The sequence below is a fragment of the Ursus americanus genome, chromosome 25, assembly GCF_024610735.1.
Source record: "Ursus americanus isolate L20-20 chromosome 25, mUrsAme1.1.p, whole genome shotgun sequence".
NCBI lineage: Eukaryota > Metazoa > Chordata > Mammalia > Carnivora > Ursidae > Ursus > Ursus americanus.
The window spans coordinates 43,209,245-43,345,755 of NC_142151.1; the positions used below are offsets into that span (position 1 = coordinate 43,209,245).

A 136,511-nucleotide genomic window follows, 5' to 3' on the forward strand; every position below is an offset into this window, starting at 1 on the left:
GCTTGCTTTCCCCATCTGATAGTATTGGGACTGAATTGTGCAGGAAGAAAGACAGGCAGGTAGGCAGGCAACACGTTGAACTTCTTTACTGGCTAATAAATCACGACTTTTTCTGATCTTTGGAAGGTTTTATTCAAAACCTGTCCTTAAAAATGATATATATTTTGCCATTTTTAAAGTGCCAAACTGCATGATTAATATTTGGGAAACAGAAAGAGAAACATCACCTATAATTTTACCACTCGAATACAACCATTGTTTAGGACTTTAGCATATTTCCTTTCAGTTTTCCTCCAGTGCATCAGTTTTCTTTTAAATATAATTAGAACTGAAATGCTACACCTTCCCATCCTGCATGTTTACCGAAGGCAATAAGAAAAACATTCACTACTTATGAAATCCCTAGTGTGTGTTGGCCTCCGCACAGGTTGTTTTCTCTGTCTCATTTAATTCTTAATGTAATCTTGCAAAGCAGCTATTTTTCTGATGTTAGAGATAAAGAAATGAGGCTCAGGGAGACAGTGCAAAGTGACCCTTCTAGGACTGGAACACAGGTGTCTCTCCATCCACTCTCTCTGAAAGTTACGTATTTTTGTCCGTAGTCCAACACTATTTGCTACTTCTGATTTTAAATGCAGGCATTTTATACTCATGAGGGACTGTTTCATAACTTACTCAACTACTCCCCTATTGAAGGACGTGTGGGCTGCTTCCTCCTTCCCTCTCTCCCTCTCTTTCTCAGGCTATATAAACAATATGGAAACAATGATGAACATCTTCATAGATATGGTTTTTCACTAATTGTTTTCTATTTTTTTAAAGGTTTATTTATTTTAGAGAGAGAGAGAGAGCACGCAAGCGGGGTGGGGGGAAGAGGGAGAGGGAGAGAAGCAGACTCCCTGCTGAGCGTGGAGTCAGAGGCCGGCTCCATCCTAGGAACCTGATATCGTGACTTGAGCCGAAACCAAGGCAGACGCTTAACCGAATGAGCCACCCAGGTGCCCCCGCTAATTGTTTTCTAGAGGGTTGACCTAATTTGAAGGCCATACTCAAACAACATTGGCATATTATTGTTTCAAAAGATAGCCAATACTTTAATAGGCAAAAAAGCATCTTAATTTAATTAGCACCCACGTGAATACCTTTGGTTTTATTCAAGGAACATTTAAGGGGTACCTGCTGTATCAGGAATGATGGCAGGAATAGAAGGTACAAAGAAATTTTTATTATACAACTCAGCCAGAAATTCAACACCAGGGGCGCCTGGGTGGCACAGCGGTTAAGCGTCTGCCTTTGGCTCAGGGCGTGATCCCGGCGTTCTGGGATCGAGCCCCACATCAGGCTCCTCTGCTGTGAGCCTGCTTCTTCCTCTCTCACTCCCCCTGCTTGTGTTCCCTCTCTCGCTGGCTGTCTCTATCTCTGTCAGGTAAATAAATAAAATCTTAAAAAAAAAAAAAAGAAATTCAACACCAAGGTTTCTCAATTAATTCAACCCACAACTACAGCTGATTGCTTTAGGCGCTGTGCCGGTGAGGCCCTCACTGAAAGACTGAGGGGTGACGTGGGGCGCGAATCCCGAAATCATGGGCTGGCTTCGTCAGCTCAGGAGAAATTGATGTGGGGTGGGTGGGATTCCCAGTTGATGGGGGCGACAGCCTCCTTACTGTGTCTCAGCGCCAAACCCTCTCTTACATCCTCTGCTTTGTGTCTTGCGGTAGGGACTGGCTTTGCCAGCCTGCTCTCGTAGGTTCTGCCAATAGGGGGCGCCAGAGGGAGCTCGCAAGGCTTTTGCTTCCTGTGGGCTCCCCTTGTACTGGCTTTTCGCGGGGGTTTGGCCCCACAACAGCCCTCACCCTGGCCGCCTCAGTGCCTTCCCGTAGCAGCAGCTGAATCCAGTTGGCAGTCTTCCCAACGCTGGGAGACTCGGCTTCATCGTGCCCTCCCGGAGATACCAGTGCCAGCCAGCAGACCCGCGCCCCCTGCTCGGAGGTCAGGACCCCAGGCTGCCAGGGCCCCTCGTGGAGCTGGGGGGGCCTGCACAGGGCCTCCACCTCAGAGGCCCGCCTGCATGCCCGGGCTCCTCCCCTAAGTTCCGCAGTGTTAATAGCTCTAATCTCTTTTCTTTGTTCCCTCAGACCGGGTGATGGTAGCCGCTTCCGCCAGTGCCAGGCCCGTCACAGAAGAGGGTTCTCCTTTTACCTTTTCAAGGGCCCAGTTAACACTCCATGCCTACTTGGCAATTCTCCGCTCAAAGAACTGGCCTGACGGTTGTCTCCTTCTCGGAGCCTGCCTGACAGAGGGCAGGCCTTGAGCCCTGGCACGCAGAGGCTGGTGGGGCGCCCCCACGCTCTCTCCCTACGTCAGTGTCCATGCAGACGCGGGCAAGAGAGAGCCCCCCGGGCCAGGGGGCCTGCGGGAGCGGCCTTGTTGGCTGAGAGAGGGCAGCCTCTTTCCAGAGCATTCTGGGGCTCTCTTCTCAGGTTTCAAATAGGAGGGGTGTAGCTGGGCTGAGGCATTGCGGACAGAGACATTCCAGCTGGAACGGCTGGCGGCTATATGTCCCTTGAAGTCACCGGCATCTCCTGGAGATGGGAATCTATTTAAAATAGTCTGTCTTCGTAAATGTCCACAAAGATTTTGTGTTTGATGCATGACCTGGTTCCACAACAACTTTCATTTCAACTCTACTTAATAAACATTCGTGAACGCCAAATGAAGGCCAGATGCTGTGCGGGCCAGCGCGGAGATGCAGAAGGTCACCCGTCCTTAGCCCCGAAGATCCCACTGCCTACTTGTGGGCGACACCCAGGTAAAAAAAAAAAAAAAAAAAGCTTCCAGTGAAATCTGATGGATGGAACATATTTAGCTCTGTTCCCTTCTGAAACCCAAAAAACTGCAGTGAGGTTTGTTTATTTTAAAAATTTATTTAGATACAAATACAGTCAGTTGTTTTGAAAATGAGAGTTGGTTCCACACAATTGATACATGATGGATCGATCTGTGCACAGTGTGAATTTTGCATTTCCTTATGCACAATTTTGTCTGAGGAGCACGGGTGAATGCAGAAAACTGCACCCAGGCTAACCAAGTCACGGAGGAACACAGGAAACGCACACAGCTCTAACACCTACCCACCGCCATGCCGCCACACCGGGTGGTAGCACCCTCCCCTGGACTCAGATCCCCCCTCCCCCAACGTCAGTAACTCACAGTTGCTTCACGGTAACTGACAAGCTGTGACCCATCCGATGCCGACGTCCACAAGCAAATTTAGTCTCTTGCCAGATAAAATGCCTCGTTTATGGTAGTCGTTAGGAACTCCTTAGCTTTTTAATATATGTAAAACTGCGCTACCATTTTCATTAGGTTTCTATCTTTTTTTAATGTGTCACTGATGAAGTTCTGAAGTCTTGTGTCCCTAAGCGGATTTTTTCCACCATCAGCCCTGAGGCTGTGTTGTGTGCTTTTGCATAGAGTGGTGATTTTAGGAATGCGTATGTTACGGTATAGCAGAACTGACTATCCATAAGACAAAGGAAACAGCAACGGAGATGATCGTAGAACACTTCTGGAAGCTAGAAAGTAGAACCAGTTGTAACTAACTGTGAGATAAAAACAAAAAAACAAAAAACCTGTACATTGGTCTCTGCCCCCAGTTTTCAGCACAGAACTCCGGAAACCCTTGTAAATTCCTAAGTGACAAGAACATTAGGAGCATCTCTTGTTCTAATATTTGGGCTTTGACCCTGTCCCGGACACAGAGCTCCTCAAACCCTTGTAAATTCCTAAGTGATTAGAGCACTGGGAGCACCTTTTATTCTATTGAGGGGACTTTGGATGGGCTCCTCAATGGCTCCTGGATGGGGGTCGGTCACCAGACCAATCCATGATTAGAAACTTGGAATTTTCAGCCCCACCCCCATCCTCCAGAGAGGCGAGAGGGGCTGGAAATAGAGTTAATAATTGATCGTGCCTACATGAGGAAGCCTCCATAAAATCCCAATTTTAGAGGTTTGGGGAAATTCCCAGGTGGTGAATATATCCATATACCGAGACAGTGACATACCCCAACTCTATGGGGACAGAAGCTCCTGGACTCAGGACCTTCTCAGACTTTGCCCTTTGTCCTATCTTGCTGTTTATATGGATCTTTTATCATATCCTTTAATAAACTGGTAAACAGAAGTGTTTCCCTGAGTTCTATGAGCCACTCTAGCGAATTAACTGAATCCAAGGAGGGGGTCGTGGGAACCTCAGATTTCTGAAGTGGGGCAGACTTGTAGGACTGAGCCCTTAACCTGTGGGATCTGACACGGTCTCCAGTCTAGGGTCAGAATTGAGTTAAGTTTTGTAGGACACCCAGCTGGTGTCACAGAATTGCTTAGTATGGGGAAAACCCCCCACACGGGTGACTGGAAGTGTCATAAGTGAAGTGTTCTGTGTGAATGGTAAAGGAGGCATGATGGAGGAGAATTGTAGGTTTTTTTTTTTTAACACATTAATTAACCCAAACAAATTGAGTGTCAGGCCAGCTATGAGAAAGAAAAGCGCTACACAGAGAGAGCTTTCAACCCTGGAACCAAAGACCTGGGAAGATTGTTTGTCTAGCACGGCTATGATCCCCCACTGCCACCCTCCCCACCCCAAGCACCTGAGTGGGTAGATCCTCTCCCTCAGGACAAGGAAAGGCCTCAGCCCTGGCCACTCTGCAAAAAGCCTGGCGGGAAGCCCCCTAAACCTACTGACAATGGTCGCCCTAGACAGGACCCACTCTGCCTGAACTGGGACAGAACTGTTCATACCCGGAGCCCCCAAGGAGCCTAGACGCTCTCTCCATTTGTCAGGCAAGGGAGTCCTGTCTACCCACCACTTACAGCAGCCTGAAAGGAGGACGCCATTGTGAACAGTCAAAACCAGTGCCTCCTACTGGGGAAAATACATGGGAACAAATAAGGTAGAAATGAAAACCAATGCGTCCCAACAGAAGACTTCTATGAGGATTCAACCACATATTGCTAAGAACGATCTGGGAATTAAGACAGAGGTTTTTGGCAATTAAAAAAGAATCCTGAATTTAAAATTCAATAGAAGAAATGAGAAGTAGAAAAGGGGCCCCTGGGTGGCTCAGTGGGTTAAGCCTTCAGCTCAGGTCCTGGGGGCGTGTGGGGCTCCCTGCTCAGCAGGAAGCCTGCTTCTCCCTCTGCCTCTGCCCCTCTTCCGCTCATGCACGCACACACACTCTCTCTCAAATAAATAAATAAAATCTTAAAAAAACAGAAAAAGAAAAGTAGAACAAACACCACTAAATGACAGAGGAAGTCTTCCAGGAGATCAAACGGAGGAACTACCTTGCAACATGGGACAAAACCATAAAGACATGGAAATTATGATTGAAAAGATAAATGCAAGGATGCCAAAGCTAGGAGATCTTACAACTGAATTAACAGTCGTTCCAGAAGAAGAGAAGAGAACACATAGAGAAGGACTTGTCAAGAAAGAAACGGGAGAAGAAAACTTCTCTGAGCTAAAGACTTGGGTATTAACATAAAAATGGTTCTTTGAATGCCTACCGAGATTAATAAAAACAAGCTATATACCTCATCATATCCTGGTGAAGTTTCAGAACTTAAAAAAAAAGAAAGAAAGAAAAACAAAGCGAAAATCCCTCCCCCGCCAAATCCAGGCATAAAAATAATACACCACAAAAACAGGTGACCTGAAAAGGACAGAGGAAGAGAATTAGACTATCACCTACAACTTGAAAAACCCCAAGAATGTTGGAACAGTGCCCACCACTTCTGGGGAAAGGACTCAGATCTATGAATCTTGGCCAAAGTATTCTCAAGTGTGAAGGAGGAGACAGACATTTTCAGATCTGCAAGGATGTCTCCATGAATCACTTCTTAAGAAATGATTCAAGAAGGTAGTTAAGACAAATGAAAATTAAATTTGAAAAAAGACAAAAACACTTCAAGATAGGAGTAGACAAAGAGAATGTGAAACAGTGGAGAGCAAGAAATTTAGTAAAATCCGTAGCAAATAGATGGATGATGATAAATGGATTCTAAGCTATGTTATAAATTAGAAAAGATCTTTGAAACAGACCCAAGGGGGAGAATCCTCACTAGTAGGTTGAAACTAAAGTTACAGATTATTTCAACCAAGTCTAGGCTATGGGATGGAGAGACTGTTGGGGTGGAGAGGAAAGAGGGGATGAGGATATAGGGAAGGAAAGCACTAGAGGTCAGCTCTAAGTTGAGGGAGGTCATTGAACTATATAATTTTGGTGCGTTGACAGTGAAGTACAGATTGAAATATAACTTGAAATATAACAGTAACTGTTAGTAAACTTGAGATAGACAAACTTGCAAATACTAGAAAGGTATTTAAAAAAGAAAATCGAAAATAAAGTTTGGAAGGATACCCATTAATCATAGCAATCTATAGAACAGGTTGGGGGAGAGGGATTTAGGGAAGTAAGGGGGAACTTGCATGTTTCCCCTCCATGTTCTTTGATTTTTTTATTTTCTTGAACAGTTGGGATGCATTGATCAATTGCCTTTACAATTAAAGACAACGGAATAAGAAACACTGAAAAATTAACAGTGTTCATAGGTGCAAGTTCATGCCATATCTCTGGAGAAACTTTCCCCAATTCCCCCTTTCTTTCCCAGGGTAATTTTTCATTCTTCCACCAATGAATTATGACTAACTAGAGAAAAAGCCCAGGGAATGGCATGCAGATAATTCCCGAGGCCCCACAGTAGAACTGAGCCCGCGCCATAAATACAGACGGCTATCTGTGTGCTTACGGGTCCTCATTTGTCGGAGAAGGGCGATGTTCTGGCATGCCCTCTGGGGGCTTCACTGCTGTCGTCTTTAGGAGACTGGATTCTGTGATGGGACTTAGAAGACGCCGGGTTGGAAGTCACCGGAGCAGTGGCACGGTGAGATCTCTGGCCCAGTTCTTGACCTAGAGGTTAAGGTGCCTAAAGTTTAGTTGTGTCTCTGACATTTCTGTGAGCTATGTGCCTTTGTGCAAGTCATTTGACCTCTTGGAGATGAATTGATCACTGGAGAAATACTGGGTTGCTGCACATAGTCAACATTCTCCAAATCTCTCTCTCTTTTTAAAAAGATTTTATTTATTTATTTGACACAGAGAGAGAGTGAGAGCACAAGCAGGGGGAGCGGCAGGCAGAGGGAGAAGCAGGCTCCCCGCTGAGCAAGGAGTCCGATGTGGGGCTTGATCCCAGGACCCTGGGATCACGACCTGAGCAGAAGGCAGATGCTTAACCGCCTGAGCCACCCAGGTGCCCCAACCAAATGTTTATTGAAGTTGGGGTTGGGGTCAATACAAGTGACCCTGCATGCCGGCGGGTAGAACTTGAAGTTGGCCTCGGTGCCGCAGCCTACCTCCAGCAGGGTGAGCGTCCCGGAGGGGCCCACAAAGTCCTGCAGGTTGCCGAAGAGCTCGCGCTTCTTGCTTGCCATCTGCTCATTGTATATCACGGTGAACCTCTGCATGAAGTGGGGGAACCATTTTTTGCATATCTGGCTCCACAAGCCCAGAAAGTTCAGCAGGAACATGGGAAATGGAATATACCAGGATGCCAACAGCCTGCATGAGAAGGTGGGTGAGGATTGCTGGTGTGCAGGAAGGAGAGCGAACCTTGGGGATGGAGGATGGGAGCAGGGTGCCGGGTGGTGGCACCACCATGGGTAATGTGAGACCCCGCAGACACCCCCACTAGCACACAGTCATCAAATGAGGGACAGATCAAGAGAGGCAGTGTCTTAAGTCCTAATCTCCTTGGGTTCTTACCAGAAAAGAGAGGATAGGAATCGTCAAGATGCTAGCAGATGTTCCAATGGTCATAGGTCACAATAACTTCAACATCAGCCACAACTCCCGTTTATTGAGTCTTTAAGTACATTTATAACGTTATCTTCTTTGCTACTTAAAAGAACCCATGAGGTAGACGCTATTAATTTCCCACTTTACGGAAGAAGAAGCTGAGTCCCATAGGGGTTAGCGACAAGGTCATGCAGCTAGGAAGCGACAGTCCAAGTGAAACCAGATCAGCACCTGATGTTGCATGGTTACCCCTGAGACCGCTGATCTCTTTTAGGGGGAGTAATTGTCATTCAGACGGAGATCGGAGAAAGTACATGCATAGGGTGATCAGGTGTAGAGAATTTGGACAGAACAACCCTACAAAACGTTTAACAGAAATAACCATTCTCATATCTGTAGAAACTTCTTTGAACTAGCCTCCTCTGCCCACCTTTGAATATCTATATCCTTGTCCATCCTTAGTTCCTGCCACACAGAGGTGTTTCTCCTCTGCACCAAGGCTGGTCCCACCTGGACCTTTAAAGTCACCTGCCCCATTAATTAGCTCCTCCCACCCCCTCATATTTAACGTCTCTCCTTATGGTCTATCTCCTTTTCCTCCACCAACCCTCACACTCACGTCTCTCCATCCTATAAAAATGCTTTCCTTTAGCTTGCTTTCCATGCAAGCTAACTTCCCGCCTCGCTTTCTCTTACTGCCAAACTTCATGAGAAATCGTAGTTGGCACTCACTGTTTCCACTTCCTCGCCCCATTCGAACCTCTGCCTGCTGACATGTGGCTTGGGCCCCCACAGCTTCAGTGAAGCGCCTGCAGACAAATGGGAAGGCGGTCAGAGGGAGAGGAGAAAGAGAAGGTGACAGGATTAAGAAGTAGTGACCCGTGAATGGAATGCTCTATCTGAGGTGTTGAGGGAGGCTGGTATCCTGGTGGAGAGACAGTCTGTCCTTAGAGCCTGGAGGGGGGAAGAGAAAGGGGGGTGGAGAGGTAAGTTTGGGTGGAGGAGGGAAGGTAAGGAGTTTTTACCAGACAGCCTGATCTCAGTGAAGAAGAATGCTGTGTTCCGTTGTTGGGGATGAGGGTGGAGGGGGTGGGGTGGAGCACAGAGAAAGAGTCGAGAAGCTTTGCCATGGCAACTAGGAGGATTGGAAAGCTTGTTGACCAAAGGCAGAGAGAGGTGCCCAGTAGCAGAGAGGGTGCAGTTGAACCTGGGGACTGGAAATGGGGGGTGACATCTTGAGGGTATGGTCTTCACTGACGCTCTGCAGTTTGGAAGTCAAGCAGAGCTCAGCATTTAGGCTGAGCCAGGCTGGGGCTTTGTCCAGGTGGAGGACACTGAAGGGTAAGAGCTCAGAGACGAGGGGTCTGAGTTGTCTAAGCTGGAAAGAAGGTCAGAAGGAGGGTAGAAAACAGAATAACGGGGTTCAGGTCTGGGGATGCTGGTGTGGCTGAAGAAGCCATCCGCTGAGTGGGACAGTTACAACCGGTCCCCCCGGTCTCTGTGTGAGACCAGAGTTTGGCACTCAGGAGATGGAGCAGGTAAGGTTCTAGAGCGTGGCCATGGGCAGGGACAAGAGGCAAAGGATGGGTGTGAATATCACTGGAATTGAGGAGTTAAGGAACGGTCAGGCTAAGATGCTGGGCGGGTTATCTGCCTGGAGAGTAGGGGGTGCCAGGCTGGAGAGGAGCCCCCAGAGAACTAGGTGTCAGAGTCCCTGGTGAGTGTGAGGGAGTGGCCAGGAGGTCAGGAGGTGACTGTGGGGCCGGCAGGGACCAGCCACGGGGGGGGGGGGGGGCGGCAGGTAAACGTGGTGTAGTTGGATGGCATGAGCCTCTTGGGTTTTAAAAAACGGCAGTGATTTGTGCAATCAATATATAAAGGCAAAAACTCAATCAGCATAGAAAGGATTTTATTTTAGCTTTTTTTCCCATAAATAGCACCCCTTGAATGTATGTAACTTTCTTTCTTTCTTTTTTTTTTAAGATTTTATTTATTTATTTGACAGAGAGAGAGCATAAACGGGGGAGTGGCAGGCAGAGGGAGAGGGAGAAGCAGGCTCCCCGCTGAGCAGGGAGCCTGATGCAGGACTCGATTCCATGACTCTGAATGATGACCTGAGCCGAAGGCAGATGCTTAACCGACTGAGCGACCCAGGCATCCTGAATGTATGTAACTTAATCCACTTAATCTCCTTCCACTAATGGGCATTTGTGTCATTGCCTGGTTTTCACCAATGGAAAAGAATGACAGCAGAGGCCACATGTGTGCACTTTGGGTGAGAGCGTCTGTGAGATAAGTTCCTGGCAGTGAAGTACTTCATCAAGGACAAGGGTATTCATTTCATTTGTTTTGTTTATTGAAGGAAGGGCAAATGACTTTAATTTTGAGAGCTATGCCAACCAGCCCGCCAATGAGGATGTGCCAGTGGACGGTCCCATGAACAAGGGGCAAGACCCATACACTTGCCATTAGTTAGAAAGCTTTGTAGGCTGACAGTGTGATGGGTGACAATGGCCTTTCATTGTTCTTGTTGTATTTCTTCTTTTTTTTTAAAAGATTTATTTATGTATTAGAGAGAGAGAGAGAACATGCAAGCAAGGGAGGGGCAGAGGGAGAGGGAGACAGAGAATCCTCAAGCAGACTCCCTGCTGAGCATAGAGCCTAACGTGACTCGGGCTCAATCCCACCACCCTGAGATCATGACCTGAGCTGAAACCAAGAGTCGGACGCTTAACTGACTCAGCCACCCATGCACCCCTTGTTGTATTTCTTTGAGTGAAGCTGAGCATTTTTTTTTTCATATTTGCTATTTGATATTCTTTTTCTTTTTTTGTGAGCCATCTAGTGGCTCCAACTGCCCAAGTTCAAATCCTGAACTTTCCACATCTTAGCCGTGTGACCTTGGGCCATTTACTTAAATTTGTTGTGCCTCTGTCTCCTTTCTTAAGATGGGGATGGTCACACGGTGCCGAGGGGCTGTGGTGGGAGCTGCCCGGGCTCACGGGGGCAGGTGTGCTTAGGACAGGGCCGGGCACCTGCAGAGTAAGAACTCTGGAAGCACTGCTAGCCCTTATTATCTCCGTCTGTTGCCCACTTTCCTTCTGCATCGTTTGTCTTTTGCTTACGGGTTCGTGTATTCAGGAAAGCAGCCTGCTGGCTGTCATTCATGTTGCTTTCTTGTCTTTCATTATTTGACATAAAAAAAATAAGTATCACATTCCATGCAGAAATATGAAACGCTTTTTGTTATGATTACAAACATTTGAATTCTAAGATACTGAAAACAAATCATGCCTTTTTTTCTTCTTTAGGAAACAGAGGCTGTGTTTTCAGGGCATGGACAATGAGTCATGTCTCTGAAGTGTAGGGGGGAGCCAAAGAATGTCTCCCCCAGCTCTCCGGAGGGGAGCAGCCCGTTCCTCCCACAGGGCTGCAGGACTGCTGTGTCTTCACAGGCTTCGTGAGGCCAGGCAGCTTGCTGGATCCTTGCTAGGGGTCCAGAGGGCGCGGTGGAAAGCCAGGCTGGGAGCCAGAGGGCCACGGAATGTGTGCTTGGTGTGTGTGTGTGTGTGTGTGTGACAGAATACTACAGAGATAGGGGTGAGCCTCTGGGCAGGAAGGGGACAACTAGGAAAGGCATTGAGGATTATCTTATCAGAGAATTCTGCCCAGAATGCCTTAAGGGGGTCTCTGTGAGGCCAGCAGAGGTGGGCTGGGGTGGCAGACGGAGTTTAGATGACCCACTGTGCCCAGCACCCTGCAGGCAGGAATGTGACCCGCCGCCTCTCTCCGTGTTGGTGTTGACAGCTCCTCGCGAAGCCCTCCAGGGGGTGTCCATGTGTGTGGCCTGGCACCTAGTGGGCCCCTGGTCTTGGCTGGTAGATGCAGAGACAGGAGGAGACGGGTGGGTAGGGCCGGAGCTGCCAGGAATGCTTCAGGGAGGGGATGGGGAGGCTGAGGGGTGGATACTGGGCAGGCCCTGGAACGGGGAAATGCCACTCAAGGGGGGGCTGAGGCCTGGCAAGCCTGAAGACCTTTTCTTCTTTGCAATGTCCTTCCAGCACCCCCTCCCCATGGAACTCAGGGATTTCTTCTCTGGTGAAGAAACCATGCCCAGGGAGGGGCAGCGACTTGTCCAGGGTCATGAGGCAGGTCACCACCAGTGTTTTGCCAAAGATCTCTCAGGCCAGGCTCCAGAGGAGAAGGGGAAGGGTTGGGGGGGAGGCAGATCCTGTGGGGGCTGCTGGGAGGAGAGGGCAGGAGTGGCCAGCCGCAGAACACGGATGGGGGTTGTGGGGGTCGACAGGTAGGGGGCTGGCATGGCAGGTGGTAGGAGAGGGTTGAGGATGAGCCCCGAGGGGTCAGGAAGTTGGAGTGTGTGTGTGTATTTGTGTGAGCCCTGTGGCATGTGTGCATGTATGAGTGATGTGGTATGTAGGCGTGTGAGTGTGCATGTATGTGTGTGTGGAGATTAAACAGTTGGTCTCTTCAGCCTGCTTGGGGGGGCTGGGGAGGAGTAAGATCCCGAAGCCCGCAAAAATCACAAGGCCAGGAACTCTGTGTGCTCTTCAAACTACAACTGAGAATTCAAGGTAAAATCTCAATCTCTCTCTCCCTCTCTCGCTCTCATACACACATACACACACGCACACACCCTAAGCAGAGACCACTGAAGGTCTCCTCGGGCACCCCTCTGCCTCTGGCCCAAGCTTGTCCCAGCACGGAGGAGAGAGACGGCCGGGGGTATGGGCCTGCACCGAGGTCACAGAGCCCGGGCGGGTGCTCCGTCGGTCTCTCTGGAAGGCCTTCTTATCTCGAACTGAAACAAAAACCAGGAAGGACATTCCATCCCCACCCTCCACCACCCAGGATGTCCCTGCAGGCTTGGTCTGAGGTGACAAGCGGGCCGGCTCATTGCGGGGCTGGAGGTAGGCTAAAAGTGGCCACAGGCCCGTCAGCTGTCTTTTCCAAAGGCTTCCTAGGTGGCCCCTCTAACCAAACGGGGTCTGGGGAGAATGGGGGCAGGGCCTGGCGCAGGCTGAGGGCTCCTGGGAAGTGAAGCTGGGTGGTGAGCCGTCTCTGTCCCATGCTGCCTGTTCCAGCGTGAAGTTCCTCCCCATCTTGGGCTGGGTTTGAAACTGCTGGGACTTGTTTGGTGGGTGACACGATGAGAGCTGGGGACCGTTACACAGGCAGATGGCAGCCATGGAAGATGGGGAGGAATGTTTGAGCGCAAATACAAGCAGGCTCACAGACCTGCATCCAAAGTGTGCCACTATATCCACAGACCCCCGCCACACGCCGAATACAGAACCCCACCCGGACAAGAAGGTTCACAGACAGGCACACACATATGTCTCAGGCGAGCACACAGAGAAGCCTCGTGGCCTGCAGGTGTGTCCACACAGAAGGGTGCAGACATCCACAAAGTGTCCCAATGACACGCAGGAGTCCCCTGCCTCTACAGGGACAAATAGAGTAAGTGGCTAGGAATGCGTGTTAGGGGGAGGGAAGTGCGAGCCCAAGGCAACCCTTCCACATGGCTTCTGGCCTTCAGATGCCTACTGGAGGCAGAAGGAGAGGGGCCAAAACAGGGGTCACGCCCCACTTGGCCGAGTTTCTCTATGGGAATGAGGTGTAGTGGCCAGGGAAACCAGCTAGGCCAGGCCACGTGGGGTCAGATTACTCAAGAACAGAGCTGATCTCTCAAGGAGGAACTGGACGTGGGGGAAGGAGGCTGTCTGGGAATGCCTTTCTGGAATGCTTGGGGAAGGGGTCTGGGTGCCGACTCCTGGACTAGAACTTTTTTGTTCCCCCCTTCTCCCAATCTTTCACCGCTTGATCTCTCTGCTCTGGCCTCAGGAATCTTTCCCAAGTCTCCTCCCGGAAGCCTTCCCAGACTGAACCTGTTTCAGATCTGCTCAGATGGCGATCTCCCACCACTCGCCGCCGTCAGCCCGTATCCCGGGCGCTGGGGGGGTCTAAGGCCCTCCTCCCCTACTCGGGACTTTCCGGCTTGGGCCCCAAAGCCCGGCCTGGCCGCGGAGAGCGGAAGCCTGGCCCGGGGAGGGGCCCGGCCCGGCCCGCGGAGAAGGGTGGCCGGCGGCCAGCCCCGCCCCTACCTGTGTAAACCGATCCGCCCGCGCCTAGCGGATAAAAGCGGCTGGGCCGCGGAGGTCAGCGAGTTCGGCTGTCTCGCGTCCGCCTGTAGGTCCAGCCCGGTCCAGCCAGCATGTCCATCCACTTAAGCTCCCATGTGCTCAGCTCGCGCTCCTCCGCCTTCCCGGGGCTCAGCGCGCAGGTGCGTTCGAGCTCCGTGCGCCCCGGGGGCTTCAGCAGCAGCAGCCTGTACAGCCTGGGCGCCTCGCGGCCGCGCGTGGCCGTGCGCTCCTCTTACGGGGGCCCAGTGGGCGCCGGCATCCGAGAGGTCACCATCAATCAGAGCCTGCTGGCCCCGCTGCGGGTGGACATCGACCCCTCCATCCAGCAGGTGCGCCAGGAGGAGCGCGAGCAGATCAAGACTCTCAACAACAAGTTCGCCTCGTTCATCGACAAGGTGAGCCGCCGCAGCCTGCCCCACGCCACGCTCCAGGCCACAGAGGCCACCTGCACTGACTGCACGCGGGCCAGGCGCTGGGAGGCCTGGTGCGTTCTCCTTCGCCGGTATTGGGAGCCTTCCTCCTCAGGAGCCCTGTGACTGTTCTCCTTCGGGCTCCAGGCGTCCTCTTCCAGCACTGTCCAGATCGCCCTGCTTTTTCCTCCCAGGATGTGTGCTTGAGTCTGTCCGGCTGACCCCTCTGGCTGTGTCTGAGAGTTGAGGTTCTCGGGCGCATTCCGGTTGGGAGCTCCAGGGGTCAGGGCCAGGAGTTTCTCAGAGAGAGGGATGTGTGGGGTGAGAGCCGGGGTAGGGGTGACACACTGTTCTCAGATGAGGATCTCCTCCCTCCCTCCTCCCGCCGCTTATGCTGAGGCAGGTGCTGAAAATAAAGGGCTGGAGGGAGGGAGGGAGGCTCCGTGCCACACCTGCCCACTGACCTAGTCCTCCAGCCTCCCTTTGGTGGTGGGAGGTGAGGTTACACCTGCCCTTGGAGATAGCCCATTTGCGCCCAGGGAAGGAGGACTGAGGGGCCCTGGCAGGGGCCATTTGGGAGGGTTTTTTTCCTGGCTGTTTGGGTCCCACAGGGGTCAGGGAGGGAGTGGAGGAGTGAAAGTAGGGGTTGGGAAGGAGAGGGGCTGACTTGACTGGTGAGTCTAGGAGGGGAGCAAAGTAGGGATGGACCAGGAGCTAGGGGCTAGCCCAGGTGGGCCCCTCTGGCCAGGAAGGGGTGTTAGACTGTTAGACCAGACCTTCCCTCTCCTGCCTTGGTGTAGTTCTCTGCTTCCCCAGCCCCCCATGCCCTCTTCTTAATCATTCAGACCTTACAAATCCTTAAGATTCTGCCAAGCCTCCCCAGGCCCAGGGGCTGCCCCTGCTGCTTTGCTCCCTCACTGTCTGCCGCCCCCAGGCCCTGCTGCTCTGAGTTGCTAGTTTTGAGGAGGGTTACTTCCCACTCCCAGTCATACTGGATGGATCCAAGGAGACTTTTGGGCCCCAGACTGAGCATAAAATATAGTTGTTTATTTTAGCACCCTGTCCTGAGACCTTGGAAGAAAGGGTGGCAGAGAGAGGATACAGAGAGAGGCCCAGGACAGACAGCAGGGGGCAGCCCCGTGGAGAGGGAGGTAGAGAAGATCACCTGTAATGTGATGGGGAACATAGGAGGCAGGAGACATGTTGATGACCAGGCAGACCTGACCCCTGGGTCACAGTCTAAGGCACTTAAGACAGAGAGTCCTGGAAGAGAGGCTGGAATTCCAGGCTGGGCTTCCTGCAGGAGGGGACCAAGGGCTAGGCTCCCAGGTTGGGGGAACAGCCAGTGGGAGCATGGGCTGTGTCGGGGGGTTGAAGACGATTCCAACCCCAGTGTGGGTGGCAAAGGCTGCCCCTCAAGAGTTTCCTCCTCTGTTTCCCTCTTAGGTGCGGTTCCTGGAGCAGCAGAACAAGCTGCTGGAGACCAAGTGGGCTTTGCTGCAGGAGCAGAAGTCGGCCAAGAGCAGCCGCCTCCCCAGCATCTTCGAGGCCCACATTGCCGGCCTGCGGAGGCAGCTTGAAGGGCTGCAGGTGGATGGAGGCCGCCTGGAGGTGGAGCTGCGGAACATGCAGGACGTGGTAGAAGACTTCAAGAACAAGTACTGACCCTCGTGAGACCTGGGGGGGGGGGGAGGGGGTCTGTGCCCTGGGTGCATGTGCCCCTCATCAGTTGATCCTTGGCAGGTCCCCTCTGGGGCTAAGGGTCAGAGGGTGCAGCTGCTCGGAACAGTAACCCCTGAACGGGAGGCCTTGAGCCACGCATTCCCTGTCTCTTCTCTCCCTTCTTTGTCCCTGGGAGCTGTTTCCAAGTCTTGACACCTGACTTACTCCCAAGGAAATATGCCCACTGAGCCCTCACCTGCACTGTTCCCTTTGGGCACCTGACCAAGGCCCCAGGAGAGGGTAGGGCAGAAGGTGTCCTGTGACAGATGCACTTCAGAACTTGCACGACCCTCACAGATTATTCAAGAACAGCCCCTCTGTTCACGTGAGGAGTTAGAGACCAGATAGATTCGGAGTCCTGAGGAAGATCACATGGCAGGTCGCTGGGACAGCTGGGACTTGAATGTTGGGCCTCTGACTCCCAGGAGGAGACACAGAGCTGACCTGGGACAGAAAGAAGCCAGGAGAGAGAGGGATCGTGTGTGGTGGGCCATGTAGGGTTGCTGAGGCGGAGGGGCGGCTCTGGCCAGGGCAGGAACCAGAGAGGAGGCTGTGTGGCAGGGCAGGGAGTATAGGAGCGTTTGAGGGGCCCACGGAGTTCTCTTTTCCCATTGAGAAGAAACCAAAGCCTGAGGCTTGGGCCGGGCCCCACCCCAGCAGGCTTGCCCAGTAGTCCTGGGAGTAGTAAGAGAGTTCTGTGCTGTGCCCTGGAGGTGCGTGACTAAGCCGGGCAGGGACACTGGCTCCGACTGCTGACTGCTGGTGGAACAAACAAAACTCCCCCCCTTCCCTAGAGCAACAGTCAACAGGTAAACCCCCAGCAGGTGGGAGCGGACAGGTGCAGGACCGAGAAAGCTCTGGGCAACCAGCGAGCCTCTGTTGTCATGTGTGTGCTCACCGCCCCCCCCCCGCGCCCCCCCCCCGCGCCCCCCCCCCCCACCCTGGCCCCAGCCCCAGCCCCAGCCTACAGGTAGAGCTCTTTCCTGCAGAGCCCGGCTGAGCTCTGGGAAGGACAGGTACCCTGGGTGCCGCTGCCCAGTGAGCTCCTGGCTGTGCGTCCTCTGGGCCCAGCGGCATGCTGCCAAGGCAGGGATGGACAGATGGCCTTCAGGATATTTCCGTAACTATTCTATAGGGCCTGAGGGAGTGGGCCCTTGTGAGTCTGGGCTCCTGGAGGGGCTCTGCCTGCAGGAGTTTCGTGCTCCCCACCATGGTCACCCTGCTGCCCTCCTCCCTTGGGCACTGCTGAGTTCCTGTTTCTGACGCTTCTTAAAAAAAGTTTCCAAATAAATACCGGGTCAGGCCCGAGGGCTCCCTTGCTCTGTGCCCTGCATTGCCAACGTCCTCCTATGGGCGGGACTGGCTCCTTGGGAGACAAAGGGATGGGGTGGGGGGCTGTGGGAGTAGAGATGGGGCCAGACCACCCAGCTCGGGCCTGGTTCCTCCAGGACTTGCTGCACCCTCTTCCTGATTCCATAAGTTTCCTCTGCTTCAGGCTCCTTCTTTACCCTCAGAGGGGGGGATTAGGTAGCGGTTAAGGCATGGGCTGGGCTCAGACTGCCAGGGTTGAAGTCTGGGCTTTGCCACTTAGCAGTGTAGTGACTGGACAGGTTATCTGCTTCTCTGTGCCTCCGTTCCTTTCCTGTGAAGCACGGTACCATTGTTAGAGGACCATTGTGAGGATTAGATGAGCTAATTCGCGGAAAGCATGTAACGGTGCAGGCCCCATTTGAAGTGGTCTGTACGCTTGGCTATGATTATTTGCTTTCTCCCTCCCAGTAGATGTAGCTTTTGTCCTTTAATTCATGTACGTTCCCTGCTCTCCCACCTTCATTCCATGCCAAGACTCCCAGCCTGAGGAAGAGCCACCAGGGAAGGTCAGGGACGTTTGGTTTCATTGTTGATACCCACTTTTCCAGGTGTGTCAGTAAGGAGGGGTGAAACCGATGCAGGGCAGATCCCCCCCACCCCCCCTTGAAGGGGCCATGGAGGCGGAGCCGCCCCCACACCACTGCACCCTCCCTCTGCTGCAGGTATGAAGATGAAATTAACCGTCGCACGGCTGCTGAGAATGAGTTCGTGGTGCTGAAAAAGGTGAGGGGGACAGACAGGCCAGGTGTGGGGGACATCGTCTGAAAATGCATAGCCCTCTCATCTGAGCAGCCGGTAGGGACCTGAGTGGCCAAAGTCTGGGCCGGGGACTACAAGGAGGGAGTGAGGGGCTTGGAAAAGGAGAGATCTGGAAGCCTCGTAGCACAGCCTGTCCTGTGTGTGTGTGTGCACGCAGCTGGTGAGTCACTGGACTTGCTTTTGGCCTGGAGGCGTTAGCATTCAGACCAAAAGATGGAGGCTGGAAAGGGAGATTTCAAGCCCAAATACGGGAGCGCTCTATCGCAGTCCGAACATTTCAGGACAGACAATGGTTGGCACCCGGCAGGGCTGAAGTATGTGCTGAACGAATGGGATGGGCCGCCTGAGGCAGAGCCCTGTCCCTGTCCCTGGAGATGTGCAAGCCACGGCTGGAAGGCCTTATGAGTATCCTAGCAGGGCTTGATTTAAGTTTCTGATTCAGTACGCTCACTAAGCAGCTCGGGGTTCTAGGCCCGTCCACATGACGGCAACCTGCCCCGGAGTGCTGGGCCCTTAGAGATTTAGGAGCTTCGGGGGTGCATAAAGTCGGACCCTGTCCACACGAGCTCAAGTACAGGCATAGCTGGCTAGAAGGGCCCCGGTGCCCCCCGGGCCTGCACTGGTCTCTGTGGGCCACCTGCATCGCCGTCGCTAAGCTGCAAGTTAAACATGAGGCTGGAGATCTTCCGTCTCTGGGAGTCTTATCCTGCAGTCTGAATGATTTTCGGAGTTGAAGTAATTTGTTCAAGGTCACATAGCTCATAGGTGGTCGAGCCAGGGCTGTGTCCAAACCACCAAAGTCTTTAGGAACCAGTAAAGCGCTAGGTTTGGGGCTACAGGCTGCTTTGGCCACCGGTGCTGCGCAGGCACCTGTGTTCATGGGGATGCATGGGAACGATGTCCATCACGCAGCCTCCAAGGGTCCAGTAGAGGAAACTTCCTACCGTGGCCAGGTCAGGCAGCCTGGAGAAATGGCATGTCTCTTGGTAGGGCCCTGGTGTTTGACCCTGTGGGTCGGACAGTGCTAGCTGTTGCCCACCCCTGCTAAATATTCTGTGTACCGAGGCCACGATGTCTCTACCCCTTCTCGCCACCCCCCCAGGATGTGGACGCCGCCTACATGAACAAGGTGGAGTTAGAGGCAAAAGTGGATGCCCTGAATGATGAGATCAACTTCTTCAAGACCTTCTATGAGACGGTGAGGATCTTAGGTGTGGGAGACATGTTGTATCTTCCATGTCCTAACAAAGGGGCCATCTGGTATACCCCCTGCATCCGGGCCAGCCTGGGTGTGTGTTGAGTGTGCGTGCAGGCACGTATCCTGTTCTTTATCCTTTCTGGACTCAGGAATTCCTGGTGGGCAAGGAGTTTAGGAGGAGCTGAGGGTAGCAGAGCAGGGTAGGGTCAACCAGGATTGGCCTTCCAGAGACAAAGGATGACCATTTGTTAGGAAGGGTGTTGGGAGGGGTTGAAAGGAACTTGGAGGATGTCTAGGGATCCTGGGCTGTGACAGAGTTTAGAGAGGGGCTGGGTGGGGTGGCCAGGGGGGCCCGAGTCAGGAGAGACTGGAGTGTCTGGGAGTTTATACCCAGAGGGACCAGATGTATGGCTGCCCACCAGTAGGCCACTCCGTCTGCCCCTGCTGTCTCATTCTCTCCCTCTTGCCTTACCTGGGGCTATCAGCTCTTTTTTTCTCTTAGGGATTTAAAACCCTCTCCACTCCAGCCAGTGTGAGTCTCTGGCCTTCAGTGGAAGATGGGACAGCCAGTCATCTGGCAAGGCTGGTCTGGGATGATATTATATATGAGGTTAATTACAGACCAGTTCTCAGTTCCCTTTTGTCTAGCTTTCCTCTGAACCTCCAGCCTCCATCAGCCCCTCAGTGAATTTCCACGTGTGTTAATTTCAGGGGCAGGCTGCTTGAGGTTTACTTCGGACATTCTAAGCTCTGTGAGGGTCTTCATATGTCTGTCGCACGTTATATATATGTATGTGTATGTATATATGTGTGTGTACGTATATTTAATTATTTTCCCATCATTATGAAAGGAATGCATACTCATTGCCGAAAATCCAGAAAATTGAGTAGAGCATAAAATTGAAAACAGCTCACTTGTATGTGCTCTTACCACCCTGGTATCTACCTTCCAGACTCTTCCTATGCACATACACACATAGAGATAATATATATCAAAGTAGGATCATGGTTTTTTTCAAGTAATAGTGTACCACGGATATAAATACAGCCATATCATCAGTGTTAAAGGCTGCCGAGAGTTCCATCCTGGGGTGGGATATTTTATTTAACCCACCCCGCAGTGATCCGCTTTACAGCTGAGCTCCTGCCCCAGCAGAGCTCATAGAAGGAGCCGTCACAGCCCCCCACACTCTGTCACTTCTTTATCTGCTGTAATCCCACCAGACTCTTTTCTTGACAAGTTGCTAATGGGCTCTCTGGGCTGTGGGAGGGCGGGCAGAACATTTAGCAGGTGCTGGGTCTGTTCTCCGCCCCCCCCCCCCCCGCTACCTGGTGACTCATCCCCACTCTGACCTCTTCTCCCTTTTTCTCCCCCTTTTTCTTCCCCTCGTGTGAAGAGGGTCCCAGGATGGGTGTGGGAATGGGGCTGGGTCACGCCCCAAGTCCTGACATTCTGTCCTGTCCCTGCAGGAGTTGGCAGAGCTGCAGGCCCAGATCTCGGACACGTCCGTGGTCCTGTCCATGGACAACAGCCGCTCCCTGGACCTGGACGGCATCATCGCCGAGGTCAAGGCCCAGTACGAGGAGATGGCCAACCGCAGCCGGGCCGAGGCCGAGGCCATGTACCAGATCAAGGTGTGAGGTTGCAGAGGGCCGTCTTTTTTTCCTGGCAGGGTCCTTGGTGGTAGCTTCCCTTACTCCTCCCCTGTCTCACGCCCTTAGGGTGTGGGTCCCACTGTGCTGGCAGGCCCCAGTGGTTAAGTCTGTGGTGCTCTCCAGGGCCCTGGGAAGAAGAGGAGGTAAAGGCCAGGTCCCTCCCCAGGGAGAGATCCCAGCCAGATGGGCAGACCGGGCGGAAGCATGTGAAGCACAGAGAGGTTAAGTAACATGCCTAAGTCTACACAGCTAGTAGATGGAAGAGCTGGGACTAGATCCTAGGTCCTAGGCCTCCAGACCAGGGAGGTTTAATCATTGCACCTGCTGTGTGGAGGCAGGGCAGCTGACTGTGCAGGAGTTGAGGGAATGTGCTGGGGGTAAACTAGTGTTCTGAGGGGGTGGGGGCTGAATCAGGGTTTAAAAGCAGCAGAGGGAGGTCTCTGCAGAGATAGGGAGTCATCCAAGGTACACGGGGTGAGAACACAGATATGCCAACAAGGAGACCTGGGTTCCGACTTGCCGTGTGATCCTCAGGCAGTGCCTTCCATTCAGAGCTCATTCTTCCCGTCTGTGAAATGGGTGATGCTGATGTTTTTAACAAATGTGTTTTTACTAGGGGGTTGTTTAACAGGTGACGATCTCAGACTTCTAGTGATTCTGCAGCACTTGGGACCTGATGGGGAGGGGCCGCAGGGAGCCATCCTTGCCATCCCAGCCGTCCCTGTCCTGACTGGGAGGAAAGCAAACTCCAGCTCTGCCCCAGTGCCCAGTAGTCTGGCTTGCTGGCAATGGGTGAAGAGTGCTGGGAGTCAAACTGTCGCTTCCTGGGAAGATAAGCTAGGAAGGCTCATCACTCAGAACCTTGGGCCTTCCTTGGAGGGGACGAGGGATGAGTCACCTGTAATCATTGACCACCCCCTACCATGCTTCTCTGTGTGGTCCCTCCAGTTTGAGACCCTCCAGGCGCAGGCTGGGAAGCACGGGGACGACCTCCGTAATACCCGGAACGAGATCGCAGAGATGAACCGTGCCATCCAGAGGCTGCAGGCTGAGATCGACAACATTAAGAACCAGGTGGGATCAAGCCCCCCCCCCCCCCGCTCCTCCCTGTTTCTTGGGGCCCGTGAAGGGCAGCCATCTGAGAATGAGGAGCCCGAGGCTCTCCCAGGCCAAGGCTGGTGCAGCTCAAGTCTCGGGGGCCCACTTGTGAGATCTCCAGGACAGAGTGTTCTTGTCCAGGTCCTGGCTCAGGCCAAAGGGAGGAGAGGAGTCCTACTGGGCATACAACCTGGGGAGGGAGCCTTAGCCCAGCCAGCCTGAGAAAAACCACCAATCGTTACCAAACTCGTCCTGAGCACCGTCCTTGCCCCTTGCTCTGGGTGCAGCATGCTGTACCTGGGAGCTCCCAGCCCGTGGGGAGCAGGGGGACAGAGGGCAGCAGAAACCCTTACGGTGGCTCACAAGGCCCCGTCCGTCACCTCCCACCACTGCGTCTCTCTGTGCTCCGTCCACACTAGCCTGCTTCCTGTATCTTGGATCTGCTAGGCATGTTAGTCCTTCGAAGCCTTTGCCCCTGGTGTTCCCCCAACCCGGAATGTGCTTCTCCCAGCTCAGCACATGGCTGCTCCTTTGGCGTCCCTGGGATTTTGGACATGAGTCCGCTTTTCAGAGATGGTTTCTCCAACCACTCTTGTCAGCACGGTGTCTGAAGTGTCCCGAAGCATCTATCTCTATCTGCAGTTTTCTGGCTTACTAAGTGGTTGGCTGTCCCCTCCCCTCTACTGAAATCTAAATATGCCTCTGGAGCCGGACCCCATCTGTCTGACTTACCGCTCCTTCTCAGCACCTGGTGCATGGTGGGGCACGGGCCGCCGATGACAGGCTGTTGGGAGGATGGGCTGTGCCGCTGGCAGGGGGACAGGCCCTGGCCAAGGTGTGGGGAGAGACAGGGCAGCTAAGCCCGAGCAGGTGTCTGCAGTGAGGCGGGAGGGCAGGTCACGGGTGCTGCAGCTTCAGAGAGCTAAGCTCCAGATGAGCTGGGGGATGCAATGTGGGTGTGACTTACCCAGAAATGTCCTCCCCTTGGAGCCCCGCAGGCCACTTTACATGGGAGTGGAGGCTGCGTCCTGGCGCGGAGGCAGGGCTATGAATCCCCCCCCCCCGCCCCGCCCCGTGCAGGTGCTGGTGCAGGTGCAGCGGGGTGGCTCCCAGGCCGGGAGGGGAGGCGCAGAATAATGAATCCTGGTTTCCCAGACCCTGCAGTTTCTGCCGCATCCGCTGCTCCTCTTGCACAACAGGGCGGAGCCAGGTCCCAGAGCTGGGCTGTCCACCACCATGGAGGGGCCCCGAGGCAGTGGGATGAGGCAGTGCCAAGGGGGCACCAGTGTGATAGGGAAGGGGACCGGCAGGTGGATGAGGGGCAGAGGGCCCTGGGAGGGTCTCCTGGGAGGATTAGGAGGGCTGGCAGAGAGGCGGAGCACACCGGGAACAGGTGAGGGTCTGAGGACTGAGGACGGAGAGGGCTGGTGAGAACGATGGGGGAGCACTGGGTAGGGGTGGGCATGGTAGCTCTCAGAGCCCAACAACAGGAGGCCCAGGACTCGATAGGTTCCCGGTGCGGGGGTGAGCCACGGGTGGAAGGGCTGCTCACGCTGGGCAGGGAGGGGCCACCGCAGCTCAAGTCCATCGGGACCCCGACCAACCTGGCCCAAACCAGAGGGCCGCTGAGCATACGTTTTGAGTTTGGGGGTTCCAAGCAGTGCCTCTCTGCTCCCAGTCCCCTGTTCTGGGCCTGTTTCGAAGATGGTTTTTGTTCTCGTCAGCCGCCCCAAATCTGGGGACTCAACTAAGATCCCAGGGCTTTGGATCTCTTCCAGCTGGGGGCCGGGAGGCTGGGCATTTGACAAGCATAATAACATTGATTCATTATAGTGATTGTAGCAAGCAGTAACACGTGTTGGGGAGGATGTGGAGGGAAGGGAACCCTGTGTCCTTTTGGTGGGAATGCAAACTGGTGCAGCCACTGTGGAAAAACAGCATGGAGGGTCCTCAAAACATTAAAAATAGAACTACCATAGAATCCAACAATTCAGTTTCTGGGTATATATCTGAAGGAAATAAAATCACCACCTCAAAGAGATCTCTGCTTCTCCATGTTCACTGCAGCATTATTTACAATAGCCAAGACATGGAAACAACTTAAAGTGTCCATCAGTGGATAATGTGATAGATATATAATATTATATTATTCAGCCATAAAGTGGAATATTACTCAGCCATCAAAAAGAAGAAATCCTGGGGCACCTGGGTGGCACAGCAGTTAAGCGTCTGCCTTCGGCTCAGGGCATGATCCCGGCGTTGTGGGATCGAGCCCCACATCAGGCTCCTCTGCTGTGAGCCTGCTTCTTCCTCTCCCACTCCCCCTGCTTGTGTTCCCTCTCTCGCTGGCTGTCTCTGTCTCTGTCGAATAAATAAATAAAAAATCTTTAAAAAAAAAAAAAAGAAATCCTGCCATTTGTGACAACACAAACCTTGAGCGCGTTTATGCTGAGTAAAATATGTCAGACGGAGAAAGACAAATATTGTATGCTCTCACTTATAGGTAGAATCTAAAAAAACAGAACTCCTAGAAACAGAGAACAGATTGGTGGTTGACAAAAAAAAAATAGTAACGATTTATCATAGCATTTATTAAGCATTTACTGTGTGCTAGCACTGTGCCGGGGGCTTGCGTATTACCTCATCTAATCCCTGCAATATCCCTAGGAGGTAGACACTGTGATTATTGCTGTTTTAGAAGAGAGGAGACTTTGGGCTGGAAGGGTTGATGTGTCCAAGATCACATGGCTAGTAAGTGGGAAAGCCAGAATTGGAACCGAGGCATTGGGTATCAGAGCCCATGTTTTGACGCCTGGGGATTCCCTGGTGCTGGGGGAGTAGACTGGTGCCAATGAAGCCACCGTGAACAAGTTCCCCGGGCGCTCTGCAGGATGGGGAAGCAGGAAGGCAGTGACTGGTAAGGCCTGCCCCCCTGCTCACAGCCATCTCTACCGCCCACAGCGTGCCAAGTTGGAGGCTGCCATTGCCGAGGCTGAAGAACGTGGGGAGCTGGCCATTAAGGACGCCAATGCCAAGCTGGCCGAACTGGAGGCCGCCCTGCAGAGAGCCAAGCAGGACATGGCCCGGCAGCTGCGCGAGTACCAGGAGCTCCTGAACGTCAAGCTGGCCCTGGACATCGAGATCGCCACCTACCGCAAGCTGCTGGAGGGCGAGGAGAGCCGGTGAGGACTCAGAAGTCAGGAAGGGGATCCTTCTGGGGCTCAGTGGCACCTGGGGCTTGACATTCATCCATCTACAGACATTCCTGTGGCCTCTCTTCTGCAAGGCACGGGGGGTGGGAAATGTAGGCAGGCTAAATGATGCTTGCTTCTTTGCTCTTGACGAGAGGCCCTTCTAGTAGGAAGGACCGTGTGGTGTAAACTCCATGGGAAAGTTGAAGTAATAACGGCCTCTTCATATGCGTGGCCAGGGTCATCTGATTTGATCCTCACAATATATTCAGGTAAGCAGGTCAGGTATTGTTGCTTAGTTTAGAGGGGAAGCTGTGGTTCAGTTTGAGGGGACAGGGCCAGTGTGCAGTCCAGCTCTGCTGACTCCTGGTCCGGGGATCTTTCATGATTACCAGGCTGCTTCTGCCCGGAGCGGTAAGTCACATGATATTGACCGAATGTGGGGAGGTCCCGCAGATATTTGCATACCTGTGGCCAAAGAGCAGGCTGGGCTGGGTTAGTGTTTTAGGAATTCTTCATGAAAGACACGGAGCCTATGTCCATGAAGTTGGGCCTTTATTCTCACCTTGATGGGTTGGTTGACTCAGTCAATTTGCCAGCTTTAGAGTTGTGCACTGGGCGAAGGTTAGGGTTCGGAGAGGGCAAGAGGGAACAGCGTGGGCCAAGGCTTGGTGATAGGACTCATCAGGGCTTGGCTTGTTGGAACCCAGCACGGAGCTAGACAATATATAAGGTGTGCTTCTGCCTTTGGGAAGCTTGCACGTGGACTGAAGACGCCAAACATTTGTCAAGGAAGCACCTAGTGACCACTCACGTGCATTTGTAAAATTCTGAATCTCCACAGAGCTTTTTCTTTGGGGCGCATTTTTCCTGAGGGGCTGGGGACACAGGCTGGAGGGCGTGGACAGGAAGGAACTGGGGAACGAGGGAGTGCTAGGGCAGAGCGCCTGGATGCGAGGAGGAGGGAGAGAAGAAACATGGCCACAGGATATGAGTTGGGGAAGGAGAGGAAGGAGGAGAGGTCTCTGCCACTGCAGTTGACCCATCCCTGCCTGGGTTGGCATCTGGTCTTTGTGGGAAGAGGAACTGAACACCAAAAGCTCTGGGAAGAGAGAGCAGCTGATCTGGGTCACAGGGCAGCCCCAGAGCCCAACTGTCCCAGCCACTACGCTTCTCTCTGCACCCTCTACCACCGTGGGTGCGGGGCCCACGCTCTCTCAGGAACGCATACCCTGGGCTGCTTTTCCTCATGGAACCAGAGCTGGGGATGCTTAGAGCGGGGTCGGATCCACTTCCTCCCATGGGCTGCTGAGCAGGCCGAAGGTCAGGGATGGACGGGTGGCAGCCCAAGGTGGCATAGAGAGTGGAAGCATTCCATCTGAAAGTCTAACCTCAGTGTAGATTGTTATCATGGAGGCTTAGATCCCGGTTCTCTGGGAGGCGACTGTCCTCTCTCTACCTCTTAGGGGACATGGAGATGGGCTCCTTGTTTTTAATCCTGTCACCCCTCCACCCTTCCCAGGGGCAGGTCTAGGAATTGTGGTCTTAGAAACTCATGCAATTTGGGGTGCCTTCTTTTAGGAATACAGAGTTATGAATATACAATTAGGCATAAAAATAAATATTTACTTAGGATGAGAAAGGAAAAATCACACTCATCACCAGAGCTTTAGACATTCAGGTCTCTTCCTCCTGAGTTCTTAGGAATGGCACCAGAAACGGTTGCATGAATTGCTACCTGGGCTTCCCTCCCCAACCACAACTGCCTGCGACTCCCAGCGCTCACAGGGGCCTGTTGAACAAGGGGCCTGGCAGCCTCCTAGCATATCTATCTCTTGCCCTTGTCCTTTGCTCTGCCCTCTTCCTGAACTTGGGGCTGATGAGGCCAGCTGGGTTCCCCTCACTCCTTCTACCAAAGTGAGGTCTCCCCTCCCCACTGCAGAGTAAACTCAACCCCAAGGGCAAGGGCTTGGTGACAATGGAGCTGTGAGTCACAGAACAAACACACCCAGCTGTCTCCCATGGCTTTTCAATTTCCAGTAGGGCTGCTTAAAGCCACCCCAGGTACCTTCTGCTCCCTCCTAAGTCCCAGCCGTAGCTGCATTCATGAAAGCAATAATTCACTAATTATTTCAGTACATACTGGATGATTACTACGTGCCAGACCCCATGCTGGGGGCCGGAGATCCAAGAATCGATAAGCTACGGCCCACTTTGAGGGTTTTATGATGTGGTTAGGGGAGGCAGCTGTCTCCATAAATAATCACGGCTACCATTCATCATATCCTGTGTGCCCAGGGCTCTAGGTAAATTATATTATTCAGCCCTCACAACTTTGTGAGGTTGGGACTAAGGTCCAATTGATAGGTGAGGAAATGGAGGCTTTGAGATGTTGCCCAAGGTCACGTGGCCAGCAGGCAGGAGGGCCTACGTGAACTCCCTTTGCCCCCCTTATTTTGCAACAAGGCTGAAGGAAGACTGAGGTGTGGGGACAGAGGAGGGAATACCAGTCCTGCTTGGCTTCTGGGTGGAGGGGGTCCGGGATTGCTTTCTCCAGCTCCGAGGAAAGAGCTGCTCTCACAGGTCTCTCCTCTGCCCCCAGGTTGGCCGGAGATGGAGTGGGCACTGTGAACATCTGTAAGTCCTTGGCTGTGGCCCATCTTCTGTGCTGTCCGGACTAGGCTGGGTCTGCAGGATGGCACGTTGACTCGAGGGCCTGGCCTTGTCTGGACCAGGAGCTTTTTTCCCTCACCAGCTTTTAGCAGGTGCCCTGGAGCTCCCAGCCAGTCAGGCTCAATGGCCCAGGGAAGCTGTGCAAGAGGGCAGAGGGGGGCAGGGGCCACCTGCGTTGCAGCCCCTAGCGCTGTCCCAGGCTCCTTCTGGGCTGTCCTGAGGAGGGTGGTGGGGAGGGGAGGCAGCGGGGAGGGAGAGGGGCCGGCATGGCAGGAGAGTGGGGTGGTGACTGATGGGGCCTCAGGTGGTGGGCCTTGTGCTGATGCAGCCCTCCTCTCTTTTCTCCTAGCTGTGGTGAACTCCACTGGCGGAGGGGGCAGCGGGGTGGCCTTCGGAGGAACCATGGGCAGCAATGCCCTGAGCTTCTCAAGCGGCGGTCCTGGGGCCTTCAAGTCCTATTCCATCAGGACCTCAACTGCCACCCATAGGAGCATTCGAAAATGAGCCCCAGTGTGCGGAGACCTGCACCCCTGCCGCCCACGGTCACAGGAGGACTCCCGTCCCTGCTACCGAGACTGCCCAGCAGTCTGAAAAATGGTGTCAGAATAGCTTCCAATAAAGCAGCCTTTCTGAAGCCCGGGTGAGGCCCATCCTGGTACCTGGTATCCTGGCTTCATCAGCTGGGTGGAGAGGGCTGGGGAGGAAGGGGCCTTAGAGAGGATAGGGCGTGCTCAGAATACTGAGGAGACTGGGAAAGCACGTTGGTACTGTGGTGCTGCTGGTGATTTAAGGGGCCTGGCTCGTAGCCTGTGTGAGGCCTTGGCCTCCTCCCAGGGCTGGGGCTGAGTCCAACTCCTCTCCTGAAAGCCAGAAATACACCAGGGAAGTCTGGCTCTGCTGGGGACTGGAACGGGGCACTGAAGACCTCTCCTGTTGAGGAAGTGGAAGGGCTGTTTGTACACTCCCCCACCCCCAGGTTCTGGGTCACCAGAGTACCTTCCTGGCTGCGAGGAGGCCCGGGACACTCAGTTGCCACAGGCCTGGGTTTCGGGTGCACCAGCCAACTCCCAGGCCAGCCGCACTTGGCCCTTCCTTTCTCGTGCTGAGTCTGTCTGGCCTTTGGGCCCCGGAGGGGGCTCTCTAGGTCTGGGATCCTGTGGGAGTGATGATGGCAGTGGGAGGAGGTCTGTGTGTTTTGGGGAGGGGGTAGAGTGAGGAGGTCCCAGAGTTTAGATCCCTGGTGGGAGGCTCTGTCCAGGTCCATGGGCTGGGGATCTGGATCGCTGGTGGAGGGAGGGGCACCTGTGTGTTGTCTGCTTGATAAGAACATCTGTGTGTCAGGGTGTCTGATGGGGCTGGGGGGAGGGTCTGTGTGTAAGTGTGGGGGTGTTTTTGTGGTCTGTGTTGGGAATATCTTTTTTTTTTTTTTTAGATTTTATTTATTTATTTGACAGAGAGACAGCCAGCGAGAGAGGGAGCACAAGCAGGGGGAGTGGGAGAGGAAGAAGCAGGCTCCTAACAGAGGAGCCTGATGTGGGGCTCGATCCCAGAACGCCAGGATCACGCCCTGAGCCGAAGGACTGAGCCCCCAGGCGCCCCGGGGAATATCTGTTCTTGATGGGCAACAGCACAGACAATGGATAGTGGGGAGGAGGTAGTGGGGAGGTCTCTGTGTCTGGGATGCCCCTGGGGGTGATGGTGGTGGTGGTGGGTGGGGGGAGGGGGCTATCAAGAGAGTGTTGGTTTCTGGGGGGAGGGGAAGTCTCTATGTGATCCCATTGCCAGGAATTTTCATATATTGAGGTGGAGGTGGAATGGGGGAGTGGAGGAAGTGGACCACTGGTGTCCCATCAGTCACACGTGATAAGGTTCCCCTCCAAAGGTGTCAGGAGAGCCAGGCCTTGACCCTCCTGGCAAAATCCCTTCTCGGTTGCCCTTCTCCCTTCCTTTCCAGCTCTGCCTCATGCTGGGTAGCTGGGTATTTGGGGCTGCCCGCCCACCCCCTGCAGCCTTCAGGATGTATGAGTGTGGCACTAGGGGCGGGTGCCTCGGAGACAGCCCTCTTTCCCTCGTGGCTGCGAACACCTTCTCTGTCAGCCTCCCAGGGGCAAAAACTGGGCTGGAAGTCCACGCGTGTGGACACAAATGGGAGATTTTCGGAGCACATTATATATGATCCATGAGCTTTATTGGAAACGTCGAGACTAAGCACTAAGCACGAGGGAGAGGGAGCCGAGGCAGCCGCCAAAAGACGTCCCTGTGCAGCTGCAGCCTCAGTCATTGTGAGGAAGGCAGGGGAGGCCCGGTGGGATAGCAGCACAGACACAGCACCCACGGAAGTACACAGCACCCACGGAAGTACACAGCCGAGGGGACCCGGGCCAGTCTGTCCCTTAGAAGCCACAGGTTTCTGCCAGGCCAGGCTCCCAGAGCAGCCCGAGTCAGGATGGGATCTTGCCCAGGGCTGCGAGGAACCCAGACATTTAGACTTCTGTGGCCAGGGGTAAGGACGACAGCGGCTGCCAGCTGGGCGGGGAGCCTGGCCTTCCCCGGAAGAATCCACGAAGAGCGAAGGACGGGGAGAAGGCGGGGGAGATGCAGGAAGATAAGGTTGCAGTTTGGGCAGGTCAGGCCGGCTGGTTCTCGAAGCCCTTCCGCTTCAAGCGCAGGGACTTTGGTTGCTCCGGGCCTGGCTGCTGGAGGCAGGGACTGTTGACTCGGAGAGTTGACAAAGCGGGAGGTGCTACGCGAACCGCACCGAGGAGCTGCCGCTGCACCTCTGGCCGCAGGGCGCGCACATTCCCGTGCTCACCGCCACGTTCCCGCTGCAGGGGGCGCTGCACACGCTGCCGGTCACCGGCCGGGAGCCCGACACGCAGAGGTCCCCGCAGACGACCCCGCCCCGGGAGCTGCTGACACCTGCAGGAGGAGAACAGGGCTTAGTCCCCGGGCGAGGTCCTCGCTGGCGGCCCCTGCCTACTGGCCAGCACCCCCTTCTCTTGCTCAGAGCTCTTTCCCTCCGTTTCTATTCCTACCACCCCCCACTGCCCGCCCGCCCCCGCACTCCTTCCTGCACTCTGGCCTCAAGCATCCTTGATAACTGTTCTCCCAGGTCCTCCCTATAGGCAGAAACAGCTATTTAACTTATAGTCATATAGTTAGTTAATTTATAATCATTCACTGCCACCCACCCCCTTCCTTTCAGGGTTTCAAAGATGGCCTGTGCCGGCCTCCTGTTTTTGCAAATAAAATTGCATTGGAACCAAGCCATGTGTACTCCTTAGCTATTGCTTATGGCTGTGGCTTTCACATTACAGTGACGAGTCGAGTAGTTGAGACAGAGGCTAGGTGATTCACAAGCCTGAAATATTTGCGATCTGGCCCGCCTGCCCACCAGGAACCCCAAGACCTTATTTCAGAACCCACAGTACAGATTACTTACACACATTTACAGCACCAATGCCCTCACACAACCTTGTAAGGAGAGCAAAGAGACAAAAATTAGTTGGGGAGCGCAACCCTCGCAAATTCCCTCCTCCACGGAAGCTTGATGCAAATGACATGCAAATGACATGCAAATTAACGCAAATTAACGCCCAGCTCAAAGCACGGTTTCCCAGAGATTGAAGAGATGTTCTTCCCACAGTTGTCCGCCCCACCTCTGTTCCTCGCCCTCCAGCAGCCGCCTGTAGGTGGCGATCTCGATGTCCAGGCCCAGCTTGGAGTTCATCACCTCCTGGTACTCCTTGACCAGACAGGCCATGTCCTGCTTGGCCTTCTGCAGGGCGGCCTCCAGCTCGGCCAGCTTGCAGCGGGCATCGCTCAGAGCCGTCTCGCCCTGCTGTTCCGACTGGGTCACTGCGGCCTCCAGCTTGGTGTTCTGGGGACCCAGAAGAGAACAAGGTGGGTAATGGTCCCGGGTCTCTCTGTCCATTTCTGGGATGTGTCCAGTCTCTCCCCGCCCCCAGCTGGGAACACCCCAAGAACAGACCTCTCCCCTCATCAGCTGAGTGTCCCCCAGGGACCACAACAAGAGACTGTAGTCCTGCAGATGGGCCGGAGTGGGAATGGTGAGATCCACTGGGGACACACACTGCCTGTGTGACCCCGGGGAGGCCCCAGGAGACACTTACCTGGCACTTGGCATTCTCAACCTCAGCGGTCAGCCTCTGGATCATGCGGTTGAGCTCGTTGATCTCCTCCTTGGTGCGGCGCAGGGTCTCCCCGTGCCGGATCACTGTGGCCTTCATCTCCTCACACTGGGGGGAAGCAGAGATGCTCCTGAGGCTCAGGATGCAGTTTCCCACCCATTCAGACACCACAGACGATTGGTAAGTTGTACAGTGCTCAGCCTGTGCACCCATGCATGGCAGCCCTGCTCTACCACCCAAACTGAGAGATGTCTGTCCTCTTACCATCCCTAATAATCAAAATCCCCAGACAAAAGAGGTCTTCCCTGCCCACTGCCATGTCTAGGAGGCAGGTGTCCTATGCCCCTCACCTTGCTGCGGTACCAGGACTCGGCCTCAGCCCGGCTGCGGCTGGCGATGTCGTCGTATTGAGCCTTGATCTCGGCCACAATGCAGTCCATGTTCAGGTCCCGGCTGTTGTCCATCTTGACGATGACTGAGGTGTCTGAGATGTGGGCGTGAAGAACACGGATCTCCTGCAGATGGTGGGCGGTGGGAGGATGGAAGGGATCTTGTTTACACCCCAGCCTCACCCACCAGTGTGGACCCAATCTTTTTAGTCCTTCCCAGGTCTCCAGCCCCTGCTCCCACTATAGCCTCATGGACTGCAGCTCCAGCCCAAATCTCTGGCCAACTCCAGTCCTCAGCCAAAGCCCGATCTTCCAGGCTGGCTGCCAGTTTTCTGCCTGGACCAGGGCCCCTCACCTCCTCATACAGGCGCCGCAGGAAGTCAATCTCCTCGGTCAGGGCCTCTGCATTGGCCTCCAGGTCTGACTTGCGGAGGTAGGCGCAGTCCACATCCTAAAGGGGAGGGGGGGGGCACAGGCGTCTCATTGGGAAGGCAATGCAGAGCTCTCCCTACCCAGGAGGGCACCCACCGGGCTGGGCAAGCTCCCTGGAGACCCTCCTTAGCTGCTCATCCTAATGCCTGGTATCGCGGCATTGGTGGAATCCTTTATTCGGTCCGAGGGGTCTGGAGCAGCTTTGGGTAAGGGAGGGGGCCTGTGAGGTTTCCAGGCACTTCTTCTGGTACCTACGCGGATGATCCCTCCAGAATCCACACCTTGCACTATCACTGAAACTGAGGCTCTGGGTAAAAGGGGTCCATTCTAATGATGCTCCTGCCCTCTCTGTCCTGACCCCTCAGGGAAAGAAATCTAGATCTGTGGTCAGAAGAAGAGGTCTCTGGGATTAATTCTGCCCCTTCCAAACCAGGGCAACTCAGGATAAGATGCTTGACCTCTGTGCCTCAGTTTCCTCACAGTAACCCCTGGCTGCCTCCTATGGACGTGGTGGGAAGGACCTGGGGGGTCCACGTGATGGCACTTGTGGCAGATCAAGTCTAAGGGGTGAGGAACAGCAGTACTGTTCACGCCAGCCTTTCACAGCTGTTGCGGGCCTGAGGATGCGGCCACCCCCAGCATTCACAGGTCTTTCAATCACAATAGTCAGGAAGGAGCGCTCTCTGGCAGGCACAGGGCAGAAGGAGGTGGGAAGCCATGGGCCAGATGGGAGTTAGCTCGGATGGAGGAGTAGAGGGCCCTGCTTGAAGCAGGCAGGGTACTCCGATGTTGGGGCCCACACTGGGAGGATTGGGGCCTGGCGGGGGCAGGTGGGGAGGAAATAGGGGAGGGGTTCCTCTATGTGATTCTGGGGAAGTCGCTCAGCCTCTCTGAATTACAGATGGCTCCTCCCTGCCTCTGCCCTGCTTTCTGAGTTGGGGAACACGGATTCTGGGGTCACTCACCTTCTTCAGGGCCACAAACTCGTTCTCAGCGGTGGCCCTTAGTGCCACCTCCTCTTCGTATCTGGAGATAAAGGGCGCAAGACTCAGGGCTAGAACTTTAATACGCTGGGATTTGAAGAGGAAAAAAAGAGAACGAAAGCCCAGACAAACACATCCCAGGAACCAGATAGACTCAAAAAGGGTTGGGCTAGAAGGGAACTTGTCCATCCCTTTCTTCTGGGCACTCAATCCACCCTGTCACCCAGTGCTCTTCTGGTTTCAGGGACTCTCCTTCCTGATGTGGGTGGTGGGTGTGCAGGGGTGCCGTGCACATGTTTATAGGCTTTCTGTTTCTGGAGCGTAACTCCCTGGGGGGCAGGAACCCCCTACGAGTTCTGGTGCCCCCCCTCCCCATCCCACCTCAGGGCTTAGCCCAGCCCCCGGAACATAGAGGAGATGTCAGTGAATGTTTGATGAATTAATGAAACAAGCACATAAGGACGAGGCGGCTGGAGCAGCTTCCGCCCTTTCCCCCCCGCCCCTCCTCCCATGTGTAAACTCCCAGAGCATTTTTCCTCACAGGCTTCCTGTCAGTGTCTTCTTCCTATTGGAAAGTTCCTCTTGTGGTCTAAGCCAAATCTATCCTGCTCTGGCTTAATCCCCTTTCCTTTCTTGAGACTATCCTCCTGGCCACACTCACTTCTTCTTGTAGCCCTCCAGCACTTCCTGCACATGGTTGAGCTCTGAGGCCAGCCTCCCGCTGTCGGCCTCCACGCACTCGGCCTCCCGCCTCAGCGTCTCGATGTAGCCCTCGAACAGGGGCTCCAGGTTGCTCTCGCAGCACTTGCGGTTCTGGTAGAACTGCCACTTGGTCTCCAGCAGCTTGTTCTGCTGCTCCAGGAAGCGCACCTGGTGTGCAAATGGGGGAAAAGTCTGTGGGAGAAGCCAGTATCCCCAGCCCTCTTCAGACAGCAGGGAGAGTCAAGACTGAACTAGGAGGGGCGCCTGGGTGGCTCAGTCATTAAGCGTCTGCCTTCGGCTCAGGGCATGATCCCAAGGTTCTGGGATTGAGCCCCACATCAGGCTCACTCCTCCCCTGGGAGCCTGCTTCCTCTTCTCTCACTCCCGCTGCTTGTGTTCCCTCTCTCACTGGCTGTCTCTCTCTCTCAAATAAATAAATAAAATCTTAAAAAAAAAAAAAAGGACTGAACTAGCAGTGAGGTGTGCAGAAGAAACGGGTGGACAGCAGGGCCCCTGCTGGGCTCTCTTGGTCTGAGGAGGCATGAGGAGAAGGTATGGTCTTCGGTGGCCTAAACTCTTGCATTGGATGCTTAGCTATCTCTGCAGGCCAAGTAGCTGATGTGAATGGGGGAAGATTCTGGAAAATGGGGAGGGTGAAGACTTGGGGGAAGAGAAGCATGCTAGCCTTTCCTGGAAATCACTCACACTGAAGACAGGCAATGGTGAAGACGTACTGTGCGGGCCAGAGAGGATGCCAGCAAACAAGACGAGGCCCCCGAGTCCCCACCTCCAGTGTTCAGCTCAGACACTTTAGCTGGAGTCGAGACATTACCTTGCTTTTTAGCCCTGGTATCCTTCCATCCAATCTGCTGAGCGGAGCTGGGAATTTTCTACTTGGAACTTCCAGAAATGGGGACTGGGGATTGCTGATACTCTGTGGGCTCACTTCAGGGGGGGTCTTAGCTGACAGGGCTCGCGCTATGGTAGGGAGTCTCATGGCTGCCTTAGCCCCCATCTTGCTTTTTAAAGTCATGGCCAGCTCACACACTGGGCCGCTCGTAGCTCTGGTGTGGAGAACTCTGGGGCCAAGAGGGGGAGCCACTGCCCAGTGTCACACAGCCGATCAGGAGAGAGACTGGATGTGGCGCCCAGAAGGCCTGTTCCTGGGCCAGGACATTGTCCACGCTCCACTCCCTGGCTGCCTTTCCCGGGTGTGAATGTCGGCACACGCGGGGTGCAGCGCCTGCTGAGATGGGCCAGCTCCCGCTGGAGGGGAGCATGGTAGTCTCCCCCAAGCTTCGGACCCTCTAGCCGCAGGGGCCTGGAGAGAGCCTGGGCGTGGAGTCCTCTCTGCTACCCACCCTCAGTGCGCCCGTGGGCAAGCCCCCGGCCCTGTACCCTTGTCTCCTTTGTCTTCTGTGTACACTCGAGGGGCGGGTCTGGTGGCAGTGATTCTCAAATGTGCAACCCTCGCAGGCTGACCCCAGGATCATCCCCTTGTACGATTTTACTCATGATTTATCTGTGAGTGGATTTGCTTGGCACTTACATTTACACTTAGATGGGGTTCAAGGGCTAACTTTGTATTACCACCATAGCTGTAAAACCGGTATCACTAGGCATACATAAAAGCAAGTCATAAAATATTAAATTCTAGCTGAAACTGCTGTCCCAGGCAGCTCTGAACCTGAGGCTTGCTCTCTTTATTAGAAGTGGAAGAACAGCAGGTATTAGAGGGATACTGAAGACTATTAGCTCCTAATGAGATTTAATCAGAAGGATTGAAACAAACATGAGAAGAGATGACTGTTCCCATCGGGTGTTTCAATGTTATTTAATGCTTTAATGTACCACCTAAAATGATCACATACAATGTCAGCAGCCCCCATCCCCCATTTCTAGAGACTGGCCGGGAAATTCCAAGGTTCTCCCAGGACTGCTAGGCTCACCAAGAGTGTGAGCAAGGACATCCCCCTGTCTGTGGAGACCCTGCCTGTCTGGTCAAAGGTTGTATATAATAATAGTGTTATCAAGTCAGGAGCTGCTGCCTTATACGCATCTCTCTGTGTCTGTCTGTGCCCTGGGTGTGTGTCCATCTCCTCCGTCAGGCTAGGAGCTCACCTGGGCTATATCCCTCCTGCCTCTGACTGCACCCTCAGTACCCCAGCCTGAGTCTGCGCATTGGTGGGATTCAGGAAGGGTGTGATCAAGGACACCCACCTTGTCGATGAAGGCAGCGAACCTGCTGTTGAGGCACTTGATCTGCTCCTTCTCCTCCTGCTTCACGCACTGCGCATTGGGGTCGATCTCCAGGTTGAGGGGCGTCAGGAGGCTCTCGTTGACGGACACAGTGGTGATGCAGGGCGGGCTGGGCCCGCACACGCCGCCGGAGCGGTAGCCGAAGCTGCGGCCGCAGGAGCCGGCGCGAAAGCCTCCGCAGACGCTGTGGCTGCCAAAGCCCCCGGTGAGGCCGCGGTAGCAGGAGACGCCGCGGTAGGGGGCGGCGGTGATGCAGCAGCGGCCGGGCCGGGGCCCGCAGGCCGAGGCGCAGCTGAAGGCGCGGACCCCGCAGGGGGCGCCGAGGCGGGAGGAGAAGCAAGACATGGTGCGGCGGCGGCGCTGGCGGCGGCGGGTGGCTGGAGCCCGGGGCCCGCGCTGCGCCTTATATCGCGGCCCCCCGGCCCGGCGGGAGCGCGCGGCTAACGCGTTTACGAGCTTGGAGGTCGGCCCTCGCGCCTTGTCCAGGCGGGAATCAAAGCGGGCCGGGCCGGCCAGCCGCCTCCATAAAACGGCTTCACATCCCGCCCGCGCTTTATGGGGCTCGGAAAGGCCCGGTCACGTTGGTGGGCCGTGCGCCCCACACTCGGGGCGCCCCCTCTGCGCCCCTCGACGGGGACTCGGCCCGGGCGGCGCTGGATCAGAGGCTCCGTCCCCGGGCTGGCCAGCCGGGCACAGGCGGCCCCGCTTGGGTCCCAGCCGGGCGCCGCCGCCCCGCAGGCCGGCAGCCTTGGTCTCCCATGCGGCCCCGCAAGGCACTGGGGGACGAGTGCGTGTGTGCTCGCGCGTGTGTGTCCAAGGGGAGGGGTCTCGGAAGTCGGTTCTGCCGCTTCTTGTCTTAGACGAGTGAATAACCTTTTTGAGCCTCAGTTTCCTCACGTGCAAAGTAGGAATAATAAATAGTACCCGTCTGCGAGCTGTTGCCAGGACCTAATGACATAATGGACAGGAAAGCATTTAGGGCCCTGCCTATCACTTAGTAAGAGCTCCATAAATGTTTGTTTATTTGTTTGTTCTATTTATTCTATTGTTAATTTGCCATTCATCCTGTCTCCCTTTGGGCAGAAACTTTCTCTTCTTTTTCAGAATTCAGCTCATAGCTCCTCTCCTTGTAAGTATCTCGCCTCCACCCCCCAGTCCTGGAAATTGCTTCCTGTACCCCTGTCCACTCTCCCAGGGGAGGGGAGGGGAGGGGATGGGAGGGGAAGGGAGGGGCGCAGCATCAATGGAGTGCCTCCAGTGTGTGAGGGCTCTATAATGCATTATCTTATCTTTACCCCCAGGACATCCTCCGCTGGTCAGTGTTACTGTGCCCATTTACCTGATTGGGAAGGTGAGCTCAGAGTGGTTCAGTGACTTGTTTAAGGTCAAGCACAGAAAGCTCTATAGAGGAGGGGATTCAGAATCTGAAAGGAGGCTCCCAGTCCTCCCCCACGCTGGCCCCTCCCAAGGTCTGAGTCTTTGGGGCCTCAGTGAGGGTTGAGTTCTTCTCCTAGGCAGGGGTCCAGACTGCTAGGGTTTGGGCTCTTAGAAAAATAGGCCCGTTCCCAAGCCTTCCCCTCCCCTGGTGCTTGGTCATGGCTACCATCTCTAGAAGGCCATAATCCATTGTAATGGAAGTTAATTATATGTCCAATTACGGACAGAGGAAACTAGAATGTAAACTCAGCAGGCAGCATTAAAGAAAAACATGCAAACCATCCTCAGCTTCCTTTGCTTTTAAATATAAGTTGTTATTATGCAAAGGGTAATTAAAATCCTGGAATTCCAGAAGTCATCATGGCCAGCTCTGCCTGGCAACCCATTTCCAGAGAGTGCCCCTCGGCCCCCTCTGCTGTCTTTCCCAACGCTCTGGTGGACTTGAATCCCTTTGGTCTAGCCTTGACTTTGCAGGAGCTTCAGCCCGACCTTAGTTGGGTCCTCTGTGGAAGGTGGAGTCCAAGGCTGAAGTGTCTTCAGCTGCCACTCCCAGCTTTAGCTAGGGCTGCCAGGTGTTACTGATGGCTTCAGTACCAGGCATTTCTACGCCAGTTTTCTCCAGGGAATAGTAGTCTTGGCGAAGTCTTCCCCTGGTGTCTCCCTCACTAGAGGAGACGGAGTTACCCTGAAGCATGGAGGATTCAAATTAGACTTATGGAGGCCCTTACGTGAGGCTTGCTGGGATCTGTTTCTGGGTTTTGGTGGGTGGATGGAGCTGACTCTTCTGAAAGTGTCCCCAAAGGGAACCCTTCGAAAGAGACTGTCTGGAGAGTGTGGCCCTGAACTTGGGGTTTAGTTGAGGGAGAGACCCTGTGTTGGGTGGAGGGGTGAGGAATCTTGAAGGCACCCGGGAAGAGGTGGAGGTGAATGGGCAGGCAGCCGGATATTTGGAACTCTCCCACCCCAACCACAAGCTTCATGGGTCCTGCGGCGTGAAGTAGCTGAGCAAATGCTTTTTTGATTGTGTGGGTGACTTTGCCATGAGCTGGTGGGGGTAGAGGCAGTCTCCCTCTGGCCCCGCCAAGGGTCAAGGATCATGGGTTGCCTTGAAAACTTGTCCTCTGAGGCCTTGCCCGTGGATCCTCTGGCACGTGTTTCCCCTCAAAGCTGCCAGGGTCCCCTGAAAGAAACCATTCTGACCCAGATTCCCTTCCCCTCCTGAACTGTCTCTCGAAGTGTGGAGTCCACAGGCTTTGGCTGACCTTGATTCTTTGGGCTCCCTCTGGCCCCCAACTGTGGAAGAAATGCTGCCAAGGCTTCAGAGTTGCCTGAGTGTAGGATTTTCTAAAGCCCCTTCTTGATGGCGTTACTTCAGGAAAGAGGAGAAATGGCTGTGAAATCCCTCAAGCCCATAAAGGTGACAAAATGGCCATTCTACGCAGTGAGGCAGGTGGATCCGGGTATGTGGGTTTCTAAAAGGGAGGGGCAGTGAGGGAGGGGTCAGAATCCTCTTCTTCCTCTGGCTTTCTCTCTTCTAGCCTGGCTCACCATGACCTGTGGATCATCTTGCCTTAGCTCCCCTAATGGAATCCTCAAATCCAGCTCCCGGACGACCACTCAAAGATACAGTTCTGGCTGCGCCTTCCGCTGCCCCTTGGCCTGTGGCGCTGCTGTGTCATGGCTGTCCCCTGCCCTAAGCATGTGCAGGAAGGGCTACAAGACGTGAGTTGGTGGGGAAGGTCTGTTTTCTCAGAGGGGGTTACATGATATGACAACTGGGAGCCACCTAACCTACTGGCCTTGGAAGCGTCTTCCTTCGTTAACCCACTTTGTGCTTTTATCAGCATCAGAGGCAGTGACAGGTGGACACATGAAGGGAAGAGAAGCTGAAGTAGCAGCGAAGATATGTTCTTTTGGGACAGGGTTGGGGAGAAGCCTTTAGGGGATGCTGCACCCCAGACTTTCTCCTCTGACCTTCTGGGAATCTTGAATGATTCCTTGGGTGACTGGGTTCAGAGCTGGTGACCACGTTACTTCTGAAACCACTGTCAGGAACTGGGGCGCAGACCTCACACTGACCTTGTCTCTCCTGCATCCGGTGGCGTGAGGGCAGCATGGTTCTGATTCTGGCTCTGGAGGGAGACAGTGCAGTTAGACAGTGGGAAGAACGTTTTAGCTCTGAGGGTGGAGAGACCCAGGGAGAAAGGGTTTCCTTCATTTTCCTGCCCCACAGTGACAAAGAGGGAGCTGGATGACAGGCCGTGAGTGGACTGATTCCTCACTAATTCCTGTCAGAGTGGAAGTCTTACTTTCCCATTTTCTCTCTGCCCAAGCACACTTGTCCACATTCAAGATGTCAAATACTTTTCTGGACTAACGCTGGTGTTTCATCAGCTTGGTTGTCCCCAGGGAGGTCTTCCTGAAGTCAGTGACAGAAGAATAGATTAAGAAGGGATTGAGATTAAACCACAAGATGGACTCCCTTTCAGTAAAGGGTGGGTGTCTGGGGGACAGGCCACAGGGCAGCTCATGCTGGCTTTCCTTATCACTGGAGGTGTGGGTGAGAGGGAACCATCCCATCCACCGGGGTGCTCTTGGCTGGGAGGGAGGGGGTTCCAGTTGGTGGGGGGGCCTGTTTGGAACCAGCCAAAGGTTTGGGCAAAATGGAAATTCCAGAATTGCAAACTACAATCATTGAAATGAAAAGTTCAATGAATGGGCTTAACGAAAGACTGAAGATGTCAGGGGGTAGGGTCAGTATCCTGAAGACAGATGAATAGAAATTTTCCAATCTGAACCACAGAGAAAAAAGATTGAAGAAAAAGGAACAGAGCCTTGGAGACTTGTGGGACAGTATCGAATATTCTAGCATATGCATACTCGGGGTTCCAGAAGGAAAAGGGTGAGAATGATGTGGGAAGATATTTGAAAGAATACTCTCCATATTTGGTGAAAAACAGCAATTTACAGATCCAAGAACTCTTGCAGCGTCCAAGAAGACAACTGGCAGTTTAAAGCAAAAATAACGATATGTAGAAGTAAAAGATCTGGCAATGATGACACAGCTGATGGGGAGGAGGGTCAATGAACTACCCTATCGTGAAGTGTGGAGTCACACAGTATTAACTCCACATAGACTTTGATAATTAAGGATGAATAGCTTTGGTTCTAGAACAATCACTAAAAACAAATATTTATTGTCATAAATAAAAATAAAATATTTCTTTTTAAAAATTTATTTATTTTTTAAAAAGATTTTATTTATTTATTTGAGAGAGAAGGAGTGAAGAGAGAGAGAGAGAGAGCATGAGCAGGGGGAGGGGGAGGGGCAGAGGGAGACACGGACTCCATTCCCAGCAGGGACCCTGATGCAGGGTTCATCCCAGGACTCTGGGATCATGACCTGAGCTGAAGGCAGACCCTCAACCAACTGAGCCACCTGGGTGCCCCCCAAAATAAGATATTTCAATAGAATAAATAATACTAAATATTTAAAAGTATTTGGTTAACTCAAAAGAAAGCAGAAAGGAACCATAGAGGACCCCAAACACCCACCTGAGACAAATGAGGAACAAAAAACCAGACGGTAAACTCAAATCCAATCACATAATAATGACATGAGATGTTTATGTCAGGGGTTAAAAACTAACCCCTCAATAACAAGAAGACAAACAATTTCGTGAAAATGGGTGAAAGATTTCAATCGACACTTTATAAAAGAAGATGTATTTTTTTAAAGATTTTATTTATTTATTTGACAGAGAGAGAGACAGCCAGCGAGAGAGGGAACACAAGCAAGGGGAGTGGGAGAGGAAGAAGAAAGCTCCCAGCAGAGGAGCCTGATGCGGGGCTCGATCCCAGAACGGCCGGGATCACGCCCTGAGCGGAAGGCAGACGCTTAAAGACTGAGCCACCCAGGCGCTCCTAAAAGAAGATGTATTAAGAGCCAATGAGCATATGGGAAGTTGCTCGTCATTATTAGTCATCAGGGAAATCTGCTATGAGAAAAACCCAACACTCACGAGAAGGCTAACATTTAAGAGACCGACGATACGAAGTGTGGAGCAGCTGGAGCTTTCACGGGGAGTAAAACGGTATAGTCATCTTGGCAAACAGTTTGGCAATTTCTTATCAAGTTAAACGTACACTACCAAATGACAAAGCAATTCTCCTCCTCGAAGTACGTGAAGCGTTAGAACATATTCACAGATGGGAAGTTTTATTATCATAAAGATATTAATTCTCCTTAAACTGATTTACAGGGTCAATACAACCACAATCACATTCCAAATAAGGATTTACCTAAATCTTAACAAGTTGGTTCTAAAGTTTATGGTGAAGAGTAGTAATCAAAAATAGTCGAGGCACTATAAAAGTATAAACGGGATAAAAAAGAATGAATGAGTATTTGCCCTTTCAGGGATAATCATAAAGCTATAAATTCAGTGTAGCATCCGCAAAAGAATAGACAAATTGACCAATGGAACAAACTAGAGAGCCCTTTAACTGACATATTATACATGAATAAAAACATAGCATATATATTACATACATATTAGATATGTTTTATGTATAATAGTTTTTTTTAAGATTTTATTTATTTATTTGACAGAGATAGAGACAGCCAGCGAGAGAGGGAACACAAGCAGGGGGAGTGGGAGAGGAAGAAGCAGACTCATAGCGGAGGAGCCTGATGTGGGGCTCGATCCCGTAACGCCGGGATCACGCCCTGAGCCGAAAGCAGGCGCTTAACGACTGCGCCACCCAGGCGCCCCTATGTATAATAGTTTTATTATGATATATAATACAACATACATTATATAAAAACATTATATAAAAACATACATTATATAAAAACAGATGTTTTATATATATATAAAATATATAATATATGTCAATTTAGGGGCTCTCTAGTTTGTTCTATTGATTAATTTGTCTATTGTGTGTATATATTATATAAATATATTGAATATGCTAACTATATATAAATATATTATATAATGGGGAGCCTGGGTGGCTCAGTCTGTTGAGTGACTCTTGACCTCTGCTCAGGTCTTGATCTCAGGGTCATGAGTTCAAGCCCTGTGTTGGGCTCCATACTGGGTGTGGAGTCTACCATAAAAAAAAAGTTATATATAATATATAAAGTTGTATGCATTGCAGATCAGTAGCAAAGAAGGGACTATGCATTGGTATCCACATGGAAAAAAAACAGAGCTGGATTCCTGCCTTCTATTATATACAAAGTCAGTCCCAAGTAAATTCAAATTATAAATGTCAAATGCAAAACTTTAAAATTTTTGGAAGAAAAAGCTGGTGAATGCCTTTCTGATCTCGGTATAAGGAAGGATTTTTAAAAAAGATTTTTTATTCATTTGAGAGAGAGAGAGTGAGAGAGAGAGCACGAGACCATGACAGCATGAGCAGGGGGACAGGCAAAGGGAGAGGGGGAAGCAGACTCCCCGCTGAGCAAGGGACCCAATGCGGGGCTCAATCCCAGGACCCCAGGATCATGACTGAGTGGAAGGCAGACACTCAACTGACTGAGCCACCCAGGCGCCCCTATAGGGAAGGATTTTTATGTAAGTCACATTGAATGCTTAATACGAAGGAAAAGGTGGGTAAGTTAGACATTAAACTTAAGAACTTTTATTTATCAAAGATGCACAAAGTGAAAAGACAAGCCATAAACTTGAAGGTGATATTTGTGCCACATACAAATGACAAAGTGTAATATCTAGAAATAGAAATTTATATAGGAATATAAAAAACAGTTAGAATCTAATAAAAATAAGGCAAACAACCCAAATGTAAAATGGGCAAAAGAAAAGGAAATCCATACAGATAACAAACATTTAAAGAGATATTCAGCCTTGATAGGAATCATGAAAATGTAAAGCAAAACCAAAAATAAGACTGATTAAATCATTTCATTGTTGAAATTAAAGATGCATCAGAGAAGATATGAATCTGGAATCTGATCAAAGTGTAAATTGTTATTACAAAAGCTTTGTAAAATAATTTTTGTCTTGTAATACTGAACATTTGATCCAGAAATTCCAGTCCTAGGTATGTATCCCAGAGAAATCCTCACATATATCCATCAGGGGACATTTAGAAAAATGTTCATAGCACCATCTTTGTAAGAGAAAACAAAATAAAGCGATAACAGAGTTACATAAAGTGTTGTGTATTCACGTAATAGGTACTATGAATCCTAGTGGAGGACTTCCATAATATTAAAAAAAAAAAAAGCAAGTGATATCCTTTAAAAAAACGAAAAACAAAACCCAACCAAACAAAGGAAACTGAAAAAAATTTTTTTCTGGGTATATGCATGTGTGTGATAAAACTAGAAGAAAAGAAAGGGAATTCTGACACAAATTCAAGGAAGCGGTCACCCCTAGAGCGAGAAGGAGCAGGGGACAGGCTGGGGACGGAGTGTGCAGGCCCATGCAGATTCCTTTTTTTTTTTTTTAAGATTTTATTTATTTGACAGAGAGAGAGAGACACAGCCAGAGAGAGAGGGAACACAAGCAGGGGGAGTAGGAGAGGAAGAAGCAGGCTCCCAGCGGAGCAGGGAGCCCGATGCGGGGCTCGATCCCAGGACCCTGGGATCACGTCCTGAGCCGAAGGTAGACGCCTAACGACTGAGCCACCCAGGCGCCCCGGCCCATGTAGATTCCTAGTAACGTTTGGTTCTTGTGCTTATAAGTGGGCTCATGGGTATTTCATTTTCATTATATTATTAAATACATAATAAAATCAACATACTATTTTAAAGACATGAACTCTCAATGGAAGACCTAATTGAAAACCTAAAGATAAAACCGAAAAACCTGAACAGAAAATCTTACCTAAAACATAAGGCCATAAGTTCAATGTTAAGGTGAGCGGTCAGTGCGTCAGAGTGCGTTGTACGTGGTAGGAGTGAGAAGTTCTTCATGAGACTTATTTCTGCTTCTATGCATGAATATGTATGTAGGTGCTGATTCATGATATAAAATGTATTTCTTCTTTTGAGTTATGGTTAAAAACTGGTTTGACAGCCAGTACCCTAAATAGCTTCTTGTCAAAGCATAGCAGCAGACACATACCTAAAAGTTCGTATGAGCGTTATTAGCACAAAAACAAAAGTACACACATGTATACCCGCAGGAGAACGACATAATCACGCGCTGGGAGACTGTACGGCGGTGAAAAATAAATAGCGCGACGTGCTTCTGAATCTCACAAACAGAATGTTGGGGAGGGAAAAGCAAGTCCTAGAAACAGTGTAGTTCTATTTTTGTAAAGCTTGAAGTTAGGCAAAACTAAACAATTGCTTAGGGATTCACAGGCACGTGATAGTAAAGAGCCGAAGCATACTTAATACAAAACCCCAGGACAGTGGCTACTTCGGAGAGGGGTCAGGGACAGGGGATGCTGTGATTAGGAAGGGTCCTGCTTGGGCCTCGAAGGTACGGGTGGGTACACAAGCATTAGTTTCATTACTGCTGCTATGTAAACATTAAATGCATATTATATATACTCTTTTGCATGGATGAGAAGTTTATTAAAAAAAAAAAAAAAAAGAAAATGCTGTTCAGCTCATGCTCCCTGGGCCCTGGTTACTCCTTCAATTTAGAGACATCATCCTACTGTGGATTTCCTACCGAGTCTTGGAACTGGAACCCCAGCCCGGTCTCCCTCCTGCCCCACTGCTACCAGACAGGTCTTCCTCATTGCACAGCAAGGGGGTGATCTGCTCAAGCACTGTCAGTGGCTCCCCATTTCTTACTCCATGTGCCCAAGCTCCTTGGCTCTACACATTGCCCCCACCTTAAGGACCCTTCCTTCCCTCGCCTCCTCCTTCCTTCAAGGCCCATTCCAGCCCAGGGACCTCCACTCTCCCACCCGGGCTGACAGAATGGTCCCTTCCAGCCCCTGTCAGAACTCTGCCATTATAACAAGGTGAGGTCACAAACCCTCCAGGAAGGAGAGGCTACGGCCTCAGAGGCAAGGATTCCGGGAGCTATTTGGGCTGGAGCGGGGCTCAGGTGCTCATCGGAGGCTTGGAAGAGACCACAGCTCACTTCGTCATGGTGAGACTTGTCCACACATCGCGCTGGGTCACATGGGATGAGGGGGTCTTAGACTCTGCCCAGAGCTGTTGGACCCAGCCAGGCACAAGCTTGTCTGCTGTGCCTGCAGCTTTGGGGAATGGGAGCAGGAAAGGGTGGGCTGTGGGACGAGGGCAGAGACGGGCAGGAGATGATGTTTCGCTGTCTGTTCATAACCATTTCCCACACCCCATCTGCCCTGGAAAGCAATTTGTACTGGGCTGGTGTGAACAGTGCCTGTTCGCTGCGTTAAAGAGTGTGTGTGACTTTATGTTCCTCCGGGTGTAGAGCAAAGAGCACGGGCTTCGGGGGCAGTCGAGCTCAGCTCTTGGCTGGCAGGGTCACTCATGGCCTGCCGGGTCCCTAGTTCCTCGCACGGTAGGCGTAGTGAGCCTCAGCTCGCCCAAGGAAAGATAATGGAGACAGTGTCGTCCCCTTGGCCTTACTTCACAGGTGCTCCTGAGCCCTGGTGAGATGATGGAGCTAAAAGACCTTGAACGGTCTAAGGCGCCATGTGTGGTCCCGAGCCCAGGCTTGTTACGGACTGGTGTGTGGAGACAAGGTGCAGGAAGGGGAAAGGCCCACTGGTGTTGTCCCTTGCAGACAACAATCCCCGTAGTGGCCTTGGCTTTGGGGAAGGAGCTGGAATCGGGATCCCTGTCACTGATTAATAGCGTCTATCAAGTTAAGGAAGTTTCTTCCTATTCTTAGATTTTTAAAAAAATATTTTTTTTAAAATAAGGAATCACTGTTGGCTTTTTAAAAAAATGGTTTTTGTATTAATTGAGGTGATCACATATGGCGAATGACCATAACTGATTTCCTGAGGTTGAACTCCGCAACGCCTGGGATAAGCGTCCGCAGACTCAACAGATTATCACCCTGCGTGGTGGTTCTTTGCGCCCTCTGCTCCCGTTAGCCTTTGGCATCTCCAGACCTGATAGAGTGTCTGACAGAGCATGCGCCAGGGCGCCTGCCACGCGCATTTCATTCTCTGCACAACCCTTGGCGACAGAAAAGATTACCATCCCCATTTTACAGATGGAGAAACAGAGGCCCAGAGAAGTGAGAGGCCCTGTCCATGCTGGAAGGTGGATGGGCTGGTACTGGGACAGTCTTGCTGGCTTCAGCTGAGCGCCCTTGTTGGCTCTCTTCATCTCCCTGACCCTCCCCCGTTCTGTGCTGCCTCCACCCCACAGTGCGAGGAGGTACAGGCGACCGTGCAGAAACCCACGCTGAGCCTGAGGCACAGCAAGGAGGAGCTGAACAGGCTGAACCAGGCCATCCAGCGGCTGACCGTGGAGGTGGACAGTGCTAAGAGTCAGGTGAGGGGTGGCTGCGTGGGGGGCGCACCAGCGCGAGGAGTGGTGGGCAGGTGTCCATTATCCGTGACAACTAGGCTGGTCATCCCGCATCCTCTGGAATAGATGGCTAGAGTTTCTTCTCGTGAGTGTCTGAGCAAACGGCGAGTGTGGCTGTATGCGTTCGTCATGCTGCATTTGCCTAGGACTCTCTGTCTTTCGTGTGGGCAAGTAATTTACATGACGGTAAATATGGATAACTATGGATGCTTGTTTGCATATCAGTTTTTATGTGCATGTACATTTTTGTATCTGCGTGTTGTATGTGTCCTATGTAGCATTAAACTTGAGCCCGTCTTCAGAACTTGCAAGATTTTACCTAGAAATCCAGTTTTCTGGGTTCTCTTAAAAAATGTACAGATTTGGCAACATTTGGCTAGAGAAGAGAGGCTTCTGTCCCCTCTGTCGCCTTCACACACTCCTTTTGTGGGCCCCGGACCCCACCGCCCCAAGTTGCATCCTTGGACACAGAGGCTGAGGGCTCTTTGCCCTTGGTCATCATCTTGGCCGGCACTGTTATTAGCCTTGTGGAAGACAAAAGGCACCTGACCCATGTCTCTAAATTAGAGAAGTGAGAGGCTGAAAGCGTGCAAGAGGTCCCGGTGATTGCAGGAGAATGAGAACGTGCGTATTTCTTTGTGGAACTGGATATTCCAGCCAGGCCTCTGCAGGCATTCGGATTTGTGGCTCGGGCTCTAGGGCCTTAGAAGGGAGAGGGTCCCCCATGAATGCTTTCTTTCTCCCCACTTCTCTGCCTCTCAACTGCCTCTCTTTCGTCCCAGCTGCGCTGTCGAGCCCCCTGGCTCACGCTCTGCCTGCAGAAGGGAAGGGCTTCTGCTCCCTGTTTTTCCCTGCTTTCTGCAGGCACAAGTGTCTTGGCTCGGAGGGGCTCGTCCTTCTTCAGGAACTGATGGCTATGAGGAGGGGCAGCTGTTTGGGTTCCAGGGGGTGGCACAGTGAATGGGTGGCCCTGTCCTGGTTCGGTCTCCCGCCCGCCTCAGCTGCTCTGATTCCCAGCCCTCCCACCCCAGTTTCCTGAGCCGCAAGCACACCTCACAAGGCAAGCGTTCACCACCACCATCACCACCACCACCATCATCATCACCATCACCATCGCCGTATTTCTCCAGAGACTACAGATGCTGGTTTCCTGTGAGGAAAGGATATTCTTCCGGTTCATTTCCCTGATGGAACAACAATCCCAGCAGGATGTGTTCAGGAGCATTTGACGCTTTCTGGATCCCAGCTCCTATTAGCAGGGTCATACACTAGGTGTGAAAAGCGCTCTCTCGGCCAGCGCAGATGGCTGGCCCCAAGTCTCCATCCTGGGAGCCGGGCAGACACACACACACACACACACACACACACACACACACACACGCATGTTTCAGAGCAGGCAGGCCCATTCCTTACAATGCTTTCTAATCCCTCACTGGCCCTCCAGCCTCCGAGAAAGGTCTGCATCCTTGAAGCAGGGGAGGGTGGGGGCCAACGATGTCCTGTCCGTGGTCTTCCCTTTGCCCCCAGCCCTGTGAACTAGACAGAGCCACGGAGCCACCAGCTCTGCAGGAGGAGGGTGCCGCAGACAGCGCCCAGGGCAAGCTGGCCTGGCTGGAGGCCGCCCTGCAGCGAGCCAAGCACGACATGGCGCGCCAGCTGCGCGAGTACCAGGATCTCATGATCGTCAAGCTGGGCTTGGACTTCGAGATCGCCACCTACCGCAAGCTGCTGGAGGGCGAGGAGAGCAGGTGAGGGCACAGCGGTGCTGCGGTGGTTCGGATATGGCCACGGTGAGGAGTGCAGGGGCGCAGGGAGGTCACTATCTGGGTCCTCATCAGCTGGAGAGGGGCGGGGTGAGATGACCCGGGTATCCAGGGACTTGTTCTCCTGGAGCAAGTCTCTCCCCAGCAGCTTGAGGCCCTCTAGACAAAATGTTCCTGCTGATGAGTACCTTTGGCACTGGGGATGGGACTACTTGTGAAGTCATTCACCCGCAGGCTCAGAGAGCTGGGCTCAGTCAGTCCATCGAGACAGCTGCAGGGACCAAGGCCCAGCCAGGGTGAATAAGGTCCCCAGTGTGGAGTGCCTTGTCCTCAGTTTTGCCCTTCTCCCCCGGTGTATAGGTAGAAAGGGTGAGGCTTGACCAATACTCTTCAGATTGTTGAGCTGTTTCCTCTGTGGCGTCCTTTAAAATGCCCTCTTTAAAAGGCTAAGTTCAGGTCAAAGAAAGCATAGAACTTTAGTCTTCTCCCTCTTCCAGGAAGTCATCCATAAAACTGAGCTATTTGACTTTAAGGAGGAAAGATTGAGTTTAAGGTCCAGAGGAGTCTGATGCAAAAGAGCTGTGGGGATGGAGCATGCCGGACGGGCAGATCTCTCTGCCTGTGGGGGAAAGCCAGGACAGTTTTGTTTTGGAGAATGGGGATTATTATACCCAGGAATACTCACCTCCTTTCTCCTTCTTCCCTGCAGGCTTGGTCTGGGATTTGGGGCAGGGAGCTTCTGTAAGTAAATAATAGACCTAGGTTGGGTTAGAGGAGTCAAATCTTATCCCCTCTCCTCTGGGTGTATTCCTTTGGGAAGGGAGACGGGGTCTGCTTCCACTGTGTCTCCCTTTTTTGGGGGGGCTGTCTCTTCTCGTGGGGTTAATTCTTTGTGTGTGTTGGGGGAGGAGGTTTGTGGTCTGTCCTTTGGGGGAAGGTTCTGTTGGTTTGTCCTGGGGTGTGGGAGGAAGTTCTGTGGGTCTGTCCTTGTGGAAGAGACTGTTTCATTCTCGTGTGGGGAGAATCTGTGTGTCCAACTCCAGGGAGGGGGCATTCCTGAGTCTGTGTCTTGGGGGACCGGGTCTGTGTATCATTACGTTGGGGAGTTTGCACCTGTCTCCTGGGCGAGGGTGGGGACGGAGGAGGGTCTTTGCATCTGCCCTCTGGCAGAGGAATCTGTCTGTCCGCCTTCCGGGGCGGAGCGGGAGAGGAGGGCTTCCTTTCTCCGACAGCCACTGTCCTCTCAGCCCTGGGCAGCGCTCCCACCTGCGGGCTCGGCTCCGCCTCGGGCTCAGCCCGCCTGCTGCCTCCCGAAGCGGGCTCCGGCGCCCTGAACACGGGCGCCCCTGGCGGCGGCTGCGCGCTCTGCGGCTCCCCCGGCTGCCTGGGCGGCTTGGGCTGTAGCGGCTCCCGCGGATGTTGAACGTTCCTGCCCAGCTCCGGAGAAGTCAAAGAACCCCTAGCTCCTGCCCCCAAGGACTTGACCCCAAGGACTGTACCGCAGACGCCCCTTCCCATGGAGCTGGCCCTCACTTCATCTTTTCCTCTTGCTCCCACCCCCACCCCCCCAGAGTGTAAAGTCTTGGAATCTATTACAGGATGGTGACTGCCCTGTCCCCTGGGTGAAGGCAGCCCAGGTGCTGCGCCACTGGGGAGGCCTGGTGGCTTACCTGGACCCAGCACCCTGCCTCTGTGACCTGCCCCCCACTTCTCTTTCCCTGGGACTCCTCCTTTGCAATAAAAACTTCTTCAGGGGATTAAGCCCCCCTGGCTGTTTGTCCCTGGATTCCTCAAGCTGTGTCTGACCACAGATGATGCTGGCCGGGTTTGGGGGGAGGGGAGAAAAGGAGGGGACACTACCAGGAAGCAATCCTCCCCTTGCGGTGTGTGGGTCCGCATGACTTCAGTTGGTGGTGATATCACAGGATCCTCAGGGTGGTAGGGGTGGGCGACTGAGGGCCCTTGGGGAAAGGGAAAGAAAGGGTTAATTCCTCCTCAGCTCTGCATTCCCCAGCCTGGGGCCCCTCTGCAGAGCGGCTGGGTGCTGCCTTCATCCATCCCCTCACTGGCTCTACACACACTCACAGAACGGCCTTTGAAGGTCAGGTGTGGTGCTGCGTGAGCAAGGCACTCTGGTTCTGGAAGGGAGGCCGGCCAGACACCAGGAAACCAGCCCCAAAGAGAAGGGAGTGAGATGGGGATGGGGGCCAACCGTCCTCTACTGCCCTGGCAGGGCCACTTGAGGACACGGCCTGGGGAAGATGGCCCTCGCAGATTGGGGCTGGGGGTCGTGAACACCACCGGGTGGCCCCGGCCTGGGTTCTAGTTTAACAAGTGACCTGATGGCGGGCTGGGAGCCACACACCTTGGTGGACGAGGGCGTGTCTTTGGAATCAGATGGAGGGTTCCAGCTCTGCCTCTACTTCTAGGTCTAAGGTGTAGTTTGCTCTGAGTTTTCACAAGGCAACTGGACTTTGGGGGGCAGAAGATAGGCCAGTTTGGGGGGGTGGCCAGAGAAGGGCTGGGTTTCTGGGCTCTTTCTTTGCCACATAGGCCCCAGAGAAGCTTCCATTCGGTGAGCTCACATTCTTTTCTGTTGCACAAAGGGTTACATCATCAACACATCTGGGGAACAATAGTTTCTGCTTTCTGTGTCCCTGGGTGGGGTTAAGGTGTGTCATTGGCCAGAGGCTCTGGCTTTACCTTTTAAGGTACACTAGTGCCAGGGTGTCTGGTGTGTTCTCCTGGGTCCTTGCCCAGAAAACAGGTATCCAAAAGGCCCCCTTCCTGGGTAAACAGAGCAGTCTCATGCAAGAGGAATGAGATCGAAACTTGGCTGGAAGGCTGCCACCCACCTGAGGGGTAGGGGATGGGGACCCACTGGAGTCCCATTTGGTCAACACTGATGGACACCAACGGTGTCAACATTCTTCCCACACTCCCGGTGTGAAGTCACTGCCTGAAAGCAGAGCCGCCCCTCTGCGAGATTTCTCAGTTGGGCTCCATGTTCTCTGCATTTTGCCAACAGGTAATGACATTCCGTGATTTTCAAGGTCAGGTTTTTCTAGCTCCTGCCAGGCTGATCATGTCAAGGAAAGTGCTGAAGGAAATATCACCTAGGAGCTGCTGGCAGGATTGATGGTGAGCCTTCTGCCGCCTACATCGCCGAGGACGAGCTGCTCACAGTTTCCCGTTTCAAATCCCAAGCCTGATGTCACTTCAGATCCCAAGGGTCAGGCTTGCGAGCCTTGCGTGGGCCACCAGCCCTGTTTGTGGTTTGGGGACCGATTCTCAGAGTGGCTCCTCTGGCCACGGGCCACATTCCATGCTGGGGTGGGAGAGAACCGTCTGGTACATTTATAGAGAGTCGTTTACCAGCCTATTTAGAAGCTTTGTTAGTGGAGGCGACTTCTGAAGGGAGGCGGGTTGTCACCCCTTGAGTCATCACGTCTCAGCAGAAGGGGGGACCACTAGGGGTCAGCCTTCTTCTGTTGGCTCCTCGTGCCTGCCTCACACTTAACAGCCCTGCAACATGACACATGGAACTTAGCTGTGTTGCCAGGTCTATATGAGCCCCTCCAGGCTGGGGACCGTCCTGGTCACCCATCTCCAGGGCCTGCCACGCGGTAGATGCGAACCAGTCGAGTGAGGCTCTTTGTTTGGTCCGCTCTGTCCTTGGATGCATTGGGTTGTTCTTCCACCATTAACATGTCTCACCCGACGGAAACCCCTCGGGAGTCTCTTGAGGAGTCTAAATGCAATCCTTCCGGATGTAATTCAGCTGCAGTGTATCGGCCCGGCCAGCCTGGAGGAAGGAAGGAAGGGTCTGGATTCTGTTTCCAATCTTGCTGTTCTCCTGGCCAAATGCTGTCTGTTTCTGAGCTTCAGTCCTGCCCTCCCCCCAATCTAACCGGTATCGATTCCTTTATCCCTTTTAGTTTTCCTCCCTATTTGACCTCTCTGCACCATGGCTTATCCGTAAAATACAAATGTACCTGTCACAGGTTGTGTGAAAAATATATCGCTATATGTAAAGTGCTTCAAACACAGTAAGAATTACATAAATGTCATTAATATCTCATGTCCTGGTCTTTGGGCACCTTTAAAGAAGGCTCTACTAGTCTAAAGCCGACTGGTCTCTTGCTGCCCCAGCTGGGAGCTAGGGTGTCCACAGGGCAGGAGGGGAGCTAGGGGATCCCACTGGTAAGAGCTGGGGCTCCCTGGCCAGAGGGCATCTCCCTCACCACTCCTGCCTTAGTCCAGTTCTCTATCTGGGGCCCCCCCGGCCCCCACCAGCACGAGTCCACCTGTGCACTGACACTGCAGTCCTGTCCACATGTACCCACAAAACTCCCCTCTGCAGCACATACACACAGGCATACACACATTCATACCCACAATCACACATCTAGAAAGGCTCACACACACACACACGCTTCCACACAGATGCCCGGAGATGTGCATACACCTGGATGCAATGATACTGTTCTATGCACGGACAGCTGCCCACAGACAGTGAGCTATGTGGATTGAAGGCACACACAGCATGCGTCCAGCACGGCTGCATGGACTCCCCGCTTTCCTCTGGCTCCTAGTCCTGTCCCACCTCTTTAGAAGACTAACAGAGCTTTGGATTGGTAAGGGACCCCAGCAGCCATCTTGTCTAAACATTTTATTTCACTAGCGAATGCACAGAGGCTCAGAGAGGGGAGGTGACTTGCTAAAGGTCACACAGTGAGGTCACCATTAGGCATCATGAGTATTCTGTGCTTGATTCATTCACTCTTGCTTCTCTTCCTGAGCCTGCCCAGGAGTAGGAAATAGAGGGAGGTGAGGATAGCGCTCCTGGAGAAGGACAGAGCCTAAAGTCAGAGCTGGAGGGAGGCTAAGAGTAAGTATGGCAGGTCATTAGGGCCCAGCTGGGCTGATGAGATGAGTGGGCTAGGAAGGGAGGGGTCTGTCGGCAGAAATAAGAAGTTCATTGGGCCTGGAGTTGCAGGTGGCTTCTGAACTAAAGGATAGAGAGACGGAGCTGGGGTTTGGGCCTCAGGTCTGGACTCCTGGTGACCTGCTTCTGAGCTGTGTGGTGTTACCGCACAGATGGCTGATTAGAAGAATTGCACATTCTGGAACGCTCCCAGGTTCTGCCCTGCTCAGAATTCCATCAGGAGGGTAGAAGGGCCATACTGGTGGGTGGGAGGCCTTGGATCGATTCTCTCCCTTAAAAGAGTGTGGTCTTTTCAGACCACTCACTTCTGGTCTCTCAATATTCTTATTTATTTCTATTGCTCTGAGGGATGGGGATGCTTTCTGCTACTGTTTCCTGGGCCTGGGCCTGGAAGTTTAGAAATTGACCCTGACGTACAGATATATATTCAGGAACTTGCCTTCGCCCATAGCGAAGCTGAGGGGCTGTCTCCCCACTTTCTTTACTACTTGTAAAAGCCTCATCAGTGTCAAGGGGGAAACAGTTCTCTTCATGGAGGAGCTCAACCGCCCCAGAAGACGTGGAGATTCCTCTCTCTATTTGTTGTCTCTGATCACAGATGTAAGTGTAATATGATGTAAATGTGTAAATGCAATCAGTTTACAGATGTTCATGGGAGGCTGACCATGGCTCTGCTCCCTAGAGGGATTTCCACTTTATATTCTGCAAAAGTACACTGCTAAGGGCCAGTGCATCTCGTGATTATTTTGTGGCAGAAATTGCCTAAACATGTTAGGTATATGAAATTCCTCGTCCTCCCATCTGCCCTATGACGTAGGTGCTCTTTCATCATTCTCACTTTAGAGATGTGGAAATTGAGGCACAGAGAGGCAAAGTAAATTGCCCGAGGTCACTCAACCAGGAAGAAAGAGAGCCCGGTTTTGGACCCAAGTTATCAGGCTCCAGAGGCTATGTGTTCACCTCTGTGTCCCCTCACCTTCTGGCTACGTGCTGTTTTCTATCTTGGAGGTAATTTATCAGCTATGACAGGTCTCCAAACCCCAAAAGGACTCCATTAAAAGAAAAAAAAATAGCCACATCAAAGGCTTTTTGAAAGTTGAAATCATGTTCCTGTCTTTACCCTTTAAGGAATTCTCATAAATTGCTCAGGCGTGAGTCTTCCCCAGCAAAGCAATGAGTGGCGTTTCCTTAAGCTTTGAGTGGCTGGAGAATCTAATTTTCATTATCCCTCAGTTTATAGATAGGCACAGGATGTGCTCTGGGAGGCAAGTGTGGGTCAGTGAAATGACCATGAGTGGTGTACATAGGGTTCAAACCCCAGCCAGGCACAGAAACTGTGGGGGCACTGCCCCAGTTACTGGGCACCTCTGGCATCTATATAGTGGTGGATAAGGTCATTACAGTTGTGTGCATAAAATTACGTCGTGGAGAGGCCTCGCACCACCCTTGGCTCAGTCTGAGACTGCTGTGAGCCCAGGGACAGACGACTGTGCTGGAGACCCCAGACTAGACCTTTTTTCTGCTCTCTGTGACTTTGGGGACCCTTCTATGCCCAGACCCTTGTGGATAACAGAGGTGCAGACAAGGCTCAGAGTTGGCTACATTGATTTATTGGAAACACAGATCAAGACAGAGATGAACATGGAGGAGATGGAAGGGGAATATTGTGGGGATGGAGTATGGCCATCACCCAGGGCCGTGTAGGGTGGGCCCTTGTCCTGGCCCTCCAGTCCCTGAGCCTGCCCCCTTCCTATGGGCATCAAGGGGACTTCTTTTTAGGGGTGGCCTTTCCCAGCACGGGCAGCAGAGCCCCGGAAGAAGGGATCACACACAGATATGAGAGGCTGGGATTGGGACAGACCTTTCAAAGTGCCAGAGAAGTAGTTGAGAGCTTGCTCCACCTGGAGGCTGGGTGGGAGAGACCCCAGGCCGGTGGCTTGAGCTGGGGTGTCTAACATCTGCGGCAGCTGCTAGCGCAGGAGCCCACACCACAGGAGCTGATGCCGCAGGAGCCCACGCCGCCGGTGCCCAGGCCACAGGACGTGACGGAAGTGCAGGGGCCGCAGGGGGCACAGGGCGCACAGGGGGCGCAGGGCGCACACATTCCTGTGCTCACCGCCAGGTTCCCGCTGCAGGGGGCGCTGCAGACGCTGCCGGTCACCGGCCGGGAGCCCGACACGCAGAGGTCCCCGCAGACGACCCCGCCCCGGGAGCTGCTGACACCTGCGGACCCCAAAGGCTCAGTCAAAATTCTGGGGAGTGGGTCAGTGGCCTCCCCAATGGAGCCCCTCCCCAGGCCCTGAGCACTGTGTGTTCAAAGTCAGGAGAATCTTTACTTACAGCCCTAGGTCCATCTAGTTCCAGAGCTGCCCTCTTTCCTTCTCTCTGACCCCAAGACCCTCCTGCTGTGATGCCAGCCCACTCTATTATATTTAGCCTTGAGCAGAAGCCCCCCTTCCAGACTCTGCCATCCGTCTAGGAAGGGACTAAAACTATCCACAGGGGGTTGTGTTACTCACAGACATTCACCGAGCCAATGCCTTCACACAGTCTGAGGGGGAAGAATAAAAAGACAACATGAGTGATTTGGCCAGACTTGCAGATGGGGTTCCCCAAATCCTTGAAGCGGGGTCCACAAGTGGTGAGGGTAGGAGCAGATGGTCTGAGAGAACGGCCCTCCCAAGCCACCCCCTCCCCCAAAGTGATGAATGAGAGGCTGTCCTAGATCCCTGGTCCTTCCTGACCCAGGAGAAAGCCTGCTGTTTATTCAAGGGACAGGAATGAGCAGCTCAGAGCCAGGCTGGGTTGGGCCCCACCTCTGTTCCTCGCCCTCCAGCAGCCGCCTGTAGGTGGCGATCTCGATGTCCAGGCCCAGCTTGGAGTTCATCACCTCCTGGTACTCCTTGACCAGACAGGCCATGTCCTGCTTGGCCTTCTGCAGGGCGGCCTCCAGCTCGGCCAGCTTGCAGCGGGCGTCGCTCAGAGCCGTCTCGCCCTGCTGCTCAGCTTGGGTCACTGCGGCCTCCAGCTTGGTGTTCTAGGGGCCCAGAGGAGAACAAGGTGGGTGATGGTCCCGGGTCTCTCTGTCCATTTCCTGGATGTGTCCAGTCTCTCCCCTCCCCCAGCTGGGAACACCCCAAGAACAGACCTCTCCCCTCATCAGCTGAGTGTCCCCCAGGGACCACAACCAGGGACTGTAGTCCTGCAGATGGGCTGGAGCGGGAATGGTGAGATCCACTGGGGACACACACTGTGTGACCTGTGTGACCTGTGTGACCCCGGGGAGGCCCCAGGAGACACTTACCTGGCACTTGGCATTCTCAACCTCAGCGGTCAGCCTCTGGATCATGCGGTTGAGCTCGTTGATCTCCTCCTTGGTGCGGCGCAGGGTCTCCCCGTGCCGGATCACCGTGGCCTTCATCTCCTCACACTGGGGGGAAGCAGAGATGCTCCTGAGGCTCAGGATGCAGTTTCCCACCCATTCAGACACCACAGACGATTGGTAAGTTGTACAGTATTCAGCCTGTGCAACCATGCATGGCAGCCCTGCCCAGCCACTATAACCTGAGAGTTGTCTGCCCTTCTGTTCCCATTCTAAGGATCAGAATCCCCAGACAAAAGAAGCCTTGTTATTATATATCTGGCTTCCCTGCCACTGCCATGTCTAGGAGGCAGGTGTCCTATGCCCCTCACCTTGCTGCGGTACCAAGACTCGGCCTCAGCCCGGCTGCGGCTGGCGATATCGTCGTATTGAGCCTTGATCTCGGCCACAATGCAGTCCATGTTCAGGTCCCGGCTGTTGTCCATCTTGACTATGACCGAGGTGTCTGAGATGTGGGCGTTGAGAACACGGATCTCCTGCAGATGGTGGGAGGTGGGAGGATAGAAGGGATCTTGTTTACACCCCAGCCTCACCCACCAGTGTGGACCCAATCTTTTCAGCCTTCCCAGGTCTCCAGCCCCTGCTCCCACTATAGCCTCATGGACTGCAGCTCCAGCCCAAATCTCTGGCCAACTCCAGTCCTCGGCCAAAGCCCGATCTTCCAGGCTGGCTGCCAGTTTTCTGCCTGGACCAGGGCCCCTCACCTCCTCATACAGGCGCCGCAGGAAGTCAATCTCCTCGGTCAGGGCCTCTGCGTTGGCCTCCAGGTCTGACTTGCGGAGGTAGGCGCAGTCCACATCCTAAAGGGGGGGGCACAGGCGTCTCATTGGGAAGGCAATGTAGAGCTCTCCCCACCCGGGAGGGCACCCACCGGGCTGGGCAAGCTCCCTGGAGACCCTCCTTAGCTGCTCATCCTAATGCCTGGTATCGCGGCATTGGTGGAATCCTTTATTCGGTCCGAGGGGTCCGGAGCAGCTTTTGGGTAAGGGAGGGGGCCTGTGAGGTTTCCAGGCACTTCTTCTGGTACCTACGCGGATGATCCCTCCAGAATCCACACCTTGCACTATCACTGAAACTGAGGCTCTGGGTAAAAGGGGTCCGTTCTAATGATGCTCCCGCCCTCTCTGTCCTGACCCCTCAGGGAAAGAAATCTAGATCTGTGGTCGGAAGAAGAGGTCTCTGGGATTAATTCTGCCCCTTCCAAACAGGGCAACTCAGGACAAGACGCTTGACCTCTGTGCCTCAGTTTCCTCACAGTAACCCCTGGCTGCCTCCTATGGACGTGGTGGGAAGGACCTGGGGGGTCCACGTGATGGCACTTGTGGCGGATCAAGTCTAAGGGGTGAGGAACAGCAGTACTGTTCACGCCAGCCTTTCACAGCTGTTGTGGGCCTGAGGATGCGGCCACCCCCAGCATTCACAGGTCTTTCAATCACAATAGTCAGGAAGGAGCGCTCTCTGGCAGGCACAGGGCAGAAGGAGGTGGGAAGCCATGGGCCAGATGGGAGTTAGCTCGGATGGAGGAGTAGAGGGCCCTGCTTGAAGCAGGCAGGGTACTCCGATGTCGGGGCCCACACTGGGAGGACTGGGGCCTGGCGGGGGCAGGTGGGGAGGAAATAGGGGAGGGGTTCCTCTATGTGATTCTGGGGAAGTCGCTCAGCCTCTCTGAATTACAGATGGCTCCTCCCTGCCTCTGCCCTGCTTTCTGAGTTGGGGAACACGGATTCCGGGGTCACTCACCTTCTTCAGGGCCACAAACTCGTTCTCAGCGGTGGCCCTTAGTGCCACCTCCTCTTCGTATCTGGAGATAAAGGGCGCAAGACTCAGGGCTAGAACTTTAATACGCTGGGATTTGAAGAGGAAAAAAAGAGAACGAAAGCCCAACAAACACATCCCAGGAACCGGATCTCTGGGAGGCGGTGATAGAATCAAAAAGGGTTGGGCTAGAAGGGAACTTGTCCATCCCTTTCTTCTGGGCACTCAATCCACCCTGTCACCCAGTGCTCTTCCGGTTTCAGAGATTCTCCTTCCTGATGTGGGTGGTGGGTGTGCAGGGGTGCCGTGCACATGTTTATAGGCTTTCTGTTTCTGGAGCGTAACTCCCTGGGGGGCAGGAACCCCACAGGAGTTCTGGTGCCCCTCATCCCACCTCAGGGCTTAGCCCAGCCCCCGGAACATAGAGGAGATGTCAGTGAAAGTTTGATGAATTAATGAAACAAGCACATAAGGACGAGGCGGCTGGAGCAGCTTCCGCCCTTTCCCCCCCGCCCCCCCCCCCAAGTGTAAACTCCCAGAGCATTTTTCCTCACAGGCTTCCTGTCAGTGTCTTCTTCCTATTGGAAAGTTCCTCTTGTGGTCTAAGCCAAATCTATCCTGCTCTGGCTTAATCCCCTTTCCTTTCTTGAGACTATCCTCCTGGCCACACTCACTTCTTCTTGTAGCCCTCCAGCACCTCTTGCACGTGGTTGAGCTCTGAGGCCAGCCTCCCGCTGTCGGCCTCCACGCACTCGGCCTCCCGCCTCAGCGTCTCGATATAGCCCTCGAACAGGGGCTCCAGGTTGCTCTCGCAGCACTTGCGGTTCTGGTAGAACTGCCACTTGGTCTCCAGCAGCTTGTTCTGCTGCTCCAGGAAGCGCACCTGCGTTCAGGGGGTGAGGAGGGGGTCAGATGGCTCCTGGTGTCCCAAAGCCAGTTTGGGGTGGGACTGAGAGCTTTAGGGTGAACTCTCAAGTCTGCAGCTCCACAGAGATTTGGCAGAGATGGGCAGTGGGAGACAAGGGGACTGCTGGCTTTGCTGATGGCCATCTGTGTCTGGAGTTTCCAATTTAGGGATGGGAGCTGAGGTTGGGAAAGGTCAGTCCCTGCTCTCAGGGACACTGACTTCTCCAGACCTGGTGAGTCCAGGGGGCCTGTGGTCTAGAGCCAGCTGGAGGTCTCTAGTGTGCCTGTGACCCAGTGCCCAGCCTGGATCCTGAGCATGGGTGGGGTACAGGAAGGGTATGGTCCAGGACACCCACCCACAGGATGCCCCCGTGGTCCTCTGGCTATTCCTTGTGTTCATTCTTGTGTCTGTGTGCACGGACTGCCCTCTTCCTCTGGCGTGCCAGTGCCAAGCCCGTCCTTGTCTGTCTGTGGGGCCCTGCCTGCCTGGACCCAGGCTGCACGTGAGAGCCACACTGTCCAATCAGGAGCCTCTGCTCTATATACTCCTGTCTTTGGTCCCAGGGCACCCTGGGTGTGTGTCCATCTCCTCCATCAGACTGGGAGCTCCCCTGGACCACGCGTCTCCTGCCCCTGACTCTCTTCAGTGCCTAGCCCAGGAACTGAAGGCTCAGGAAGGGTGTGATCAAGGACACCCACCTTGTCGATGAAGGCAGCGAACCTGCTGTTGAGGCACTTGATCTGCTCCTTCTCCTCCTGCTTCACGCACTGCGCATTGGGGTCGATCTCCAGGTTGAGGGGCGTCAGGAGGCTCTCGTTGACAGACACAGTGGTGATGCAGGGCGGGCTGGGCCCGCACACGCCGCCGGAGCGGTAGCCGAAGCTGCGGCCGCAGGAGCCGGCGCGGAAGCCTCCGCAGACGCTGTGGCTGCCGAAGCCCCCGGTGAGGCCGCGGTAGCAGGAGACGCCGCGGTAGGGGGCGGCGGTGATGCAGCAGCGGCCGGGCCGGGGCCCGCAGGCCGAGGCGCAGCTGAAGACGCGCCCGCAGAATCCGGATCCGCACGTCATGGTCCTGCTGGAGGTTCGGGTTTTGGAGTACGGGGATGAGGTGTGGAGTCTTGTGGAAACTCCAATGTGCTCTGCAAGGCGCCCCAGTCCTATTTATGCTCAGATCTGAAGGGCTTGGCTGTGCAGTTGGGTCAATTTGTGCTTTATGGGCTTGGGCAGTTAGTGAGTCCAGCACCTCTTTAGAATGTGCTTTAATAATGGTGGAGTGGCCTACACCCTCCTCTGTGTATAGGATGCCAACCTCTGGGCTGTACGGGGACTCAGCATGTTTCATCTTCAAAGTGCCCTGCCAGCAGCACTCATCTGAGGAGACTGGGGAGAGAAGGGCAGGGCAGGGGAGATAGGAAGGGGTCCAGGGTAGGAGAGGAGGAGGAAGACCAGATCTGGGAGAAGCAGGGGATCTGTGCGTGTGTCGGGGGTAGTTGGGAGGGGACCCAGGAAACACTGAGGTGTTAACAAATAACATCTGGAAGTTTCCATCTCAGTAGTGGCCGAGGTGCTGCTGTAACACAAATCTGCATTCCCCCGTCTCCATCTGTCTAGCGGGCTGCTGAACTAGATCCCAGTTCTCCTATCAAGCCAGCAGCCAGCGGATTATTAAATAGCTCGGTTTTTTGTCTTTTTCAACTTTTATTAGGAGAGTTTCTGAGCATACAGGAAAGTTGAAAGCATAGCATGACAAACACCCTGAGATGCTCCCCTTAGGTACCTGGACTCAGCAATGGTTAATACGGTGCCATCTTTGCCCGCATAGTTGACAGTTACAGAAATCGGGGCCATACCCCCACACATTCAAGAAAATTAATAATTTCAAGAATCCTTTACTAGCCATTCCGTTTTCAATTTTCCTAATAGTCTCAAAAGTTTTTGTTTTTTTGTTTTTAAATCGATTTTATGTGACTTCACTTGTGGCCCTGTCCCTTGTATTTTGACCTGGAAGTTAACTGTAGAGTTGGGCTGTTCAAACGGTAGCCTGTAGGCATATGTGGCTATTTAAATTTCAATTGGTTAAAATTAAATAAGTGCAAAATGGAGTTCCCCAGTTGTAGGAGCCCCATGGCCACACAACCACCGGCTAACTCACTGGACAGAGCAGATACAGAACATTTCCACCATCACAGCAGCATCGACTGGATAGTGCTGGTCTGGATACTTGACTGGGTGCAACTGAAACGTTTTTGGGCAGAACACCTCATGAATAATGCTATAACTCTTACTGTATCACCCCAAGCACAGATTACCAGCTCCTTCTACCATCCGTGATGTTGAAGTGGGTCACTTGCGCACATTCCCCTTGTATGATTAGAAAGAACACTAGAACAACAGAAGTCTTATTTTGATAAGAGGATATTTTCTTTTTTTTTGCTACCTACTCTGTGATACCATACATGCCACAAACAGTCTCTAATTCTTCCATCAACCACATGAAGTACGATCATCATCCCCATTTTACAGATAAGGAAACTGAGGTTCAGCGAGGTTAGGTAACTTGCCCAGTGTCTCCTAGCTAGTAAGTAATGGAGTCCAGGAGATGCAATGCCTTCTCACCTACAAGCTATGGCAATGCCTGGATGTCCTAATCTCTGGAAAATTTCAAGAGGGTAGAAAACGTTGTTGAAGAGGGATATCTGTGAATTTATGGCTGGGGAGAATCAGTCTAAGGAAGATGGACAGAGTCACAGGGGGTTGGGATGGTTAGAACCTGGAGGGGCCAATGAGGGTGGGAGTGTAGCACAGGGGCAATGTGAGGCTGGGTCTAGAGATCTGCCGGACGCTGTGGCTGAGAACTGAAGGGAGGGACAGAAAAAGGCAGTTAAAATTTTTAAAAAAAGATAATTTACTTATTTATTTGAGAGGGAGAGAGAGAGAGAGAGAGAGAGAGAAAGACAGAGAGGGAGAGAGAGAAAGAGAGAGAGAATGAGCTGGGGGAGGGGCAGAGGGAAAGGGAGAAGCAGGCTCCATGATGAGCCAGGAGTCCGATGCAGGGCTCGATCCTGGGACCCCAAGACCATGACCTGAGCTGAAAGCAAATGCTTAACTGACTGAGCCACCCAGGCGTCCCCAGAAAAGAGCAGTTTGAGTTATTCATACACTTCTGGTGTACTGTAAGTGTCTCAACAGAGGGTACTGTGTTCCACTTACCCGTGAGCCACCCCACTGCAATAGAATAGGTCTAGAAAATGAGCTCATGAAGTACAGAGATTTGCATTAAATGAAAGAGAAGAAAAGAGAAGTGAACTGATGCGGCTGGCAGCCCTCTCTAGCTGCTGTGTCTTAGGAGCAAAGGCAGGCAGCGTGGCTTAGGAAGGGGGAAGGGGGGAGGGGGCAGGGGGACAGGAAAAGAGAAGGTAAGAGAGCAGGCCAGGGCTCAGGGTATGTGTGTCTGTGCGAAACATTCAGGGGTGAGGCCTCGTGACAGGACAAACATGGGCTCAGGGACTGTGCCAGCCATCTGGCCAGAGGAGGGTGTGGCACCTGCTGTCACTTTATGTGTTTGGAGGAGCTGGGCCAGAACTTCCGAGACCCTTTGTACCCTCATCACAATTCTGGGCACTGCCCACACTTGAGCCGCAGTGCCCCCAGCAAGCCAGCTGGCTTGTGTCCTGAGGAGAAGCGCCGTGAGTCAAGGTGCATCTCACACATGTGTTACTTCTCCACCAGTGTAACTCCTTATAAAAATTACATGCATAAACATGAGCTAATTACTAATGGCTGGCCCTTCCTCAGCAATTTTAAAGAAACAAGCAATTTAAAGAAACAAGATATAAACAAATTCAAATGTGACACCATTTCGTTAAACTTCAGGCCTTATTAATTGCTGATAGTTTCTGAAGACCTAAAAGGACATTCAATCTGTATGTTTTCTTGGAGTAAAAAGACTTGTGGTGGGGTTGGGGGGAGAGAGGTGGGGGGAGGGTTGGCCAGATCCCCACTGTAGTCTTCGCTCTGGCAATATGAACTTTATAGAAGGTAAAGTTGGGAGATACGTCACCCACACAAATGAATTTATAGGTGGTGTACCTACCACCTGTAGGAATAAAGAACACATACGTGTAACTTAGGAGCTTCCTATGAGCCTCATTCTGATGGTACCCCCCTTTCTTGCTGGCCTAGGGACAGCTCCTCTCTGGGATTTTGTGTTGACTCATTCCCTTGCCTTTCTTTGCAGTTTTAGAACCAATGTACGCATCCTTAAAACACAAATTATTTAGTTTTCCAGTTTTTTAAAAAAGATTTTATTTACTTACTTGACAGAGAGAAGGAGAGAGAGAGCACAAGCAGGGGGAGTAGCAGGGGGAGAGAGAGAAGCAGGCTCCCCCTGAGCAGGGAGCCCAATGAGGGGTCCATCCCAGGACCCCAGAATCATGATCTGAGTCAAAGGCAGACACTTAACTGACTGAGTATCCAGGTGCCCCTAGTTTTCCAGTTTTTGAAGTCCATAAAAATGGAATTAGACTGTGTGTATTCTTTTGTGTCTAGTCTATTTTGTTCAATGTTGCTTCCTGTAGCTGCTTTAATGTTCATTTTCACTGTGAATTGTAGTCTGTGTGACTATGCCACAACTTCTTTTTCTCTCCACCCTGATGGCCTCATGGCTGTTTCTAGAGTTTGTATTATGAACAGAGCTGCCATGATCATTCTTTTCCGTGTCTTTAGGTATATTTGTGCAAGAGTTTTTCTAGGGTGTGTGGTTATTTGAAAAAATTATGCAAGTAGTATGTGCTCAGTGTAGAAAGCCATTTTATGAGTATTCTCCCAAACTTAAAAAACATAACATCTCTTGATGTTCATCTTACTTCATACTAGATACTATGCTAATTGCTCAACATGCATTAACGAATTTAATTTTTGTAATTATACTCTGAGGCAGGTGTCAGATGAGGACACTGAGGCCCAGAAGGTTAAGAGTTTTGTTTAGGTTGTGTAGTTAGTGGCAAAGTTGGCGCTCAGAGTCTGCCAGTGTGTTTGATTCCAGTGGAAGGGATGAGTTTATCTCATCGCACTCCCATCTATCCACTGTCTACTATCATTAGAAGTATCACCCAGTAGATAATGTTTGTACATAATACATTAACACACACTCTCACTAATCAACCCCCCCCCCAACCCTCTTCATGGCCCTTTATAGTGCTCTCAGGGCTCAGGACCTGAGGATGGAGGAGAGCTCATCCTTTTTTGTGGTAAACGTCCAGTTTTAAGAGAAAAGCTGGACATACCCATCTAGATCTTGAACAAAAATGCAAACCTCACAACACACCAATGAACACAAATGCTTGGTTCATGGATATATTCCAAGGGCTTGGCACATAGTAGGTGCTCAATAAATATTTGTTGAATGAATGAAATAAATACCAACTATATATTAAGTGCTGAGTAATGGAGCCATCAAAGCTTGGTGGTTAATTGTGCAAAGCTTTCTGGTAGGATGGGGTGGGGATCAGGTGAAGCAGACCAGAGGGGAGCCATTCCTAGGAGTGGGGGCTGGGTAGAGAGATGTTCCTGGCAGGGGCCTGAAGGAGGGATGAAGTGAGTAGATGTGTCCTTGACCTAAGGAAGTCCTTGACCTGAATGATGATAAGAGTGGTAGGGAAAGCCAGCCAACAAGGGCAAGAATCCTGAAAGCCATGGGAAAAGTAGAAGCTGAGGGTAGGATTGGGGAAGGAAAAAGAGAAGTGGATGGGAGGTAGATTTCTAGGGAAAAGAAGGAAGAAGATGCTTGGTCTTAGACTATTACTCTCTAGAGCTACTTGGAAGGACAAAGACCATCTGGGGAAGGGACAAAGAGAATGGGAAGAAGGGGAGATTGGGGGAGGTGGAGGGAATGGGAGGGAAGTGGAGGACAGTGGAGGAAAAATGAGAAGACCCATGGGAGAATGGTAGGGGGACACTGCAGGGGTGGAAGAGCAGAGGAGGAGGAAGTTGATGGGGGAAGGAGTGCAGCACTGAGGGCAAGGTATGTACATATCTGAAGAGGGGGCAACCTTGGCTTCACTTCAGCTTTGTAGCAATGAACCCTCACAGGCTGGGGGAGGTACAGGGGTTCAGCCTGATTAGTGGGATGGACCTCACCAAAGGCAGAGCTTCTGAGTCAGTCTTCATCCCCCCCATTCTCCCAGGCTGCCATAAAGGCCTTTGGCCCCTCCTTCCTCTGGTGAATTCTCATGGATAATTGGCCACTGTCCCAGGCTGTCTTGGCTGAGGAGGACTCTGACTTGGGCCTCTCAACTCAGGAATCTAGCCGTCCTGCCTGTTGGCTGGCCTAGGATCAACTCCCTGCCTGAGTGTTATGTAAATAGCCACTCCTTCACCCCTCAATTCCCCTCACTGAAACCTGGCCTGCATCTACTTTCTGTGAACAGAAAGCATGAACTGCAAGGTTAGAAAGGGCATAGCCTTTTGGATACCTGCAAGCCAGTTGTGCAGGTGTTTTGGTACCCTCAGATGTAGAAACCATAGGCTGCCTCCCACCCTGTAGCTTTGAAGCAGAATCCTAGAGATAGTACTCCCTGCTTCTGAGGTCTCTACCTCAACTGGTTCTCCACTGTCACAGCATCTCACAGTCCCGGCCTCTCCTGCAAAGGTTCTCAGGTTTCCCTACTGTCCACTCTCTGAAATACCTCCGCGCACACCTTTTCACCAATACTGCCCCACCTATCTCCTCACTGATGTCTGTTTTCACCCTTTCCAGGGAGCCTTTCTTACCTTTCCCATCAGATTAGTTGCATTCTACATTGCCCCAGAATGGGCACTGTTAGGAAGCACTGCATTCCTGAGCATCTGATGATATAGCTGAAAAGCAGCCCTCTTCAGACTTCTGGCCTTTCTCATGAATGTGGGTCTGCCTTCCCTGTGAGATTGGGAGTTCCAGAGTCCATGTCTCCTTCCTCCTCTTAATGCCTTCCCCCCTTTTTCCAAAATTAAGACAGGCTTCAGCATATGGCAGGGACATCGCCATCACACAATCACTGAATTCCCCAACAAGGTGTTATCTCATCTAACCCACCATCCATTTGGGACAGTCTGCTTTACAACATTTTTCACAGGAGAAGGAAGGACTGAAGGGAAGCTTGAACGAGAGCTTCCTAATGTTAAAACCAGCAGATCTGCCCCTTCTTTCCAGGTGTCCCTTGAACCAAGGTCTACTTAGGCTAATAGAAGAGGCTGTAACCACTGATCTGAAGGTTTTTTTGTTCATCCTGTTGCCACAAACATGGTGGCCACTCCAGAATAAACAATTCTTCTTTTTTATATAAAGCTAAATGGGAGACATAATGCAAGTTCCTTTAGGAAACAATGACTACTTGTTTTCCTCAACTTCTGGGAAGTTTTCCTCAACTCCAAATCCCATCTGTCCAGTTGTAGTGAGTATCTGACTTCTCTTGCCCTCTTTGGAGTTCCATTGTACCTGGATGGATGGCATATCCCCCACCTTCAACTTCATGGTATCCTTGGGCTACAGACCAATCAGGAGGTTTTAGGATCAGGCAAAAAGCAAGAAAAGTGAGCATGTCATTGATTTATGGTTGAGGATTTCTGGTGGTCTGTTAAGGCCAAAGAAGAAATACAAATTTATGAATTATTAACAGATAACAGAATTTTTGGACTGTCCAAGCTTCTCTTTTCATCCAGTAGTGTAGTTGCTCAAGGACTGGTGACATTTTCCCTTTGCCTAAGAGGAGAGATTATCATTGGGCCTTCCCTGGGGACAGTTGGGCTAGAGTGGGGATTGAAGGAGGGGCATTTGATATTGGGTTCTTTTCCAGGATAAAAGAAGTAACCATGGCCAAAGGTCTCAGGTCCTCCCTGTTCCTTGCACTGGCCCCATGGTTGAACACAACATTTACTGAACACTTGTTATGTGCCAGGTGCTGTGTTAAGCGTTATCTATGTATTATTTAATTTAATCCTTTTACTAGTCCTTTATGATAGACACCATTAGTGGGAATTTTACATAGCTGGTTTAGGAATGTGGGTAGGTATATTCCATCAAACCTACTGGTATATCTACAGAGCAGCATTAGCAGCAATAACAACTACTAATATAATTACATAATTAGAGCGTGTCAGGCTCTGTTCTAAGTGCTTTACGCGGATTAATTCTTCTAATCCTTACAACAACTTTATGAGGTGTATACTATTATCCTCATTTTATAAATCATGACACGAGGTACAGAGAGGTTAAGTAATTATCTGAGATTACATAGCTAGAAAGTGGCAGGGCTGGACTTTGAAACTAGGCAGTTTGGAATCTGGGTCTGTGTTCTTAACTGATATGCTGTGTATTTAAACTTTTTTATTTTCAATCATATTAAGAAATAATTTTGTGTAGTGACAAAGTACACACATACACACCCACCACATACAATTGAAACAAAAAGGAGATGAAATGTTATTTTTACTACATATAATGTACTCTGATATTTTCTATTCTACTCTACTTGATTTTGTTCTAATCAATTTTGTTAAAATTCTGTTCTCTTCTGGGCGCCTGAGTGGCTCAGTCAGTTAAGTGTCTGCCTTCAGCTCAGGTCATGATCCCAAAGTCCTGGGATCAAGTCCCACATCAGGGTCCCTGCTCAGTGGGGAGTCTGCTTTTCCCTCTACTCCTCCCCCTTTCTTGTGCTCTCTCTCTCTCACGTGTTCTCTCTCTCATAAATAAATAAAATAAAATAAAATAAAATCTTTAAAAAAATTCTGTTTGCTTCTATTAGTGGGCCACAATGTGAACTCTGGAAAAATGCTGCCCCAGAGCCTCCAACTTCTTAATGGTTTTAATAAAGCACATCTGCACTGTGTTCTGGAGTTTACTTAGCATGTGGACATCTCTGTAATTTTCCCAGGCAGCACTGCAGGGAAAGACTTAACATATTTCCCAGAGGAATGAAGTGCCTTGCCCTCAGACCACACAGAGCTATTCATGGCAGAGCCTTGGTTCCCATCCAGTCCTTTTGCATTCAAGGCCCACACTACACACCCTGGTGGCACACACCAATATAGATCTGTTTTGACATCTGCCAAGGTTACTGACAAACTGCTGTAAAGGGAAGGGGGTTATAGGGTTGGTATAGCATAGGAGGGAGCACAGATCTGAGGCAGAGGGAGGTGGTGGCAGGGGGCTGGATGCCCTCCTCATGGCTCTATCTAGATTTATTCTATTATATGCTGAGCCAAATGTTATACAGACTCATAGCAGTAGTGTCTACTCCAGGGTTTCTGGGCCCTGGAGGAAAATGGAAGTTTGAGGTGAAATCCAGACATGTTATCTTTTCTTGGGGCCTTGTTGGAAATAGTTGGGCATTCCTGAAGCCAGTGAGCCACTGTGTGTCCCCTTAGGCCCCATGGAAGTGTCTGAGGAAGGGAATGCCTTTTCTCAGCATAGGCTGGCCAGGATGGTCTAATAAGTTGGCCTAGGGACTTGTCCGTGTGCACATCGAGGTAGGCGAGAATGCACATGAGAAGAAGGTGAGTGTGTGTGTGTGATTGTGGGTGGGAAGGCGAGTATGTGAATGCACTCTGTGTGAGTGTCAGAGAGAGTCATAGAGACAGAATATGTTGATAGGTGTGGGTGTAGGTTTTGGGCAGGTGTGGGGGTGTTGGGGCTTTGGCGGTGGAGAAATAGGCTAACGGTGTGAGGGAAACCACCAAGCGCACCCCGTTTGAAATCATCTTCTGTTGATCTCACATTCTCCCAGTGTCCCAAGGCCAGTTCGATCAGCACCACGGACAGCACCATAGACTTCTTCAAATGTGGCCATACCGGAAACTTAGCCCCGCCTTTCTCCTCCCTGCGTGCTAATCTGAGTCATTGCTCCCCCTCCTCCAATCCCTGAGTTCTGCCAAATGTGTATGGGGAGCTTATGGGGAGCGGGTGGGGGAGGTGAGCTGGCCTTTTGAAGATAAGCATTGTGCAGTTTAGGGTAAAAGGCCATAAATATTTGACCACATCTGGCCCCCAATTAAACACATTAAGGGAGGAGCCAAGGCAGCTAAACAACGCAAGCCAATTAAGACATCTAATTGCTTCTAACCCATGGACCCATTAGGCTCCCCGCATATATAAGAGGCCCAGAGATGTCCAAGACACAAACACTTCAGCCACTGTGCCCTCCATTAGTACGTCTCCCTCCTCAGAGCTTCCCTTGCCCCCAAGAAGGACCATGACTTGTGGATCTTACTGTGCTGGCCCCTCCTTCAGCTGCATCTCGGCCTGCGGGCCCCGGCCCGGCCGCTGCTGCATCACCGCCGCCCCCTACCGCGGCGTCTCCTGCTACCGCGGCCTCACCGGGGGCTTCGGCAGCCACAGCGTCTGCGGAGGCTTTCGCGCCGGCTCCTGCGGCCGCAGCTTCGGCTACCGCTCCGGCGGCGTGTGCGGGCCCAGCCCGCCCTGCATCACCACTGTGTCTGTCAACGAGAGCCTCCTGACGCCCCTCAACCTGGAGATCGACCCCAATGCGCAGTGCGTGAAGCAGGAGGAGAAGGAGCAGATCAAGTGCCTCAACAGCAGGTTCGCTGCCTTCATCGACAAGGTGGGTGTCCTTGATCACACCCTTCCTGAGCCTTCAGTTCCTGGGCTAGGCACTGAAGAGAGTCAGGGGCAGGAGACGCGTGGTCCAGGGGAGCTCCCAGTCTGATGGAGGAGATGGACACACACCCAGGGTGCCCTGGGACCAAAGACAGGAGTATATAGAGCAGAGGCTCCTGATTGGACAGTGTGGCTCTCACATGCAGCCTGGGTCCAGGCAGGCAGGGCCCCACAGACAGACAAGGACGGGCTTGGCACTGGCACGCCAGAGGAAGAGGGCAGTCCGTGCACACAGACACAAGAATGAACACAAGGAATAGCCAGAGGACCACGGGGGCATCCTGTGGGTGGGTGTCCTGGACCATACCCTTCCTGTACCCCACCCATGCTCAGGACCCAGGCTGGGCACTGGGTCACAGGCACACTAGAGACCTCCAGCTGGCTCTAGACCACAGGCCCCCTGGACTCACCAGGTCTGGAGAAGTCAGTGTCCCTGAGAGCAGGGACTGACCTTTCCCAACCTCAGCTCCCATCCCTAAATTGGAAACTCCAGACACAGATGGCCATCAGCAAAGCCAGCAGTCCCCTTGTCTCCCACTGCCCATCTCTGCCAAATCTCTGTGGAGCTGCAGACTTGAGAGTTCACCCTAAAGCTCTCAGTCCCACCCCAAACTGGCTTTGGGACACCAGGAGCCATCTGACCCCCTCCTCACCCCCTGAACGCAGGTGCGCTTCCTGGAGCAGCAGAACAAGCTGCTGGAGACCAAGTGGCAGTTCTACCAGAACCGCAAGTGCTGCGAGAGCAACCTGGAGCCCCTGTTCGAGGGCTATATCGAGACACTGAGGCGGGAGGCTGAGTGCGTGGAGGCCGACAGCGGGAGGCTGGCCTCAGAGCTCAACCACGTGCAGGAGGTGCTGGAGGGCTACAAGAAGAAGTGAGTGCGTCCAGGAGTGACACTGGGCACAAGAAATCGACTTGACTTGCAGCCCACTGGATTAGGCCTGAGAGGAATTTCCCAGAAGGGCGAGGGCCCAAGCAGGCGGCGGTGGGGGGGGGGGAGCGGTTTGCAGAATGCAGCAGGATCTTCTCATCTGTGCCACTGTTGCCTGGAGGCCTGCCTGAGCACAGGCCTGGGGCTCCCCCAGGACACATGCCTCTCCTACTTTGGCCTTCTCTTCTTGGAGGCTGGGTAGGCAGGGGAGAGGGGCCTTCTGTGGGCTCCAGGCCTTCTCCCACTGACCTCTCAGTTCCCACCTGAAGCACATGAGCATCTGGTCCCTCAGGGCTGATGGGTCCTGGGGCTCTGTGTGTCCTGCTGCCTAGGGTGCTGAGTGCTGATGGTTGATGGGTGGCATAGGCCCCCAGCCTGAGCTAGGATGGACACCCAGGGGAGGTGGGGCTGGGTCCGCAGTGCCCCCGAGGTGCTGCTGTGCAATCCTAGCTCAGGGCTGGGTGCTGAGTCCTTATTTGCCTCCTGAGGGGACCTCACGGTAGCTTTGGGAACGGGGCTGTGAGGTCCCAGAACGTAGGCTCTCCAGACCCCTCAATTCAAAGTGGGGAGAGAATCCCAGACACGTTCTAGATCCAGCCAGAAAGAAAGGATCCAGCAGAGCTGCTAGGGTGCCAGCTTCTGGGAAGTTCCTGATAGTGCCCCCTTCATTGATAAGACATGGTGGCGACCTCTGGGGAGACCTGCCCTTCCTGACCTCCCCTCTCTGCCCTCTTCTGCCTCAGGTATGAGGAGGAAGTTTCTCTGAGAGCAACAGCTGAGAATGAATTTGTGGCTCTGAAGAAGGTGGGTAACATGGGATCCGGAAGCATAGACACCAGGGATCTTGGAATGACAGACTCTTCCTGGGGAGACCCAGAGGGTCTCAACCTCATGTGGGGTACACGACTGGGTCATATCCAGATGGGAAACCCCAGAGATAAGGTCATAAAAGGCTCATTCAGGTCGCTGATGAAGAGCAATGACCTTTAAATGTCCACTAGCACCCTGCCCTGGGGCAGGGGGATGGCTGGGCTGACCTCTGGATGTCTTGCTTTGCTTTGGAAGTGGTGGTCTCCGGCGGGGGTCCCATGGAGGCAGAGCAGCTGCAGTCTCCTTGTGGAGGACAGTGTCCTGTCTAGCATTGTGGGAAGTCTGACCAAAAGGAGGGGTGCAGCCCCAGGGTGTGGGGGAGGATGGATCAGAACCAGGAGTGGCTAGGTGGAGTCCAGGAGGCCTGCTAGGGGACCGGGGATGGGTCAAGTGGCCGAGCAGGGTTCCGTCTGACGGGTTTCTTGGAATAGGGAGGCTAAAAAGGAAAGCTGGGATTATAAGAGGAGTGAGAGGCTGGTGGTCCATCTCTAGGCACAAAGGGGTTTGTTCTCAGAAGGGCAGGAGGTTGTGAGGCCCATCCTGGGCAGGCCAGAAGGTATGGAGATAGTATGGGAATAGGAACATTGGGAATCCTTTCCCCTGGCCTCTATGGATGGGGGAGAAAAGAGGAGTTTGGGGTGATGGGTCCTCTTCGCTCAAAGACACCCCAACTTTCCAGGAGGTGGACTGCGCCTACCTCCGCAAGTCAGACCTGGAGGCCAACGCAGAGGCCCTGACTGAGGAGATCGACTTCCTGCGGCGCCTGTATGAGGAGGTGAGGGGCCGTGGTCCAGGCAGAAAACTGGCAGCCAGCCTGGAAGATCGGGCTTTGGCCTGGGACCGGCTTGGCCAGGGATTTGGGCTGGAGCTACAGTCCTTGAAGCTATCATGCAAGCAGGGGCTGGAGATCAGGGAGGATTGGGTCCACACTGGTGTGTGAGGCTGGGGTGTAAACAAGATCCTTCCATCCTCCCACCCCCCCACCATCTGCAGGAGATCCGTGTTCTCAACGCCCACATCTCAGACACCTCGGTCATCGTCAAGATGGACAACAGCCGGGACCTGAACATGGACTGCATTGTGGCCGAGATCAAGGCTCAATACGACGACATCGCCAGCCGCAGCCGGGCTGAGGCCGAGTCCTGGTACCGCAGCAAGGTGAGGGGCATAGGACACCTGCCTCCTAGACATGGCAGTGGGCAGGGAAGACCTCTTTTGTCTGGGGATTTTGATTATTAGGGATGGTAAGAGGACAGACATCTCTCAGTTTGGGTGGTAGAGCAGGGCTGCCAAGCATGGGTGCACAGGCTGAGCACTGTACAACTTACCAATCGTCTGTGGTGTCTGAATGGGTGGGAAACTGCATCCTGAGCCTCAGGAGCATCTCTGCTTCCCCCCAGTGTGAGGAGATGAAGGCCACAGTGATCCGGCACGGGGAGACCCTGCGCCGCACCAAGGAGGAGATCAATGAGCTCAACCGCACGATCCAGAGGCTGACCGCTGAGGTTGAGAATGCCAAGTGCCAGGTAAGTGTCTCCTGGGGCCTCCCCAGGGTCACACAGGCAGTGTGTGTCCCCAGTGGATCTCACCATTCCCGCTCCAGCCCATCTGCAGGACTACAGTCCCTGGTTGTGGTCCCTGGGGTAGACTCCGCTGATGAGGAGAGAGGTCTGTTCTTGGGGTGTTCCCAGCTGGGAGAGGGGAGAGACTGGACACATCCAGGAAATGGACACAGAAACCCAGGACCATCATCCACCTTGTTCTCTTCTGGGTCCCCAGAACACCAAGCTGGAGACCGCAGTGACCCAGGCTGAGCAGCAGGGTGAGGCGGCTCTGAGCGATGCCCGCTGCAAGCTGGCCGAGCTGGAGGCCGCCCTGCAGAAGGCCAAGCAGGACATGGCCTGCCTGGTCAAGGAGTACCAGGAGGTGATGAACTCCAAGCTGGGCCTGGACATCGAGATCGCCACCTACAGGCGGCTGCTGGAAGGCGAGGAGCAGAGGTGGGTACTGTAGCCTATTTTCTCTCCCAGCCTTGCCTGGGTTCCCAGCGTGCCATGTGCCTCCTGGCATCAGTGGACTCCCATTTTCAAATCTCCCCATCCTGCATTTACAGATAATGAGTAAGTCCTTTTGGTGTGTTTCTAGCCCTCTTTGAGTCAGTCATGCCCACCAAAGTGCTAAAATGGGATTGGAACCTTTTGCAAATCTGCTCCAGAGAGCCAGGAGTCAGGCCATAGGAATTGTTGTTCCTGAGAACCCTAGCCTGGGCTTGTAACCACCTTCCCTTGGATGTGCTTTTCCCTTCCTGGCCCTTGTTGCACATAACCAAGACTCTAGCTCTCTTCTCAAGCCTGGCCCTGGGCCCAGCCTTGGCAGTTCGTATATATCCCATAGTGACTGCCTCCATAGGGCATTTTATCAACCCACTGTTATATGTTCCAACTCCAGTGGGTCCTTCTAAGTGGTCTTCCATTGCATCAGGTGGGACTGAGGGTGGACAGATAGCAGGGACTTGTCCCTTGAGGCAGCTGTGTCCCGTTCTAGCATTTTTGCTTATTGCTAGTTTTGGATATGGCGGGAAGACCCATTCATCTCAGCCTTCCTATGGCTGGAGGGCAGCTGATCATCTCCTCTGAGGACAACACTCCCAGAATGTTGCCCCTGGGTTGGTCAGGTGCTCACTCCCTGAGCCTCCCTCTTCTTGTGTATAGCCAGGCCCCTCCTCTCAAGCAGAAGAGAGTGCAGTGTGAGGAGGCAGAGGGAGCTACTGGGAGCATGCCTTGCAGTGGGGAGATGGGGACACAGGTTGGATAGCTGGAATCAAAGCGGTCCCATGGTGAGACTTGCCACAACCTCAAGTAATTGCTTTGGAGAGCTCAGAAGCCCCGTAGCTCCTGGGCCTGGGGAGTTTCAGCAGTGGAGACTTCCGGAATGAAGAATTTTTCAAGACTGAGTTTGGGAGTTCAAGAGGCACCTGGAAATAGCACTGGAAACTGAGCGACCCATCCCTCCGCCGCATAGGAACTCTGGGGTGAATTCAGAAGCTTTGGTGTGGTTTCCCTGTGAACCCTGGGCGTGGGATGAGTACATGGTGTGCTCCAGAGTCTCCTCATGTCTGAAGCCGGTGTTGTCAACCCTTTGCCACGGTGCTATCAGAGGGACTCTCGTTTGTTTCCCTTGAGGAGATGTGTTGTGTGGGACGGAGGCGAGGGCTGCGTGGAGTTAGGTGCTCTGAATTATAGCCCTGCCTCTGTCACTGGTTATTTCCTCTCTCTGGGCCTCAGTTTCTCCATCTGTCAAATGAGGGAACTTGTGTAGACAGTTTCTGAGCCTGTTTTAAATGGGTTCTAAAACCCCCTTCGATCCCGAAACAGTTATTTATGGAGCCAAACATTGTTTTAGGCACCATGCCCTCTGCAGTGGGGAAAAGACAAGACTGAAATGTCTGCCCTCCTGAAGCCCGGGTTCTCTAATGAAGCCAATCAGGCCAGATTTAGGAAGTCCGATCTGCGGCCCCTGAAATGTGTTCAGAAGTGGGTCAGAACCAACATGTCTGAACTGGGTGCCCTGTGGCGGGCACTAAGTGCCTACATGGGTCATTGATTCCGCCCTCACAGGGGACCTAGTAGATATTCCGGGGAGGAGGGAGGCCCCGCAAGCAGGGCAAATCGGAGGTTGCCGGGCTAAGGAGGGCTGCCGGGCTAAGGAGGGCTGCCAGGCACACCGTGCCTTCCGGCTCCAGAGCCCACGTGGGGGCTGGGCGATGGCTTCCAGATGGGCTCGGTTACCGCTCCTTCCCCTCAGCAAGTGCCCAGGAGGAGGGCACGGTCCTCACTGTCACCTTGGCCGCGTGGGCCCGGCGGCTGGCCAGCAGCACCAACCTCTCTCTCTTTTCCTTTCCCAACAGGCTGTGTGAGGGCGTCGGCGCCGTCAATGTGTGTAAGTAGTCCGAGCCTCCCCCTTCTCCAGCTGGGGCGGGCCCCCGTCTTGGGGGAGGGCCGTTTTCGCCAACCCCCCCCCCCCCCGAGCCTCCTGCGGTGGCCGTGCCTGATGTGCTCTGTCCCCCATTCAGGCGTCAGCAGCTCCCGCGGTGGCGTCGTCTGTGGCGATCTCTGCGCCTCCGGTGCTGCCCCTGCTGTCACCAGCAGAGTCTGCAGCGCCCCCTGCAGCGGCAACTTGGTGGTGGGCACCAGCTCGTGTGCCCCGTGCTCGGGGGCCAGCGCCTGCAGCGTGAGCTGTAGGAAGTGCTAGGCGGCCGCCGCCGCCGCCAGCGCGCATCCGCGTCACCCTCCGGCCAGGACCTCCCGCATCCCGAACGCCCCGCCGCCGCCGCCGCCCCACGACCGTCAGCTGCCGGCCCCCGAGAGCCCGGTGGCCAGATGTGCGCACGCTGCGCGTCCTCCCTACCTGCTCCCTCAGCGTGCCATCCCCCCAGGCGCCCTGAGCCCTGGGGAGGTTGGGGCGGCACCTTGGCCTCTCTCCCTAACCTTTCCTTGTAGTGGCTTTGTTGTCTTCAGGATTCATCCTTTCTTCTGCCTTCTGTTTTTTCCCCGCTGGATTCCTGCGTCCTGTCTGACCCTTCCACCCCAGCTTGCAGGGACAGGACGGGCCCCAGAATCCCCCTGTCTGCACTTCCTAGGAATCCGCCAGTGTGCTTGTACCTGTGGAATGGAGGTGGGGAACACTGATGGTGGCTTTCCTGAAACTCTGAGGGACATAAGCCTTGGGAGGGAAGAGCATCTCCTTCCAGGCTGCCTGCAGAGGCTTCGGCAAAGCCCATGACTCAACTGCCAGTCTGTTTCTTTGCCTTTGTTTCACTCTGTGTTTCCAATAAACTAATTGTAGCTTATCAAACCTGGTGCCTCAGAGTCTTGAAAATGCCGGGGCCATCCTGTGATAGGAGCTCCCTGTCAGAGATTTCCTCACGACCCCTGCAGTAGTTATGACCACTGCAGTAGGTGTCCCTCCGGCCTTGAGCAACCTCAGCCCTGGGAACACAAAAGAGGACGCATGGATGCAGGGGATCTTGTGTGGTCGTGGATTTCTCTAGACCAAGGAGTCTGAGCTTCGACGGTATTGACATTTTGGGCTGGAACATTCTTTGTTGGGGGCTATCCTGCATTGCACGATGCTTAGCTGCGTCACTGGCCTTTGCCCACCAAATGCCAGGGGCACTCCCCCGCCACCAGTTGTGACAACCAAAGATATCTCTAGAAAAGACCAAATATCCTGTAAGCATTCGGGACCAGGGTGATTTTGCCCCTCAGGGGCATTCCTGGAGGGGAAGGAGCATGAGGAAAGGTGTGAAGATGAGAATGGAAGGAAGGAGTGTGAGACAAGCAATATGGGGGAGAGGAAGGGCATTGGGCTTACAGTCAGGAGTAGGCTTCTCATTCAGAGTCTGACCCTCCCATTTCCCAGATGTGTGACTTAGGGCAAACTCCCTCCATGGTCTGAGCTTCAGTTTCTTTGGCTATAGAGTGAAGGAGGTTGGATAACATTCCTAAGGTCCCTTCTGGCTTCCTAAGTGAGATTACGTATTTAAAAGGGTGTTGTGAATACAAACCTATGGTTGAATGCTGGTTCAGCTGTTTACTTCCTCTGTAATGGGGTAAGTCACTAATCTTCCTTTGGCTTTAGCTTTTTTATCTGTAAATGGAATAACAACACCTAATAGGTTGTAGTCAGAGATTTATTGCTTGTAACAAACCACTGCAAAATTTAGAGGCTTAAAATAATACAGGTATCCTCTGCTTTTTGTAAGTATGCATTACACCACTTCCCTTCTACCAAAGACATAAACATAGTACCTGTTTTCACTGATTGAAAGAAATACAGAGAGGATTTTCCCTTTTACAAAAAGAGGTGAAAAGCAAATAGAGCATTCAGCATCTGTTTTGCAACCAGCTGTTACAGAGGCAATGTACAACCCCGCAGTGAGAGTGGCGCCCCCAAGCTCCTTCCCTGGGAACTACACTCAGCATCTCAACCTCAATGCCAGAGCTTTGAACCGTGTCTGTGGGCATCTGGGCTATATCTCGATTTATTTTGTGCGCTCTAAGCAAATGTGACCTAACATAGCAGAAAAGCCTAAGAGGGGCTATTTTTTGGGTCTGGGATGCTCACAAAATTTTTCCATATAAATTAATGGTAAACACTTCTTCACTTAATGTCATATTCCCTTATGAAATGTTTCATAGGAACGCTCTGCGTTCGGATAGCAGGGAAACCCGTTTTCCCATTGCTCGTGATTCTGTGGGCTTACGGTCAGTTCCTCTACTTTATGCGATGTTGTCTGGGGCGCTAGGATGTCAGTGAGGTCCAAAACAGTCTCGTTTCACATGGCTGGGAGCCCAGCTAGAGCTGTTGATCAGGGCGTACCAGTAAGGGTTTAATCAGGAGACAACTATGTGAACAGATAAAGTTTAATATAAAGAATCATTAACTATAACAGGGGATTAGCGTAATGAGATATTGACTAGTAAAAAGCAAGAAATCTAAAGCATACAGGAGCTGCAGGTAGAAGTGGCAGCCCCTACCCTTAGGTCTGAGAGAGTACATCCATGGAAGGGGGTGCCCTGTGGCCAAGGTCCAGATCTTGTTGAAGACTCATAGTACATAGTGGTGCTATACTGGCAGAACTTGCTGGAAGTCCACCCTTTTGAACTTGCTGGAATTCTGTCCTCTATGCTGTTACGGAAAGCTGCTCGTGAAGAGGAGACAGGATGGCAAGCCTCCAATTCACCTCTTCCAAGGGGGAGAGAATAAGTTAGCTTACAATTGTAGAAGTTGAGATTAAATACATCCTAATGGAAAGGGTGGGGAAACTTAAGGAGTAGACACGAAAACAGATGGTGCATGTGCACCGGACAAACGTATTTGTAACAAACATACCACATTCACTTTGGGGCGGACACTTAATATCCAAAGGAGGCAAAATTCAGGCCCTGTCACTACACGTTAAGAGGTTATCTCAGGGTCTATGGGCTTGCTCTGAAAGCCAGGACATACTGGATGGGCTCCTTGTCTCCCGTAAGGAAGGCAGGGCCCTGCTTTGTTCCCAGGCTGGAGCTGTATCAGTTGACCTTGAGTCCAAGCTTCTGCAGAGACACCTAGTGAATTTGTCAGTAAGGTCTGCATAGACACAATAGCTGATTAGGGAGAAACAGTAACTCTGTTTGCTTACAGTAGTGCCTACTTCCAGGTACTGATTTCTTCACTTATCTGTTGCCGTACAAACATTAGCCCAAGACTTAGTGGCTTAAACCAGCACTATTTTCATGATTATGTAGTTTGGCTGGATGAGTCTTCTGCTTCATATTATTGGTTGGGGCTCCGGGACGTCCAGAATGGCTTTGCTGCCGTGGTGGACATTTGGTGTTGGCCACTGGCTGAGAGCTCAGCTGGGCTATGGCCAGGAGCCTCATGTGCTGCCAGTCCTCTTAAGGTCGGGGTGCAGAAGCCCCACAATGTCACTTCTACAACATTCTATTGGTCAAAGCAGTTGCAGGGCCAGCCCAGACCCAGGGGAGGGGAAATAGACTCCATCTCAGAGGTGAGGAGTGGCGCGCAGAGAGGAATAGCTGGGGGCCACTTCTGCAGAGAGCTACCACAGAAGCATTAAATGAGACCATACAGATAAAAGTTTAAAGTGTGACACATACTCGATCCTCAAAAACTGCTATTATTATTGTTGTTATTTCTATGACCGTGGTATCGTAATAGCCCGGCATTCCGAAACTCTAAATAGCAGGAGGTGGGGGGGGGATAGAAGAAGACTGGGTGTTGAAAGTCTGGAATTTTGGGTTCTTGTTGTGGTTTGGTCACCGAAAGTGTGTGGTCAAAGCTTTTCAGCTTCGGGAACCTCAATTTCTCCATGTTTTGGGGGTGATAACTGAGTCAGCTGCCGGGCAGGGCCGGGCAGAAGCGGAGGGACTGTTACTCTGGGTATGGCCACTCCCACAGCTGGCCTTGCCTCAGGCTTGTCGGCCCATGGGGATCGGACATCCAGAGAGCTCACGTTCCTCGCGGTCAATGGGAACCTTCCAGAGAGGAGGCAGGCGGCTCTCCTTGGAGCCTGGAATTGGCCCAGACCATCTACCTCTGCAGGATGCTGGGAGAAGTGCCTGGAAGCAAGTAGGAATGAGGAATACCCGACCACGGGTGAAGAAAGCCATATGCTCTTCCCCTTGTCCGGAGCACATTGCTTCCTCCTGGTTAGCTCCTTATTTATGGTTACTTTTTTGCTCTAAGATATTAAGTTCCTGGAGGACAGGCATCTGTGATGGTTTCCATCACTTATATGAACCCAGGCTTGTATACCAGGACTTGGTCCATGTCAGATGCTTAATAATTATTTGTTGATTGAATAAGTCAACTCCTGTGCTTCCTTTAGGCCTCAGCTCCAATATTACTTCCTTCAGGAGGTAACCAGCTTGCCCTGGTTAAGAATCCTCCAACCATGCTTCTCCTTTACTCCTAGTACCGAGGCCCAGACCTCTTCGTGGCTGCACCTCTCATTAATGGAGAGGAGGCAGTGATAGCCGAGCAGGTGGGGCTCAGGGACTCAGGAAAGGAGGCTCTAAGAGTTGGAGAGTATGTAGCATCAGTCCTGCCTGGTGCCTCAAGCTGGTAGGGTGGAAGGAAGGTGCATCATGTCCAGAGGCATGGAGTTTCCCTGGGATCCCTCGGTGGCACCTGGATGACCTCCGAAGACTGGCAGGGAGTGTGACGACTCCAGAGCAGAGTTCAGAGTCACTGCCCAAGAAGGTCAGGAGGGAAAGGCCCTTGCAGAGCCCCTGGGCCAGCCCTCATTGGATATGAGTTCAGGGCACCTTGAGCCAGGGGTGGGAAGGATGGCAAGGGTGGTGGGGAGTGGGGAGAGGCAGAGGCCAGTCAGAGTCAGATATACGGGACTGGTAAGCTACATTCAAGAGTCTGGGCTTCATCCTGAGGGCAGTGGGGACCCGCTGAAAGGTCAGATTTGTGTCTTATAAAAACCTCTGGCTGCTGTGTTGTGTGGGTTGGAAGGGGAGAAGAGCAGCGCTCCAGCCAAGGTGGTGGTGGCTGCAATGTGTGTGGTGGCCGTGGAGAGAGAGGAAAGAGTCAGATTAGGGGGTTACTTAGGAGGTAGAAAAGGAAAGTATTTGGGGGTTAGTTCGTATTGAGGGTGAGGGTGCAGTCGTGGGGAGATCATGGGTCTGAGCAACTGTGCTGATGATCTTGCCAGGGGACAAAGAGGAGGCCCTGGTGGAGAGAGTTGGGATGGTGAGCTCAGCTGGGAGGTCTGTTGGGTTAGAGGAGTCTCTAGGATGGCCAAGTGGAGATGCCATGTAGGACCTGGGGCAAGAGGCTCTGAAGCTCGGGAGTGAGGTCAGGCAGCAGGAGAGTCACCAGGACTCGAAAGTGTGGTTGGAGGATTTTAACCAGGAAGGCCATTAACTGTGGTGGTAACTGAAGGCCAGAGACTGATGTCATTGCCCTGGCAGTGTGTGCAGGGAGGTGAGAGAAGGGACCCAAGGCACTTGAACATTCAAGGGCAAGGTTGTCTGGGTGAGGGATGTGAGCCAGGGAGCAGGACGGCCTGGGAGCAGCTGAGAATCTGGAACAAGGCAGAACTAGACAGAACAAGGCAGTGGAAGGCCTGAGACTCAGGGCTTAGGAATGGGGAGGGAGAGAGGGCCACAGGGAGCTGGGGGGCTTGGGAGAGGGTGAGGAGCCAAGAGGGCCCTAGAGATTCTAGAAGGGAGTGAGGGAAGGTAGCAGGTGCTCCTACGACAGCTTGGGGAGATGGGTGGGAAGGAGCAGGGCCTGGAGGATGGGTGGTCAGCATGGGGGCTGAATAGGGCTGGGGCAGAGGGAGAAAAGAATAGGGTCAGTGAGAAGGGAGTCAACTGCACAGAAGGGCTGGGGCCTGAGGAGGGCTATTCCAGGCCTGGTTCTTCCTGAATGGGGTTGGGGCTTTTCCAGCTTTTCTTTCTGAGAACGCCCAGACTCTTCCTGAACAGAGGACAGGAGAGCTCAGGCCATACAGGGGGCAGAGGAGGCCTTTCAAGCCTTGCGATTGAAGCTCGGAGGTGTCTGAGGATGAGGAGTGTGTGGGGGAGCTGAGAAAGTGGGTAGATGGTGCCCTCTTACCAGCTCCGGGGCTTTCGAGGAGGCTGTCCCAGGTGTGCCTATGGGAGGTGGGAAGGATGGGCAAGAAGTGGGTGTCAAGGGTCTCATCTCCCCTTGTTTGACGGGCAGCAGTGAGCATGGGAAGAGGTGGGGTCCGACTGAGGTGGCTGTGGGCACTTTTGACAGTTGGTGCTCTGGTGCGAGTGTGTGTGTGTGTGTGGGGGGGTCAGGAGGGGTGAGAGGTTAGGTGTGCCGAGAAAATGGGGTGTATGTGTGGGGGAAGGAGGCTAAAATATCACACACACACACACACACACACACACACACACACACACTCACTGCCTTCCAGAAGACCCCATGACCTCCTTTGGTTCCCTTCAGAACCAGTCAGAGGACTAAGTCCCAGACTACCCCAGACTGACAGGCGTGACTCAGGCGCAGGGTGCTGTGAGCATGGTCAGCGCCGCCTGGCCAGGGGAGGAAGGCACTATTCGGGGTCGGGCCCTGCAGGTGTCCAGGCTGAGACCAGCCACAACTGCCCCAGTCCTCGGGCCGTCTCGCCGGGCTGTGGTGCTCAACAGTTGGTGGACACGGGCTCACTCCAAGAAAATAAGGCATCACAGCACAGAAAGTGGGTCCCCCAGTTTATTGGGAAAACAGGAGACAAGAGACCAGAGAGGCGGGTGAGGCATCCAGCGGTGCTCCTTCAGGGAAGGAGAGCCCTTCTCTGTGGGAGGGGCCAGAGGCCAACACAGCGGAAGGGGCGGGTCCAGTCCCAGGCAGCAGCCGCTTCCGGTAGGACCAGAAGCGCGGAGGAGGGGCTGATGGGATTGAGCCGCGTGGTGTATTCTCAGAACACGAGGGGCAGAACTACCGAGGCACCGCTGTTCTCAGCTGCAGGTGGGGACGGTGGCGCGTCTGGCAGGCAGAAGGGGCTTCTCTGGCTCTCTCTTGGGGCTGCCTAACATCTCCCCAGGCCACAGGAACCCCCTCCGCAGGTGGTGGTGAGCTGGCCGCAGGGCGCGCACATTCCTGTGCTCACCGCCAGGTTCCCGCTGCAGGGGGCGCTGCAGACGCTGCCGGTCACCGGCCGGGAGCCCGACACGCAGAGGTCCCCGCAGACGACCCCGCCCCGGGAGCTGCTGACACCTGTAGAAACAGGGGCAGAGTCAGGAGCTCTGGCTGGTGGCCACCCCATCCGGGCATCTTCCTTTGTCCTCCCTGATCTGCCTAAGCCTCCAGGGAAGGACACAGAGGGCCTTCAGCTGTAGTTCTGAAAGCATGGAAGGAACCTCAGCCTGAGAGTCAGGAGCCCTGGGTTCGGAGACTAGTTCTGCTTTGTGATCTTGGGCAAGTCCCTTCCTCTTTCCTGGTCTCTGCTTGACAGCTCAGGTTTCTTCCTGAAGTGACCTGTTACTCTTTCCCCTCTCCAACCCTCTTTATGTTGTCCAGTTCTTCTGTGAGCTAACCTCAGCCTTTCCTGCTGAATGACCAACCTACTCCCCTTTCCTGGGGGAATTATTGGAAATGCTTCCCTCAGTGTTTCTATATACTCACAGCCAGAAAATTTTTGTTGCCCAACAGAAGATTTTCCTTTTCAGGGCTCAAGATACTTACAGACATTCACAGCTCCAACACCTTCACACAGCCTGAATGGGGAAAAGGTAAGAAAGGGGAAGAGAAAAGAAGTCAGAATGAGATCCTCAAATTTCCTCTGTGCTGGAATGGATCATCTCAGGTGTATTTCTAACCTATATTTATACCTTTGTATAAAAAAGTACATTTCTGGCAATTGCAGCAATGCCAGGCCACACTATTTGGCAGGCAGAGTATGGGTTGGATTTCAGCTTTTATTTGCTCCTCAGCTGGCTGTCTGTGTGCAGTGCACAGCCTGAACAACCATACGTGGCATACTTGGATTGGTTCAGCTTTAGGAAGGGGAAAGTCCTCTTGGGCAGTCACATGAGGCCAGGGTCACAGTTTGGCCAGCAACTCTCCCCTTGGACAAGGTGACCTCCTAGAAACCAGGCAGGGAGTGTATCTTGCAAGACTTGGGGATGGAATAACTTAAGGATGTTCTAAACTGAGAGAATGGGTGTCCAGGTTCTCTCCTAGCAAGGAATTGTGTTCTCTGCGACTCTAGACCTCACAGTGATGCTGGCCTTCATTTTTTTCTCTGTATGCTGTGTCCAAGTTCCAGTCTTTTGAGATCTGGGATTCCAAGACCCCAGAGTCTAGCTTGGGGTCAGTTCTCAGGACTGACTAGGATATGGAGGAGTCAAAGGTGGGCAGATCTATGCAAGTATAATTCCTGGGGCGGCTGGGTTGGGCCCACCTCTGTTCCTCGCCCTCCAGCAGCCGCCTGTAGGTGGCGATCTCGATGTCCAGGCCCAGCTTGGAGTTCATCACTTCCTGGTACTCCTTGACCAGGCAGGCCATGTCCTGCTTGGCCTTCTGCAGGGCGGCCTCCAGCTCGGCCAGCTTGCAGCGGGCGTCGCTCAGAGCCGTCTCGCCCTGCTGTTCCGACTGGGTCACTGCGGCCTCCAGCTTGGTGTTCTAGGGGCCCAGAAGAGAACAAGGTGGGTAATGGTCCCGGGTCTCTCTGTCCATTTCCTGGATGTGTCCAGTCTCTCCCCGGCCCCAGCTGGGAACACCCCAAGAACAGACCTCTCCCCTCATCAGCTGAGTCTACCCCAGGGACCACAACGAGGGACTGTAGTCCTGCAGATGGGCTGGAGCGGGAATGGTGAGATCCACTGGGGACACACACTGCCTGTGTGACCCGGGGAAGGCCCCAGGAGACACTTACCTGGCACTTGGCATTCTCAACCTCAGCGGTCAGCCTCTGGATCATGCGGTTGAGCTCGTTGATCTCCTCCTTGGTGCGGCGCAGGGTCTCCCCGTGCCGGATCACCGTGGCCTTCATCTCCTCACACTGGGGGGAGGCAGAGATGCTCCTGAGGCTCAGGATGCAGTTTCCCACCCATTCAGACACCACAGACGATTGGTAAGTTGTACAGTGCTCAGCCTGTGCACCCATGCATGGCAGCCCTGCTCTACCACCCAAACTGAGAGATGTCTGTCCTCTTACCATCCCTAATAATCAAAATCCCCAGACAAAAGAGGTCTTCCCTGCCCACTGCCATGTCTAGGAGGCAGGTGTCCTATGCCCCTCACCTTGCTGCGGTACCAGGACTCGGCCTCAGCCCGGCTGCGGCTGGCGATGTCGTCGTATTGAGCCTTGATCTCGGCCACAATGCAGTCCATGTTCAGGTCCCGGCTGTTGTCCATCTTGACGATGACCGAGGTGTCTGAGATGTGGGCGTGGAGAACGCGGATCTCCTGTGGGGGTAGGGGTAGGGGAAGAAGAAGCAGCACATTATTTGGGCTTTTCCTCACGTGCCGATGCTGATGCCTATAATCTCTTTAGCCCATTTGGAGCTAAAGTCTCATGTGTGGAGCAGATAATTCTCTGATGAAATCGTATGACTTTATGGACAGGTAAGAAATTCCTTTTAGAGGAAGGCATAACCGCTTTTCAAATGCTTGCTTCTGGGATATTTAGGCCCAGGTGAGTCTAGGCTGCGTTCCCCCGCCAGTAGGCTGTGGGTGCTTCCCAGAGGCCCAGACCCTGCGTCAGGCCCGGGTCACATGCCCCTGGCCCGACCCCAGGAAGGAAGTCTCTCGGCTGCCAGGGAAAGCGGTTTGAGGCGGTGTGACGCTTGTGTGGGCTTCACTTCGGTTTCCCAAGTCACAGCTGTCCCGGCGGTTGCGCTCCCTTGCCTGTTTCAGTTCCCCGCTCCTCTGCCTCCCTTGTTCCCTCTCCTTGCTCCCCTGCAACCCTCCAGCCTCGAGCCTGGGTCCCCATGTCAGCAGCCCTCTGGAGGCCTGGGCAGGGGGTTGGGGACGGCCACCATGGCTGAGAGCCCCCTCACCTCCTCATAGAGGCGCCGCAGGAAGTCGATCTCCTCGGTCAGGGCCTCCGCGTTGGCCTCCAGGTCTGACTTGCGAAGGTAGGCGCAGTCCACCTCCTGTGTGGGGTTCAAGGGGCTGTGAGACCAGCTGTCCTCAGGGCCCTGTGACAGCTTGGCTGCAGTGTGGCGGGGCATGGAGGATGCGGTGGCCAGGGAGTGGGGGTGGGGCTGGGCTTCGGGCACTCACCTTCTTCAGAGCCACAAACTCGTTCTCTGCTGTGGCCCGAAGTGCGACTTCTTCTTCATACCTGAAGTGGGCGGGAAGGACAGCCTGCCTGAGCAGCTCTCAACTTGGCCTCGAAGCATGCATGCAAATGAGCTCGATCCCTGGGCCCTCTCCCTGCTTGTCCCCTTGCCGTGAAATGGGGCAGGACCCAATCAGACTGCCGGTCCAGGCCTACTGAGATACCCGGAGAGCTGAAGTACCTGCTCTCACATCACCCCTGAGCAGCTCAGTGGGGGTGGGAAGGCGGGATCTGGAAGTTTAGCATGTGCATGCTTGCGTGTGCGTGCGTGCGTGCGTGTGTGTGTGTGTGTGTGTGTGCAGAGGGTAGGGGAATGGGAGGTGTCTGTTTTTCTCACCAGGTCTGCATTTTCCTTTCTTCTGACCCCCACCCCTTGCCCCGGATTTGCTATAGGTAGTGCGGTCCCCTCTCTGTCGTTCCCCTCTTGGGCTCAGCCAACAGGAGTCAAGCCTGCCACTTCGTGGGCAGGCCGGCTCAGAGCCAGAGGCAGGGAGTATGGTGCCCTGGGAAGCTCATGGCTGAGAGTGCTACTCAAGGAAGCTGGCCAGCTGCCCCTTGAAACCAGCTTCCTATAGAGTAACAGGTGAGCACCCTCCATATCGTGTGTCACACTTATAACTGATGGCCTTTGTCTGTGATTGGGCCATGCTGCTTCCCAGCCAACTGGGAGTCCCACAGGGACAGGCATGACATCTACTGCTTGCCCCTGGATTGCTAGCACCCTTCTCCCTCGGTGTCTAACTGCGTCTGGGAGGCACTGAGAAACTGTTAGTTGAGTAAAGGTGTGAACTTGCGAAGAATGTGCAGGACATTGAAGGCTGGATTCAAAGTGACCAGGAGTGGTCATTTTTCTGGGGGCCTAAGAGAAGGGCATGGTGGACGGAGGAAAGGAGAGAACATCATTCTCTTGACCTGCTGATAGGGAGGCAAGGTGAACTCCATCCCCCTGGGGGCCAGGGCACACCCACAGGACCTGGGAGCCTTGAGGAAGGCCAGCGAGGGTAGGTCCCTCCCTATCCTCAGGCAGAGTCCCAGCCGCAGACCCAGACACACCCCTGTGCTGGGAGCCTCCTTCCAGCCCTTTCCTGGGCACTCACTTCTTCTTGTAGCCCTCCATCACTTCCTGCACGTGGTTGAGCTCTGAGGCCAGCCTCCCGCTGTCGGCCTCCACGCACTCGGCCTCCCGCCTCAGCGTCTCGATGTAGCCCTCGAACAGGGGCTCCAGGTTGCTCTCGCAGCACTTGCGGTTCTGGTAGAACTGCCACTTGGTCTCCAGCAGCTTGTTCTGCTGCTCCAGGAAGCGCACCTGCCACCCAGAGGCAGAGCCTGAGAATCTCTTCTTCCAGGATCAGGGGCAAGAGGTGGGGGCCGGGGGTGGTCCCAACACCAGGATCTGCAGGTCCCCAACTATCAGGACCCAGAGTCCTCCCTGGCGCAGGTGTTATGTCAAAACCACCCCACGGCTTAATCGGGTCACCTGGAAGTCCTTCCTGAGAGCTTACTACAGTCTCCTCTAGGCCATCGCCTGGTACCACGGACAGGGCTGAACTACGCTGAGTCCGGATTCTGCTGCTGCTTGTTAATAACATGTCCTTGGGCATCACCTGTCACCCCCTCACGACGTGGGAGGTTCACGCTCGCCTCATTAAGAGAGTTTAATGAGCCCTGGCACAAAAGGGCGCCCGTGTGCTGGACAGCTACTAGTACTAAGTCAGGTGTGATTGTCAGTGTGCAGCTGAGTGGGCCGACCTTTTCAGAAAGGCAGACTGCAAAAGGCGAAAAATGAAGTCTGTGCCAATTATTGAATACTTACAACAACAACACAATTAGAATAATAGTCACCTGGGATATCGGTGCAGGAATGCTCTGTGGAATTGAAGGCCCAGGGATGTTACCTGACTGCCTGAGAGCTCGCAGTGGCAGAGGAAAGATTCAAACTCTGGCCTTCTGCCCCACAGGGGGCTCTTCTCTCACTGGAATGATGGTAGACTATTGGGCCCCAGGAAAATTGCACGCCCATCTCCCTGCCACCAGGCTGTCCTGGCAGGCCAGCATCCTCATCCAGATCCCTTTGTCTAGAAACTTTGCCACAACCTGGTAATAAGTCCTTTCCTATGCTATCCTTGATGTTTCATGTTGTTAGGAGTTCCAGACTTTTTTGGTCCTTCCTGGTGGGTATCTCTCTAGTGTGACTTCTTTCAAGGTTGGCTCTGGAGAGAGAGAGCCCTTGCCAGCCCCAGAACCACTTCCTAGTTGGAGTCTTCTCCCTTGTCCCCTCATGCCACTGCCACTGAATTCAGTGGGGAAGATGGCTGTGGACTTGAACTGGACACTGGCAAAAACAGACGGCTTACAGCTGCATCCCGACCATGTGCTGCTTGCGTCCTCACAAGGCCCAGAGAGTGGGGACTGTAGCTATCGCTCATCCCTGGATTTCGAGCCCCAGACACGGACCAAGCACTCTGGCCTCTGCCCAGCAGCCAAGGAACCATCTGGCAGAGAAACAGCTCTGTGTGATCTACGGCATTTCAGGCACTGTTCAGTATTACACTCACAGGCCTGCCCTTGACATAGGGAGCACTGCCTTCCCATGCAACAGCTATCTGACTTCAAATGCGTTGAATCCCCACACGGCAGCCTTGTGCTCATGAAGAGATGTTAGCTCTCAGCACTAAAGTTTCTGCCTCTACTTCCTGCTTGTAGATTTTCAGTGTGCCTTCCCCATCAGATTGGCAGCTCCTGATCCTATTCTTGTCTTTCTGTCTGTGTCCTAGCGGTATGACTGCTTCTCCTTTTGGACTGGACTGGGGGCTTCTATGGGCAAATAAATGAGTCCTGAGCATGGAAGGAATTCAGGAAGGGTGTGATCAAGGACACCCACCTTGTCGATGAAGGCAGCGAACCTGCTGTTGAGGCACTTGATCTGCTCCTTCTCCTCCTGCTTCACGCACTGCGCATTGGGGTCGATCTCCAGGTTGAGGGGCGTCAGGAGGCTCTCGTTGACGGACACAGTGGTGATGCAGGGCGGGCTGGGCCCGCACACGCCGCCGGAGCGGTAGCCGAAGCTGCGGCCGCAGGAGCCGGCGCGAAAGCCTCCGCAGACGCTGTGGCTGCCAAAGCCCCCGGTGAGGCCGCGGTAGCAGGAGACGCCGCGGTAGGGGGCGGCGGTGATGCAGCAGCGGCCGGGCCGGGGCCCGCAGGCCGAGATGCAGCTGAAGTTCCTGGGGCCGAATCCACAGCCCACGGTGCTGAAGCCACAGGTCATGTTGGAGATAGGAAGGTGTCTGGACAGTGGAGAAGCTGGCAGAGGACGGAGTCAGAGGCTTGTGCTCCCTGGGCTGTGGCAGGCCCTTTTATGCACCAGGGGCAGCTGGCATTAAAAGGCGCAGCATAGTGACAATAGCTGCCTTTTATTGGCTTGGCATCATCCCGGCCTCTTAAGAGCCAGCCCAGCTTGCCTCTTCAGGGTAGCTGTGTCAACAATCCGCAGCCACAGGCCTGTTTCATCTTCAAAGCTATTAACAAGCTTCCTCATTGCCTCTCCCCCTCCCATTGCTGCTGGAAGCAGAGAAAGGGAAGGGGTCCTGGAAGCATCAGTTGGGCTCCACGTGCCGACTACTGGAATGGGTGAAGTGACCTGGGCTGGAGCTTGCCCTTGGAATCCTTCTCTGGAAGGGGCATCACCACCGGGCTATGGGCCCCGGACCCGTGACCTGACCTCAGGGTGGATGGCTAGCCCATCCCCACCAGCGGGCTGCGTCCCTAACAACCTGTTGTTCTAGGAGGCTTCTCTGACTTCCTCTGTCTCTCTAAAGCATGTCCCTTTCACCACTGTCAATGTCAGCCTCTCCTGGCCTGTTCCTACCCAGAGCCTTGTCAAGGATGCCAGTGGGGGTAGAGATTTGGGAGGGAGCATAGTCTCTGCACTTTGGGTATTCCTGGGAAGATAAGTTGTGGGACTCTAGATGGGACATGGGAGAAACTGAGTCAGAGAGTTCACACGAGAACCAGGGCTATCCTCCAGAGTCCTGGGCCTCTGGCGGAGTAGAGGACAGGATCGGGAGTGTGGAATAACACAGAGCTACAGAGATGAATTAGGGAAGACTACTAGGAGGTGGGTTGAAGCAGGACTTGGGGTGGGGTGGGGATAGGGTTGGGAAGAGCTGTGAAAGGAGTGCTGCTCTGATTTGGAGGCTAGACGGTCTAATCATGCATTCTCTCATTCTTTCAGAAAATTCTTATCGCGTGCCAACTGCATTGCTGGAGTCTGGGAACCCAGCAGAGACCTGAGGTGTTCGGAAGTAGGAGAGGGTGGCATGCACACAGGGGTGCCAGTGTTTGGCTGGTGGGCAAGGGGGAGAAGCCACAGGTGGAGAGAAGGTCCCAAGATGCGTAGGCTGAGTCGGGATCTGATATGGGGATGTGCGGGTCCTTTAGTTTCCCAGCAGGGAAGCTGAATGATGAATATTGGTGTGTAAGCACCCACCAGGAAGGATGAGAGGTGCTGGAGATCAGGGGAGGGAGGTCACCAGTCTTTGAAATGACATTGCTTCCTCCCCTCTGAGGATCCCACTATGAGAGGAGGTGGGGAGCTCATGTGGTTTCCCGACAGCCAAGGTCCCGTGATTTCCCCCCTCATCCCTTTGGGCTAGGACCAGTGATGGCTTTGGTGGGTGGACAGTGGGGCCTAGTCAGGAGATGCCTCGAACCCACGGATCTGAGCCCATAAACCCTTCCAAGAGCAAGTCTCTTGACTGCCTTTGTACTTGAGGATGACTCCTTTGATGGACCTGTTTACTGACTGGCCACAAGCAGATGCTGACCCAATCTGGGCTAAAAATAGCCCTCCATGCACCCTCCCTGGGCCTCACCTTTTGCACTCTTTACTCCTCTCAGGGTGAGTGAGTCACTTATGTCCCAGGATGAGGGAGGGCCCGTCCTTTCTGGGAGACCAGGGGATACTTCCAGCCCCTCCAGTTGGGCCCTATGAATAAATTTTCACAGACTCTCATGTGTGAGGTGGGAACTCTGTGGGAATGACCTATGGGATAGGGATTTCTGGGGTGAGTGACACCCAAGAACGCAAGGCCGGGGGGTGAGGGAGGGACTGATTGCAGCCGAGTGGCTGGTGGGATTTTGGAGCATTTCTGTGGGAGGCATGGCTGAGTGTGTCCTGGGTCATTCATGTGCTGGACATCCAAGAAAGAACAGCTCTTTTTCTCTTCTTGTCTCAGCTGGGACTGCTGAGCCCCTGGAAGGTTCTCAGTGCGTGTCCAAGGATTACGTGGGATTTACTTCTTGGTAAAACGCTGAGGGATGCAAGGTGGTCAATCTTCCAGGAAACGTTTCTCTGTTACCTTGCTGGTCATTGCACCTCTGTCCTCTGACCCTGCTCATCTGTCACAACCCAGTGGGCTCAGTATCGAGTTGCATGCTTCACTGAGGGTCTCTGTATAGACACAGCCACTTCCTTGGGTCGGGGGAGCCATGAGTCTGCCCAGGTCCCTGTCCTGATGGGAGATGATGGTAGTGTGGACTCTGGAGATAAAAGGGCGAGGTTTGAAGCCTGCCTCTGCCACTGACTAGCTTTGTGACCCCAGGCAAGTCCTGTTTCCTCAGTTTCCTAACCGATCCATGCCCTGCTGGGCTGTTGGGAGGATTCAGTGGGTGCCTGGAAGGGGAGGTGCCACCCCCACCTTCACCCACACTAATAAGGTGACTGGTCTTGGATCCAGCAGGGCCTTGCAAAGGGACGGTGTGCACGGGCTGGGCAGCGCCGTTCTTGGTAAGCAGAAAATAGCTCAACAGCTTTACAAGGCAATCGTGGCCACATCAGAAAGCCTTAATTAGGGCGCCTATTTGTAAGTGGCTGAGAACAAAGAGAATGGCAAACTGGGTGAGCCCTTGAAAACAGACTTAGACAGGAAGCTGACAAAGGGATAGCAGCCCAATAGGCTGCTTTCTTCCACCTGGGCTCCAGGCTGGATTGGTTCCCACCCCAACCAGGGGCTATAAAGGCTCTGGTGGAGCCCCAGGCTGGTTCGGTCGCCAAGGCCTGCACCCTGAGCCTGCCCTTCACACAGCTGGCCTGGGTTGGCCTGGGCCTGCCTCGTCCCTGCTGCCTGGAGTGTCTGCTTGCCCTGTCGCTCTGGTCCTTAGCTTCCTGCCTACCTCCCTGGGACTACGAGCACCACTGGGCCTTATTCATCACGGTTGTTTCCTGGTGGGCACCTGCCTGTCCGCCCGGCTGCTGACCCACTGATGCTCTTGTCATTTCTTTTTTGCCTTCATAGTGATGGGCCTCTTAATTTCTGTCCCTTCTTAATGGATTTTTAAAAAGATTTATTTATTTATTTTATATATAGAGAGAGCGAACATAAGTGGAAGGAGAGGGAGAGAGAATCCTCAGGAAGACTCCCCGCTGAGCAGGGAGTCAGGACCCTGAGATCATGACCTGAGCCGAAACCAAGAGTCAAGAGTCAGATGCTCAACCGACTGAGCCACTTGGGTGCCCCGTGCTTTCTTAATGGAGATTTGATAAACAACTCTGTGATGAACGTTTGTAAGATATATCTCGATGTGCATCTCCACTACTTTCTTTAACATAAATTCCTGGAGGTGGGATTCATGGGTCCAGGGGGACTGTCCTGGCCTGGGTTGTGCCTGGCTGTTGCTTGCCTGGCTGTGGACGTAGTATTTCCGTGGAGAGGCAGCTTCCATGAACTGGTAGGACTTGGGAGTCAGGAAGCATGGATGCCAATGACAGCCACCAGCTGTGTGACAAATTAGTTCGTCTCTGCGCATCTTGTCCCGTCATCTGCAAAGCGAGCATTAGAATATTGGCTTTCTGGGCCCCGTGAAGACACAGTGAGGTGGGGGACGCGAAGGCACAGGGGAGGCCAAGGCTGAGTGCGTGCCTGCCTCCTACCCGGGGTGGGGCATCTCCTGGGCCTTTGCTTGCCTTTGTTCTCCAACCTTCCTTCCTCCAGCTCTGCCTTCTGGCCTTGAACTCACAGCACACAGGTCTGTGGGCTGGAGCTGATGAAATGTGGCGGCTTCATGGGCTCCAGAACTGTTTACTACACAAGGACTCTGTACCTCAGGGTATAAAGAGGAGTTTAATATACATCCCTGTCCTCAAGGAGCTGACTGCGTAGTCGGGAAGATCTGTAAATAGGCACGAGGTCAATGGAGAGTAGATGCAGTAGTTTCTTAGGGCAGTTCATGAAGAACTGTCAATGGACAGATTGTGTCTTGACTTGAGCTCTGTGTGGGCTGGTGCAATCAAGGAGACTGTGGGAAAGGTCAGCCTTGAGCTGGGCTTTGAAAGACAGGAAGGGCTTGGGAAAGTCAGAAAGATGGAGGCAGTGCCAGGCTGAGGATGGCAGAAGAGTCCAGGAATCTTCAAAGGGCAGGGGATGCGCAGCGGAGGAGCTTGGGGGGTGTCGCACCTAAAGGATGCAGTTCGGGTGCACTCTCATAAAGCCGGGAGCAGGACAAGGATGCCTGCTGTCGATGCCATGGTTAACATCACACAATTCCTGGCTCAGAACGTAAATCTGTGTAAGTATGAGATGAGAACTGGCATGGTTTGCACAGCTACACAGAAGACCAAATGAAACCAACAGATGAACTATAGAAATAATGAGATGAGGTGAGCAGCCGGCTACCAGGTCAGCTTACAGCAATCCCAAGTGTTTTTCTGGATCAGTGACCATCACTTAGGAAATAAACAGGAAAATGAAGATACCATTCTTAAAAGAGATGAAAGCCACGAAGTATTTTCGATATAACAACAGAGTATTCACCAGATCTTTCCGGAGAGCAATGTAAGATTCTAATGTGAGAAACACATACAAGAAAATCTGACTAGGTAGAATTATATCATATTTGGGAAAAATTTGACCTAATCTTCCAAAGATACAAATTCCCTCTAAGTTTATTTATAAGTAAAAGGAAAACCCAATAAAAATTTGAGCTGGATTTCTTTTGAGGGACTTGATAAAACCAATCTAAAATTTATATGAAAGAATAAAATTCACCTTATGATAAAGTCCGCTGTGAAAAAGGAAAGCAAAGAGAATGTCTGAGGATCAGAGAGCCACAGTGATAAAAAAGTGGAATGTTTACACAGGAATGGGTAAGTGGGCCCCTGGAACAGAGCAGAGAGCTCGAAACAGCCCCTTTAATAAAAGATAAACTTGATATTTGGTAAAGGTCGTGGCAACAAGCAAGGGGCCATTTATTCAGTCGGTGAGACTCAGTGCATGGGAAGTGGAGAGCTGGAGTCCAGTCTGTACTGTAGACTGTGGGAGACCCCCAGCGAACGGAAGGCCTGGGCAGGAACCATAAAACTACAATGCAAACAGAGGGAAATGCGAGAGAACTTCCTTGTATCTTAGGGCTGGGGAGAGAATTCTCAGACAAATGCTAAAAGGCAACACCACAAGGTAAAAAAAAAAAAAAAAAGGATTGACCTAAACACATCAAAATTAAGAATTCCAGTTCACTGAAAGAGAAAACACGAACAGACAGTGGACAGCCTGGGAAAAGCGCAGTGTCTCCCTTATGTGAGGAATTCCTATAGCACAGCAAATGAATGAATTGCAGGAGACCCGGTGGAAAGCTAGCCGAAGTCTGCACAGCCAGCTCTGCAAAGGGAAAGACCAAGTGGCTGACAAGTATGTGAAGAGGGGGTGAGTCCCGCCCGTTCTTAGAAGCTGCAGACTAGAACCGTGAGGAAGATCAGACCGTGGGTGCTACCGACTGTGGGTGGGCAGCTGGAGGGATGGGGACCCCTTCCACGGGGGTGGGGTAGGAAGGTGGGGTCCCATGCACAGGGCGGGGGAAGGTGGGGTCCCGTGCACGGGGGGGTGGGGGTGGTGGGAAGGTAGGGTCCCGTGCACGGGGGGTGGGAGGGTGGGGTCCTGTGCACAGGGGGTGGGAAGGTGTTCTAGAATGCAACACAGCGTTGTCACACAGTGGATTTAGGGGGGTGGAAACCCTGTGAGCCCCCAGCCCCCCTCCTGAAGGCCATTCTCCTGCAAGGACGAGACAGTTCATGGTGGCCTTGTGTGCAGCAGGAGGAAGCTGGGCAAGCCAGGTGAGAGACTGGACAGAGACCGGGAGAAGAGGATGAACGCAGATTAAGGCAGTCAGAAGCCACACAGTGGATGTACTTACAGCCAACATGTGTCAGGTTAGAACCTGTCAAAACCCTACTGTGTCGGTCACTAAAACACACGCTCCCCAAACACAGCGGCTTCCGTTCCAGCTGCGCGCGTATGTGAGGACATCACACACATTGCCTGGGCTGGGGAGAGGGAAGGGAGGGGTACGAAATGAAGGGAACAGAGGAGCAAAGCAGAGAGTGGCTTCTGTGGGCTCCTGAGGACACTGTGCCAAGAACTGGGGCACGTGTCAGAGTCACCTCTCTGCCCGAGAGGTCCAAAAGAAAAACGGAAGTAGGGAGAGCCTAGGAGACGAGCTAGAGGGGCTTCACCGTGCCTGCTCGCGGCTGGGCTGAGGAGCCTTCAGATGCCTTACCCTCAGCCTTTGGTGTCTTGGAAGCAGATTTTTAGGGAGCTAAGGCTGTCAAGGCATTTGATAAATTGCAAGAGGGAAGCCTGGTACATGGATCTGTTGGGAAGTTAACACACGGGGGTCATGGCTGCTGGCCGCCCAGGGAGGGTACAGCATGGTGTGCTGGGCACTTGCAGGAAAGCTGCTGGGAGAATGAAAAATCCAGGCAAGGAAGAGCCAGGGAAGGCACACTTTGTGTTGATCAACCTGGGAAGGCTTCCTGGAGGAAAGGGGCTTTCCACATGATGGCTTGGGTGCTTTGTGCGGCCAGGCTGGGCTGCCCTCCAGTGGAACAGCGTGGCAGTTCTGGCAGTCGGGAGCGTCTTTTCTAAGGTACCTCTGCAGCAGAGGGGTGACTCACACAGCCCCAGGGGCTTCCCTGAGCCTCAGAGCCCAGGGCTTCGGGTATGTGAAGTGGGTTTGCACGTCATGCAGGTGTGATGCCGCTGGATGAGCTCCTGGAAGAAGACAGGAGAAGGCTAATTATCAGTGTTTCTGAGCCAAGTTTTCTTCCTGTTTGTCTCCTCGAAGTCCTTCTCCGGCAAGGCTTCTGAGCTGTTGGGGTTGGAGGACTCTGGAGGGTGCTGTGTCCCACCGCACCCCGCAGGCAGGTAGCTGCCTCCCTGTTCCATGGGCCGGGTTGGGAAGCCCTGGAAATGGCCCTTAAATAGAGCCCGAAGCTGAGTCCCCTGTCACTCCAGCCCACTGACTGTTCTCTTTGGGCACCCCGTGACATCAGCCCTGTGCCCTGGCAGCCTTACTCGGTGCCTGTGGGTACAGCTGCCTCACACACGCCCTCCGCTCTTTCCCCCACTCTGTCTTGGCGTCCTCTTCCTCAAGGCACCTCGCAGGGCTGGGTCTCGGAGCCCCGGGAGCCCTGACAGCCCTGGGTGTGTCTTGGCCAGCACTGAGGGGGCTCACACAGTGCAGTCTCCCGCTTATGTGGTCCGAGCAGCAGAAGACAGGAGCGGCCACTGCTCTGGACACCATGAGTCTGTAGGTGACGCCTGAGAGTGCAGGAGCTCCTTGGGACAGAAAAATGGGCTTTTCCTGTGGAGCACTGCCCAGACCGCAGATTCTTGAGTTTCTTAAAGCTGCTGAGTTTCAGGGTGGTTCCTGGCACAGCTGCAGTTACAGGAACGGACACCTTGGCTAGATTTCAGGGTTTGCAACCACTTCTGATTATTAGAATCATCTTATTCCAGAAGTGAAGACATTCTGAATTCATGATACAATTTCTTCTCTCTCTCAGCCCCTAAACCACCCGCCCCCAGCCCCGGCTCGCGTGTTTATGGCTCCCCTGGCTTGGTTTGTGGGGCATGGTCTTTTCATCGCCTCCTTCTTTTGGGAGATTTCCAACGTGTGTTGCGTCAGAGGGGACACCGTCAGGCAGGGCTCTGCTTAGGTGACAGCTGGTGGGGGCGGGAGGCTCCATGGCCACCATGGGGGTGCTGGCTCCATGTACCCGTTTGTTCAAGGGTTAATCCCCGCAAGGTCCCCCCCCACGGTGCTGCCTTGTAACGTTTGGCCACGTGTTGCCTTCCCCGCTGCTGGACACTGGCAAGGCTGATCCTGCCGTCTCAGCTCTCCTCCCGCCAAAGCTGGTGACCACGACGGGTGGTGGCCGGGTCCCGTGTGTAGCTTCTTAGATCTTGGGGGACTGACACCCTTTCGTGCTCAGCTTTGGGACTTGGCTGCCATTCTGGGACCACAGGAAAATTCTGCTGGATTTCCATTCACCAGGATGAATATCTTAGTTTATTGTACATCTGCCTCATAGCTTGTTAGTGGCTACTTCAGCCTGGAAGTAAGAAGAGCCCGTGTCTCCCTCCCCTCTCAGGTGCAGGAGAGCCAAAGCTGTTCTCCTCAAATCCCCCTGCATCTTCCTTGATGACGCACATGGTCTTCTGATGACCCCAGCCCCAGAAATCCTGCTCCCGCCCCCCCCCTGCCTAGCTCTACCCGACACCCCTGCCCTTCCTATCCTGTCCCAGGTTCTTACTCTGTGCTGGGCTGTCTGTCCTCTTCCCTCATTCTGCCTGAGAGCATCTTAGAAGCAGGGATGTAATCCGGGGGCAGGAACCTTCTGCTGATCTGAAATCGCGAGGGAAAGAGGTGTTACTCAGAGTAAAACTTCAAATGCTTGAAGTTTGACCCCCAAACTCCTATCCTCATGCCCCACGGCCAGCTCAAGGCTGCGATGCAAGGGGAAGCCCCCCTTCTGGCCATGAGCTGGCCCTCTGTTGTTGATAGGTCCCTGCCCCATGTTTGCAGCCACCAGACAATAGCGACTGTGCTCCTTGGGGCAGAGCTTCGCTGAGCGCGATGTGGAGTCACACCCGTATTTCATGTGACCCGCACAGCGGACACAGTGTGACGTACTGAACAGTCTGTCCCTGTGCTGACGGGCCCTGCGGGATGGGCTGTTTTCTAGTGCACACTGGCTGGGGACCCCAAGGGGGATGAAGAGCAAGTGTCGCCACCGGCTGAGTGCTCAGTGTGTACCGCTGGCTGTGCCAGGGGCTCCGCGCGGCCGTCTCAGTTAATTTTCTCCACGCGCTCAGGCAGGTCTATGATCAGGCGTCTGATGGGGGCTGAGGGGGGGCGGTAGGGCTCAGGGAAGGGCAGTTGCCTTGCTCTTTGCCGTTCTGTCTTCTGTTTTGCTTATCCCACATCCAGCCGACGGCCAAGCCCTTGGGACACCTCGTGGTCCTTCCATTTCTCCTCCATCCCCTCCAACACGGTCTTAGCTCAGGCCGTGTTATTTCTCGTTTTGTTTCACGTGATCGCTTGCTGGCTGGATTTGCTGCCTTTGATCATGTTCTCACCATCTGGTCTTCGCCCCACTTCTTAGTTGATCTGGTTGTGCATCCAGTCACCTTCCTCCCACCCACCCATCCGTCCACCCATCATCTAAGCCAGATGAAACTCTCTGCTGCAGACGAGGGGAAGCTCCTGGGCCCTGCCCATACTCCCCCCTGCCTCCCTCCTCATCACTCTGCAGGGGAGGCCCCGCCCTCCAGCCACACTCAGCCAGCTGGGCGTCCCTTCATACCTTCGCGCACACTGTCCCCTGGCATTGGGCACCTGCAGACTTGGTTCGGGGTCATTTCCTTTAAAAGGAGTTTGGCGTCTTTGCACATGTCTGCGACCACACTGAGCCGTAGATGTTGGATTCCCACTGTGACCAGTAGGCGGTGAGCCACTGGAGGGCGGGGCCTGGCTTTTGCCCAGCTAAGTGTCACCAGCATCTCCTGCAACGCATGACCTCCAGGCGCTTGATAAGCAATTGCTGAACGAATGGGTGAGTCGATGTGCTGGGCCAGGGGCTCACTCACAGATGGGTATTCAGCGGCCACCCTGGTCCCCAGAGCATCAGCTAGTGTGCCTTGATGCCCTTGCCAGGCATATGCAGGTGCTTGGGAAAGGCTTGTGGCCGAAGACGGATGCGGGCAGGGCAGCCTGGGCTGGCTGGGAGCAGGGTTCCCTCCACAGCCGTGTTCTCTGTTTCCAGGGTCCCCTACACTCCCAGCCCTGGTGGTTTTCCAGCCGCAGAATCTGGCCAGGAACCGCCAACTCTCCTTCAGGGGCTGGGCACAGCAGAAGATTCAAGCCGAGATCCACCTTTCTGGACTTTTTTTTGGGCACCCTCATAATGTGGCGGTGTCAGTAAGAAAAACAAGTGTCCTGAAGCTGGAGCCTTCAGGCCCCATAACAGGAGATCTCCAGTTTTCCTTTGGTGATTCATCCAGCATCCCACACCCCGAGGTTTGCTCTCCATATGCCAAGCGGAGTGGGGGAATCACAGCATTCATCGGAACCTGGGTCCCTGAGTAACCGTGTAGGGGGAAGCTGTCCTACCCACTAGTCTACACCCTCAGCAGTGTTCTGTGAGCAGGGAACCCTTTGGCTCTGTCTGAGCCATTCAGTGGTGTATGGGAAGGGGTGGGGGTGCAGTGGGACCGGTCTGCCCTGGATGGAGGCCACAGGGGTGCATTTTTTTGGTAGAGAATTTAAAAACAATAAAACTGACTAAAAATCAGTTTGTTTTTATGTTCACCTAGCAGGAGCAGTTAGTTCTAAACAATGTCACTGTAAAGTCCCCTTCCCTGTCAGCTTCCCCAGCCTGCTTGGTGCCCCTGTCTTACTAGAACCGTTACATTGTTCTTTAGGATACAGGAATACAGGGACACATTTTGTAAGCCTGGAAGTTCTGCCTGCCCGGAATGGAGGCTCTTCCGGGGAAAGAGGTCCAAGGTGCTTGTCTTTGTGCCCTGGGACCCAGGCCGCAAGATTAGAGAGATGAGGCTAGACATTTGTATTGGGGCCAAAGGGGCCCGGGGCCAGCCTGGGTATCGGGGATGGAGGCAGGTTTGTTGAGGGACTGCCCAGCAGGGGTGCTCCGAATGGGGTGCTAATGAATGAGCCTAACCCAGTTCTCTATCTTGGGGAATATCCGTGTGAGGCCCCCTTAGAGAATGCAGCAGGAACCATTCCTGAGGGGACACCACACCTGGATCACCAGAGATGCTACCGGTCCGGGACAGCGGGAAGCCTTCTGCCATGAGTTCCTGCGTGCTCTGGAGTGACCCAGTGTGAAGGTGGGTCAATAATTTCAATTTCAAAGGCACCAAAGTAGGTTTGCTTTTATTTTTCCCATGCAATGCTTGGGACTGGAAGGTCAGGTCAGCTCAGGCGCACACAGGTAAGCAATAGGGCACAGTGAGGAACGGGCCCAGTCCCACAGGGCCCACTGGCGCTCTCCCCTCCCTCTCTGTATCCCCCGAACTCACCATACTCAGGACTCCCTCTCGCTCTCTCTGCTCAAACCACACGGGCCTCCTTGCTCAGACTGGGCCTGTTCCCACCTCAGGCCTTTGCACCGGCTCCTCCCTTTACCTCCTCAAAACCGTTGTTCAACGTCCCCTTCTCGGGGCAGCCGACGCGGACCACCCTGTTAAAATTGGACCCCATTTTTCTCCCACTTCTTTTGAGTCCCTCTTCCTTGTTCTATTTCTTCTTCTTACAACACATATCACCATCAAATATATAATCGACTCCCTTTCTAAGTTTATTGTCGATCTCTCCCTCTGGAACGGGAGCCCATGGAAACATACACCTCTGTGTTCTATTCCCTGCTGTATCCCGAGCTCGTGGAATGGCGCCCGGCCGTGGTAGGTACTCAGTAAGTACTTGTTGAATGAAGAAAAGGAAACAAATAGAGCCCAGCGTGAGGCAGGCCCTTCTAGAACATCAGGTTTTTTAAATTTTTTTTAATTTTTTAATTTTTAATTTTTTCTTTTGATGTAAAGTTCGATGATTCATTAGTTGCATATAACACCCAGTGCACCATGCAATATGTGCCCTCCTTACTACCCATCACCAGCCTATCCCATTCCCCACCCCCTCCCCTCTGAAGCCCTCAGTTTGTTTCTCAGAGTCCATAGTCTCTCATGCTTCATTCCCCCTTCTGATTACCCCCCCTCTCCTTATCCCTTTCTTCTCCTACCGATCTTCCTAGTTCTTATGTAGAACATTGGTTTTGAGTTCTGCTTTCTGTTTTGTTTCTGTTGTTCTCCTGCCCACCGTGGAGGGGCTCTCTCAGCTTGGGGCACACCCAGCTCCCCTTCCCCCAGTTAGGGTTAGTGTGCGATTTGTGCTTCTGTGGCCACAAGAGCCAAAGGCTGGGGTAAGTTGGTTCTGCAGGAAGTCAGTGCATGGGGTGTCTCCTCAGCCCATCCTGTGACTTGGTGCAGCCTTGGAGCTCTGTCCTCCAGAAACAAGGGCCTCCTCTCAGACTGGAGCTCCTGGGCCGGGTCCTGCTCCCTCACCATCCATCCTTGCGCTCCCCACATAGAGTGCGAGTCTGTCCTCTGTGTCCTCCTGCTGTGAGGTGTGCGTGCGTGCATGCGTTTGTGAGAGAAAAAGCCAAAAGACCCTCCCCATTCTCTCTGTTCTGTGTGGCTCTTTTCTTATGCCCCCTCCCCAAGCCTGTTCCCCCAGGAGGGAGTTCTGGAAGACCATTCCTTGTTCTTGTCTTCGTACGCAGAGATTCTCTGTAATGACGGTTTTACTCAGGGGACCGGGTTGCTGGAGGCTTAGGCATCATTACAGTCAAGACAGCAGGCAGCTGTTTTCCCCCCTGCGTCCCCTTTCCATCCTGCCGTTCCGGGGTGTGACGTTGGGGTGGGAGGCTGGGGGTGAGCCGCCCTGGCTAAGAGCTTGGTTTGGCAAAGATTACCGGGTAATCTCTCTGGCTGCCAGGCCTGCGCACTGGCCCTCCTGGCACCCCCGCTTCTATTCTCTCGGCCACGTCCCATCATCTTCTAGGCCCCGCCTCAGGTCTCACCTCCTTTGCGGCGTTCCACCTGCCATGAGTGGCCCTTCTCGGAGAGCCAAGAACATTCCCTTTCCCTGATCAGTCGTCTTTCCCTCTCTTGCCACGGATCTTTCCTACCTCTGTTTGGTGTCCCCAGGAGACCCAGTTCTTCAAGGGAAAGCTCTGTCCAGCTCTATTTCCCTCGGCATCTAGATTAGGGCCTTGTTCTGGCGGGACCTCAGCACTTGCCCGTGAATGAAAGGCGCCTCCTCGGGGACAGCTCCTGGGCCTGGCACGCAGTGGAGGGTCAATCGGCATTTGTGGACTAGATGAAGATGCTCTCCCGATATTGGCCCTTCCTTCCTGTGCCAGTCTAGTCAATTCCAGCAGTGCTTCCTGCGGACCTAGTGTGTGTTGGTTGCCGTGAAGGCTACAAAAGTAGCTAACGCATGCTCTCTTCACCAAAGGGCTGCACCAGCCCCAGTGACTCGACTCTAAGAAGGTAGGAAATGCAGTAAGAGGGAAGGCTAGAAGAGTTCACCGTGCACGTTCTCACTGTGGATAGATGAGCCAGGCATCCTTGCGGCCTCATGGGGGAAACGTGTAATCTGCCTGGGAGGACAGGCCCGTTGACCTTATGGGACAGCGGACCCTTGGCGTCTCAGGGATGTGCCGGCCCAAGCCCTCACTTGCCTGTGTGGGATAATGATGGCAGGTGGACTCACAGGGTGGGAGGGGAATTAGGGGCTGGAGAGCCATGTCTAGGCCTGTGGGACCGAGAAGGCAGCAGGGGGCAGGTTATTGTGACGTGGGGTCTCCTGCACATGCTTATTAAAGGAGACAAGTTTCAGCTTTGCTTCTCGGTCTGCCTAGTGGGAGATTCCCACGCTCATAAATGGCATTAATAACTTTCTCCTGCCTTTTATGTTGTTGGGAGGCCTGTTGTCTGCCCCATAAAAGGCGGGGGCACTGACAGGTCTCCAGCGTGAGACGTGCACGCTTCAGGCCTCTCCACCTTCCCTGCGCCGCCCTGCCTGACCGACGGGGGCATGGCCAGCCGTTCCTACCGCCTCGGCCCCGGCTACGGGGTCAGGAACTTCAGCGCCTGCTCTGCCATCCTGCCCAAGCCCTCGGCCCGCAGCTGCACCGGGGCCGTGTCCTCCCGTGGGGGCAGTCCCGGGGGGCCCGGCTACAGGCACCTCGGGGGCTTTGGCAGCCGGAGCCTGTGCGCCGTGGGGTCCCCGCGGACAGCGGTGAGTTGTGGGTGGCCTCTGCGCAGCGGGGGCAGCTTCGGCTACCGGGTAGGGGGCCTCTGTGGGCCCAGCCCACCCTGTATCACCAGCGTGTCAGTCAACGAGAGCCTCCTCACGCCCCTCAACCTGGAGATCGACCCCAACGCGCAGTGCGTGAAGCAGGAGGAGAAGGAGCAGATCAAGTGTCTGAACAACAGATTCGCTGCCTTCATCGACAAGGTGGGTCTGCGGGCTGCTCCCTGGGGCTGTGGCATAGGAACGGGCAAGGGACTCGGAACCCAATGATGAGCTGGCCTCCCGTTCTCCGAGTCCCCGGCCTGCTCACCATCAGCATGTGGCCTTGAGAACATGACCAAACCGGGCTCTTGGTTTTCAAATGTTACCAGCAGAGTGAAATGCCATCAATAACGGGCGTGAAACCAGCAGAGAACAAGGTGCTTATTGCGGCTGCTCCCCGCCCAGCGAGAGCTGAGAGCGTGTCCGTGGCCCGCTCTTCTGCATCTCAGCCATCACACAGCGAGAGGGGGTGGGCGAGAGGGCCTGTGTGCTAGGCTGGTGTCTGATCCCGCTCCTAGAGGAGATGCCCCCAGTCCCAGGGTGGAGACGGGAGCCAGGATGAGGAGGGACCAGACGCTTCTTTCCTGCTCCTTCCACTGGGGACATGGTAGGCAGGCCGTGAGTTCCCAGGACTTCTGGCCCTTCCCCACCTGATACAGACACAGATTAAAGACAGTGACTTGAGACACTTCAGGGGAAGGCCCAAGAGGGGCTGTTGAATTGTACTTTGCTGATGTTGCAGTCCCTCGGGTGGGATGCAGAGCTTTGTTTCCTCTGCCTTGGGGATGGCCCAGCTGACAGCCTCTCTGGGGGAGGACTGCCACCGAAGTCCAGGGCAGGAAAGGCTCATCTTCCAGGGCTGCAGGGTGTGCATATCTACACCCAGGGACTTTGTAAGTGAACGCACACAGGGTGACGGTGCATGGGAGCTTTGCTCTCAGATAAATGCCACCATCAGGAATGGGCATCTCTGCAAGCGAGGTGCTCTTAACTCGCTGGCTCTTCCTGCCATCAGCACATCGTGCGGGGTGTTCATTTCACACGGACCAGGGTGTGGGGTGCTGGTGGGGAGTGGAAATCCAGCCTGTGCTCTGCTCACCAGGCTGTGTGCCCCGGCAGGAGACTGCGTCTGCCTGAGCCGCCCTTTTGCCTAATTTGCTTGAGAGCATAGCAAGGGCCCCGAGCGTGCAAGGACCTTTGCACATGGCCTTCTGGGCAGCACCCGGCTACGCGGTCTCTGTTGTGAGCAGTCAGTTCCAGTCTGAGGAGAGAGACTCAGACTGTTGCCCCGGGCTGGCTTTCCCTCCCCTGGGGCGGCCGACAGCCCCCCACCTCCTCAGAATGAGCTCCGGGGGTGCAAAGTACATTGCCCAGGTGGGTTGAAGCCTGCAGAGCGGGCAAGCCAAGTGGATCTGCAGGTGGCCACCCAGGGCAGATGCCTTTGGTTAATTAGGGTTTGGATTCTTTCCCACAAGAATGGGCAATTGAGGGTTGCTTTCTACTGGGCTTGTGCTCCCAGAAGGTTAGGGCTAGCGGGGAGATCACTAGCATAGGGCTGGCAAGGGCATGGGGCCTGGCAGGACACGAATGAAGCCAAGCTGAGACTCATACCTGCCTGGAGGGGCAGCTGCTGAGACTCACCGCCAGGCCCAGGCCCAGCATCGCCTGAGCCTCTGGTTTGTCACGGGCACAGAGATCCAGATTCTGGCCTGAAATTACTCAATTATTAAATGTTGGCAATGAATTTGATTTCTATGAAACAAAGCATGCCTGCAGGGCAGAAAGAGCCTGGGGCCTGCCAGTGTGCACTTGCTGATGTACTGCCGCTGCCTCAGTTTACCGCGAGGCTCAGAGAGGAGGAGGCACAGGGGCCTGGTTAGTGGCAGGGTCAGGCAATGGGAGGTCTCCTAACTCCTGGTCCAGGGCCCCCCGGCTGGGCTCTCACGCCCCCGGATCAGAGTGAGGGAGAATATGGTGGGTACATTTTTAAATCACTGCCATAAAAATGCCCACAAACTGAGTGGCTTAAAACAACACGGATTCATTATCTCATGAGGCTGAAACCAAGGTGTTGGCCCTGGGGGAGACCTGTTTTCAGGGACATGTGGGCTTTCAGCAGAATTGAGTTCCGTGTGATTGTAGGACTAAGGTCCCTGTTCCCTTGCTGGGCTCGCTGCCGAAGCTTGTCCTCAGTTTCTAGAGACCACTGGCATTCCTTGACCCAGGCCCTTTCTCCCTCTACCTGCAAAGCCGGTGATCGTGGTGGAGGCCGTCTCAGGTTCTGAGTCTCTCCTCCACCTCCTTCTGTGCACCTCTCCACTCTTCTGCCTTCCTCGTCCACTTTAAATGGCCCATTAGATCCTTTGGGGCCACGTGGATAATTCCAGATCTCCTGATCTTCAGGGCCATAGCCTAAGTTCCACCTGCAGGGTCTCTTTTGCCGTGTAATGTAACCTATTCCCAGGTTCCAGGGATTAGGTTGTGATCATCTTTAGGGGGCCACTTTTGCACCCCCACCCCTGCCACGGTCTGGGGTGTTTTTGCAGGATCAGATGTTAGTTCATTCTGTGCACAATAAACACACCACAAATAGTGTGCTGTATGGGGAGATGGGGATGGGGGAGGGAACTTGACTGGGGGAACAGTTATGACCTGCACTTCCGGGCTTTGCCAAATGATTTGGCCTTCGGGAGAAGGTCACAGGGCTGCTGCAGGTCAGGGGCCCTCCCCAGGGGCAGTGAGGGCTCTGGGATCCTGGGCACCTCTCTGGGCTTCCCCTGAATCTTTTTCCTCTACTTTGGGCGGCAGGTGCGCTTCCTGGAGCAGCAGAACAAGCTGCTGGAGACCAAGTGGCAGTTCTACCAGACCCGCAAGGGCTGCAAGAACAACCTGGAGCCTCTGTTCCAAGGCTACCTTGAGACGCTGAGGCGGGAGGCTGAGTGTGTGGAGGCCGACAGCGGGAGGCTGGCCTCGGAGCTCAACCACGTGCAGGAGGTGCTGGAGGGCTACAAGAAGAGGTGAGTGCAGCCTGGCCGGGCCTAGTTATGGGTGTGGGGCAGGTCTTGGCTGGGTCCACCCAACTGTCCCAGAGGCGGAGATGGCTGGAGGTCAGGGTCATTCCAGGCTATGGCTCAGGTGGTTCTGTTTTCTCAGCCTGCTCCATCAGCTCTTGTGGGCCCCATCCTGGGGAGATCAAGAGAGAGGAACGATGAAATGGGAGGGTAGAGATCACAGGGCTGGAGGGAAGAACTTGGGAGCAGTCAGCCCTAGGATGGGTGGAAAAGAAAGGTCCCTAGGGAGATATCTCGAAGATGATCCGGCCGATGCCATTCAAGGTATCTGATGAGCTTGGATAATTCTTTCATTTACTCTGTAGTTACGTCGCCAGGCTCTTGTTCTGCAAGGCTCTGCAATTCAAAGGCCCATGTAAAAATTTCGTTTTAACCTGGCTTGTTTGGTTTGGCCATTACGTAGTTTAAATTCACCAGGTCACTGTTAATTTGCTCCTCCTTACCTGATGGATATGCACAGAAAGAAGGGCAATTCTGACATAGATCAGTCCTGGTAATACTAACTGGAGGTAACTGAAATTCTGATCTTGGAAGATCAGGTTTTCCTATCCAGATGGGCCCAGCGATGGCCTCACACTTTCCTTGAGGGGAAGCAAATGCAGACACAATTCTGTTTGCAGGTGGCAAGGTCTGTCTCCCAGTCTAGGGGGTGTGAGGGCCAGTAATTACACAGCTCAGAGTTTATAGCAGCCCAAATTACTCTGTCATTAAAAAGTTGTAGAAAGTGTGCTGTGAGAACTCTGGTTCTCCCGCCGGCTGGGCAGGGCTGCTGCAGGAATGACTTCATGGGCAGGAGTAAGAGAATGTGCCAGGTGGTGGAGGAGGGCTGTGGAAATGCCCCCCAGCAGTCTGGGCTCGGTAGGGTGCTTCCAGTATATCAAGTCCTTGGGTGTTGGGGGAGGGAAGAGAATGTCACGGGGATGGCTTCATGGAGCTTTATGTTTTGTACAATTTTCGGGTTGAAAGACCCCCCCCCCCACCACCGGAGAATCAGTCTTCCATTCATCCCACAAATACGTCCAAAGAAAATTCCTGCACACCAGGCAGTTTAACCCAAGATGCAGAGAGATTCAATGACTTGCCGGAGTTTTGCAGCAACTTCAGTCCAAGCTTGGACTAGAAACCAGGGACCTCAGCTCCATGTCCTGTGTCCTTTTGGTGGGTTCTTTGTGACTGAAAAATAGAAGTCCAGATAGGCCAAGCCTCTTCTCCCAAGTCACACAGCAAGTGAAGGATAGAACCAAGGAGTCTTGAAAACCTAGGGCTCTCTGGCCAAAGCCATCCTCCTCAAGGGCCTCTCCACCTGTGCTCTCTCCCCTCAGGTATGAAGAAGAGGTGGCTCTCAGGACCACAGCCGAGAATGAGTTTGTGGTGCTGAAGAAGGTGAGTGACTCTTCCCACGTGGGGAGGAATGAAATCTTGGATGCTGGGGGCCTCTCTTAGACTCACCAGGATTGTGTCAGTCTAGTCATGGTGGCCAGGCACTTGAGTCCCCTGACAGATGGAGGCCAGTTGGTCGGCAGTGTCCCTGTGAGAATGAAATTGAGTAAAAGTGACCATGGGAGCTAATCAGGGAGTCTACAGAGAGCCGGACAGCAGCACCATGAGGTCTCGGGCATGAGAGTCAGCTACTTGGGCGGTGCCTGACCTGGGTGCCAAGGACGACCTTCTGGGGCGTGCACTCATGGCCCTGTGGCCACCACATGGTCATGCTCCATGGGCCAGTCTGGCTCAGTGGGAGCAGTCTACATTTTGGGCTTGATTTTAGGCTACCTGCTTTAGAAAGATTTCCAATTCTGGACAAATCTGAAAAAAGTCTATAGGGGCCAGACTTCTCTCCACTCCCTATTCCTAGGTGGTCCCATGGATGTTTCTGTGATAGGAGAAGAGTGGGCCAGAACATGGCCTCTGGGCCCCGTATAGAGTGCAGAGGTCCAGGGGCACTGAGTGACCCTGTGTTCCACCCTTTGCCATGTGTGTCCACCAGGACATAGACAGTGCCTACCTGCGCAAGGCTGATCTGGAGGCGAACGTGGAGGCGCTGAGAGAGGAGATGGGCTTTCTGCAGGCCCTCTACGAGGAGGTGGGTTTTTTCCATCTCCAGAAGAGCAAGTGAGGGAGGAGCAGGCGGAGGGCTTTTTGGGTTGTGGCTTGGGTGGCCCCTCGGCTCGAGGGAGGGTTGCCCATCCCTAACTCTTCTAGGGCCTTTTGTGACCAAAAGAGATTTTCTCTTGCTCAGGCCTCCTTGCAAAATAGAAATGGGTGATGCCCTTCCTTTAAAATGATTTGAAAGACTGATTCATTGCCTGTCTACACAGTACAACATGAAGTGGAGATTTGACAATGTAGGCATAGGTATGTAGAGATAAAAATATCTTATTAATTCAGGTAGTGTGAAAACTTAATTAAAAAAGCCAGGAATCTGAATCTGTCCATTATCTGGTTGATTAGATTTATACAGATAGCTAGAGCTGATCTGGATAGTTGGGGCCCCAGGAGGAGTGATCCCCTTTGCCTCTATCCCTAGAAATCTGCCTCTGTTGATCCAGGCTTTCTTTAATGGAATTCCACCTTCCTCATTGCCTTGAGGCCATGGTCCAAATTCCAGCCCTTTTCTCTTAAAATTCCCCTCTGAAATTTTCCAGTTTATTTCCTGAAGCTTCAGATGGGGCCTGTTACCCACAGTGATGGGAATCGGAGGGAGCTTTGGAGCTGAGGGCACAGGTTGCTGTCCCCTACAGGAAATCTACCTTCTTCAGTCACAAATTTCGGACACCTCGGTGGTGGTCAAGATGGACAACAGCCGGGAGCTCAACATGGACTCGGTCGTAGCTGAGATCAAGGCTCAGTACGACGACGTCGCCAGCCGCAGCCGGGCCGAGGCTGAGTCCTGGTACCAAAACAAGGTGAACCGGAGGGCTGGGATGCCCATCAGGCAGAAAGGATAGCTGGAACCCGGAGCTTCCCTGGGACAGGTGCCCACACACTGAGAGGGGCCACAGCACAGGCCCAAGCAGAGCGGGGGTAGGAGGTGGGACCATGGCAGAAGAACGGTGGGCTGGCTCTCCATAGTGACAACCCAGCACCCCCTCCAGCAATGTCACCACCATTGGCTGTTTCTCAGTGTTGGTCCCCCAACCCACAGTGCGAGGAGATGAAAGCCACGGTGAGCCAGCAGGGTGAGAACCTTCGCAGAACCAAGGATGAGCTCAACGAGCTGAACCGCCTGATCCAGAGGCTGACAGCGGAGGTGGAGAATGCCAAGCAGCAGGTCAGGGGGCGCTGAGACCTCACTCGATGTACCTGCTGCTTCTGATCTGCTCTCTGCTTTCCTCCTACCTGGACGGGCTGCCGCGGTCTTTGGAGAGGCTTCTATTTTAACCACCTGCATCTGAAGTTTGCACAAAAGATTTTAGGGGGAGGATTGTTCTGTCTTCCCTCTCTGAATTCTGCTCATATTTCCCTTCCTATCCCTTCACCGTTTCTCTCCTTTTAGCATACCTTAGACGACGTGGTCTAGGGCAGGTTGTGTCCTGCTGCCTTTCTCCCCGCCTTTCTGGATGGACTTGAGGTGCACAGACCTGAACTGGTTCCAGGCCACTCTGTTCAAAGTGCACCCTAACACCGTCTGCTCATCTCTATAATTGAATGTGGTCTCTCCTTCATCTTCATTCTGTTCCCCTCCATCCCAGACTCATTCTCATGCAGCTAATATACATCCCTCTTTCATACATATATTTACATACATACATATGAATCCTTTAAAATAAATTTATATAAACTTCTTAGTGTTTTAAATTTACATAATGACATTATGCCATGAATCTCATCTGATTTTTCCTGTAGCCAGTTCAAAGTCTTTGAAATCCATGCATGTTGCTATAAATGATCTATTTCATCTTTTCTGTGGTATTGAATGCATTAACATTCGTAAGCCAGAGTTTCCTGTCCATTCCCCTATGGATGGCCACTCTGTTTGCCTCCAAGTCTTTGCTACTACAACCAGTTCTATCATGAACATTTTTTGTGTATTTTTATACATGTATACATGTTTCCCTGTACATTTCCATGAGAAACGTTTTGAAGGTATAAAGGAAGAAATGGAAATGTTGAGCTGTAGGATAGTCACTGAATTACTTCCCAGAAGAACCCTCGGAGCTCTGTGCTGGCACAAAGTCCTGCCAGAGGCAGGTGGGGACTTCCACTCAAACTCACTATCATCAGACTCCAATTCTTGTAGATCTAATAGGTGTAAACCAGCAACAAGTTGTTTTTTTAAATTTCCATTTCTCTGGTTAATGAGTAATGTTGAGTATTTCCTCATAGGCTTACTTACTCATTTGCATTTCCCATTCTAAGAACTGCCTATTCTTATCATCTGCCCATTTTTGTGTTGTGATTCCTGTCTTTTTTCTTGACGATTTGCAGCAGTTCCATGTCCATTCCATTTAGATCGTAACCCTTTGTCTGTTCTGCATGTTGCAGTTCATCTCCTCTCAGGCTGTCACTTGTCCGTTTGCTTTGTGCTGGTGACCTTTACAGAACAGAAATCTTTAACCACACCCACCAGCTCTTCCCTTAATGGTTTACACTTAGGAAGGTTTGAGGTCATAGAGATATCCTCTTGCTTCTCTTCAACTAGTTTTGTAGTTTTACCTCTCACATTTAGATCTTTAATCCTTGTATATACAAAGAGTAAGGTTTAGGTTAATTTGTTTCTACAGACAGTAAGAAAATGTATCATGTAATCCGTTCTTTACCCACTGGTTTCACTGGTTTGTGATACAACCTCTATCCTTTTTTTTTTCAAAGATTTTATTTATTTATTTATTTGACAGAGAGAGAGACAGCCAGCGAGAGAGGGAACACAAGCAGGGGGAGTGGGAGAGGAAGAAGCAGGCTCCCAGCGGAGGAGCCTGATGTGGGGCTCGATCCCAGAATGCCGGGATCACGCCCTGAGCCGAAGGCAGACGCTTATTGACTAAGCCACCCAGGCGCCCCAATGCAACCTCTATCCTAATCCTGAGTTTTCACATATCAGTGGCTCAATTTCTGTCCTCTCCCTCTGTGTTGTGGTTCATAAACACTGTGTAAGATGTGTCACAATTAATTTATTGCTATTTATAGCTGAGGTGATAAAATATGGGAATGGTACTGGAAGTAAAATGAGAGAAGATTGGAAGTTATCCTCACTTGCATGCTAATATGGTTTTAAAAAATATTTATGTCATTGTGGTAAGAACCCTTAATATGAGATCTACCCTCTTCATGCATTTTTTAGTGTACAATACATAATTGTTGACAGTGTGGTCTCTAGAGTTATTCATCCTGCTTAATTGAGACTTTATGACCATTGATTAGTAACTTCATATCTTCCCTCTTTCCGACCGCTGGCAGCCACCATCCCACTGTGTGAGTCTATAAATTTGACTATTTTATTTTAATTTTTAAAATTTGACTATTTTAGAAATTTCATGTAAGTGGAATCAGGCAGTGTTTGTCTTTCTGTATTTGGCTTATTACACTTAGCGTAATGTGTTTGAGGTTCACCCATGTTGTGGTGTATTGCAGAATTTCTTTTTTTTTTAAGGACTGACTAGCATTCCATTGTATGTTCATACCACGTTTTCTTTATCTGTTCATCTGTAGATATGTGGGTTGTTCCCATGTCTTGGCTGCAGTGAACATGGGCGAGCTAATATCTCTTCGAGATCCTGATGTTAATTCTTTTGGATGAGTACTCAGAAGTGGGATTGCTGGATCATAGGGTAGTTCTATGTTTAATTTTTTGAGGACCCTCCACCCTGTTTTCCATAGCGGCTGCACCATTTTGCATTCCCACCAACAGTTTGCAAGGGGTTCAATTTCTCCACATCCTTGATAACACTTAGCTTGTTTTTTGTGATAATAGCCAACCAGGCAGGCGTGAGGTGATTCTCGTGCTGTTGGTTTGCATTTCTTTGAAGATGAGTAATGGGGAGCATCTTCTCATATACCTATGGGCCATTTATATGTCTTCTTCGGAGGAATGTCTCTTTAAGTTCTTAGCCCATTTTGAACATCAGATTATTAGGGTTTTGTTTTCATTTTTGCTGTTGAGTTGTATGTAGGAGTTCTTTCTGCTTTAAGTGGGGCAGAAGGAGGGGCTGTAGTTAGTATGTTGGGTGTTGACGTGGGGACTTCTGCCAGTACGCTGATCTCAGTGGGTCAGAGAATGGGCCCCCCTACAGTGGCCTATGAAAACCTGCGCTTGGCATGAATTACTGTGGTAGCTTAGGGCAAGTCACAGCTTCTCCGAGTCTCAGTTTCTTCATCTGCATAATGGGAATAACCATGCCTGTTCCGACAAGCTCACAGAGTAACTGGAGGCAGATAAGGTAGCAGCTGTGAAAGTGCCTGTAAACTAACCACGGTGAACAAACACAAGACAATATCACTGCTTATTACCAGCCCTGTTCCAGTGCTAACATTCCCTCCCTCTGACGGCTCACCAGGGACTTGCATTTCACATTAAAGTGGTACAAAAATGGAGGAAGAAAGCTCCAAAGGGCCATTATTGCCCTGCCTAGTTAGTTTGCAAGTTGACCATTTTGAATGGGGATGACCGAGGCCGTGGGGGACCCACCAGGGTTCCCACAGCCTGCACCACCCTCAAGCCCCTTCCCTCCTCCTCCCTGACAGCGCGGCAAGCTGGAGGGCGCCGTGGCGGAGACGGAGCAGCAGGGCGAGGCGGCCCTCAGAGATGCCAAGTGCAAGCTGGCAGGGCTGGAGGAGGCCCTGCAGAAGGCCAAGCAGGACATGGCCTGCCTGCTCAAGGAGTACCAGGAGGTGATGAACTCCAAGCTGGGCCTGGATGTGGAGATCGCCACCTACCGCAAGCTGCTGGAGGGCGAGGAGAGCCGGTGAGGACGGGGCTCAGGGTCACTGCACATCCCTACCCGAGGCTAGGAGAGCGCCTCGCTTGACTGTAATCCTCCAGGGAGAGCATTTAAACTGGGAAAGACTCCAGAAAGACTCTAGAAATCGTGGAGTCCAACCATTTCCCCATTTTCAGATGGGGAAACTGAGGCCTAGAGAGGGGAAGGAACTTGTCCAAGGTCATAGCTAGGTAGTGGCTACGCTTACATGACACCAGTCTCCTGGTTAGCGTTCCAGTGATCTTTCCCCTCCTACACGGCCCCTCTGGCTGCCCCCCGTGCTCGTTCCAGGACAACTGCTTTACCCCATTGGCTGGAAGGATGTTTCCACAATCACATCACAGGGGTTTGCAGAAGTTGGAATCATTCAGAAGATTTGTTAAAGGCCATTTGATTTGAGGGGCACAAACAAGGAGCCCTATAGTCCTGTGTTCAGGACGAGCAAATGGAGATGGGCAGCGCAGCGTCCTTGCTTGGCAGGAAAAAGACAGGGCCGGACATAAATCCATCCCCCAGGTGACCAGGGTTAGTGTCCCAGGGAGGCTGTTAGAGGCCTCTCAGAGGAGGAGGTAGAAGAGCTGAGGGGGTGGGAAAGGGACAGGACCCATCAGGCTGTGCTGACAGTTTGAGCCAAGAATCGGGGCACGTGACATCAGCAACGGAAGGAGCAATGTGGATTTACACCGGGGGTAGTGACGGGGCCCCTCGCCTAGAGGTGGCCACACATGACTGCCCCCTAGCTGGGTTCCGTCACAGGGAGAAGGCTAGATGGGGGGGTGGAATATAAAGGTGAAGATCACAGGCTGGGAGCCTAACCATCTGGGCTCAAATCCCAGCTCTACCACTTACGAGCTCTGAACCCCTATGCTTCAGCCTCTTAAACTGTAAAATAGGTAATCATAAACCGCCCCCCCCCCTTTCAGGCTGTTGCAAGGATTCAATGAGTTAATGTGCATAGTAAGCCCAAGTAGGAGCAGGTTACGATCAGAATAAGAATCTCTCTACCCAGGGTGGCCAGGCAGGGCTGTACCACGCAGAGGCTCCCTATTAACCAGGTTAGCTTTAGAGATCTGACGTGGGTGGCACCCAAGGCAGCTAGCCTTGCTGCTGGACTTGTGCCGTGCTTGACCGAAGCTAGATTTGTGCCCAGGAGGTCTGGCTCCAGAGTCCAGGCTCTTAACCACCCCACCCTCCTGCCTCCCTCTGTATTTATCAAGTCAGGTGGATATCTGGCGTGGTATGTAGACTCATGGGATAAAATGGATCCATTAGAATGAGACGCAAGCTTTTTCTTACCCGGAGGTGGCCAGTTAGGCTGTGGCTGTTCCCATTACCTATTTGGCTGTGCTGGAATTTCCAGCCAGGGGACAAGGAGGATAACCCCCCCTGGAACCCATGTCCACCTTTCAGTACATCAACTTTCCATGGCCGAAAAGCAAACAAGGCATAAAGTGGCCTTTTAGGTCCTGCAGCCGAACATTCCCCTGTCCTTTTGGGGTCCCTGGGAGTGGGGGCAACGCTGATGCTCTCTGCAGTGGGTAAGCAGCATGCCGCCAGCCCCTCAGCTCTGCTCCCTTCACTCAGGATGGGGCAGAATAGACCCAACTGAGCAGGAGCTGAGGAACTCCATTCTAAATGTTCTCCCTCTCTCCCCTGCAGCTTGTGTGAAGGCGTGGGCTCCGTCAATATCTGTAAGTTGGGTGTATGTCATGGGCATCGTTCTTTTGGGTGTTAATATTGGGTTGCTTCTAATGGGTGACTGAATGTCTGTCTGTGGGGCACTGGGTGGGGGAGAAAGGGGCTGAGGTCTCTGGGATCTGGACAAATGGATTGTCCAAAATATTTGGCCCCTATGCGGATCCATCTGGAACATAGGTGAAACCTAAGCTAGTGATCGTGACAAGTTCTGCCCCGTCCCCCCCAGCTGGTTCTGCAAAAATAGCCCAAGTCTTTGATTTACACACAGAATACTCCTCAAGTGGCAGCGTGTTTTGATAAGAAACACGAGATGTTGACTCTGATCGTTTGGGGCCACTGCAGGAAACTCTCAAGTCTTTATCTTTAATAATCCAATGTGTATGCAGTCCTTAGGGTAGGGACTATCTGTCTATCTGTTCTTCTCATCTTTGCAGCAACCATATTTCTAGATGATTCCTCCACTGTGACCATCAGTTTTTGCTCAAAGATTGTATAAACACATCTCAACATTAGTCTGGTTCAAGTAGACTTAGGTGTCCCATTGGCTAAACACATTCCTTCCAGAAGCAGATGGCAATGGGTTTGGATTTGCCTGGAGTTGTAAAGATTCATGTTGCTGGTCCCTCCGAATGTGAAGAAAGTAAATCATTGGTTCCAGAGAATTCTGGGTCATGTCATGTCAGGGATGGAAGAGAATTCTGACTCAATGTCTCCTTCCACAGGTGTGAGCCGTTCCCAGGGCGGTGTGGTCTGCGGGGACCTCAGTGCCACTGTCCCTCGTGGCCTGGGGGGCGTGGCCACCAGCAGTGGTGTCCTCTGTGCCCCCTCTGTAGTGGGGACCTGCTCCAGTGTCAGATTGGTGCGGTTTGCGTAGTGGGCGTGGGTCTACGGGGGGCAGGGGTGGGGAGCAGGAGGGGAAATCATTGCTCTCAGACCCTAGTGTCAGTGTAGTGATTTCCCCTGGCTGGGAACCCAGACTAACTCTCCAGTTTCCTTCTTACTGCAGTTATGACTTCCCCTTGGAGCGCAAACCCTGGGGGTGGCATGACCGTCCCCTCCGTTGCGTCTCCCTTCCCGGTGGTCCAGCTTTTTGATAGAAGCTGCTCCACCACTTTCTTCCCCAACTAACTTCAGGTTAGCAGACGTTTACTAAGTACTGACCGTGTGCCACGCCCTCTGGGAAGGGAGCTGGGTCGGGGAGTAGTGGTGGGTGGGCGCACCTCTGCTTTGCCCAGGGCATGTCACCTCAGCGCTGAGGGGGCAGCAGGGGAAGTGGACTGGGGGTCCGGGAGGCCCCTCACTGGTCTGAGAGATTGTGCATTCCCAGAGCGCCCCCCAGCTCTTCAGATGTCAGGATGGAAAGGCTGACTGAAGCTAATGGCTGAGGTGTTTATGGTTGGTGGTTTGGATTTTTTTTTTTTTTTTTGTATTTGGACGAGTCCTGTTATGGTTCCTTCTCTCTTTGGGTGTGTGTGATTAAATACTGATGGCAAAAATTTTCTCCTAATAAACAAATGAATGCCTGCCTTCTTTGTGGTTTTCCCCAGTACCCCCCTTCCCCACCAAGCCCTGACCATCTCAGTGCTTCTGCAAGTGTGGTCCAGGGACCACCACCAAATCAGGGTCCCCAGGGTGGGAGGTGGAGGGGACCTCTTAAATAGGTAGATCCTGGGCGCCATCTAGAACTACTGAAGCAGAAATTCCAGGTGTGAGCCCAGGAATTGGAGTTTAAACCAGCTCCCAGGTGATTCCTATCGGAACTAAAGCTGAGAACCACTGGTTTACATGGGCAGGGGGAATAAGAGGGTCAGGTAATTCTGACCGTGGAGCTGATTTCTTCTGTGACTCTCACAGGATCAGATTCACCTCTTTGCATTTCTCTTTTGACTTTGCCGGAAGGTCAGAGGCAATCTGGGGCTCCTGAGCCTGGGTGGGGTGGAGGTGAAGGTAGCAGAGGGGAGGAGACAGGAGCCTGTACCCACAAACATCTGGCACGTCGTATGTGTATTTCATTCACTGCTCACAACAGCGGCATTATTATCTCCATTTTATAGATAAGGAAGTCCAAGCCCAGAGAAGTTGAGTACCTTTCCTGAGGTCACACAGCCAGTCCATCATCCCAACTGAGGTTTAGGGAATGCCGAAGTTCATATACTTTCCACTGTCTTAGCCCAATTGTTCCTTCAGACTAAACGTGCCGGCTCATCAGATTGCTTCTGGAGAGGGGGTTCTAACTGACCCTACTTGCTAGTTGGACACTTCAGAAATGAGACACAGAAGATGACACAAAGGAACCTTCTCGAACTGTTGTAGAAACAACTCCCATAGTCTCTGCTCTCCAAGAATCTTGGACAGATCTTCTTATAGGGCACTTAACAGAGGCCAATTATGTGGGAACCCAGAAGTAAAACCCAGACTTCTGGTTGGAGGACATTTTCCCCTGATGGCCGAGACAGGGCAATTGATTGGGGGAACTCTGCCTCTGGCCTATTCCTTAACTGACAGTTCCCAAGAAGTCCCACCCGGGGAAGTCTGTTTGGAGTCCCCTGTGAGGCAAGGGGGTCCTCCTGGTGAGGTGGAGGCAGGGGTTTCTGATGGACAAGTTTCTTTCATTTGATTTATAGGAAGAACTTCCACTTTATTTCATTTGGGATTTAAAAAAAAAGATTCAAAAACAGCCTGACTGGGTAGATGATATTTTGCCATGAGAATACAGACTTGATCTCAAGACACAGAAAAACCTATGAGCAGCTCTTCGGGCAACGCAGTCCTTCAGATGCTTTCCGAATGTGTCCTCAGGGGCACACTGTTCCCCTGTGCCCCTGGAAGGACCCGGATCTCCCTTAGTATATTACTCCCCTAGTCTCTGCCTCTTGGCCTTGGAGGGTCCCGCAGGGGCTGCATGCTGGGCACATCCCACCAAGTTTGAGTGGAGGTAAAATCAGGTCCAAGGGCCACGGGATCTCCTCTGAGGAGGAGAGGGAGTCCCACTGGGCACCTGCTGCCCTGGGGCAGAACAGGGGATGGAAAGGGGGAGGGTCTGCCTTTCCTTTCTGATGGTGGTGGTGGAGGGTGTGTATACACATTTTTGTGTCTCTGGTGTTTTCTTCATTTTTGATGCAAAAGCTCATCCTTGGGGTGTTCAGTCGGTTAAGCGTCCAACTCTTGATTTCAGCTCAGGTCATGATCTCGGGTCATGAGATTGAGGCCTGCGTTGGGCTCCATGCTGGGCGTGGAGCCTGCTTGGGATTCTCTCTCTCTCTCTCTCTCTGTTCCTCCCTGCCCCCCACCATTTGTTCTCTCTCTCTCTCAAAACCCCCCCAAAAAACAAAAACAACTCATCCTCTGAGCGCTCCTCCACCCCGCTCACTCCCCGGCTGCCCACCTCTTACCACTCCTGTCCAATAGCACCAAGAAAATAAGAGTGGGCTCTTCGGAGGACCCTCTGTTTTCGAACAAAGCAGAAGTAGGCAGGGATTTCCGAGGGGTGCAAAGGGGGTCTGGTAAGGGTCGGGGAGGGGCAGGAGAGCGGTGTGAGGCATTTGTGAACTCAGCCACTCTCCAGTGCAAGTCCCGCCACCAAAAGACAGCAGAACCTAGTTCCTGTGTCCTCACTGCTCTACTTTTCAGTGAACGATAAACACTCAAACAGTCTCTTCTTAATATCCACTTTCCCAGAGAGTGTCAGTGCTTTGCATATGCGGACAGGGGGTAGTTCCCAGATAGCCGTTTCCAGTGTCCTTGTCCATTCCGAAGAGCGATACGCTTTGTGATTTCCTTGATCATGGGGTTAATTCACATTTCTTACTATGCTTGCTTCAGGTGAGTAATGGCACCCATCTGTGTTTCCTGTGGTCCCAAAGACTGAAGCTGGGATGTTGGAGACGCTGGGCTGGTTGAAGGAGCCGGCTTGGGAGTGGGTGTTGGTGAGGTTGGCCCAAGGGGAGGGTATTTGAGATGCGGTGGAGGAGAGCTTGTGGCCTCAGAGAGGAAAGACAAGATGCCAAAGCCTAACCCGACCTGATTTTTTTGAAAGGACTATAATCTGTATTTCCCTCATCCTTGTGTTTTGGGGGGACATCGAATAGTTGAATAAAGGTAAACTACAAACAGAAGGTCTGATTTTCTCTGATGGAGGTCTTATTTGGTTTGCGGAGTTTCGAGGGAAAAGGAGCCCAGGAAAGAGCTCTGGAGTCACCCACATGGGCCAACTTTATTGTGTGGATCGCTTGTTCTGCAATTTACCTGATCTCTTGATTTCAGACCACTTGACTTCTCCTTAAATTGTTTTTTTCTAATAAAACTTGAATCCCTCCTGGCCCTTGGATTATATCCTTTGTTTTGTGTGGGGAATAGTTCTTCTATTAGGAGAGGGCTGTGGGAGGCCCAGGACCCTTTGACCTGGAAGAGCTTACTCTGCATTTTTGCTGTTGGCTGCAGGGACGGCTGGGAGGGGGGTCATCCTTATAAGGTGATGGGACCTCTGCCTGGCCGAGTGGGTTCACTGGTCTTTGCACGCAAAGCATGGAAACACATTAAAAAGCTTGTTACTATCACCCCGCTTGTGGCTGTTGACTTTTCAGTGCACCATGTCCTATTTTGGGGGTACCGGATTTGGCATCTTAGTTATGCGGGGCCCAGACCCATGGGAACATCCAGGTGCTTTTCCCCCCACAGACTCACTCCAACCCAGATCAGGGCTGGCATCAGGGCTGAGGCGGGCTCCGCTCGCAGATGCCCAGGCTGATGTAAGAGGGTGCAGGCCGCTTCCTGCCCTATATTTCACTGAGCCACAGTGGAGTTCATGCTCAGGTTCTGATTTTCAGCCCCTGACTTTTAACCTTTCCTGTGCATGAGTGATGTGCCCTAAATTGAACAGTTGTCCTATTGTGATTAGGACCATGCCCTTGAGGCTCGGAGAGGTGAGTGGTAGGAGGGAGGCGGGCAGGAAATTTAGAGCAGGTCTACCTAGTGGCAAACCTTGAACAGCAGCAGCTGGAGCTCTCAGAAGAGGCCAGCAGCCCCCTCCCCCCTGCAAGGGAGCTGCAACCCTTTGGGTCTGGGTTGCAGCACCCAGAACACACAGAGCCTTAACATCTCTTCTCAGGGAAAGGCTGGGAGATGGGGCAGCAGAGGGGGCTGGCAGGTGGACGTCTGCCTAGAATGGTGACAGGCAGTCTGTTCTCCTAAGAAATGGAGGGGAGTCCAACACGGCTGATGTCTACTCCTCCTGCTCCACCGGCTGCCTGAGTTCATCCAACCATCCCGGGCCTGACATGTCCTGGAGCGCCATCCTGGGGGTGGGGTGGGGTTGGGGTGGGGTTGGGGAGGTTCAGAGCCAGGAGGAGATACTTCCTGCTCTCAGGGAATTTCCAGTTTGATCCAGGCTCTGGACACACCCAGTGACATCCCTGGCTCTGAGCCACAGAGTCAGAACTGGAGATCCTCAGGGTTGGAGACCTTGTGGGGCAGGGGTCCGGGGACTGTGCATGTGGGAGGGAGGGTAGGTAGGGAGAGCAGAGAGAGCACTGGGTAGAGACAAATGGGAGGAGAGGTACGGAATGGCTTATGGGTCCATGTGGGACGGTCCTGGGTGTCTTAGAGGGTGGGCTTGTCTCCATGGGGTGGAGCCCACGTCTGGGAAGAGCAGCACTGGGTAGGAGGCGGTTGCACAGGGCTGAGGAGCTGGTGGGGAAAGAGGAGATGGAGGGAGCCGGTGCTTGGCATCAGGAGCACAGGTGCATGCTGGGAACTAGTTTGAACCAGGTCGTAGAGGGTGAGAGTGATTCGGGGGTGAGACTTTTGGCTGCTGGGGGTGGGTGGGGGCAGGCAACAGAAGGTCATGATGGGAGCTGGAGCTGTGGTCCAGGCCAGACTGGACCAAAGAGGGCTGAGCTGGAATCAGGCTATGGAAGTGGATGAGAAGAGGCACAGTGCCTGGAGGGTTAGGGAAACACTGCCTGGGGCTGGAAAAGGTTGACCAGCTGGGGATGGGGCTGAGGGTCGTGGCTATGGGAAGGGTGGGGACATTGTCATTCACGAGACCACATATCCTTGCATTGAAGCAGCATTTATTGAAACACAGACTGAGACAACCCAGAAGGCAAGGCACCCACAGACAGTCGTAACAAGAGGGAGACTCAGGAAGTGGCCTAACCTTCTCCATCCCACCGGCTCGCATTGGACACACCCCTCCTGCACCCGCAGGGGGAGGTCTGGAGCAACCTTGGAGTTTTCTTTGAAATGTATAAAGGTGCAATGAATAGCAAGACCTGTCCCAAGTCAAAAGGATTCCCCCCTATAATGGGCCCCTCAACTGGAAGGTCACATGAGGAGTTTGGCTGGGACAGGTTAACCCAAAGAAGGCAGTCAGTTAGAGAGACAAGCAAAACACAAACAAGAATAACCCAGGGCCAGTGCTTCCTGCAGAACTCCCAGCCAGGAGACAGGGAGGACTGCTGCCAGGAGGGAGGACTGCTGCCAGGAGGGAGGACTTCCTCTCAGACTCTTAGCCTGGGGGAGACCTGGCTGGGAGTCAGGCTCACTCCTTGTCTCGAGGGAAGGCCAAGCTCCCGTGATGTCCTGCCACCTTGGGTGACCGACTGGTAGTGTCCCAGAGAGCTTGGAGAATGATACAAACTGGCCACGGGTCTTTTGGAGACAAACCGGAGTTAGGTGAAGGGCTGGGAATGCCTCTCTAACTGAAGCCCAGAGGAGAACCAGGAAACAACTCCCTAGAATGAGAAGGTGCCAGAGCGCGGCCGAGGGTCTTTCCCTCTGTAGGAACACGTGGAAGATTCCGGAAGCAAGCACACGATTTCCATTCACACACCATTCCGTGCTCTGGGGACAGGGATGCAGGCGGCCCGGGATTCTAGGCAAAGCGGACAGACCGGCTGCTTCCGCAGCTGAAGCTGGACGTGCGGGGCTGGCAGGGAGCACAGGAGTCGGGAGCCATCACTGTGATGCTGCCACCCGTGGCCACGGGGCCAGAGGCAATCTGGCGCCCCGGGGTGGTGCTGTACGTGAGGCCCCCGCAGGCGACTCCGCCGCGGGAGCTGCTGACACCTATAAGGGGAGAGAGGGGACACAGGGTGGGTGGCGGGCCCTGATCTCCCCAACCTTGTAATAGGCCCCACGGGGCTTTCGCCTAGCAGGAACTTCCTCCTCCGGAAAAGGGTTTAGTGGTTAAGAACTCAGGCCCCTTTCCTCCCAGCATCTCGTCCTTCCAGGGGACTGGGATAGGAAGGAAGTGAGGACAACCCACCCAGAGGGTCAAAGTGGCTGGCCCCATTTCCATGGCCTGCAGTTCCCACTGCCACCAGTGGAGGGCGTGCAACACACCGCCATCTCTAACCCCTCTAGTGCTCCCCAGTGAGGAGCCAGGGAAGGAGGAAGGGCCTTCTCTTGACTACGAGCATTCCAGGCGCAGCTTTGCCCATCAACAAAGCCATTTTTCAGGGGGAATGTTGTTGAAGCAGATACTTACAGACATTCACGGAGCCCACGCCTTCACACAGCCTGTGGGGAAAGACAACTCGGTTAGCTCTGCACATGGAGCTGAATTCCTTGAAGCAGGTGCTCAGGGACAGAGAGGGCCCGTCTGTGTACAGCTCCTCCCCCCGAGACGTGGGGGGTGGCACCCCAAAGTCTGTGTTACATGACCACCTTCTTTCTCTAAACACTCTTGGACCACAGAGAGAAAGGCTTCTGATTTTAAGCAGAGGTGGCCCGCTGCTGAGCTCCAGCCAATCTGAGCGACCCCGCCCCCTGGGGAGCGCTGGTCAGGCTCACGGAAACGAGAGGCAACAGTGTGCAGCCGTGGGTGTGGGGGGCTCCGTGCCTGCGAGGAGCTATTGCATATGGAGCGTGACGTCCTTATGGGGCATGAGCCAGGGTGGCAGGCTAAGCTGCAGCCTCCCGGAGGGAGCTCCCGGAAGGAAGTGGGTTCGAGAGGCACGTGGCTGGGGCACACTTCTTAAGTCTTGCACTCACTAGCTGAGGCCACGAGAAAGTCAGTGCACGCTGAGCCTCATTTCCTCATCTTTGGAAGCGAAAAATGAGACCTACCTCATTCAATGGTGAGGCCGCACACAGCAGTATTTGATAAACTGTGACTATTCCTGAAGCTTAACCTGTACTAGCAGCGCTTAGAGATGTAGCTCACACTTGGGCTCAGGGATACACACTCCCAGGGGACCAGGGCCTCCTTCTATACCCGGGGAGATCCCCCTTAGCCGCACCTGTGCTCCTCGCCCTCCAGCAGCCGCCTGTAGGTGGCGATCTCGATGTCCAGGCCCAGCTTGGAGTTCATCACCTCCTGGTACTCCTTGAGCAGGCAGGCCATGTCCTGCTTGGCCTTCTGCAGGGCGGCCTCCAGCTCGGCCAGCTTGCAGCGGGCATCAGTCAGGGCCGCCTCGCCCTGCTGCTCTGCCTCGGCCACGGCTGCCTCCAGCTTGGCCCGCTATGAGGAAGGGGATGTGAAAGCAAGGATGAGAGAGAGAAGGCGCAGCTTGGCTCACCTGAGCTCATGGAGCTGGGCCGGGGGGCGGGGGGGTGGGCTCCAGAGAGAAGCTGGGTTAACTATGTAGGACCAGGTATTTAATGAGACCTTGAAAATGAGGGAGGAGATGGGGGCTTTCACCCTCTCTCCTTGGTGGTGGTTGCAGGGTGGCCAAGGAGGGTGACATCGGTGATATTGTACATCCCTCTCCGAGGGCTGTATGATTTGGTTGGTTCCCTGTTTCTTCACAGGCACACTGTGAAGCCTGATTGGGGCCAGGCCTTTGCCCTCCTGGGGACCAAGTGCCTGGTGCTGCAGTCTGCCTGTGCCGGGCATTCAAACCCCTCTTTGTACCCTACCTGGCACTTGGCATTCTCGATCTCAGCGGTCAGCCTCTGGATCATGCGGTTGAGCTCGTTGATCTCCTCCTTGGTGCGGCGCAGGGTCTCCCCGTGCCGGATCACCGTGGCCTTCATCTCCTCACACTGGGGGGAAGCAGAGATGCTCCTGAGGCTCAGGATGCAGTTTCCCACCCATTCAGACACCACAGACGATTGGTAAGTTGTACAGTGCTCAGCCTGTGCAACCATGCATGGCAGCCCTGCTCTACCACCCAAACTGAGAGATGCCTGTGCTCTTACCATCCCTAATAATCAAAATACCCAGACGAAAGAGGCCGTCCCTGCCACTGCCATGTCTAGGAGGCAGGTGTCCTATGCCCCTCACCTTGCTGCGGTACCAGGACTCGGCCTCAGCCCGGCTGCGGCTGGCGATGTCATCATATTGAGCCTTGATCTCGGCCACAACGCAGTCCATGTTCAGGTCCCGGCTGTTGTCCATCTTGACGATGACCGAGGTGTCTGAGATGTGGGCGTGGAGGACCTGGAGCTCCTGGGGGCCAAGAGCCAATGCATTTGGGTCTGGGCCATGGGCTCACCCTTAGGGGCAGTGTCCCCTCCCTGGAGGGGGCGCTGGTCATCATGTTACATGACCCCTGCTCCACCGGCTCCCCTTCCCTCTTCGCGCACACACAGGTACCTCATAAAACAAGAAGGCTGGGAGGGGTCCCTGACTGAACAAACGGGAAAACGAAACCCATGCTGGGTTTTCTCAAAGTCGCCCAGCAGGGGAGCTGGGGTTTGAAGGCCGGGACTAGTGATTTGTCCATTAATTAGGACCCCTCTCTGACCAGAGACTGACCCTGACCCCCACCCTCAAATATACACTCTCATACCCAGGTACAGACGGACACACCCCCAGACCAGCACACGGGCGCACATGCGACACACACCGGCACTCACAAACGTGGAGAACCACACCCACGTTCCGCAGTCCTCAAACACGCACGCCAGGCTCTCCCTGGGCACGTACCTACGTGTGTCTGTCACAGTCGTGCAACATGGCCCTCTTGCAGGTGTACGCATGTTTTCTCATGCTTACGTCACACACACGGGGCAAGCATGTACACACAGCCCACTGCCTCCCCTCTTGCTCAGGTCCTCACGCCTGCCCCCCCCTGCCCCGGCTAGCTAGCAGGGGCGCCCTCACCTCGTCATAGAGACGCTTCAGGAAGCTAGACTCCTCCACCAGCGCCTCCACGTTGGCCTCCAGGTCGGATTTCCGCAGGTAGGCACAGTCCACGTCCTGGCGGTGGAGGGAAGAGGAGGGCGTGTGTGGGGGGGAGGCCTGTGCGGTTCGCATGGTAACTGCGCCCCCACTGGAGGTTGTCCGGATGGGTGCCCTCCCTTCCTGCCCCATGAGCAGCCCCCTCACCTTCTTCAGAACCACGAACTCGTTCTCTGCCGTGGCTCTCAGAGCCACCTCCTCTTCATACCTGGGTTGGGGGGAGAGAGGGGCTGCAGCTGAGGGGTTGGGGCTCGGACACCATCCCAGCTTCTGGGCCAGCTCTCCCAGGGGTCCAAAGGGATAGAGTCCTGCGATAGTTAACTTGTCCTCTCCATGGTCTAGTTTGTGCATTATTTGGGAGCTAGCCCTTGTCCCAGCCTGGATTAGGCCACCCCAGTCCTGCTGCCTCTGGGATGATGAGATCAGGGAATGCATGTTCTGTTCCCCAAATCTAAATTCCTCTGTGCCCCCCGCAGATCCAAAGAGAGCTAGTGCCCTGGGCAGCAAAAACACAGAGCAAGCATCATAAAGTGAGCTGAGATGGGTAGGACCACAGAGAGCTATAGAACTCCACTGGGTTTCCTCTCCTTGCTCCCCCTGAAAGCAGCTCTAAGACCCACAGGGCCTCCAAGGACGGGAGTGGGGCCAAAGAATCTGACACCTAGCCCTGCCCTAGACAGCCCCTCGGGTTCCGGGCTGGCCCTGCTTCTAGACGGGCAGGAATCTCCCCCTGCTTCAAGAAGGTTGAGGGTGGAGCCTTCCCACACTCCCTGTGTGCCCCCAGTCCAGCCGCACTCACTTCTTCTTGTAGCCCTCCAGCACCTCCTGCACGTGGTTGAGCTCCGAGGCCAGCCTCCCGCTGTCGGCCTCCACGCACTCGGCCTCCCGCCTCAGCGTCTCGATGTAGCCGTTGAACAGGGGCTCCATGTTGCTCTCGCAGCAGCGCTGGTTCTGGTAGAACTGCCACTTGGTCTCCAGCAGCTTGTTCTGCTGCTCCAGGAAGCGCACCTGCGTTCAGGGGGTGAGGATGAGACTCGGGGGTGGGGGGAGCCCGGGAGGTGCCTGGTCCCCCTGAGCCTGGGGCCGAGTGTCTGTGACGCAAGGGGCCTTGTTCCCAGCTCCCCAGGAGGCAGTGTGGCTTGTGGGGGAAAGCGCCCCGCCTTGAGGCCAAAGGTCTGGTTCAAGTTCAGTTCTGCCACTCGAAGCAGGCAAGTTGTCTAACCTTTTGGTGCTTGGTCTTCTCATTTCTAAACCAGAGTTGATAATAGTGCCTCCCTTAACGTTGTAAAGATTGAACAAGTTAATACATGGAAAATGCTTAGAACATCCCTGACACATGGTCAACGCTCAACTAATTTAACTCTTACTATAATTAGCAGTTCCTCTTTTATTAATCCACGGGACACTTACGGAAGCTTTACTGTGTGGTATGAGGGCCCGTGCTAAGATACATACACGTCTATCTATTTCTACAGCTGACTCCTGAACCAGGCGGGGGGTTACGGACACTGACGCCTCCCCCCGCCCCTACCCCTACCCCGTGCATTTGAAAATTGGCATGTAACTTTTGACTTCCCAAAAACTTAACTGCTAATAGCTTCCTGTTGACCAGAAGCCTCACTGATAACCTGAACAGTCGAGTAACATACATTCTGTGTGCTATATGTATTAAATATTGTATTTGTACAACAAATAAGCTAGAGAAAATATGTTAATAAGAAAATCATAAGGAAGAGAAAATACATTTCTAGTACTGTATTTATCGAAAAAAATCCTCATAGATGTGGATTTGCTCATCTCCAGCCGGTGCTGTTCAAGGGTCAACTGTGTATCTCTGTCTACCCATCTGTTTCTACCCGCGCATCAATCCCATTCAGTTCTCGAAACCCTACAGGTGGGGGGGGGGCGGTATCATTCCCCTCATAGTACAGATGGGGACACTGAGATGACTAGCTTATTGTCACACCAATAGTCGGTGAGATTCGGGGTCTGGTGTCCCCGAGTCCCCTTCACCTGCCCGTCACAGTATGTCTAACAACTCATCTAAACTCAGCCGCCACTTGATAGTAAAGAAATGGAAATACTAATGCCTACCCCATCGGGTCATTTTGAGGATGAACCAAGCTCTCTAAAGAGAAAGTGGTAACAAAATTCCTGACCCCAAGCCCAGAGCCTGGTCCTATCTATTCTGCCGGAGTGAGGTCTCGTGGACACGCAGGGGGGGGGGGGCCTGGGGGCTTGGGAGGCAGCCCCACAGTGTGGGCGTCTCCACACTCTGCATCCGTGGGCTTCCCCCCGCCAGCCGGACCGCCCCTCTTCCCATTCCCAGCCCTCCATCCACGAAGGCGGCTGTGCTAGCCCCGGTTGGTTTACCGTCACGCCTCCCGTCACACTATTGTCCTTGGAGAATCATGCTGACAGTGAACATTCATCGAGCATTTACTGTGTGCCGGCATTTTCCAAGCATGAATCCATCCATGCTCGCAACACGCATACGAGGCTGGTTCTGTTATCCAGACAAGGGACATGCCTGAGGCCCCACGCTGCCAAGGGGCAGAGCAAACCTGGGGAGGCAGCGAGGCTCTGAGCCGTGCTGCCCACTTCCCCGAGCCGCCTGGCTGGGAGCCACGCGGCTCTTACTCTCCCCATTATCTCCCACTCTCGTAGCTCCCAGTGCCCCATCCAGTTTTCCAGGGGCGCCTCTGATGTTCCTGTGTTGTCTTGTCTCCAGAAGTACACACACACCCTTCAGACCAACAGACTCCGTTTCCGGACCACGCTGGGCCCTCTGTGCACTTTGCTGGAATTAAAAGATGGAAACTGATCCTCTGCTTAGGTTGGCCTGTGTTTCTCTCCCTCTGCTGTCTCAAACCCGGCTCTGTGCTGTCTCCCCAACACACCAGCACCTTCCCTAGGGGAGGGCAGGCCGGGACCGTCTCTGGACCATCCCAGGCCGCACTGACCTTGTCGATGAAGGCAGCGAACCTGTTGTTCAGGCACTTGATCTGCTCCTTCTCCTCATGCTTCACGCACTGTGCATTGGGGTCGATCTCCAGGTTGAGGGGCGTCAGCAGGCTCTCGTTGACGGACACGGTGGTGATGCAGGGCGGGTTAGGCCCGCACACGCCGCCGGAGCGGTAGCCGAAGCTGCGGCCGCAGGAGCCAGCGCGAAAGCCGCCCACAGCCACGCGAGGCCCGCAGGAGCCCAGGTTGGAGAGGCTGCGGCTGCCAAAGCCCGTCAGCCCGCGGTAGCAGGACACCCCGCGGTAGGGGGCAGCGCTGATGCAGCAGCGGTTGCCAGTTTTGGGGGCCACCGCGGAGCAGGAGCTGAAGGTCCGGGTGACCCCACATCCTGAGCTGACCCTGTAGGAGCGGCAGGACATCGTGCGGGTCCGAGCAGAGGCTGAGTGCGGCGGGAGGAGTGCGGGCTTCAGGGGCGCTGCTTACGATCTTCTGGCCTCTCTGATCCTCCCTGGTCCTTTTATTGGTGGGGAGAGCTGGGGTTGGCTGCATAAAAGGAGTGAAAAGCCATTTTATGTTGTTTATTGGCTTGGGGAGTTTGCCAGCAACTCCCCAAAGACTCGTCTTAAAGGTGAGCTCAGCGGCGACTTGGGGCCTCCGTAAAAGTATTGAAGATGTTATTAGGGACACTGTGTTTGCACTTTTCATCTTCAAAGCTCGTTTACATACATTAAGTAATTAATTTTCTCGCAGTCTCCCTGTAAGAGGGCCCCAACCCACACCCGGAGACGGATTTGAACTCCACAACAGTCTGAGCTGGCTGGGGTTGGGGTGGAGGCTGGGGCTACTGTCTCAAGAGGGAAGGTCTAGGGTCCCAGGTTGGGTGAGACCCCAAGAGTGCATTATCTCTGTCCTTCTGGCTCCGTGCAGGATATATTTGCAAGTAAGTCGTTGTGTTTCAGGGGCTTATGGGTCAGGCAAGTCCAAACCCACCCAGGCACTTGGCCTAGAAGGTGGTTCGGGTTCATGGGACCATTTTGACCATGCTCCCTGCAGGACAGAGGGCTGGAGCACATGGTCTCTTAGAACCTTCTGGATTCCAGCCCAGAGGCTCTGTTTCGGAGCTTCCATTTCTCACCCAGCAAAATTGCAAACTGCTCAACTGTCAGTGGCCACAATAATGGCTACTTGTGGGTAATGGGGAGCCTCCCCTTTATCCACTTTCTCGCACTGGGCTGCAGGGATGGACGAACCCCATCCTGGGATAACTTGGCTGCTGTGGACTTGCTCTGGGCACTTTCCCTTGGCTCTTTAAGAAGAAACAGGTTCTGTTCATCTCTCTTCCTCCAAGACCACCAGTCAGAGCAGGGGTGCATCCTGGGCTTCAGCCCCCAAAACTGTCACCCTTAGAGGAACATTTAGAGACCAGGGCGGGAAAGTGGCTTTTTCTCGTCTGAGGATGCTGTGATTTCTGGTTCCCGGGGGCTCTGGGAGCCGGGCTCCTCATAACGTCCTCGCTTCCCCATGTATCCTGGAGCTACTTATTAGGATAATGATTGCCATTCTTTTAATGGTAGCTGAGCACAAAGCTGGGGGATGTGGTCTCTGCCCCCGGGGAGGCTAACCAGGCACCCGAGGTGTGAGGAACTTCGAGAAGGGAAGAAGAGCCAACGAGCGTCCTCTGAGAGTGCCAACCCCTCTGGGGAGCCTTCCAGAATCAAGTGCCGCCACCGTGGGCCCACGGCCTGACTTCTCCCCCTCCATGACTGATGTTCTGTCCTGGTTCTGGCCTCATCTCTGGGGATGGGCCCCTGCAGGGCTTCACCCAGAACCAGGCTGATTGGTTTCTGTCTCCATACTCCACCCGTGTTCTTCCAAGGAGGGCAGAAAGACTTTGGGCAACTGGCGGGGAGGGACAGGCAGCCTCACCAGCTGGCCGTGAAGGATCTTCAGACCACGGTCAGGCTGGACAGTGGAATCAAAGTCGGAAGACCTGGTTCAAGGGCCAGCTCGGATGCTTCCTGGCTGTGTGGCTCTGGGGACGCTCTTACCTCTCTGAGCCTTTGTATGCTTGTGTGGAATTCATTCTTACTTTCAGGGTTGTGGGGAGGATGATGTGGATAATACGCAATCGTGTGCTTTGGGGAGCAGACCACTCTGTATAAAGGAAGGGGATTCTTGCTTCCTCTCAGAAAGCCTCTGCCACACCCTGCACCCCTCATCCAGAAGGGAGTGGGTGTACTCCCAGCCCCACCCATGGTCTTCACATCCTCTGCACCTTTATGACTTCTTTACCCTTTCAAGGCCGCTTTTAATGTTTCCTTTAACCTGATTTCACTAGTATAAAAATTTGGGGTGGAGTCTGGGGGTGGAGAGAGGAGGCTAGGGAGCACAATGGCTGGTTTCCCAGCACCCACTCCTTAGTGGGGGCCCTGTTGGCCTGGGTCCAGGGACGCAGTCTGGTGCCTGGGACATTGAGCTCCTGACTGCCTGTTGTGTGGACCTGGTGCTGGCGTATGGAGACCAAAAAGGATTTGGGCCCTTTGAACACGGCAGGGGGAGGGGAACGGGTGAGCATGGGAAGTAGAAGACGGGTGGGCCCTCTGCTCAGCCAGCTTGGAAAGCCCACAGACCTCCTCTTCTCAACTCCCATCAGCCTCTGCTCTCCTTCAGCTTGTTGAAGAGGATGGAGTTGGATCCATTTCTGCCTCTCCTTGGGGGCAGGAGGAAGTGGAGGCTTTGTCCCAAAGAGGCTCCTGACTCAGCTGTTCCCCGTGCCTCCAACACACGCACACACACACACACACACACACCCCTCCCAAACCTCTACCTTGAGAGGGGCTTGGGCTTGGACTTGGCCACTGAGGGTGGGGAAGAGGATGCTGGGGGACTCAGGAGACCTGGGAGAACAAGGGCTGGAGTGAGCAGGAGTGAGGGTCCCTGCCCGGCACAGGGGCGTGCGCAGGAGTGCTGGGTGAAGTGTGCGTCTCGGCAGATGGCAGCCGAGCCCAGGGCTGGTGGCAGCGGCTCAGGAAGGCTGTCCGCGTGGTGTTTTGGATCAGAGGGGCTGGGCAGGAGAGGGAGGCTAAGTTCTTAATGAGGCTGTTTCCAGGTTGTGCAAGGCAAGTGAGAAACCCACAGGCCAGGCCAGCATGACACAGCTGCCCTGGAGGGTCTGTGTAGACGCATGAGACCTGGACCTTTGCTGTCTAGTTCCACCCAAGAAAGGGACAGAGAACCCATAGCCCCATGCCTGGCTCTACTCATTTCCCACCACCTCTGCTCATGGGATCGACTCTCGGGTGGCAGCCTGACCTCGCTTCACCGGCCTCCTCCTCATTTACTGCCACTGTGCCCTACAGGTTCCCTGCACCTCTCTCCCTACACCCAAGCCTCGTCTCTGGGCACACCTTTGCCTGGAATGTTCCCGAATGGCTGGCCACCTCTTCCAGGAAGCCTTTGTGAACTAGTCAGAGGGAGGCTGTGATTTCTCCTCCTTTGTCTCAGCAGGCAGCTCATAAAATGCCCTTTCCGGGGCTTCTCAGGTAGCTCCAATTATCTCCTTCCACACCCTCTTGTCCAGGGTGCTGTCATCCATCACCCCCTTTGGTCCTGTCCCCTCCTGCCCCCGTATCTTTTGAAGGCCACACCCAGTGTCGGGAATGTGTGCTTAAGAACCCATGTCCCTCCTGCCATGTACAGTGCTCCCAAGAGGCCACTTCGTCCAGGAAGCCTTCAAGAGCTAATTGAGTGAGAGAAGACTTCTTTTTTTCAACGTTTATTTATTTGAGAGAGAGAGGAGAGAGAGAGAGAGCGAGCAAGTGGGAGGAAAGTCAGAGGGAAGAGGGAGAGGGAGAATCCCAAGCAGAATCTGTACTGAACGTGGAACCCCATGTGGGGCTCAAACTCATGACCCCGAGACCATGACCTGAGATGAAATCAAGAGTCGGATGCCTAACCCACTGAGCCATCCAGGTGCGGCAGAGCGAGAAAGCTTCTATACCCCACCCTGGAGCCCCAGGCAGCTGCCCTGGCTCTGTCTGACTCTGCCCCATTCCTGGTTGCCATCTCCTGGGGTTTCCCCCGAGACCTACCACCGTCACACCTCCCCACAGATGGTCCATCCTCCTCCCACGTGCTCCCTGTGGGACACTTGCTGGGGCACGCCTGCTCTGCCCCCAGCCCAGGGCTCACTACCTCCCTTCCCTTCTGATCTCTCTACTGTGCTTAAAATCCCCCTGTTTCTAGGAAGGCTTTCTGTATTTGTCCAGAGATAAAGGAGCGCTGACCCCTTCCCATCCTTCCCTGTCTGCCCTTAGAGCTGTCTGCCGGCTCTTGGAGTTTCGTATTTGTATCTGTCTGGGCTCTCATGGGCTGTCTTTCTACCCTCCCTGGCTGGCTGGTTCTCCAGAATCACCCCTGATGGACTCCCCACGGACAAGACCCGTCCTGAGCAGGGTCTTGGTGGCTGTCCAAACCCAGCTCGTTCAAATTGGGCAGCGCCCATCTTCTCTGCTGATCTTCTCCACACTTCTTAGTTTTTGAATCGACACCACCTCCGGGTGCTGGGACACAGCTCTTCAAGGGGCTTCTAGCCCTGTGATACTTTCTTTGGCTTCCATAAAACTGGGGCATGACTCATGACCCTCTGTGAGAGGAGTGAGGTCTGAGCAACAGGGAGGAGCTGGACGAGCTACTGGGCTGTCCCCCAGTGCATCCAGGGCACGGCCCCCCTGCAGTCAGCCAAGCTGCTCCCTGGCCCGCCCTCCTCTTGTCTCACGGGCTTCCCCACCAGGAGCTGCGAAATGCTCTGTGGTTTCTCCCTGGACCTACCCACACACCTTCCTGCAGGCAGCTTTCCCTGGGGGCTTTGCTGTTGTCCGTGGCCTTTCTGGGTCACAGCAGTCGGTCAGTTAATATAGGGCCTCCAATTTCAGAATTATACCTACTAATTGTTTGGAAGCTTTTTCTTCTTGTCTTTTTAAGCACTAGGACCATTTCCCTGAATCTCAGGAGGAAAACAGCTAACTCAACTGGCCTCCCGCTGCGCCTCAGCCACACCTGCAACACTCCTAACTCAGGGCCTTCGCACTGGCTGTCCCTTCTATCCAGAAGGCTCTTCCCTCGGCCACACGCTGGCTCCATTGCTGCCTGGGGGTCTTTTCTCACCGTCACAGAGGCTCCCTACCCTTCTTTTTAAAATGGTAACCTGGCCTCCCACTCCCAGGACATTCTTCCCAGGTCTATCTTGCTCTGATCTTTTTCTTTTTTTCCCCATAGCACTTACCTTCTAACACACTCTGTAATTGACTAATTTATTCTTTTTATTGATTATTGTCAGTCTTTCCTCTTTTCCCCATTGAACCAAACCAAAATGAAACAAAACTCCAGGGGAGCAGGGATTCTATCTGTCTTGTTCATTGATGGTTCCCGAGCACTTAGGACAGTACCGGGAATATAGGAGGTGCTTAGTAAATATTTGTTTGTGACTGCATGTATAAGTGAATGGAAATCTCGGACAGTTTAGATACTTGATGTTGGCAGAAAATGTCACCTTCTGGGAAGACCTGGCCCAGGCCCTGAGGAGCACATCCAGTTTGAAGCCCTTGGGACTCAGAGCCCTCCGCAGCTTTCTCCTGGGTGAGCACGGTTGTTTGCTGAGCACCTGTGGGAACAAAGCCAGACGGAAACCCAGAAAGCTGGAAAGAGGGCTGCGTCGGGCCTGGTGAGACAGAGGGTTTTTTTTTCCAAAGTTGCTGTTCATTGTTGTAATGCTTGTGTCCTAAGCACAATTTTGGAGGGAAAAAATAGTTTTAGAAGACACTAAGCTGCCCACAGTATAGTCAGTGTACTTTTAAAATCCCATGTAGGGCCTCCTGGGAAGTAGACGGCCAGCAGAGGGCAGCAGACTCCCACTGCTGACCGGCCGAGGCTGAGCCCGGGGTGCCCGCGTGCAGGTGGCTCAGGGCTCAGGACTCTGGAGGAAGACGCCAGAAACAGTCTGCTGACACTTCAGCATCCCCCCCACCGCCCGTGTTTGCTACTGCCTGACACAGCTCCTCTCCATTAGCCGTAAAACTAGGACCACTGCCGTCACCAGGGCCAAAGCGATAGCAGATGTCGGCTGGGCACCCAGCTGCGCGCCGGGCTGCGTGCCAGGCACCCCAGTTTTGTCCCTGTGTGTCATCTCCACAGCGACTCTTTGAAGTAGGAACGATCTTCCCACCTGACAGGCAGGTGGCTTATTGAGATGAACAGACACAACACCGTGGTGACCAGCATGGGTTCTGGACTCGGGATGCCACCGCTTCCGCCACTCAACCTCTCTGGGCCGTGGCGTTGTCCCCTGTCACGTAGTAATAAAGGAGGCTTAGGAGGGAAGAATGCACGTACCTACCACGTCCAGTCGCTGAAAGAAGCCAGTGAGCTGAAGCATGAAACATCGCTGCGTCTGATTTATGACCTCTGGTCGCACGGCCTGTAAGCTCAGGGCCTGGGATCTGAAGGGGCTCTGCCCACCCCGGAGCCCGTGGGTTTGAACCCCATGCGGTTGCTGCGGGAGGGTCTCTGGGGGGACAATCGACCTCTTCACAATATTCACTTTCTGAAGACAGTCTTCTCCATTTATTTGTCTTCTTTGATTTCTTACGTCGGTGTCTGTGGTTTTCGGCACCCGGATCCTTCCCATACTTTGTGAAGGCTTACACCGAAGCATTTCATTTTGGGGGTGCTACTGCAAATGATACTTAAAGCATGTTATTTATTTATTTATTAAAAAGATTTATTTATTTATTATTTGACAGAGAGAGAGCACAAGCAGGGAGAGCAGCAGGCAGAGGGAGAAGCAGGCTCCCCGCTGAGCAGGGAGCCCAACCTGGGACTTGGTTCCAGGACTCTGGGATCATCACCTGAGCCAAAGGCAAACGCTCAACCGACTGAGCCACCCAGGCGTCCTGGGCCTGACGGTTTTTTTTGTTGTTATGAGATTTAAACTACACGTTCGATTCCTTTAGTAGACCTACAGCTGTTCAGGTAGGACCGGTTACACAATTTATGGGGTTCAGTGTGA

At 53.4% G+C, this 136,511-nt stretch overlaps 8 protein-coding genes across 12 annotated transcripts; 4 read left to right on the top strand and 4 right to left on the bottom strand.

The window, feature by feature from the left end:
- The first annotated feature begins 13,895 nt into the window (after nt 1-13,895).
- On the top strand, nt 13,896-28,731 carry KRT7 (keratin 7). The gene is made up of 9 exons (XM_045800991.2): nt 13,896-14,414; nt 15,876-16,087; nt 18,185-18,245; nt 19,384-19,479; nt 20,950-21,114; nt 22,084-22,209; nt 25,195-25,415; nt 28,027-28,061; nt 28,447-28,731. Exons 1-9 carry the CDS (start codon nt 14,091-14,093, stop codon nt 28,599-28,601), a joined length of 1,395 nt encoding a protein of 464 aa, XP_045656947.2. The 5' UTR covers nt 13,896-14,090; the 3' UTR covers nt 28,602-28,731.
- A 2,109-nt stretch (nt 28,732-30,840) lies between these two features.
- LOC123794633 (keratin, type II microfibrillar, component 7C-like) lies at nt 30,841-37,358 on the bottom strand. Its single transcript, XM_087855396.1, has 9 exons — nt 36,975-37,358; nt 34,714-34,922; nt 34,035-34,095; nt 32,993-33,088; nt 32,599-32,763; nt 32,231-32,356; nt 31,757-31,977; nt 31,540-31,571; nt 30,841-31,016 (listed from the first exon to the last, which is right to left on the bottom strand). The coding sequence occupies exons 1-9, from the start codon at nt 37,356-37,358 to the stop codon at nt 30,841-30,843; spliced, it is 1,470 nt and encodes a 489-aa protein (XP_087711522.1).
- A 2,636-nt stretch (nt 37,359-39,994) lies between these two features.
- LOC123794631 (keratin, type II cuticular Hb6) lies at nt 39,995-77,371 on the top strand. Of its 2 annotated transcripts, XM_087855424.1 has the most exons (10): nt 39,995-40,087; nt 70,922-71,262; nt 71,985-72,193; nt 72,994-73,054; nt 73,800-73,895; nt 74,114-74,278; nt 74,521-74,646; nt 74,900-75,120; nt 77,028-77,059; nt 77,193-77,371. In XM_087855424.1, exons 1-10 carry the CDS (start codon nt 40,000-40,002, stop codon nt 77,369-77,371), a joined length of 1,518 nt encoding a protein of 505 aa, XP_087711550.1. In that variant the 5' UTR covers nt 39,995-39,999. The 2 variants fall into 2 exon arrangements, with proteins under 2 accessions (XP_087711550.1, XP_045656752.1); XM_045800796.2 differs by lacking the exon at nt 39,995-40,087 and having other exon boundaries at nt 70,894-71,262.
- On the top strand, nt 40,128-51,428 carry LOC123794566 (keratin, type II microfibrillar, component 7C-like). Its single transcript, XM_087855907.1, has 5 exons — nt 40,128-40,172; nt 47,752-47,877; nt 49,441-49,661; nt 50,386-50,417; nt 50,924-51,428. The coding sequence occupies exons 1-5, from the start codon at nt 40,128-40,130 to the stop codon at nt 51,097-51,099; spliced, it is 600 nt and encodes a 199-aa protein (XP_087712033.1). The 3' UTR covers nt 51,100-51,428.
- Nucleotides 56,576-61,735, bottom strand: LOC123794632 (keratin, type II cuticular Hb1). Of its 2 annotated transcripts, XM_045800798.2 has the most exons (10): nt 61,367-61,735; nt 60,436-60,644; nt 59,747-59,807; nt 58,711-58,806; nt 58,318-58,482; nt 57,929-58,054; nt 57,441-57,661; nt 57,144-57,175; nt 56,712-56,847; nt 56,576-56,615 (listed from the first exon to the last, which is right to left on the bottom strand). In XM_045800798.2, the coding sequence occupies exons 1-10, from the start codon at nt 61,733-61,735 to the stop codon at nt 56,576-56,578; spliced, it is 1,455 nt and encodes a 484-aa protein (XP_045656754.2). The 2 variants fall into 2 exon arrangements, with proteins under 2 accessions (XP_045656754.2, XP_045656753.2); XM_045800797.2 differs by having other exon boundaries at nt 56,576-56,847.
- A 6,826-nt stretch (nt 77,372-84,197) lies between the features above and the next one.
- LOC123794630 (keratin, type II microfibrillar, component 7C) lies at nt 84,198-90,720 on the bottom strand. Its single transcript, XM_045800794.2, has 9 exons — nt 90,337-90,720; nt 88,553-88,761; nt 87,398-87,458; nt 87,172-87,267; nt 86,414-86,578; nt 86,046-86,171; nt 85,572-85,792; nt 84,854-84,885; nt 84,198-84,385 (listed from the first exon to the last, which is right to left on the bottom strand). Exons 1-9 carry the CDS (start codon nt 90,718-90,720, stop codon nt 84,198-84,200), a joined length of 1,482 nt encoding a protein of 493 aa, XP_045656750.2.
- Nucleotides 90,721-104,405: 13,685 nt separating this feature from the next.
- LOC123794565 (keratin, type II cuticular Hb5-like) lies at nt 104,406-117,226 on the top strand. Its single transcript, XM_045800731.2, has 9 exons — nt 104,406-104,828; nt 107,475-107,683; nt 109,060-109,120; nt 109,725-109,820; nt 110,479-110,643; nt 110,883-111,008; nt 114,419-114,639; nt 116,314-116,345; nt 117,075-117,226. The coding sequence occupies exons 1-9, from the start codon at nt 104,406-104,408 to the stop codon at nt 117,224-117,226; spliced, it is 1,485 nt and encodes a 494-aa protein (XP_045656687.2).
- Nucleotides 117,227-123,226: 6,000 nt separating this feature from the next.
- On the bottom strand, nt 123,227-129,864 carry LOC123794629 (keratin, type II cuticular Hb5). 3 transcript variants are annotated; one of them, XM_045800791.2, is made up of 9 exons: nt 129,445-129,864; nt 127,281-127,489; nt 126,629-126,689; nt 126,404-126,499; nt 125,582-125,746; nt 125,215-125,340; nt 124,596-124,816; nt 123,842-123,873; nt 123,227-123,420 (listed from the first exon to the last, which is right to left on the bottom strand). In XM_045800791.2, the coding sequence occupies exons 1-9, from the start codon at nt 129,862-129,864 to the stop codon at nt 123,227-123,229; spliced, it is 1,524 nt and encodes a 507-aa protein (XP_045656747.1). The 3 variants fall into 3 exon arrangements, with proteins under 3 accessions (XP_045656747.1, XP_045656748.1, XP_045656749.1); XM_045800792.2 differs by having other exon boundaries at nt 123,227-123,413; nt 123,838-123,873; XM_045800793.2 differs by lacking the exons at nt 126,629-126,689; nt 127,281-127,489; nt 129,445-129,864 and adding an exon at nt 126,690-126,743.
- Nucleotides 129,865-136,511: the final 6,647 nt, after the last annotated feature.

Bases quoted from the DNA above. Each gene is read 5' to 3' on its own strand.
- LOC123794566 (XM_087855907.1), top strand. From the start codon at position 40,128: ATGGCTGTCCCCTGCCCTAAGCATGTGCAGGAAGGGCTACAAGAC. The intron at 40,173-47,751 runs GTGAGTTGGTGG...TCCACCCCACAG, and splicing joins TGCAGGAAGGGCTACAAGAC to TGCGAGGAGGTACAGGCGAC. The intron at 47,878-49,440 runs GTGAGGGGTGGC...CTTTGCCCCCAG, and splicing joins TGGACAGTGCTAAGAGTCAG to CCCTGTGAACTAGACAGAGC.
- LOC123794629 (XM_045800791.2), bottom strand. From the start codon at position 129,864: ATGTCCTGCCGCTCCTACAGGGTCAGCTCAGGATGTGGGGTCACCCGG. The intron at 124,817-125,214 runs GTAGGGTACAAA...CCTTCCTCATAG, and splicing joins TCGAGAATGCCAAGTGCCAG to CGGGCCAAGCTGGAGGCAGC. The intron at 123,421-123,841 runs GTAAGTATCTGC...CTCCCCTTATAG, and splicing joins CGTGGGCTCCGTGAATGTCT to GTGTCAGCAGCTCCCGCGGC.
- LOC123794631 (XM_087855424.1), top strand. From the start codon at position 40,000: ATGACCTGTGGATCATCTTGCCTTAGCTCCCCTAATGGAATCCTCAAA. The intron at 74,279-74,520 runs GTGAGGGGCATA...GCTTCCCCCCAG, and splicing joins AGTCCTGGTACCGCAGCAAG to TGTGAGGAGATGAAGGCCAC. The intron at 75,121-77,027 runs GTGGGTACTGTA...CTTTCCCAACAG, and splicing joins CTGGAAGGCGAGGAGCAGAG to GCTGTGTGAGGGCGTCGGCG.
- LOC123794565 (XM_045800731.2), top strand. From the start codon at position 104,406: ATGGCCAGCCGTTCCTACCGCCTCGGCCCCGGCTACGGGGTCAGGAAC. The intron at 107,684-109,059 runs GTGAGTGCAGCC...CTCTCCCCTCAG, and splicing joins CTGGAGGGCTACAAGAAGAG to GTATGAAGAAGAGGTGGCTC. The intron at 111,009-114,418 runs GTCAGGGGGCGC...CCTCCCTGACAG, and splicing joins TGGAGAATGCCAAGCAGCAG to CGCGGCAAGCTGGAGGGCGC.
- LOC123794633 (XM_087855396.1), bottom strand. From the start codon at position 37,358: ATGTCTTGCTTCTCCTCCCGCCTCGGCGCCCCCTGCGGGGTCCGCGCC. The intron at 32,764-32,992 runs GTGAGGGGCCCT...CACCATCTGCAG, and splicing joins TGCGGCGCCTGTATGAGGAG to GAGATCCGTGTTCTTCACGC. The intron at 32,357-32,598 runs GTGAGGGGCATA...GCTTCCCCCCAG, and splicing joins AGTCCTGGTACCGCAGCAAG to TGTGAGGAGATGAAGGCCAC.
- LOC123794630 (XM_045800794.2), bottom strand. From the start codon at position 90,720: ATGACCTGTGGCTTCAGCACCGTGGGCTGTGGATTCGGCCCCAGGAAC. The intron at 86,172-86,413 runs GTGAGGGGCATA...GCCTCCCCCCAG, and splicing joins AGTCCTGGTACCGCAGCAAG to TGTGAGGAGATGAAGGCCAC. The intron at 85,793-86,045 runs GTAAGTGTCTCC...CTGGGCCCCTAG, and splicing joins TTGAGAATGCCAAGTGCCAG to AACACCAAGCTGGAGGCCGC.
- LOC123794632 (XM_045800797.2), bottom strand. From the start codon at position 61,735: ATGACGTGCGGATCCGGATTCTGCGGGCGCGTCTTCAGCTGCGCCTCG. The intron at 58,807-59,746 runs GTGAGTGACCCC...CCCCCCCTTTAG, and splicing joins AGTTTGTGGCCCTGAAGAAG to GATGTGGACTGCGCCTACCT. The intron at 57,662-57,928 runs GTAAGTGTCTCC...CTGGGCCCCTAG, and splicing joins TTGAGAATGCCAAGTGCCAG to AACACCAAGCTGGAGGCCGC.
- KRT7 (XM_045800991.2), top strand. From the start codon at position 14,091: ATGTCCATCCACTTAAGCTCCCATGTGCTCAGCTCGCGCTCCTCCGCC. The intron at 19,480-20,949 runs GTGAGGATCTTA...CTGTCCCTGCAG, and splicing joins TCAAGACCTTCTATGAGACG to GAGTTGGCAGAGCTGCAGGC. The intron at 25,416-28,026 runs GTGAGGACTCAG...CTCTGCCCCCAG, and splicing joins CTGGAGGGCGAGGAGAGCCG to GTTGGCCGGAGATGGAGTGG.